Raw genomic sequence first — 129634 nt, forward strand, 5'->3', positions numbered from 1 at the left:
CGCATGCTGGCTCTTACGGAACCGACTAACTCCCCTTGTGTGTATGTACAACTCTCAACATGCCCAGACTTGTAGTGATTTTTACCTCTTTTCATACTTTTCGCCTCATTCTGAAAGAAAGAGGTGAAATGTGCCAACGTGATGGCCGTCTTGGTGTGTGGTGCGAGACGGGAGATGTAGTTCATTGAGCGGTTTCACACAAAAAAAGTGTTACTTCACAGTTTTACGACACATTTTTATTTTTTTGACTTTAAGGTCCCATGGAGCTCAACCGGATCCCATGGATCTCTATATGAGATATAATTGAGGGGTATTATTTTGCCAACAGTTGAAACCAAGTTACCAAACCCATTATGCAGAACAACCAGTTTGCATGTTAAAACAACTTTGTTAAAAACCTCATGGGCAATATGTCATTTGTTCTTCTGACAATAATCTGCAACAACAGACCTATAGATTATGTTGCACTCAATATGGGCATAACCTTGCAAGATTTCTACATTTCTGACACCTGCTGCACACTGGTGGTATTACGTGAGAATATCATTATACAACAGGATAGTTTTTTTCCTGCAATTTAAATTGAAACAACAAAAGAGCAACAATACTACTAGGTTATGTTAATGCAACAGAAATACTTTATTAGGTTTGCCAAAACTTCATGCTTTGGCTTAAAATGCACTGTTGTAGCAAAACAATTATAATAAAAAAGATTAAGGATCACTTTAATATTAACTGTGAGACTGTGTATAGACTGTGTAAAACATGTCTTAAAATCTGTCTGCCTAAATATTTAGAATGATTGTGTACGTGTTTGTATAATTTTTTTGGGAGGCTGTGGCGCAGTGGATTAGTGCGTTGGTGTTCAGGTTCAAACCCCACTGCAGTCAGCATGTCGTTGTGTCCCTGGGCAAGACACTTCACCCCAAATTGCTCCTGTGGGGATTGCCCACAGTATTGAGTATGTAAGTCGCTTTGGATAAAAGCGTCTAACAAGTAACATGTAATATTTTAAAAACATAACGTAAATTGAGGGACTTTGTGGCATTTTTTCTCTGGTTTGTCTAATAAGTGTACTTATGTAGCCAAGATCCTATGTTTACTCTTGATTGCACAATCAACATTACAATCCGAATCAAATTAAAATAATTTGCTTTGGTGTATAATGGTGCATGATGTATCAACACAATGAGATGAATTCAGTTTAAACTAATTTAAAAGCTGTTAGAACGTGTAAAAAAAAGAAATCCCAAAGATATTTAATGTTATTGTTTGGTTAAATTTAATATTTTAAGAAATACAAATATATGAAACATTTAAGTGCAACAATAATAAAACAAATTACTCTGAATAATAAAATATGTGCAGTACATCAGAATTCAAAGTGGACAAGCTGTGCAGTTTTAATTGAGGCAGTATTGCTATAGGATCTGATCAGTGAAGCCGTTTAAAACCCTAGAGGGCGCCCTGCTGCAAGATGTGAAGTATAAGTGTTAGATTGACACCATAGAAAACAACTGTGTGTTAAAAAACACTCCTCACAGTGTAGATTTTAACACTTATTTAACCTTTACACACTTCAATTCTTCATGGCATACATTTGAAGTAATTGGAAATTATTATTTAATAAGAACGTAGGTTGAAGTTATACTAGACGGGTTTTGACTATTGATAAGGGAGAAAAGGTCATACCTTTACATAACTTCAATCAATCCCTCTCCTCCAGGTGAACGGCAGCTGTCAGAAATGATGATTGAAACCTCGGGCAGACATGGTATCCCGCCTTTTGAAGAATTGTTGTAATTTCTTCTACTGGGTGGCTCTCAGTGGTTCTGTGTATTAGTGCAAAAAAGTGAATTCTCAGCTAAAGCATTACCCGAAAAGATTGAGATTCAGGGCAATAATGTTGTAGAAAGTAAATGCATATATTTAAAATAAAATAGGACTTTGACCTATGAATGTATTAAATAAGTAAGCCAGTATAAACGGATAAAGTAGCCTGCTGTAGGATATAATTCACATTGGGATGTGCTCTTTAGCAGTAAAGTAGGAAGTATGAATTTATGGATGGATTTTTAATATACTAGGGCTTCGTATAAGTGTGAATTGTGCCAACATTTCAAGTGTCAGACTATAGAGTTGTGGTCATTCTTCTTATGAATATTATTGGGATTTGCATTACTCTGATTTCAACAGGTTTTTTTTAATGTATACCATTTAAATCCTCAATTTTAATGTTTCTATTAACATTAAACTGCCTTGGGGGCCCCACCGTTATGACAAAGGAAAGAAATACCCAGTTATTGTAGTCTCGTAAAATAGTCCTAATTCAATGATTCACTATAAATAACCATATTAGAAGCCTGGAGGATTTCTGAGATCTTAGGTTGGCAGTAATCACTCTTGTAAAACCAACAGGTATATTCCAAAAAGCATTTATTCAAAATATTATAAATGTAGAACAAACATGTCCAAATAAATATGTTACAAGAAACAAACAGAGTTTGTTTAGCGTGATGCTATGCTAACAGAGAGTCTTTCAGATCTAGCTTACGTCTCTACCATGAAGACAAGAAAGTCCAGTAAAGCTGCTTCCATTATAGTCACAGGGCCACGTGGCAGTTTTCTTGGGCTGGTTGCTTTATAGGTTGCAGGCTACAGCAACCAATAGCTTCTGTACATTGAGGGTACTTACGGTTGCAGGCATATGTATCTGTACGGTTTTGACACAAATGTAGTCCCTTGGCTCAGCAGCCATGGTGGAGTGTCCCCAACATCTTACAGATAACATTTTGATAATGCCCAAAATTAACTTATTTTTTGTTGTTGCTGTTTCTTCTCCTCAGCTGAACTTGATCCTCATATGGCTCCTCCAGATTTCTTAATTTTGTGAGATAGTCAGTCCAGATTCCATCTGTAACCCTTCAGGACCTGATCATCTGTGCTGATCATCAGTGCCAACCTGAGCTTTCTCAAGGCACAGACTGTTTACAAGAAGTAAACGTAGTCATTTTAACATCACCCATTGGCTTGTGGATTACCACTTTGAAGCCTTGAGTTTTGACACGAGAGTCCACATTTTGAACAGTCCAGGGTTACAGCTATAATACAAAATCACAGAAAGCCCCTGAACATGGAGGTTGTGACCTGTCAATCACAAGGTAAAAACCGTCCTAAAGCATGAGCTGCTTTTGTGTATTTCACTCTAAATGGGACCACAATATTAAAAGAATAACATCTTGCTTTATTAAATAAGACTTAGCGATTGAGAACCTTAAGCTTTTTAGGAATTAAGTTAATAAATCTTTTCATAGACTTCTATACAGTCACACTTTTTTTTAACCATGAGTCGCTCCTGCTAGATATTACAAAAGGTACTTTGGCATTGGCTTCACATTTCACACCTATAGGTTGTTGCTTTTTCTCATATGTCCATGTATTCCTGATACCTCAACTTTTAATGTATTGCCTTCGTCAGCTAACATTTTTTATTTGATGAAATTCCCATCATAATCGCTATACTTTGCGTTGAGTGCTATTCAGCAAACTTTTGCACGCTTACTGTCTCAACTCAAATGTTGAACATGTTGGACACCAAATCTGCTGAACATCAACTTGTTACTGTGAGCATGTTAGCATACTAGCACCTCCCCAAATAACAATTACGTTTGAGAAATGCATTAAACACATACACAAAATAGAAACACACATTGTTGTGTTTACTATGCGATATCAGTAATTCTTCAAAAGAAATGTCAATATAATGCAGATTTTCCCGTTTATTGTAAATAAAAGCCCATTTTGATTATACAAACATATGATTTCACCGTTAAAGATATAGCTGTATTGGTCTATTGAGACAGTTCACTGACAGAATCTAAATGTCTATGAAAAGTCATCTCATTACTGTATGTCATATACTGCAACATATTGTCAAGCTAAAGATTATTACACTGTTTTGGGTACATTTGTTTTGTATTTTTAAAGGCAAATCTTGATACAAATGTGCCTAAGTCTAAACAACTAGTCTGTAATGTACATCACTTAGAGTAAAAATGTATATAATGTACTTCAAGTTAATGTAAGATATAAAATGACAGATTCTTGTTTGGGTCCTAGAGAAGTAAAATACATAAATCCCAAATTCACACACATTCAATATCACTGTATCAACTGTTAACTGTTCCTGCTAATTCTTACTTAACCATAACAACTCTAAAACACCTGAAGTAAATGACTGGAAACCTTTTTCCGTGCGGTTGACAACAAGACAGTGGCAGCGGAAAAGAATCCAGCAAAACCAGACTGAATGGAATTCTGTTTTGACAGCAGTCTAGTATTTTTAAGTTGTGTCCTACCCTAAAACTGGTTTAGAAAAGAAATTGGGAGTGGTTGAAGACCGGCAACACAAGAGACAGCTACTGTAGATAGATAGCGTGATAGCTGAGCCTATTGTTCCAAGACCAACATGGTGTTCTATTCTATTTAATTTGTATCAGCCTCAAAAGAGTAACTCTTTAAAGGATAGGGTTGCAATTTGTTGAAGCCTGTGGTATGTAGAACAATAAAGGATTAACATGCAGTGTAGAACTGAGATTATTTGGGTTTAGTTATCATAGCTAGAATTTAAGAGAACTTTGCAGTCTTCTTCATTTCTCTTCCTTGTGAAGTAAACAACAACCGCAACTAACATCACCATGGATACAAAGAAGGCGCTGGCAAAGACAAAGGTGCTGGTGTTGGCGCTGAGGATCTCCTCGATTCCCCATCTTCCTGACCTGGATTCAGTGTCTTCCAGAAGAACTGATGGTACAATCACTGAAAGACAACCGAATAATGTTATTATAGTTTATAAATTAGATAGATAGATAGATAGATAGATAGATAGATAGATAGATAGATAGATAGATAGATAGATAGATAGATAGATAGGTACACTGAAAAAAACGAAACGTTGACTTTAATTAAATGTATTATGTCAACAGATTTTACATAACTGTATTAGGTTAGTTGAAAGCAATGATATTCAATAAGTAAGTTAAATATTAAGTTCAACTTAATATTATTGCTTTCATCTAATCTAATACAGTTATGTGACATTTGCTGACATAATACATTTAATTAAAGTCAACGTTTCAGATTTTTCAGTGCAGGTAGGTCACACACTAACCTTCAGCAGTTGGGCGGCTCTTCGTCATCACACTAGGTTTAACATCCATGGCTGGACTCTTTTTAACCACAGCAAGGTTTTGATCCATGGCTGCAATGGGATCAGCGTGCTCGATAAACCGGAAAGGACCCTGGGTAATTGAGTGGCTGAATGTCTCCTTGCCAAGCGATCTCCTGCGTCTGCGGGATGGATCTGACAGACAGCCCTGGGCACATCTTGAATAGGGAGTCCCAGGCTCACACAGGATGACGGAGCAGGTGATGTACACCTGTGAGTGGGGGGGTGGTTTAGATGAAAAGGAAATCAATTCATGCTTCAACAAGAGTGAACTATGGTTCATGTTGTACAATTATTGGCATTCAAACATGTCGTTTCACAATATTCAGGTTGTTTTTCATCCCATTTCATCTGGTCTTAACCGTTCTTTTGTTCTGTATTGAGTAGTCGTACCATGGCCACTGAGACTTCTCAACTCTGATTGGCTGCCAGTAATGGATTCACTTTTAATTAAAGTATAACAGGAATACCTCTACTACTTGTTTTTGTAGTTCTAAACCAATTAACCACTTTGAATTGTAGGTAAATATTGCAGCTTTGCCAAATTCTATTTGTGTAAACACAAACAACAACAACAAATATATATACTCTATAGCTGACGGCTTTCACAAAACTGTATTAGGTTAGATGAAAGCAATAATATTACGTTTAAATACTAAATGATAGGTTCAACCTAATATTATTTCTTCCACCTAACCTAATACAGTTATGTGAAATGTGTTGATGTAATACATTTCATTAAAGTCAACGTTTCAGTTTTTCAGTGCATGAGAGATAAATGGTGAAACTGACGATGGGGATACATTTTTACGTCTCCAATTGTCTCTCCATTTTTTAACCCATGGATAAACATGTTATATTATTTTAAAAACAGACATTGGGAGCAGATCTTTGCAGGATCACTTTTTGTTTTCAGAATCAAATGACCAGTTATTCATTTGAGGAGTGACGTCCTTAACTTAAAGATAAAACCTTGTGACTTGTTTTTTCATGTAAGGTCTTCTGTACTAAAGTTGTTAGTTTTACCTATCCCTCCTGTAAAACGTTCCCTTTTTTCGCCCTCTTCATTCGATAATACTACACAGTTTTCTCCAGTGCTCCTGTCATAATCAATTCTACAGTTGTTTTTTAATCAAGTACAGCCTTCTTTGACCAAATGCTTTGAAAAGTCCCTAATTTCAGATCATACTTCAAGTTTACCACCAAGTTCAACTGGGCATCCCATCTTCTGTAAGTTATTTATTGCATTCATGACTCTTCCCCAATAATTAGGTATTCAATATTATTACCTGTTCATAGTTTCCATTGAATTTGAAGGCTTGAACTTCAAAGTTGTATGTTTTTTGATTGGATGGGTAGACCACAACTGTCTCATCCTTAAGACACCTGTGAGAAATATAAATTGTAGCATGTCAAACACACACACAGATTAAGGAACTGCATATTAAATATCCTTATTATGATATGTCCATGTCTTAAATCAAACGGTTTGTGATTCCCAGAAAGCATCAGCACTCACCCGTTCTTGACGAGGTCATAGGAGAGGACGTTTTCGGGGTTGGTATTAGGAGTGGCTTTGCATGATTCAACAAACAAGGTCACGCTTGGTAGTTCCGATTCGGCCTGAATGCCCATGTACATTGTATCCAACAGCATGACTTCCACTGGATATTTGCTGGCTTCCACCTTACTTGTAAAGTTGTTGTCATTGTATATCTCAAAAGTGTATCCAAAACTGCCGAAGTTGGACTCGGTGAAAATGTAGTCAGACTTCTGGAGGTTGTAGTAGCTGGAGATGCTGACGGTTTTTGGAAACTGGCAAGAGATTTCGATTTTAACGGCCTTCCTGCGGATAATAACCTCACTGGGAAGCTCGTAGGACAGAATCTCATTTGCAAAAACGAGAAAGTCCCCTTTGTCCTGTATTTAAGAAAAATAAAAGTGATATAAACACGTTAGTTTCTGAAAAGGAAATGAACAACAATTTGGAGTTCACACAATGCAGACATTTTAATGTGTTTTATAGTGTTCTTCTAATCGCCATGCAAAAAACCTATAACTATAACCAGTTGCAAATGTATCAGATAGAACATTTTGTATTATTTTACATTACATGTCATTTGTTAGACGCTTTTATCCAAAGCAACTTACATACATTCAGTACTGTGGACAATCGCCACAGGAGCAATTTGGGGTGAAGTGTCTTGCCCAGGGACACAACGACACGCTGACTGCAGTGGGACTCGAATTTGCTACCCCCTGATTCGAAGTCCAGCACACCACCCACTGAGCCACAGCCTCCCTATTATAATGTAAAAGTTTTTCCTAACCAGAAGTTTGGTGCCGCAGGTGCTGAACGACATGACGCCCATGATGTGAGTGCCGTTGGAGGTGAGAGAGCATGACGAATCTATCAGCTGAAGGAAGTTGACGTCGATGCCAGGCATGGAAGATTTATCCAGAGCCACTGTCATCTTGTTTGGTGAGCAAGTAACAGTAGCCGTCCCTGTTAATAAATCACAAGTACGTTAACTCAACTTATTTCTTAATAAGGGCTACCAAAGATGTTCAGATATACATTTTATATTATTAAAGCCAGTTGTAAATGGGGGCCAAACGTGACACAACATTTTTCTCCACATTCTAAGATTATCTATGTAACAGTTTTACTCATCTGAAGTTGTAAAATGCATACACGTGTTCTTTTCTGAATGTGATTTGCTTTTTGAGTACAATACACCCCTTTTTCTATATAATGGTTGGATCAGGATTACTAGACACTTCGGATAACCTACTTTCTGAGAGTACTGTGGTTAGATTACAAAGGATAGACAGATTCAATCAAGGATTCCAGAGTGTCAAAAAGTGGTTCAAGGTAGACATCAAATTCAAAGACAGCATAGATCTTTAAATAATAAGGTAGCAAGAACTTGAATCAAACTACTGATTCATTCAGGATTTGCCATTAAAGTCTGGGAGACCAACCAAAATGTCCAACGCTGACTAGAATTCTCATCATCTTGGCAGTATATCGGTAGACTGGACATTGCTAAACCCTCACAACACACTCAGTGCATTTTTTCAAACCTTACGCACCGTCATGTTAACGTTGCAAATTGACTATAAACTACAACATTTCCATGTAATGGGGAAATATTGAGGTGGAAAATTACTATTCGCATAGACTTAATTTAAATTTTAAGGGGAAGCTCTTAAACATCGTAAAATGACTGTGTTCCACTGTTTTGGTGGTATTTGGAATTTCAATCCATTACTTGTAGCCATGTAAGGTTTAATTTGAACACTGTCACTCACAATGTAAGGTCACTTTTTGTCATAACCGTTCAAAATCACTTCAGTGTTGTTGGGAAAATACTGAATGTACTCAGTGTATATGGCAAGATGTATGATTACCTACTGTAGTAAGAGAAGCATGACACACTTTTTTAGGCATATGATAAGCTATGTGACAACAATAAAAATTATGATTTAGCCCCTAGGGAGATAGGCATATGACAAGCATGATCATTTCTGACGTGGGCTTCAGCTACTCTGAACAAAACATTGTATACTGCCTTGAACCGGTATTTCTCCATCTTGTGTTACACCCTCTCTTGTATATAAGCATGTGAAGGACACTGTTTGGGGAACTAGTTGTATCATATGCTGTATGTGATGACTACTTCCATTCTTGCAAGGATAATAAATACATGTGTCCTGTTTAGAAACTCAAGCCGGTGACGAGTAAGTAGTATGAACATCGCAAAGTAAACCCAATCTATTTATGGAGAGACTCATTAGGAGGATTTCCAAAGCAACTTTAACAGAGATAACCATGTTGATCAACAAACCTTGAATGAGAGCTGCTTGGGTCACCAGGACAACAACACACCTCATATCTGATTGGCTGCAAAAACAGAAAATATGTTTTAGTACAAAATGCAACACGAAGAAGAACATAAGTAATGGTAATGATTTCTATACTGTATCTGGTAACATCCAATATGCCAAAAAAAGTTAGATATACCTATATATAATTTAGTTAACAATAATTGTTATTTAAGTGGAAGATCATGTTACAAGATGTAACCAGAAACATGAATCCCCAGAATTGTCCCCGCCGGTCGGTCCACCTTACATAAGCAGGAAATTATAGCACACATTAAGTGGATAAGAGCATTCACCTTTGATTGGTCTCTGCAGTGAAGCAGACCGGGACGATTCGGTACAGGTCGCTGTGCTGTGGTGTCCAGCTCAGAATCAACTCAGCTGTTCCTTGCTCACCAGCTTTGAACTCTTTGGTCATGTTCTGAGGGCCACTGACCTGGAAGTCATTTATGCTTCAGGAATGGAGACAAAAGAAACAACTTAAAATCCTGACATGTTCTCAGTTGCATGTCCATAATACGGGGTCTTTCTCTAAGATTATATACCTGGCCTCTGTAGCCTTTGCTTGAGCATAAAGCTTGAATTTCTGACCCATGGTGGCATGAAGAACATCACCATGTGAAGGAGTCTTAGACAAGAACACGGGCTGCACAAGGCCATGTTCACAGCTTGATAGCGGAGGAAGAACTGAAACACAGATACAAGAGGTTGGCAAGAGGAATTCAGTTTTTTGTTTTGTTAGACTTGGGCTTTTTGTAGGGGTTTCTGAACTTCATGAAGTCATTTGTTGTCCATTGCATGTCTCTAGAATAACAATCTATCAGCTTATTTTAAAGGCAGTCATGAGTTAGGGTTAGGGTTAGGATATGAGGGTCATTGTAGACTTGTTTAATTTGTAGGACAACCAATGACTTAAGGGAGCAGGGATAATTCATTAACAGTGATTAAAAAAGGCATCACTGGTAATTTATCTTTAAAAAATAGACACGACTAAGCACTTTGGAAATAAAGAAATTACATTTTGAGGTAATGGTTTCAACTTAACAGTATCGCTGAACTGTTTTTCAATCAAAATAGAATGTTGCAATTGAACGGAAATGTGACATAACAATTGCATCTCTCTTATAATCACTTCATGACCCTTTTCATCATAATATCACAACTTAAAAATATCAAGTGTCTTTAGAATCAGACATAGGTCCAGATGTGTCTCTCTAATGAACATGAACTCACTCTCCATGGAGAACTGCAGCTTCACTTTGCAGAGAGGGGGGGAGTTCATGTCGGAGCCCTCCCGAAATACGGAGGTCCCGTCTGCGTAGGTCAAAGTGATGTTTTTCCTGGAGAAGTCCTCCAGCATCAGCTCGAACACGTGGACACCAACATCCACTTCACCTTTAGTACTGAGTACGCATTTACTCTGGCAGGACACAGAGAGTTATAATATTATTTAAAATGACCACACCAAAAATAACCCAAAACAAGTCAAAATCAAGAGTTCAGAACGTAATTTAACTAAAGTTATTATCAGTAAAATGTACTTAAATGATCTCATTATGCATAATATCTCTTTTAACATATTTTTATTTAAAAATATCATTATGTTTTTATCACTATCATGTTTAATTTTTGTTTTGCAATGTTGAAATGTGTCTATGTCGAGCAAATGTTGTATACTTTGTGTACGAATGAGTACATTTGTCACTTGTAATTTCACATGTCAAATAAATGTAGTGGAGATAAAAAATTCAATCTCTCTGAATATTCATCTAAGTAGAAAAGAGTCGAAGAAAATTATTTCTTAACATTAAAAATGTAAAAGCTTTGGCAAAAATGTGCATGAGTAATAAGTACTTTTTAAACTTTATCTAAAATACAGTATGGTAAATATATATTGTAAATGTGTAACCAGGACCCCTACTATGACGTTAGCATCCATGATAAAGCTAAATATATTAAACTAAAATAAAAAATGATATACAAGTTGAGAACAATGATATTACTGTTAAATGCTTAGTGTTGCAAATTATCATTACAGCTCCTGTTAGTATTTAACATTTTATATGCATTACCTCATCAAGAGTGAAGTTTGCTGGAGCTGCAGCGTCTGAACTAAAGCGACATCTCACGCGATCTCCATCGGGATCGTGTGCCAGGATATGAATCGGTGAGAAGCAGTTCTGAGGCACCCTGCATGAAAACAAAATTGAATTTGTGTTTACTATAAGTGAAACACATTTGTATACAGAATCATATTTTAGTTAAGTAGATTTGGAACACTTTGCATCTTGGTTCGTTTGTTTTCTTTTCCTTTAGGATTTACAGATGAAGAATCACAAATACCATAACACATATTTCTCACACTGACAAATAAAAACATTTTCATTACAATTTGTTTTAATTTAATGTTACACATGATCTGCTGATGATCATGTGTAACATTATGTGCAACATCTCAGAAGTGTTATTTTAACGTGTTTAAGGGATTAGGGTAGGGCTGATGTAAAGAGCAAACAATGATACTATGGCAAAAATATATTTTGCTAATATGGGAGTGGTATTCCATTATATATATATATATCTTACAGGTGGTGTTTGTATTCTTCTTTACCTGCAGAGCTCTGCTATATGTGCTTTTCATTGTCTTTGTTTCTAAAAAAATATATATTTTTACCGTAAAGAAGACACCGTTGTCGTTAAGGGGCAGCTGTTGAGGGCGTGTGAGTCAGATCGACTTCCCAGGTCCAACTCTGCCTCAGACGTCCATTTAGTTTTTCCGTCCACATTAGACCCCCAGCAGCAGCCTGATTGTCTGAAGACAAGAAGATACAGTGTGCTCTCAATCTGAAATACATTGATGCAACTTGGAAGTACTAAAAACGAAACCACATCAACTGTTTCAAAAACAGCTTTGTCATTGTTTACCTGATCCCTGCACATAAACACACCCTTTTGGTAATCTCTTATGTTCATTTCCTCATAGCATAGCTATTTGATATATATATATAGGCCAGAAGATTCAAATAAACAAAAACATATTTTTACATACAAAACATTGGACTCTATAAACAACATATTTGAAATGAAACAAATACAAATGTACAAATGTTGTAATAATAATAAAGGGAGTCAATTGGATAATTGGATTTAGAATAAAAAGTTACTTTGTTCCATGGCAAATCTAAAAATCTTAAACATGACGAGGACTCTTGTGTGTAGGCCATCATGTTTTTTTAAATGACACCATTTCAAGAATGTGTATCAGGGGATAGGCCTTTTCCCACTGAAGACATTTTGACCTGTCACAACTACAAAGGCCTAGCTGTTAGAAATAAAGTGACTGATGGCTGATTACCATTTAGTTGCTTTGAGTTCAGCTTCCTGGTGTATGCAAAACTCATGTATTAATGGATTTTAAACATAAATGTGTGTTCCTAGTGGCATGCTGGCTTACTCAACATTTGAATAGTTCATTATTAAAACCTGTGCTTTTCCTATCACTGATATTCAGAAACACATAGTGTTGCTAATTACATTATCGGCAGTGAACCAGGACTAATGATACCGTGAAATCAAAGCAGCAAAATGGAATTAATTACTTATTCCAGTATTAATTTAAAAATGTTTTCAGTTTAATGTCATTTTTTATGTTATTTTCTAAAATACAAATATATAAATACAAATCAAATCTAATTTAAGTTATTTCTATTTTATTACTACAGTAGAAGAAGTCAGAGTAGTTGGATTGCTGTGAGCTGGGCTTACTTCAGAGAGAAGGATGTTTGATTCTTCCGGACGGTTGCTGTTGCGTGCATTTCAGACTGGCACCACCTGCCCTGGCCCGTGTCATCCTGGTCCGTTTGCAGGACACTGGACTCTACGAAGCTCGTGCAAACCTCACTCTCACATGTGTGCAATGGCTTGTCCTGGCAGCTGCTTCTGCCATTCTGTCTGTGATGAAAAGTCACCTACAGGGGAAAAAACAGCATTGATACCACGTATAGTAGACAGTTAACTCGGTGAAACTGAGCAAACTGGATGAAAAGAATGTTCATGTTTGTTCAACTAGATTTTTGTACTGTTTTCTGGACTTGGCAGGTTGTAAAAATTCCACAAAGTCAAGTCAGTGAATACTTTGAAGATGGCGTAAGAGATATGATTGACTTTCAGGTTTTTCACACTCCGATAAGCTACTGTTCAATAAACACATTTTGAGATGCAAATGTTATAAAATATTTGTATATGGACTTAATGAAGCACACAGGTTCATTAAGTCCATATTAGTTCCCTTATATTATATATGCTTTATTTGAATTATTTTAAAGGCAAAACTTGATGATGATATACAATTATTGTTACAGTAGACTTCTCAAATAAGTAACCCTCTAGTATTCAACTTTATGATTTATTTGTAGTTCTATATTACAATATATTAGAGTATGAATATTTTAGGCAGATAGTGATTTAAAAAGAATACATACCTTGTACGTCCCATCCTTCTGCTTATGTGCAGGCTGGAAAGTAATGCTATCTCCATAAAAGCTAAGCGTCGATGAAATCCCTGTCAAAGCCAACAGCAGCAGGTAAAACGCTCCTGCCTCCATGATGTCCAACGAATTATGTTTCTGCAAAATGCTGTTCAGTCAGTTTCAATCTTATAGATTTGAGGCGGCTCCCTATGACATAGACCAACTGGACAAACCAGATATCTGTGCTGAACGGTAAGAATTCAAAAAATGTTTCTACTCAAAGGGTAATGTCATCGACAATAAAAACTGATTATGTGGTGGAGGATTCTTTTTTCTATGAACTTCCCTCCTCAGGGTTGGATTGTAGTTATCGTGTCAAGAGGCTGTATCCCACACCATGTGCGTCATTTCTTTTTGTCATGCACTGATTTAATGGATGGAAACTGTGTTGGGGGACCGTGTTTAATACCTCCAGTCAGTACAAATAAATGGGATCAGGAGTATGATAATTGATCCCATTGACAGTCAACAATTGAGCAAAGATAGCCTCATATTGCTGTTTGACAGCACCCATTACATCTAATACAAATCTGTCCTGAGGCATTTATTCATTTATATCTCTGAAAGTGGGAAAAAGGTAAATTATCCAAAATTAATATATCTCCAAACATCTTTTTGCCCAAACATACACTTAGACAATTCGTTGTGATCTTCTCTTAGTAACTCTTAGTAACTAATGTAATATAGTTTCTCTTTTATCCACTGAAACTCATTGGAGACAACCTGGGGAGGCCAACTTCCAACTTTGAACACTTTTGGATTAAATGATTAATTGGACATTTTTGAGAGGATTCTCAAAATTCTCTTTTTTTTAATTGGTAAACTAGAAAAAACATAGGAGTGTCTGATTCTGATACCACTCCAACCAGAACAAAATGAAAACACATAGTAGTTAACAGAACATTCTTTGCAATCATTTGACTTTTACAATAACAGCAAATGAGAGAACGGGACAAGCTGCTTGTTCGCATGTATTTTTAAAATGGTATCAGTATATCTCAGCCTGAGTTTGATGCCTCCGTTTGCTTGCTGACTTGTCTACATGTGTTGAATAGTTGAACTTGTTATTGTATTATTGTGCACATTTTCACTGCATCCGGTTCTCCATGGCTTCCTGGCAAAGGTGAGTAATTAGTGGCTCTGTAGTTGCCTTTAGGGCGCCTAGTTGTCTTCTGTCTGCATATTTTAAGTCACTGGTTTTAAAACAGCTCAGCAAAACAAACCACAAGCAACAAAATACCTTTTTTCTAAATAAAGACATGTTGAAATAGTGAATAGTCTTTGGCAATTATATCCCACATATAGACATCATATATGTTAATAGGGAGGTGAGGCTTACAGTAAGTAGAATGAGAAACCCATCCAATAGGTTTAGACACGAGTACTCCACTTGTGTCTAAACCTATTGGATGGGTTTCTCGTTATAGGGTTATAGTGATGAGATTAAGAGAATACTGGAAATCTGGTTTTAATGGGCTGCAGTGAGAACAGATTTAACCTGTTAAACCCCACGGACCCGCCGAAGGGGCCGAAACCACAACATCTGCAAGCAACAGTGTCTGAGGGCTTCTTAACATTTAATAAACTATGAATGTTTCATATCCATGTAACGGGAAGAAACTCAGCTAACTGATGATATGAACCATATTTAGCTAAACAAAACACAAGACTAACGCTGAGCCTCTGAATTAGCCCTGAGCGAAAAAATGCTAACGCCGTTAGCACAGAACTCACGGAATAAAACCCTTATTACTTATCGTAACTGCACATCCAACCCATCGATTAGCATCGTGAGATTACACAGATTCGATAGGTATCAGTATCATCACTCCATGATCAAAACTCGCAACATGAGAAACAAAAACAGATATCACAACACGTGGCATTAGGTAGCAAAAACGGCACATTTCTTACCTTAGCTGTTATTCTGATCAAAAGTTGTCTTCAATGGCATTAAAACGATAAAGACGCTGCTGAAGGTTAATCCATAGGTTAATCCAATGTGTCTGTGTCACTTTGAAATAATTTCTGATAATCCATCAGCAATAAACCTAACTTTATTGCTACATTTTCAGATTTCAGAGCGTAAGATCGGTTTCGCTTTGGGCAAACTGCGTGTGCATAGCTCTCATTTCTCAATGGTAACGTTGGTGTGTATGTGGAAATTCCCCTTAGATTCTATTGGCTCTAACGGTTCAAAAGAGATGTCAATCATCAAAATTGACCAATGGGTTCCAGAGAAACGGCACCCATTTCCACCCAAATGACCCCAGAGGTGGAGTTATTTTTGCTAAACCTCTCTAAAAAGGTCAAATGTCACTTGTTTTGCATCAATCTTGATACAGGGTACTTATTATATGTTGTAATTTGGATTCCTAAAGCTTTTAGTCTACTAACCCATCATCCAAGGGTGGTTTTCACTATAAGTAAAAAAGTTGGACGGACACTATAATTTACATTTTTTTACTATGTTCAATCTGAATTTTCTTTAAAATAAAAAAACATCTATATTGATTCTGACTCTTCTACATCCAACTCACAGGTTTATCATTACTTTGAGAAAAAATATTATTAATTTATCCCTTTTAGAAGGGAAGATATTGTCATTTGTTGTGGAAATGTCATTTTCGAGCCTGAGACCTGAAAAACAGGCTTGGGGCTGGACCCAGGGCCGGCCCGCCGCACTGGCGTTATAGATTTTTGCCTAGGGCGCTGAACTGTAGAGGGAGCGCAGGGGTGCCGCCAGATTTTTTTTATATGTATATATATATTTTTTTGTAGGCGCCGCCCAGATTATTATTCTTTTAGGCGCCCCTCAGATCAGGATTCATATGTTTTTTTGAGAATATGAAAAATAAAACGTAGGGGCGCCCCAAACACTGCACCACACCTCTCTAGGTTTTCTTTGGTTCTGTCCATTTGTGTTTCGCGTGTCACGTGAGCTCACAGCTTGAACGAGAATTAGAACTTCACTGAATCACAACATGAAGAGGGGCAACCCCAACAAAAAGCCTTCTGGGGTGCATTGGAAAAGGGGAAGAAAGAGAGAGGAGGAAAAACTCCAGGAAAACAGAGTCTGATGACTGTTTGTGTTTATTGGCATTTTTCAAGCAAAGGTTTAAAGCTAGCTAGCTAACGTTAGCTAATGATAGCAGCTGATATATAGTATGATAGAAGCTGGCAGATGAGCTGCTTTACCATCTAGCTAGATAGCTCTTTTTACACAAATTGCACTGTGTGGTTTTTCTTGTATTCATTATATATATTTATTATTATTAAAGCTATCTATTTTGCTCCATCTGTAGCTTACAAATGGTAATGGACACAAAATAAGTCTGCTAAATCATTAACTAGCTAGGTTATCACTTCAAAAAAAATATTTTGCATATCTGGGCACAGGAAATTATGTCAGCTAGTCTGAACTGCTCAGTATTATTGCACCTACTACATTATTCTCTGTGTAATTTCCAGGTGCATTGTTAAAATATCTGGGTAATCCCACTCCCACCACTGCACAACCTGAGTCTACTGCATCACTGCCTGTAGCAGGTGAGTTCAGTCAAGTTTTTTGTGATATTGCCTGTTGAGTTTATTAGGGTGGTGGGTAGTTCATACACACGTTCACACCTGGAAGCTTCCCAGCACAGTACCACCGTTTTCTAGTTTATTATTGCACATTACAATAGCACTTCTACTGTATTACTAATAATGTACATGTTAATGTAACACACACACACACACACACACACACACACACACACACACACACACACACACACACACACACACACACACACACCACACACACACACACACACACACACACACACACACACACACACACACACACACACACACACACACACACAGGGTGTCTAACTGTATCCATGCATGTTTGACTGTCTGCAGGTGAAAACGTATCACTACCTGTCCCAAGTGTACCTGCTGCTACACAATCTGCAGGAGAGACATTGATCCCGAGTACCACAACACAGTCTGCAGTACGTGAGTCCAGTTTATTATTGCACATTACAATAGCACTTCTATTACTAATAATGTACATGTTAATATTACACACACACACACACACACACACACACACACACACACACACACACACACACACACACACACACACACACACACACACACACACACACACACACACAATGGGGGGGGAGTGTGTGGGAGATAAACTCCCTCTGGAGGGAACACAGGGATTTTATCCTTTGCAGACCTTTACATGCACACAAACCTATATAACACACTACAGGAAAGGGAAAACACAAAAAAGCCTTCACGGCTCCTACACACGGCGGCGTGCGTTGAAGCTTCAACGCTTCTGCTCATTCACTTTGAATGGGGTGACGTCACGCTTTGCCGAACTGCAATGCAGTGTTACGCGTTGCTCGCTTCAAAAGTTGAGCAATGTTCTACTTTTGAAGCTTCGACGGAAGCGTCAGCCAATCGAATCGTATGCCAGTACAAGCACTAGCCAATCAAACCGCGTGCTTGTGTGTCCGGGGTGGGAGATTCATGTGATTGGTTGTTGGTCGAGCTTCAGACAAGCCCGCCGGCATGCTTCAACGCACGCCGCCGTGTGTAGGCACCGTTAGGGTCTCTTTAAGGCTTCAGCAGATTAAGCAAATGTTTGTGAATAAAGTCATACAAACCAACTTAACTACAAAGCACACCACAGTTTAACTTAATTATTGTTAATATTCAGCATTATAGTTTGTACTTCATAGTGTATTTTGAATGTTTTGTATAGTCAGGTAAATTACCTAACAGAAGTGCTGCTATAGAGCTACCATGTGCAGGATGGGGCAGCAGGGAGGGAGATATATGTGAGAGGCTCAGCATGAATAATGGCTCACACAACCCTTCAAACATGTGGCAAGACACACTCATACACACACTTACCCAGTCACTCTTGCATAAACAGAATTGAACTTGAGTACCACCATGTTATTCAGTTTGTCATGCACGCATGTATGCACACACACACACACACAGACACACACACACACACACACACACACACACACACACACACACACACACACACACACACACACACACACACACACACACACACACACACACACACACACACACACACACACACACACACACACACACACACACACACACACCCCATACCTGCCAACTAACTAAAGCAAGTGTGGTTTTTGTATTTGTGTGTAGGGTGGGGGGGTTGGTGTTTTCAATGTATACTATAGGACAGTAAACCAAAAATATCGTTTAAAACTGGAGAGATAAAAAAATATGAATACATAAATGAATGTTAACTAGGTCAAATAAGATATGAATGAACAACAAAAATAAAATAAGTTACATGTATTTGTTATTGGCTATGGTAGGTTATTGGTTATGTTCACATACTTATTTGATTATTATTGCCAGCTAAAATCTCGCCTGGGGCTGCAAATTGTCTAGAGCCGGTCCTGGCTGGACCAACAGCAGCGAGACGCCTGATCGTAGCAAAATCTGGTTTGTTCAAAAAAAGTGGACCCCCATGATCAATTGATTACAAGCAGCCCGAATGGGAGAGAATTCAGAGAGAATAAAGCATACAAGTATTTTCCTGATTGGAATTACATTGAGCTGCATTAAAGTAAGGACTACAACCAAATGACTTGTTCTCAAGAAAAAGTCACCTTTGTGTATATTTAAATACATGAGCTATGTCCTTATGTATATTGATTATTGCTACAAGAGGTATAACAGCTACAAATGAGCTGAACCTGTTTCAGATGTTGTGTTTCATGGCCTTTCAATATTTTAGAATCTGTTCTTTTATCTGGCAACGATGATGACTGTAAACTAGATAAATCTGTTAATCAGGAATACATATTTATGTTTAAAATCCATTAATACATGAGTTTTGCATAATATGAGACGTTCCATTCTACCCATGATTGGTAAAGAGAGCACAAACATGTTTGAATTGTTAATAAAAATGTGTACATACATTTTGGGGATTTCTCCTAAAGACCCTAAAACGTTTCTCAATCAGCTTTATGGCAAAGGGGTTGCTACAGGAACACACCATTTTTCGTTATTATGATTTTTAACAAATATTTGTACCCAAATGTCTTCAAACATGATCGAACAACAGCCAAAGACCTCATTTAGACCATAGACCCCATTAATAAATAACAAAACCTGACCCCAATCAAACCACAAAAGCTAGCCATACAAGCCTTTTGTGAGAACGCAGCCCGGCATTATGAAAACTGTTCAATTGTGGTCATTTCAAGTTGCAGAGGAGGGAATGGTTTTAGAGGGTCCACGTGAGGACATACTTTTTATTTTATTTTATTTATTTTTGTAACCTTTATTTAACCAGATACAAACATTGAGATCAAATATCATTTACAATGCTGACCTGGCCAAGAAGGCAGCAACGTTACACGTTCTACACATAACACAGACATATAAAATACAGAGAACACAACTAAGTAAACAAAAGACGGACTCTCCCTGGCTGTACATATTGGACTACATCAGGTTCATCGTACCCACTAAAAAGGTATGCTGCTTTCCAACAATAAACCCTGAATCAATGAGGGCATTAGGAAGAAGAGGGTTTTCATGGCACAGGACATTAAGGGAGAATAAGGTGGTTCAGAAGGAGCTGAAGAAAGAGCTGGGGCAGCTAAGGACAGTTACAAAGATAGACTGGAAGCTACCCTTGAGGCAACAGCTCAAGTGAGGTGCGTGGGTTGTTAGAAAGATAATGGGCTACAACCTTTTCCCTGAAAGAATCTGGAATGTAAAAACCAACCTGTTTGACAGGTTTGACGATCCAATCCATATGTGATAACAGAGCAGCCTGGGTCTGTATATACACGACAGCATCATTGCCTCCCTTCACACCTATCTTCCCCAAGCAAAGCCATTAACATTGTACTTACTATTGCATAGTAGATTTGATTTAAGATTACATTTGCATCTTATTAGAAAATCTCCAGAAAACAATATTTGGCTTTTCAGGTTTTTTTTACTTGCTATTCTTACCTTTTATTTAATTAATATGTAGGTAATATTTTAATATAATGTATTCTACGTGTAACATAAAATGCAATTACAGTAGACACTTTTAAACAACACATTTATTTTTGTTCTGTTGTCTGATACATGCCATGATGAATCTACAGTTTACATTGATTTTAACATATACTGCGCATACATCAGTTAAACTTAACAAAGCAGGCACAGAAACACATTGATATACTGTCCCTCAGGTCGAAGAAGGATCCGGCCCTTTACTTAAGTAAAAATATTCATACCACACTGTAAGAATACTCTATGACAAGTGAAAGTCTGGTAATGAAAATGTTACATTAGCTAAATGCTGTTTGAGTATTACACGTACCCTATAGTAAAAAATCAAAAATTAATCAAAAGAAATGCGTAAAAGCTCAAAATTAATAAGGATTACTAACAATATTTACAATTGTTTGTAAATTAAAAAAAACAGAAGCGTATACTTTATAAACTCCATAAAAGATCTAGTGAAGTACAATATTTTCCTTTGATTTGTACTGGAGTATAAAGTGCAATGAAAAGAAAATTCTCAAGTGAAGAGCAAGTACCTCAAATTTCCACCACTGCTTATGCAAAAAGTTGGACTTTCAAGAGAAATCTTGAGGAAATTAAGTTCAAGAAAGATTTTTGAAAAACTACAGAAGCGTATTTCAACTTTGATGTGGCATGGATGATGCCCGTGAGCAGAAGGCAGGCGTTCACCAAACATTTACACTCATCAAGCCCCGCCGATCCCTCGGTGGAGATGGACACGTTGGTAGGTGTGGCGTCTTCTTTTGCTGCACTTCATGGGGGACATGGAACTTCACGACACTCAGCATAGTCCTTTTTTGACGATTTCTTTGCCTCCATTCTGTCAAAACATGTAAATCAGTGTTAACATACAATACATAGACTTTTCTTTGAAGTTACTTAGAGTTAGCTATTTAATTTAGTATTTAAGTAGCCATTGATTGTACATGTTCTTTTTAAGCAGAGATGGATGGGGTGAGCTTCAAAAGGTGCATTAATGCATATGCATTAACTACAGTGGATATGCAATGAAAAACTTCAGTCCCAGACAATGCAACATAAATATATATAGGACATAAAAGAAATACAAAATATATATAAAAATTGTGCAAGCTCAGGATACTATACTATTACTATACTATACTATTATTACTATTAATTATATTAACTCTTATTTGTTACGGTCAAAGTATGACTACAAGTAAGGAAGCTTAGTAATGTTTGCTTTGTTCCCAACAGGAAGTAAACCTGATTAAATAATTGGGTTCTCCAGGCTCAAACTATCAATTCTCCTGAAAAACCAAATTTTAATCAGAATATTAAACATTGAAATTGAGTAATTTAGAAAATATAAATACATATTATACAGTAAAATGTAATTCCAATGTACTTTATCTAAATGTTAACTTAAAAACAACTGGAGACTGAAGAGGTTTTTCACATAATGGCAAGATGTACTTACCTTTAGAGAATAGAGATATTCATATACAGACAGAACAGCAGACACATTTTAACACAAATCAAGCAGAACATTTACCTGGTTCTCTTTAATCAACTACGCTGCAGACTCTTCCAGAAGCTCCATCAGGCGGGAGGGCGGCTTCCGTCTAACTTCAACGTGGTGCTGTTTAACAGACATGTCAATTATTGTAGCGAACACACATTACTGTAAGTACAGAAAGAAATTGGAAACAAAGATTATGCCTTAACTTCAATTTAACGCGCTACAGAAGGAGGCACCAACAGTTCAACTTCTAATAAAGTCACTATTGTCAGGCGACTGCCATCTCGTTCACCTGAAATTCCTTGGAGATCACATTAACAATAAAATGGACTGGACTGACAACAATTATGCCCTTTAAGCTGTTCAGAGTTTGCAATGGGTTGCAGCATTTTTAGATATGCTAAGATTTACATAACAAGTCCAGAAAATATAGATGATTGTTTCATGATGACTGTTTTTTCTCTATAGCCTAATTGAACTAACTCTGGTAATCTTGCCATTTGATCCTATTAACTTCATAAGGCTGATTGGTTGAGTAGTGATTGAGTGATTGGTTGAGCAGGGCTAGACAATGAGTGTTCTAGCATTTAATAATATATGAATGTATAATAGTGATAATTGAATAACAAATGTTTATTGTCGTGACAGATAATTAGTGGGCTAAACACCACGTATCAAGTTTGAACTTACATTATACGTTGTATGGCCGCCGTATACACGATTCAACTTTCGCTTTTGTTAGATATGGAACCAACGGGGATCCGTAGTTACGTCAGCTAATGCAAATTGTCAGAGTGGCAAGATGGCTACTGAACCAAATAAGACTGAGATCCTTACCATTTTCAAAAGATTAAGATCTATTCCTACAAACAAGGTAAACTTAAAAGACTCCGCAGTTGTGCGTGTATACTTGTGTATGTCTTGCTTGTGTTGGCAGTGTTTTAGTCAGAGGCTGTGAGCTGGCTTGCTGTAGTTTTCTGTCACCCAGCTAACAGGAGCTAACCGCTGCTGTCGGTGAAGAGTCAAACATAAAGGCCACGTATACGATCTGTGTGTTGAGGAGTGAAGATAATCACTAAGCCACACTTAGTTTAAGTAAATAAATAAATAATGAATTAACAGGTTAGACCGAATTCTAGATATGTCCAAATTACGGCACACAGTTTAGTAATAATATGAACCTTCTACATTTTAAGTCGTAAGGCTTGACGGTATTAAACCATATGCTATCCAATGCTAAAGCTAACAGTGTCAGTTGTACAGGAACTTCATGACACTTGATAAGCTTGGGAGTCAGATCCATATGCTCAGTTTAATATTCAAATACTATACATTGCGTGGTATATTTTTGTATCAAAACGTGTTTGTTAAATGCAGTGCTGCCGTCTACCTAGCTACACTTAATGCAGCAGTACAATGTGTAGGTACTTACTTATTTAAAATGTTTATTTCACGCTACCTCATACCTATATATTATAACACCTTACTCCTTTGCATTATTCTAACTCAATTTTGTAATGTTTGAATTAAACTAAAGGATAGTATGTTGTATGGGTTACAAAGTAATCCCTTCAGAACCTGTTAAAGGTGGGTTGGTATATTAACTACATGAAGATGCAAGTGATATATCATCACCCCACCTTTACTGTAACCACAATAAACTAAACGATTAGCAACACTAAGTATTATTAAAATACCACAATGTAAAGTCATAGGTATGTAAACATGGATGGTAAAAAAAACTGCTCACTGTAATGAACATTCAGATGCTGGGAGCAAGTAATATTAATAAATAAAATGTACAAATGTGCCTTGATATTATACCAACAGGATTTTTCAAAAATGTTTTTCATTGCATGGCCTCAGATCTACTTCATATAGTAAACAAGTATTTTCACTCAGGTGTTTTTCCACAGGCCCTGAAAACTGCAGTCATTAAACCGCTCTTAAAAAAGAACAATCTAGATGCTTCAGTAATGAACAATTACAGGCCCATATCAAACCTGCCATTTTTAGGTAAAATAATTGAAAAAGAGGTTTTTCAACAGTAATTTCTTGCATTTAAATAACTGATGTGTTCCAGTCACACGTGTACATAACCATTTCACCAGGAGACTATGCTCCAATTCAAACACTGAGTAAGTGCATTGAACAAATCAATGACTGGATGTGTCAGAACTTTCTCCAATTAAACAAAGATAAAACTGAGGTCATGTTTTTGGAGCCAAGGAGGAACGTATAAAAGTTAGCGCTGAGCTTCAGTCTGCAATGTTCAAAACAACAGATAAAGCCAGAAATGTAGGTGTAGTCATGGACTCTGACCTGAGTTTCAACAGTCACATTAAAACAGTTACTAAATCAGCCTACTATCACCTAAAGAACATATCTAGGATTGAAAGACTAATGTCACAGCAGGATTTGGAAAAACTTGTCCATGCTTTTATCTTCAGTAGACTGGACTACTGTAATGGTGTCTTTACAGGTCTCACTAAAAAATCTATTAGAAAGCTGCAGCTAATTCAGAACGCCGCTGCTCGAGTCCTCACTGACACTAAGAAAGTGGATCACATCACTCCTGTTCTGAAGTCTTTACACTGGCTCCTCACCAACACTAAGAAAGTGGATCACATCACTCCTGTTCTGAAGTCCTTACACTGGCTTCCTGTGTGTCAAAGAATAGATTTCAAAATACTGCTGCTGGTTTATAAAGCTTTGAATGGTTTAGGCCCAAAATACATTTCTGACCTCCTGCTAAATTATGAACCATCCAGAACTCTCAGGTCTTCAGGGACGGGTCAGCTTTCTGTCCCCAGAATCAGAACTAAACATGGTAAAGCAGCATTCAGTTATTATGCTCCAAATATCTGGAACAAACTCCCAGAAACCTGCAGGTCCGCTGCAACTCTGACTACTTTTAAATCCAGGCTGAAGACTTATCTTTTTGCCGCTGCTTTTAATTGAACTATTCACATCTTAAACTGCACTGTAACTTTTATTCATGAATCTTTTATTTTAATGTTTATTTCTTTTTTTTTTTCTTTTTTTAATGACTGTTTATAAATGCCATTTTCTGAATGTCTTTCATTTTTGTAAAGCACTTTGAATGGCCTTGTGTTGAAAGGTGCTATATAAATAAACTTGCCTTGCCTTACATGTTGTTTCCGTTCAGGTGTGTTTTGACTGTGCGGCTAAAAACCCTAGCTGGGCCAGCATCTCCTACGGTGTGTTTTTATGCATCGACTGCTCTGGCATCCACCGCTCCCTGGGAGTGCATCTCAGCTTCATCAGGTAAGCTTCAGTGTAAATCTTTTTTTCATTTTTTTTCATTTAATCGTTTATTTGACGAGGGACAGTGCACATCGATGAACATTTAAAACAAATAATGCTTTAAAAATGTAAACATGCCGGATTTTAGCTTTGAGCTAGTTTCCATCCGTAGTCCCTCACATACAACATTTAAGAAAATATCAACAATATCACTAAGCTGTCAGAAGTTATCGTCATGGAGAATACGATAGCCTTCGCAGCAGCTGGCCCTAGGCTCTGGAACACTCTACCCCTCCATGTGAGGTCGGCCAAGACCCTAGGGGTTTTTAAATCTACACTTAAGACACACTTCTTCTCTCTGGCCTTCTAGTCAGAGCGGAGCACGACTCCTGACATTTCCCTGTGTTTTATTTTATTTTTGCTGTTGTAATTTATTGTCTTTTGTTTTGCTATTGTAGAAAAGTGTTTTTATTGCATGTACAGCACTTTGGCTCGACCAAAAATCGTTTTCAAAATGTGCTATATAAATAAAACTTGATTTTGAATTGAATACTTCTTTGACAGTTTGCGTTAGCAGTTGAGCTTTGTGAAAGAAAAGCATTCCACCTTCTAATTATTGTTATTGTCTAGCAAATAGTTCTGTCTTGAGTACAGATTGTTAGAGGCTCAGAATTCATGTGTCATACCGAAGTGCTGACGTTTCCATTTTTAACCTAGGTCCACTGAGTTAGACTCCAACTGGAACTGGTTTCAGCTAAGATGTATGCAGGTCGGAGGCAATGCCAACGCGGTAAGTCCAATTTGAGGTTAGGAATGAAGCCATATAAATAAATAACTTAATCCTTAATGTTCTAGGTGAGGTAATTGGCAAGCTTTATTTTGGTAGCTGTCTGTGGTTTATTTATATGATGCAATAAGTCCCTTTCTCCTCTTCTGAAGATGGCATTCTTCCGCCAGCATGGCTGCTCCACAAATGACACCAACGCCAAGTATAACAGTCGTGCGTCCCAGTTATACCGTGAGAAGATTCGGCAGCAAGCTAATGCTGCATTGTCCAAATATGGCACAGATGTGAGTATCAATCTGTTTGAGGAATGGGTCCTGTGTCTAAATCATAACATGTATTTATTAAATTCCATTGGGGAAGTCAGCAGTAGACTCTGTCTTTGTTGATAAACTCTACACAACCTGACGTCATCGTTATTATCTGTAATGAACCGTTGTCCTGTGTATCATCTACACAGTTATGTAAGAGGTGTTATCACTGTCTGAGACGTGGTAGTAGATGCAGTGCAGAGTCCACTAGGTGTGCAATGATTTCATTTCAGACAGGAAGACAAAACGATAACATTTGGAATTGCAAACATTGTTTAAACGTAGTTAATGAAATGGTGTTTCTCTCATAATAACAAAGTCTGGCCTTCTTTGTTGCAGCTATGGATTGACTCTTCTACAGCAAGCACACCTTCAGCTCCTGAGAAGAAAGAGACAGACTTCTTTGCAGAACACACACAGGTTTGTGTTTTCCTGCAAAATGATGGCATGCTGCTAAAAAACAAAAACAAGCCCACAACATATCAGTGTATTTTTCTCTACGTGGAACAGGAATGTTTTTGTGTCCTAGTAGTATTTTAGTAATACTGCGTTATTTGATTGAAAATCATTTGAATCCTTGTGTGTTTAATTCAACGTATAAATAGCTTAACATTTTCTTTTTTATGTTTGCAGGGTGCTAATGACTGGTGCATGGCGCCGCCCTCTGAGCCAGAGCTGAATGGAGCTGCTGTCACCTCGCAGCTGACGGACCCAACGGCCAAAGTCCAGGATGACATCCGTAAGTATTACCTTTATGTTGACTGTCTGTTTTACACACACAACAGGCACTCTGCTTATTTAGCAAATAAACGTCAGTCGTCCTTTGTCGGCTCTGAAGGGAGCTTTCCAAAGTCGGACAATATAACCCTGATGATGTCAGTGATGTCATCAGGGTTATTTGGTCAGACAACAGAAAGACTGCAAACAAGTTGGGAATGTTGGGTTTTTAAACGTGTTCAGTTGGTAGGAAGGTTATGATAAAAGGACATTATAGTGGTGTATTATGGGAATTGTAGGTTCCAAAATGACTGGAGTTTGTCTGATACAGGGACTGAACCTCATGATAACTCGACCTCTGCTGCTTTAAACTGAACCTTTTAGAAAAATAACATTTTTACATCAGCTTTTACCTTCTAGTCTTTGGATTAAGAAGATTCTGCTGGGGTGTCTTTTTTCTTTTTTCTTTAATTTTCCATATTGAAAGACACTCAAAAAATAAAAAAACCACAATGCTACAATAAATACCAATGGCATTGACTGGCATGACATCACTTAAATACAGGTAATACAAATACATACACATCATGGTAATAATAAGAATAAGTAAAAAGAATCAAACATTAAACAAGCTGTGGAATAAAATGAATGTTGTTTTTGTTGCTTTAAATGTTTTCCTTGGTTCCTTCTGTAGATCCGGAGGAAGGACCCAGCATCGAAGGTCTGAGCTCGTCCCCCAAAGCCTCCATCGGTGAGTACTTAAACATGATTCATGGTCTGTGAGCCAAGTCACGAGCATAGGCCCGCTCTTTCGTAACTCCAGCACTGTCTTCTGAAATTCTCATTCTCAAGTTTGATGTGCGTGCTTGTTCGAAGGGTACACACTCCTCGCTCTGAGAGACTCTGTCTCTCCGTCTCTAGATCTCTTTATTTGTATATATGAACATGTACTGGATCCCTCTTTTTATTTCTTAAGTCGCTCCAAAAAGGATTCTAGTTTATTATCAATTACAATGAATCCGCAGATTTTTTTCCCCCAAATGATTATTCACACATCAAATGAAATGATATAGCATGTGCTTCACAAAAGATGAAAAGAATAAGATAAAACGAGAATTAGCAATATTAAAAACAGCAGAAGGGATAAGTAAGAGAAATCGAAAAGAGACCTTAAATATCGATTCAAATCAAAAATGTCCTACCAACTCACAGATCATTCATGGATTCATCATTTAAGCAATCCTTTATATGCCATTAGCCGTATCAATTGATAAATGTCTAATTTGGACCCCGACATGTTTTAATATAGCATTCTCTGTTAAATTCGACTTCTTCTGTGTTTTGGATCACGGTTTTGGTGACGGGCTTTGTCCTGTCGTATAGAGGACACCATGCGTTTGTCCTCAGAGGAAGGACGGCTACTTAAAGGTGATTAGCTGTTGTTTATGCCGGCTGGATTATGCCTTTACGATGCATGGTTTTGTTGCTTGATTGACATCCCTCCAGCCCCCTCCCATTCTCCTCTCTGCTGATCACACAATGGAAAAAAGCTAATTCTGGTGAGCACCTGCTGCTCAACAAGTTGTCAAGAAATAAATGTGTGTCGGAAACAGTAAGCCAAGGGCCCTGCATTGTGTGGAAAGAGAACAGTCCTTGTCACGTACCTGCATACCTGCAGGTAATTGCTGTGTGGAGGAGTATTTTGCCGCTAGCATTCCATATGAAACATGCTAAAATGTTGGTGTTATAACTCTCTAAGGGTGGAAAAGAGTCTAAATATAGCATTTGTGACAATAGTCTGGTGTCTCTAAATGAATGGTTTTCTAAAAGCGTGACTTTACTGAATTCCCTCCTATTGCAGATTCCTCTACTGACGCACTAACATGAGTGTTATGAAGGTTTGACGTTTTTCGTCTTGCGGCTAAATTTCCTGAACTCCTGTGTCAATGCGAGTTTATAATGCTGCAGTGCTCCTGCTTACATGTCCTCCACTGAGAGTAAGCAGAGTGGGAATTAACAATACAAACCAGCCCAAGCTATGTTTTTGTATCAGTGTGATTTCTATGCGATATTAACTTGTTATGGTGTGTTTTTCATGCTTGGATTTGAGGTTGTCTTAGTCATTCTCAATTGGCCTACTACTAGATTAAGGCTTCAAATAAAACTATATTGCCTTTTTTGACATGTTGCATAATGTGTTACAGATGTGAGACCTTCCATTATTGGGAAAAAGAAGCCCATGGCTGCCAAAAAAGGGGTAAGTCATATTGTTGCCATACTACATACCTTGGGTTTTAGGAGCTGCAAGCTGTGTCCCCGGTGCTTGAGTAACATTTATTGTGTTACAATTAAAGAGGGGTTTTTCCTTTCTCCCCCCCTGCCTGAAACGCCTCCTTTGCAATCCCTTGTTTACTATCGTAACATAGTGACATCACTATGTAACACTCACACTTCTATTGGATAGCGCTCCAACACATTGTACGTGATAGGCTAAGGGACGGGACATTTCTAAGTCGTTGACCAATCACAACAGAGCCGGCCAGCTAACCAATCGGAGCAGACTGGGCTCTGGTTTCAGACAGAGGGTGAAAAGAGGTGCTGCAGCCCAGACAGTATGAGAGAAATAAAGAGCTTTTTGAACATTAGAGCATGGAGACATGTCCCAGGAGAGACACAAAAGACAAATGAACCTTAAAATGAGTAGAATTGGGCCCTTTTTAAATCGATGCTAGAGCTAATCTGTGCACTACTTTTCCATCTCATGCAGCTCGGTGCCAAGAAAGGTCTCGGTGCCCAGAAGGTGAGCAGTAAGAGTTTCACGGAGGTGGAGAAGCAGGCGCAAGTGGCGGAGAAGATGAGAGAAGTGCAGGCTGTGGAGGTGAAGAAAAGTGCAGAGGAGTCCATGTAAGAAGTATTATTTTATCTATTTTCACACAAAGATCCCGGTAGAATGTAGGCCCATTTTCTAAATATCAGACAAAAGATTGGTAAAACGTTGTCGCTGTGCCATGATGTAACTAGTCTTTGCTTTTGCAGCGTGGCTTCGATGCGTCTGGCCTACAAAGAGCTGGAGATCGACCGGAAGATGGAGGAAAAGAAGATGAACACACTGGAGGGCAAAAAGAGGGAGCAGGCGGAGAGGCTGGGCATGGGCTTCGGCAACAGGAGGTAACTTCACAGACTGTCTGTTTCTCTGCAGAGGATCACATTGATTATGAGGAGCATCAACTTAACTGACGGATCATGTGTAATCATCAGGGTTAGGCAAGCTACTGGAAATTATTCAACAGTAACAGATACCAGTTATTTGTCTGTATGAAGATTTCTACAACATCTAAGTAATTTGTTTCTCTGGAAAGTAACATTTACATTTATTTTTTAAATATATGCTTCAACTTTCTCACATAGCTATAGTTTAGCTATTCTGTATTTCATTTAATTTATAGCAGCCGCTCCCTGTGCCATAGAGCAATATTATCTTAATAATGCTAATACACTGGTACAATGTGAACATTTTTACTTCATGTGTTTCACATAAAGATTTGTACTTTGTTTTATATTTGAATGGACTTATTTATTTTAACTTCTTATCTTCTTTCTTTTTTTTGCCCATTCTTACATGCATTTCTTTTTTATTTAATTGATCTTTATTTTATCACAATATTAAATTAAATAACTGTCACAAAACCCACATTTTACCGGTAAATAAATTGCTCTGATGAATGAGAGTATAAGAGTAGTTAGTAATTGTGATCATTAAAATATATTTATATATATATTAAGTTACATTTATTTTTTCTTTGTTGGGACTAATATCTCAGAAGATTCAATAAGTGTGTGTGTGTGTGTGTGTGTGTGTGTGTGTGTGTGTGTCCTGTTTCAGCGCTGTGTCTCACTCGGTGATGTCAGAGATGCAGACGATCGAGCAGGAGACTCCAGTGGGGGCCAAGTCCTCCTCTCGCTCCAAACTGGACATGTTTGATGAGCCGGGCTTCACCTCGGGACCCCCAAAGTACGTATGACAGCTCTCGAAAGATATATCAATGCGATTCAGTTTCAACGAGTCAACTTGCAGTACAACCAGGTGAATAATACATTGTGTTTGATCTCTCAGATATAAGGACAACCCGTTTACAGTTGGAGACAGTTTTGGATCGCGGTGGGATACAGAGGGAGGGACTGCCTCCTTCACCACCTCCTGGGCTCTGGAGAAAGAGGACCCCAAAGAGGAGGTCACCATCTCTAGTATTCAGCCAATCGGAGAGAGGTATCTATCCATGCACTGTCATTGTTGAAATAATAATGACATTTGTGTCCCCTCCACTGGGAACAGCTCTGATGTGTGTTCTTGTGTCTAACCCAGACTTCCCAGCAGAAGGAAAGCGGAGGTGTCCGCTCCAGTGTCAGAGTCCAGTGAGGCCCGAAATAAGTTTGCAAACGCAAAGGCCATCTCTTCCGACATGTTCTTCGGCCGCGAGAGCACTGCAGATGTGAGAAATAATTTCAGTTTTCAATAATAACTTGTCGCACTTGAAGCATGCATTCAATTCCTGGCAACTATGTGTTAAAAGCAATAACTCCTGGTATGGAGAGATATTGATGTATTGTCATTACCCAGGTGTTGATTTGAGTTTGTTCTTCTCTCAGTATGATGCCAAGACCAGACTGGACACCATGTCTGGAAGCACCTCCATCAGTTCAGCTGACCTGTTTGGAGAAGCCAGTGACCATAAAGGTATGACCTATTGTGCATTATCTTTTATTTGTCTTGGTGTCACAAAAAGGCCATGAGGAGACCACGGCAATTTATGTTAGCGTCCATGTCTGTGGAACTCAGGCCAAAGGTCATTGGTTTCTACCTGAGACATACAACTTAATATATTTGTGAGCAGTATATTCCATCTCAGTAGTTTTCTTAAACAGCTTGTCACTGTAGCTTCTAGCAAATGCATCTTAAACAAGAGTTATTGCATTTGTTGGGGACTATTTTGAGCGGCGGATTAATCCACATTGAGTGTTGCACTGCTCATAAATTCTGTATACAACTGTGTTTACTGCAGGTTTGAACTGTTTCCCCTTACACAATGAGCTGAACTGAAAACAAATCTTTATGTATGTTATTTATTTAAAGTAGTGTGACTTACATACTTTCCCCCCCACTTCTCAGGGAGGGGAGCGGGCTACGACGGTGTGCTGCCCGCCGGCCCGGACATCGCTCAGTTCAAACAGGGCGTGAAGACTGTCGCAGGCAAGATGGCCGTCCTGGCCAACGGTGTCATGAATACCATCCAGGTGAGAGTTTGTAAACTGATATCTGATCTAGTTTTGCTGCAGTGGTGCATTGACAACCTAGGCCAGAAACAAACTACATCACGGTCACACGACTTCACATCATCACCACGCTAAGCTAAAGGTGGCTAACATTCGGTGTGATGACTTTAGTATACTCTTCAAACAATGAGACTTGAACATCATTCAATATCTGACTATCTTCATTAGCTTATACACAAATGGCTGCTTCTTTTTCTGAAACATGTAATGTCTCCAGGATCGTTACGGCTCCTACTGATTCGGGATGAGCACCAAGCTGTGGGAAGACATACCAACTGACGCCTGTGAAGAGCCCCCCCCGCCTCCTGACTGACACATGCATTTGGGCGGAGTAAATGGGACGATAGAGAGACGGGAAGCAGGAAGGATTGCATGGGGATAATAAATCATCCTTCTCTCCCGGTCTCTTCTAGAGACATTTTTTACAGGAGTGAGACCGTATTTTCTTCTCTCATTCTCATTAGCTTGAATTTTATTTTCCTAAAGGAAACCATCAAAGGGTGTAGTTTTTTCTAAACTGAGAGATATGTTGTAATTTAATGTTGTTGTGTTTTGGTCTTTAGTTTTCAAAATGACGTCAGAGTTAACTCTTCTATATTTTATTCCTTAAACAAAAATCAAAGTATTGTTTTTGATTTATATTATCGAATACTTCATTCTTCTGTCTTTTCTTTTATTGTTATATTAATACACAAGTGCAGTATATAAGTTAAACCGTCAGCGTTAATTTGAACAAAAATCCACAATGTGTGCATTCAGTGTTTGATTTACTTACAGTACAGTTTATCCACAGGTTATTTCTATTCATAAACGGAGCACTGAATGACCATTTTAGACGGTTTGTTTAGAGATTGGAATTATGCATTTCTGTTGGGTGAGAGTGTATATTGTGAAACAGTGGAGCATCCCATATTTGATGTCCTGGTTGCTATTAGTCTACTTAGCAGCACTGGGAAACCCGGAAATGTCTATTATGGGTCCCCGGCATTTAGTAACTGTCAGATAACTTGCATATGTTGGGCATTTTAAACTATTTGCATAAATTGCGTTAATGAGCATTCATTAGTGGATTCTGCACAAACTGACTGGCCAAGGCGGGAGTTGCGTGGCAACCATTCACTGTAGGGAACTGAAAATTATTACCTCAACTGTGGACAATATTTACAAATATATATAAGCAGTCTGTCAAAGACAAAATTCCAGCGTCCTCCAAAACTACAGAATTCATCAAAATCGACCCAATGTGTCAGGAGTACCAATATGGCCACTATCTGGTCATTTTGGAAAATATCAGAAATGGATTCAGCATCCTCAATAACCCCCAAGCCCTTTTTGAACTATGATCCATATAGGCTATAATGCAACTTATGCTAAGTGGGAGCCTTACTATACATTTCTTTAGGGTACTCCACAAAAGGACTCTATGATCTGGAAAGTAGACTATATGTTTATTTAGTATCTATACTTGTAATACCCTGTGAACAATACATCGTGTTCTAACAAACCTAAGAGGCCGTGCAGGGGGATTGGAGGGGATGAAACCCAATCAGTAATGGTACAACAAATAAGTCTAATTTAAAGTATGTAGATAAGATGTAAAGTCATGAAACACTGATATCATTTTAAGACCTGGAACTTGTTTCAAGTTGAATCTGAAGTCTGCCCTAATGTACCTTTAACTCTGAAACATTCGGACATTTCTTTCTTCTCACTTTAACCTTTATTTTTGAAAGGCTGACATCTTCGACATTAGCTGTTCCGTTTTGGACCTATGAAAAATAAAAATGCATTTGACATTCAGGATGTAGAGACAAAACCATGCCTTATTTGGCAGATAACCTCCATTGACATCTTATTGAAATGCAGTTAACCTCAAAGCTAAACATCTTCATCCCCCCGGCAGACTTGACATTCAACAAGTTATTAAAAGAACTGTAGACGAGGAACCAGTTTGAAAAGCTCTTTGTGTCATATTTTCCCTAGCGTGGCCATGCTTGTGTACGTTCCAACCCGTGATAAAACTCCAAAAAAGTAACAAATGTGGACTGAAAGGATGAAACATTCAACTATTTATTTGTAGACTACAAAAAGATACGTATTCAGTATGTTAATAAAGATTTTAAACATCTGGATTCTTCTCATGTTGGACTCTTTCTCCCTCACACCCGCAGCCTCATACCTGTTGGTGCTGTCTTACAAGTTCTCATGATGTGTTAGTAGTGTCGTACAACTCTTTCCTGCCAGGAACTCTTCCTAAAGAACTGGAAATGCAACGACAAGAGACTGTCAATCAAGATGTATGTGCTGGGTTTGACATGCTTCCTTTAAAGATGTCTGCCTTTAGTCACACATGTCGTTTTCACAGTACTCACACTCCGGTGAATCATCAACTACCCAAAGAATGTTCTCCAACATTTGGCTTACAGGGCAACCTTTAGCTTTGGAAGCATTCATCAAACCAGTGCTTTGTTCAGTCAGAAACAAGGTAGTAAAACATGTAGGACTTATTTCTCAAGGAATAAGGAGGGTCCTCGCTGTCAGGGGAAAGTGGTAATTATCTCCACATCATTTCATCTGATTTGTGGGGAAATTATAGCAAGCGCCTGTCCCTGGGCCGGACCGCTCCCTTCTCATTGTTGCCCTCGTCGACTTGCGAATGATAAAGTTCCGAGCACATCCATGGGGGTTTATCCCCAGTTGTAGAAGTAGATCTTCTGCCAGGAGGGGAGGTAATCCATCAGAGGCCCTGGACACACAAACAGCATCAAAACAAGCACCAATATGCAGTGGTGTAAAGTAACTGAGTACATTTACTCAAGTATTACACACGTTTTATGCTTTCATATTCAAAGATAAATATTGTACTTTTTAATCTACTACATGTATCCTACAGCTTTAGATACTTTACAATTAAATATTTCTGCCTGAAAACAGTTTATAAAACAGGATATGTTGTTATAAATTAAACTAGCTTTTAGAATGATCTAATTGTCTTATTTGTTACATTGGTTGCTTTTACGTTTCATAATTTACATTTTGCTGAGAATACTTTCTTGCGATAACTTAAGTAACATTTCCAATGCAGGACTTGTAATTGTAGTACTCTTAACAGTGTGGTACTTTTACTGAAGCTAAGTATCTGAATACTTCCTTGCCTTTATGTTATGAGCTGTGAATGGGATAAAAGAGAGGAATATCATTCAAACTGAATGGTGCTGCTAAAAGAAAAGGGGCAACATTTTTATAAATGTAATCAGTCGTTACGAAATACACTGTTGTTGTTGTTGTTGTTGTGTCATAGAGAGTTGAAGTAAAACTGAATTTAACTGCATTCTAAATGAAACCGATATTGCCAATAAAACAAATGAATAAAAAGGTGGGTTGATAAAGAAGAAACTAAACGTTGCTGACGCAGGTGTTGGTCCTGCCACAACTGTGTCACTCTCATGGGAGCTGTAGTCTTTTTAAGTCCTTCAAAATGGCTCAGAGTTACGTTGATTCACCGCTTTGGGCAATACAGAAATATATCCAACACTAAGAGATGGATTATTATTCATTTGGGTGCAGATACTCATGGTCCCCAGGGGATAAATCCCACTGACTTTTCATCCAGCACCACCCAGAAGTTGACCTTTTGTTTTTTTTGTTAAATATCTCAACAACTTTTGGATGGCTTAACATAACATGTGATATCTATGATCACTGATCCCTTCACTTCACAGTTCTCACACCATTCTCCCTTTTGTAACAGTCTGTCAACACTTTGATGAAGGTATGTTGCCAAGTAGCACTGTTAATCCAACCATATCAAACCACACAGTCACGAGGGATAGACTGTGCTAACTTAGATAATAAGGATGTTGTTATCCAAACAATATTTTGTTATTGTTTTCACAAGCTATGAATGTTAGACTCTCAGGTATGAATACAGTACTTACGTGCAATTAGGCCTATTCCTGGAACATTATCAGCCAGAAGTCTGAGCAGGAACAGAATCTTTTCCCTAAACAAACACACAGCTGTTAAAACACTTTGTGGTGCAAACAAAATAAAAACAATTCTATTGGTATTTCCTGCTATTTTACAAATATTATATATAATATATATATATATATATAGAGTGATTCTTGCAAAACTGTGTATTTCACATAGGAGAGGAACAATGAATCGATTCTTTGGCTGATAAATGTATTGCAGTATAATCTTTTTTTTGTAATCTTTTCAAAGCAGATCTGGTGTCAATTTCTAAAATGTAAGGATTTCATATAAAAGAGTAAACTGAATATCTTTAAAGAGCCTGTTAGAAATCCCAAATCTCCTCTCTACCTGAATCACTAGTGTCAATCAAGTGTAGACCACGCCCCTACCAAAGCCTACAAAACTCCGCCCCCTTCCCCCCCCTCCAGAGACTGCCGGACAAAGGACTGAGTGGCACATGGCATTCCTAATAGTTTGTTACTATTTGATATGAAATGTTTAGTTTAAGTTAAGAGTTAGTGTTTATCAACCTGCTAGATTCCTTTTGATTTGAACATACATTGAAGGAAAGTGAGCAGTGAATCCTGTGGATGCATTACATGATCTAAGTGACATAGTCAACCTTATTTAGAATTGTTCTTTTTGCCTTTATGATAAGACTGGCAATATTCTTTTATTTAGATAAAATCATCCACATTCGTCACTCGTGCTTTAACTGCCACCAAATCACCGGATTGTGAAATAAAAGGTTAAACGGCCAGCTGGATCCAGTGTTTAAATGCCACCTGGGATGTTCAGTGACCCACCACTCCACACATTATAGTTTCTTTCAGAGCCCCTATTATGTTTTTGGGGGGTTGTATCTTTCCTGTAGGGCGCTATATAGGTTTCTCTCTCTGCCTGAAACGCCTCCACTTGACTCCTTTGTTCACTTCTGTGGCATCGTGACATCACTACATAACACTCGCTTTTCTATTGGCTCGTGCCCAAACACATTGTTTTTCTGTTGCATGCTTGATCGTCTGGATTCTATCCTGACATCCAGACATACTCACTCAGAGAACTTGTCGTAGAAGGGTGATCGCAGCAGGTAGTAGAGCAGAAGAAATGTCCTTCTCCTCATCTCCGCCTTCTCCCATCGATTTTGACATTTTCTTTCGCTGAGCACAGCGAAACTGAAAAGAGAGGCACAAATAACCGGAATAACTTCTTGTACTTTGATCTCGTAAAGGCACAGAAGATAATAATTGGTTGCTGGATGTCTTATCCTCGCTTTGTGTTTTCATAGCTTAACTTTTACTCATCAAGTGACAGACATCTTAAACAAACAGAGCACATACCCACAGCAGCAGATCCTATTTAAGGATTATATTAAATCAGAGGGCGTTGTGTTGGTTCAGTCATTTAGAAAGGTTTTGATCCGTGGGAAAAACATTATGTCGACAGTGGCGTAATATACTGTATGTCCATAAATCTAACTGATACAAAATAAATGATTAATCTTAATAATTGTACTTCTATCTAAATCACATTTGTAAACATTTGCTATTTTTCCCCCCCTTTGCACTTATTAACTCCTGAACCAGATGTATTTTATCCGCCAACTAATGATATATATATTAACATCAATCATATTTTTTTCCTTTCAAAACATGGAGAATTAAGTTACATTATAATATGTAGTAAGTAAAGCATCCCGTTTGGATTTCTATACATCTAAAACAATTCTTAAAATTAACATTTTTTTAAATAAGGAAAATAAATTGCAAAAAAGATTGCAGAAAACACTGCCATAGTTTTGCCCGCTTGTGTTTATCTAACAATACAAATTATAATTTCTAAAACTTTAATTGTTTTTGTTTCAAGATGACAATATGTATTTCTTAAATATATGAAGATAATTAGTATTCTACATGTTGTGTTAAGTAGTTACAGATCCGGCCTTGAATTCGAAATGTAATATTTGTATTAGATGTGAATCGGTATATATATTTTGCAGATAAGGAGCATGCTAACCTGGAGAGTTCGAGGACTCCAGAGATGAGCCAGGGCTTCCAGGACTGTTTCCCACAGAGTCCCAGGCAGAGCACTGGGCCGGCTTTAAGGACAAACACTTCAACAAAAGCTCTCTACACTGAAAAAAAGGAACCGTTGATTTGAATGAAATGTATTATGTCGACGGATTTCACAAAACTGTATTAAGTTAGTTGAAAGCAATAATATTACGTTTAAATACAAAAATATTAGTTTCAACTTAATAGTATTGCCATTAACTAACCTAATAGAGTTATGTGAAATGTGTTGACATAATACATTGAATTAAAGTCAACGGTTCAGTTTTTTCAGCGTAGTTCAAACATTAGTTTTGTTTTTGGCATCTTAAAGCTTTTATGTATATCTGCTTTTATTCTCGCTGCTCATACAGCAACAGTTTGCCATCTAGAGGTCATCACTATGAATGCAGGACAGTCCTCAGTCAGTGCACTTCTGCAAATACACAGAAGTTCATTTGAGAAATTACAATATTGATAGAAATAGTAACGATAAACTTAGTTTTCTAAAAGGACCAAGGTTAAAACTGTTGATAGATCAATTGAAAAAATATTTGGTAGGTCAAATATATTTTAAAAGATGGCTGTTAAAGGTAGGGTAGGTAATTTTGGAGAAACCAGCTCGAGTGCGCTAGAATTTGAAAATACACAACCGGAGAAAATCTGCCACTTCCTTACAGAGCCCCTCCTCCAACACACACGAACGCGCACATGACCAATGAGGGCACGAGATAAGTTTGTGCACAGATGGAAGGCTGACAGGCAGGTAGGCCATCCAGTTATTTTGATTGGTCGTGTTTTTTACAATACTACGGCTTCCACAGGTGACATTTTGTATGTATTTATTGTCAAAGTATTTAATATATTCATTGCTATCGGGATGTTAAGAGCATTCCATGGAATATAACAAAAAGTGTTTCTGAAATAAATTACATACCCCACCTTTAAGTTTTCATGTCTACAGCTGAAGAACCTTTTGATGTTCATTTCTAATTTAGGTGCTTTCTGATTTGTTTTATTAATTAAAATGTGGTTTATGAATTTATATAGATATAATATGATGGACTAAGTAGTATTATCAGTTAGTTTTGGCTGAACAGTAGTTGGTTTTGCGCCCAAGGAGGATAACAGATTTGTCCCCACCTCCTGAATTTGGGTGACATTGAATATATAAAAGATGCACTCATGTAACAGATTGCTTTAAATAAAAAAAAAGTCATAACTATTATTTACATCTGAAAAGAAGGCTTCAAGTCACCTTTTTGGGGGTCTCTGGTGCTTATTTGTTGCAAGATACCTAAAACAAACTGATTGCATTTTGGATATATCTTCAGGAATTGAAAAATGATGTGATACATCTTAATACAGCTAGGTAAACTGGAGTGACGATATGGAAGGATACAGTGCACGAGAGGCCGTCCGATGTACACGGTCTCTGCGAGGGTCTCCTGAAGACCCAGAGGTGTGGTGTGGAGCTTCTCCCCGTTGGACCCGCTCGTCCTCTTACTCTGACCCGGGGCTCCCCACAGCCGCGCCTGCAGGGAGGGAGCTGAACACCACAGAGCAGACGGAGGAGGAATGTGTCAGTGTCAAAACATCTACTCAAACATTCCTTTTGAACATGGTCATTTTCCTGCTCCATGTCATGCTGCTCTTCCTGACTGTTTGCAACATAAATATCTCATCTTTTGAAAACTTCAACAGGCCTTTTTACAGTTTCTATTCAAGTAATCATCACTTCTATTGTTAACACCTGTGCTTGTTTTACTGTGACACCTGTGAAAAGGAAGACCAATTCAAAAGAAGTGATTAAAACATCTTAAGATAAAAGAAATGTGATAAAAACGTCATACCGGCAACAAACTTTACAAGTTGTTGCCAAATGTGTTAGTTAACAGTTGCCTGTTACCACGCACAGCAGAACAGGAACATAAGCATTGATGAAAAGCTGCTCAATAGCCACTTACTTTTTATCTCTGTTTTTGGTCTCTACCAACTCCTGAGGGTATTTTCTGTTACGTTAGCTGCTTTTGACTTTTTAGCTAAAAACTGCCTGCTGTAGGACCTGAAAATAAGGTTGAGGCGATTGCAGGGATTGAACCAGCGGCCTCAAAACAATGCTAATGAGACGTTTTGTATCAGAACTCCGAAACAATTACAAGTACATACTGTATTTATTATAGCTGCTTTAAGTAAAAGTACACATTTTATTTACCCCCCAAAAACATTTTAAAGGGGCCCTATTATGCTTTTTGGGGGTTTCCCTTTCCTGTCGTGTTATATAGGTTTTCGTGCATGGAAATGGCCTGCAAAGGCTAACATCCGTGTGTTCCCTCCAGAGGGAATTTCTCTTACACACACCCAACACATTGTACGTGATAGGCAAAGGGGTGGGACTTCTCTAAGCGGTGGACCAATCACAACAGAGCCGGCCAGCTAGCCAATCAGAGCAGACTGGGCTCTGGTTTCAGACAGAGGGTGAAAAGAGGTGCTGCAGCACAGGCAGTATGAGAAAAACAAAGAGCTTTTTGAACATTAAAGCATGGAGACATGTCCCAGTAGAGACACAAATACAAATATGAACCCTGAATATAAGCCCCTTTAACACAACTAAATAAAATCTGCTGATCCCATCTGATGAAAGTATTGGCAAAATAAGCTAATTACCCATCAACTGTCATCGGATTCTGATTCACGTATTGCTTTGATTGGTAAACAGAAATAGTTTTTCAGGGCTTTTAAGCTACATAAAAAAGGTTTACGTAAGGCAGAACGCTGAACTTTGACTGCTCTCTGTGTGTTAACATTAAGGCCATGTTTCTTTGACCAAACCCCACACAAGTTTAACATTCTTCAAAGGTGTTAGGTGTCTGCTCTCTAACTGTATGTAACTGTATGCGACCTTGAGTGGGTATGATCTTTAAGTATGATCACTTCATGTCGAGTAGTTAATAAGTTACCTCCCGAGTAAAAGGAGAGATCAACTGTCACCACCACTCAGTCTCACGGTTGCTTAAAGGCTAAAACTCCACTAATTGTATGGTTTTGTCAAACTTAAGAAGATTGTATTTCCATTCAATATGTAACTCACTGCTGCCGAGGGGCCTGATGACCCGTCCTGACCTCTGGCCCACGTAGCAGGTGTCTTCTTCTTGTTGTTCCCCGTTAGCCTCATCTGTGAAAGAAAGGAATTGAATGTACTCCTTATACACACATAGCTTTTTCAATGCAATGTTAGATTTTTTTCTTTTGACACAATGGAACAATCTGTAAAAACTCACATATGACCATATGGAATTGTTATTTGCCTTGAGTATTTCCACAGAGCACCACATTATGTCTTCTCCTTTATGCTCGGTTTTGGTCTCCACCAACTCCTGCTATCGGACTGCTGAATGCTCTACTGTGTTCAGCAGCTTGTCTCTAACTGTGTCTGCCTGCTGTTTGGTGCTGGGAACAGTATATTCTTTTACTTTTATGTTGGAAAAAGCTGCCGGTTGCAGTTGAAACGTGCAACTTTAATTACTCTCTGTGTAATTAAACACTCAAACAAGCTGTCACCTGAGACAGAAGCGTGCTTTTTTGTTCAAGATGCTGTCAGAAGTGACAACTTTGTTAGACTGTATTTGTCCTGAGACATGTTGGGAGCAACAGACTGTGTGATTAAATACATTTGTGGGTCTACCGCCATGCTAGCATCTCTGTCGTTCCATGCTAAAGGCTAACGTCATGTTGACAATGACAATAATAACCAGGGTTGGGAGGGTTACTTTGTAAATGTAATCAGTTACTGATTACTGAATACATGGCTCTGAAAGTAATCCGAATACAGTTACAGTTACGTGTCTTAAAAAAGTAACGTAATCAGATGACTTTTAGATTACTTTTGGATTACTTTCTTTTTCCATCACAGTATGTTTTGGTGAACAGGAGACACAAAAAGCAAAAGGAAACTGAACGTGTTTTTACTGTTTTAATGGCTTATCAAGAGCACAACTGAAACATAACATCTGAAACGATGTAACAACATAATAAACTTTTTGGGGATGCAGCTTGGGATGTGAGGAGTGAGGGACACGGCTTAGAACGGGCGTGTCGCCTTCTGTCCTGCCAGTGTTGGCAGGACATGAATTAAAATGTCGAACTCGGACTTCATTTTAAGGACATTTCGGCCAGGGGTCAGAGCTATATTTGTTTAAGCACCGGATTGGCAAAAGAGGAGAGTGTGTGCACCAGTCTGCCTTGATCTATGAATCCGTGACTCTCACAGTATCTGCTGCCCACAGCTGTTTTATAGAAGGAAAACCTCCTTCACTTCATGAAATCTCTGCAGCACCAGGATGCAGCGGGAGGGTTAACTCGGCCTCTGAGAAGAGGAGCGCGCAGTGCCTTTCACGCACCGCCTTTACTGTGTTTACCTTCAGAGTCATTAGAAAGGCTAAAGAGCGACCGCAGGCCGATGTGTTTTAAACACACACACACACACACACACACACACACACACACACACACACACACACACACACACACACACACACACACCACACACACACACACACACACACACACACACACACACACACACACACACACACACACACACACACACACACACACACACACACACACACACACACACACACACACACACACACACACACACACACACACACACACACACACACACACACACACACACACACACACACACACACACACACACACACGCAGACTTTTGTTCCTCCATGTTTCGTTGTTATTGTTTCACTGAGCGGACCCGCACATTTTTTTCAAACGCTCCCTTTTCTGGTCCATCTGCGGCGGTAATAGGTTTTGTGCGCTGTGATGATTCGGCTGTACCTTTAGTAATGAATATTAAATGTTGTGAGGAAATCTTTCCACCAATAATTCCAATAAGTAATCCAAAATGTATTCACTTCAGGTTTACGAAAGTAACTGTAATCAGATTACTCATTTTTCAAATGAAACGCGAGCTGAATAGTTACTTGATTTTTGTATTCTGATTACGTAACGCCGTTACATGTATTCCGTTACAACCCAACCCTGATCAGAGTTGGGTGTAACGCGTTACTGTAATAATATTACTTTTGTCGGTAACGGAGTAGTGTAACGCGTTACTTTTATAATTCAGTAATCACACTACAGTTACTAACATTGCCCCGACACGCGTTACTTCGTTACTTTTATAAAATCAGTCATAATCACACTGACAGACAAGAGGGGTTTCCGCCGCAGGTTTATATGTACGTAATCTGCGCGACTTGCACGTCCACATCTCCACGTGCAGTGCTGCATAAACATGGCTGAGTCAGCGATAACTTTCGAGGGGTGGAGGTATGCCCATTATTTTGAGTTCGTCCGAAGAATAGACAGGAATGTGACGGTGAGGTGCAAACTGTGTCCAGGCCAGAAGCTGTTATACACTGCTGTAAACACCACGTCAAACCTCAACAAACACCTGCAAAGAACACATGCTAAGGTGAAGCTAATAGCTAAGGACCCCCGAACCCAGAGTGAGGATGTTGTGAGTGCGCCGCCGCAAGAATTTGGAGGACCGGTAACCAAAGCAGAGATGGACAGGCTTGAAGCATCCTTCATAGTAGAGGTAATGTTGCCCATTTGCACAGTGGAATCACCATCGCATCGTTCAGAGATATACTGCGCAAAATACAGATAGCAGGAGACAGAGGACAGCCATAGTCAGAGCTATCTGGATCAGTCTTATGCGACAATGGAAACTGAACTAAAGAGAACATTTGAAACTTTAGCAGTCTGCGTGATCTGCCTGTAGGGAGGGGCGGGCCGGCCCTGCGAGTAAAGTAACGAGTAAAGTAACGAGTAAAGTAACGAGTAAAGTAACGAGTTACTTTATGTAGAGAGTAACGAAGTAGTGTAATATATTACTTTTTTTTAAAGTAATATGTAATATGTAATATATTACTTTTTTTTAGTAACGACCCCATCTCTGACCCTGATGTAAAAAGTTTGTTTTCTCTGTTTGCCTATTACTAAGAATGAAAAACACAATTTCTTGTTAAATATCATGCAAAAACATGAGTACTACTAGTGAGTTAGAGAGGATACTGACCTTCCCGATTGTATTCTGCTGCTCTGTCAACGGGCATTATGGGAGGTGAAGTCTGGATGCCAGATTTGTACCACAGAAGAAGCACAAGGCGAAAAATGGCCCTAGAGATCAATGTGAGAAAAGTCAGAGACAGGAGAGGAGACACCGTGCTAAATGAAGCAACTGATTTATTTCTTAAACAGGTTATTACAGTGTCATAGATTTGACATCATATACTGTAGAGTTTATGTTAAACATCACCTTCTACAACGTGGAACAAATTGCAAACACATTAGAAAACTTATAGTATACTCTTTTCTTCATAAACATTTTATTTGTTGGTTATACTCTACATTGCGGAAAGTACTGGTAAGTGGATACCTGGTATTTTTTTTTAATTGTTATTTTCTCTATTCCACTTTTTAATGTCTGAACACACTGCTGCTTTTGTAACGAAATAATTTACCTAAATTGGGATCAAAAAAGTATACATCTATCAATCTACTTGTGTTACCTCCTTGGGCAACAATTTTAGTTCGACAACATTTGCAATAAATGTTAGTTTGATCCATGTCAGATTTTTTAAATCCAAAAAACCTCCAAACGGCAGACACAGCTCTGTCATACAGTATGTATCTCCATCTCCAGTCTCATTTTCTTCAGTTTCCATCTTTACATTCAGCTTCACATGTTATGCTAATGCTACTAGGCTTGGTGCTGAACCCCAGCATGCTGCTCGATCGCCCTTCCCAACATTTTTAACGGTATTGTGGTATATGAAAAATTCATATCATACGGTATAAAGTTCATGGTATTCGGTATGAAGCGGTTCTGCCCAGAACTTTCAAACAGATGGTTAAACTTGGCACCCATTCAGACACAGGAGTATGGTTGATGTAGGGTCTGGATGTGTGGTGTAGGTCATCTTACGGGTGTGGGATGGGGTTGAGGTCAGAGCTCTGTGCAGGCCAATCTATCGCTTCAAACTGGGGATACTATGTCTATATGGAGCTGCTTTGAGCATGGGGGCAATGAGATTTCGAAATAGTAAAGAACCAAATTATTGACTAAAAGTTGGAAGTGAAGTGTGGAACTTTGTCTCCCTCCTTTGGTAGTAAGAGGAATTACCATACAGGAGAGACTAAAGTGACAGGGCAGCAGCTAGAGGTATGTGGAAGATACATTTCAAAAGTGGGTGTTCAAGATTTTAAAGCAACTTGATGTTCAAAGGAAGGATTAAAGTTAAAAAAAAATGCAGTGCACTCCTGCAGGCATATGGGCCCCGAGTGTGTAAAAGTTAAACGACAGACACACTTAGCTTAGATGTGTAGGGTATATTGAATTTGTCATTTTATATATGCGTTTTTCTTCTCATGTTAAAAAAATAGATACTACTTCAAGAGGAGGGAAGCTTACTTGAATATCTGAATGAGTCCGATCACCAGCCAGCGGCCTGCGTCCCCCCACAGCCTGCAGGATCCCATCTCCAGGAAGACCTCCACATGCTCCATCACCGAGAGCCAGGTGAGGAGCCTCTGCTGAGAGAGGGGCTGGAGAGACAGAGGAACAACACTCAGAACTTTCATCTGCAGCACAGGAACAGCATAGCACTCTGAAAAATATAACATCTTATTCAAAGCCGCCTGCTGCTTTATTATAAACCCATAACAAGGCAGTCACACTGATGTTTTTCTTTCTTCAGATACTTTTATTTATTTATTTTTACAAGTTTTCCACTTGTGCTTTTTTGGCTGTTCCCTATCCTGTAGTGTGTTCTATGGGTTTTCGTGCATGTCAATGATCGGCAAAGGCTAAAATCCAGAGGGAGTTTCTCTACGACCCCCTGCCTGAAACGCCTCCATTGGACTCCTTTGTTTACTTCAATAACATAGTGACATCACTATGTAACACTCGCGCTTCTATTGGCTAGCGCTCCAACACATTGTATTTGATAGGCTAAGGGGCGGGACATCTCCAAGCGTTTGACCACAACAGAGCCAGCCAGCTCAGCATCAGAGCAGACTGGGCTCTGGTTTCAGACAGAGGGTGAAAAGAGGTGCTGCAACACAGGCAGTATGAGAAAAATAAAGAGCTTTTTGAACATTAAAGCATGGAGACATGTCACAGTAGAGACACTACATACTGATATGAACCTGGAAATGAGCAGAATGGGAGGAGGAGCTGCTGAGGTGACAAGTGAGTGATACCTCAGACACTCATTCATTAATCAAAATGACAATCCATAAATAAAGGTAAAACTATACATGAGGATGAACTTCTTACAATGCTCCCTCCAATCCACTACCACCCTCCCTTTTGCCACTACCCCCCAGAAACCAATTAACTAACAGATTACAGATGATTGAATATTCAACTGCACATTGTTCAATACTAGCTAAACCTATAGATGCAGTCTTTATGTATTTTCTGAGCTGGAGGATTTCCATATGATAGGTTAGATTGTTTGAAATGCAAAAGCTATACAAAATGGAAACAAGTTGTAAATGTTGTGCAAGTTTTTCAGCAGGATTGGATAATATCATGGTATGAACCGTGCAGCGGCAGAAATGTATCCACTGGAAGAGATTTGGCAATACCGCTTTGATAGCTCTTCTAATGTGATCCTGCCGCAAGGTAACATGATTTTGGCAAACATTCAGACAAACATTGATGTTGTATAATCAGGTTAAGAGAACTCTGGATAAATCATTACCTCACAGTGTTTGGTCAGCTGCAGGAATAGTCAATCGTTTTTCTGGTGTTCTTTCAAGTTTTGTTGTGATTGTTCATTAGCTTTATTTTGCTCTGAATGAAGTCAAACTGGTACTTATTTTTGATCCAGCACTATCTTGGTACATCGGCTCTGTAGCCATTTTTCTTTCTTGTTTATCTTCGTATAGTACAGACTGAGCCCGGCATGTATCAAATCCCTGGCCTGTATGAACGCTACCAGTGTCTGTGTCTCTTTAAAGGCATTTCTTCTTCTGTGAATGTAATCTGAGAGGTAAATCTATCCAGCAGTGCTCACCACAGGGAGGGAACATCTCAGCCCTTTGCGCAGAATACTGTCATTGAACAACACCAGCAGGTTGGAGGCAGAGTACACTGAAAAATAAAAGACATGAGGAGAGATCAGGCAATACATATATTCAATAATGCATGAACAGCAACCATTTAGGAAGCTTTAAGATGGTATTTTGCTTGGTTATTAACTTCTTTTTTTACCGATTATGAAAACAGTTTTCTGTTGATTCATTATGAATCTATTATTAGTTTATGTTAACCTATGTAAGTTTAGTTCTTATCATTCATTTTTACTTTCAGTTTCGCTCCTTTGCATCATCTAGTTTTGTCTGGTAAGTTTCAATTTGACATTTTCAATATATTTCACTCGTCTATATACAAAAAAAATAATAATAATAATGCTGTCAATTGTATTATTGTTGTTGTTAAAGCATGCACCATCTTTGCTGAAAGAAAAAAACGTCTTGCTTTCGTCAGATGTGTGCAATATTACATCATTTGAAAATCTACTAATTTCTAAAGTTCACATGACACGCCATTAAGATTATACTTAAAATATGTCTTTCTTGTTGTGATAACAGGATATTATGCCCAATCATATGTAGGATATGAGTGTATTAAACATTTAAACTGTATAAGACGTATTCTTAGTATGTTTGTTTTTACTTTCAGTTTTACTCAGTTGCATCATCTAGTTTGATCTCTTAAAGAGCAACTTGCAGGTTAGAGACCCCAGTAAATAAATGTGTAGGAAAATGATGTATACACTAGATTTTCTAAAAAAATATACAGAAATATACACTACAGTGACATCTGGCGTCGTTTTTGTAAGACATTTTTACTTCCGCATAAAAAAAGACCGCCCGCGTATGACGTCACATGAGGGAGAGCGGCCGGTCTAACGTATTCATTAACATGGATCACAATGCTAGTTTTGACAATGTATATTCATATGCATATGACGGACCACAACCTTATAACTATGAGCCTGCTAGGCGTCCACGAGACCAGGAGCAGCCAAGGATTAGAAGGAATAACGGCCATCGGAGAGAAATGGAGCTGTGGTGTGAGGAGAACCAGTGGAGAACTGGGCAGCTGTCTTGGTGAGTGACCAGCGTTAGCTACAGTTAATGTTAGCTAACGTCGGTCACATCACAACATTGTAAACTTAGCTATCATATATCAGGCTATAACTAAAGTAGTATTGGTAATATAGTAACGTTACTGGCAGGACTGTTGATACTGATCCATAACAGAAACTAATGCGCAAGTATCAGCCGTATCTCGCGTTACCTAATGCAACTCCACACTACGTCTTACGGTGCTGTGTACCGGAGGGGAGAGAGAGAGGAGCGAAGGGGGGAGAGAGAGAGGAACGAAGGGGGGGAGAGAGAGAGGAACGAAGGGGGGAGAGAGAGAGGAACGAAGGGGGGGAGAGAGAGAGGAACGAAGGGGGGAGAGAGAGAGGAACGAAGGGGGGGAGAGAGAGGAGCGAATGGGGGAGAGAGAGAGGAACGAAGGGGGGGGAGAGAGAGAGGAACGAAGGGGGGGAGAGAGAGAGGAACGAAGGGGGGAGAGAGAGAGGAACGAAGGGGGGAGAGAGAGAGGAACGAATGGGGGAAAGAGAGAGGAGCGAATGGGGGAGACAGATGTAATACGGTTTCCTGATAAACGTTTTGTTTGATAGGCGCTTGTGTGGTAAATGCCAGCAAATGGCCTCTGGAGATAGTTGTGATGCAGGGGGGTGGATGCACCTCGCACAACGCACCCAGGAACGAAAGCTAGCTCCGGTCCTTTTCCTGTTAGGGAAACTGTGGACTCGATGTCCTGACAGGCTGGAGTTTGTGCAACCTGCACAAACACAATAGCTCACCATGATTAAAAATGGTGAAATGCAATGTAAAATTACCGAAAAAATACCAGCTCACTAAATCACAACCGCTCAAACCAACTACTACCGCGGATTGGGCAGAGAAGGAGTCCGAGAAAGTTGCTCCCCCATGTGACGTAATATGACGCGTTTGACGTTTGTTTTTAGTAGCAGAGCTCAAAACGGCTCCTTTCCCCTCTGAATTCCTGCCCTTATGTCTCGTAAAACATATCAAACCCTGCATTAACTTTAACTTTTTTTAATTGTAATGTTCAGGCAAGGTTAAGCATAAATGTAGTAAAAAAAAAAAACCTTCAAGTTGCTCTTTAAGTTTCTATTTGACAATTACACTTCGTTTCACTCATGTCAAAGCACCAAATAACATGAGACCCTCTATTAATTTCTTTTTTGTATTTTTATGCATTTATATGCTTTATATAAAACCCTGAGATTTGCCTTTGTGTTTGAAATTTGCTATAAAAATAAACTTGCCTTGCTTGTCTGGTGGAAAACTATAAATGTATAAGACATGTATTTTATGATTTGCCTTGTATAAATATCTATGATAAATATATATATTTCTGACATTTCTGTACAGCAGCTTCTGTATAATTGCACCAGATAATTTAATTATGAAGTCAACTCTTTACAACTGATTTATGGAGCGTTAAGGGCAATATCATGGACAAAATCATCAACTTTCAGTATTAACATTTACCCTTACACTAACTCATACTTGATATTGTATGTAATCTAGATGCAACTAGATTGACCCCTACTGTTGACCAGTTTAAATGTTATGGTCATACTGTTTGTAATGCAACTGCTAAACAGTTATATGCCTCAGGAAAAAAAGTCCTATCTTATCTTACACGCTAACTGACCTTGAAGCTTATTATTGAACCTTGACTTTTACTTACCTAGTTCAGATATTAAATGGGAATCTGTGAATCGCCCTGAAAAAAAAGGTAAGACAAAAAATACAGTTTATTGGCCAAGTTTGAGCTTACACAGAAATAGATACAAGAGCTAAGAACAAGCACAACAAAGCTGGAGGAACACAGCTAATGAATAAACAAGACTTTATGTGCACAAGTTTGTGAACAAATATGTATATTTTATTATTAAGGACCAATGACAACCTAAATAAAATGCATGCAAGACAAAAGGTTTCACATGTTGTCATTTATTATATGAGGAAAACATTGAATCCAGAATCTTTATGTGCAGCATAAGCAGCTAGTGTCATGGTTTTAAGTTATAATGAAACTAATATCTGGTCTGGAACACAAGTTTAAGTTAACAGAAGTTAGAGGTGGAGTTAAGCCCACACACAGTGTTACAATGTTTTAATATATGATTCATCTGAGTAAAAGCTGTGTGTCACTAACCTGCGATCAGGTATGAGAGGGTCCGCACCGTCCCCTCCACCTGTGCGGCGGCGGAGGGGTTTCTCTTCACATACTCAATGTACCGCTCATAAACACGAGTCACTTTATCCGCGTACTCTTTAAGTGGAGACATTTCAGCTCTTACTTACTCTACACTAACATATAAACTATTCATGTAGACGCCATGTTCATAAAATACCAGCTGTTAAGGAGTTAGTTTGAAAAACATACGACTTCTTGAAAACAAAACTAACTTCCGCCTGGGAGAACCGTCAGCCATTAGCGTCCCCCGGCTCCCAGGTCTAACACACTGGTTCCGGTTCCTACCGTTAGCATATAGTGCACGGGTTCTTGTTCTTCCGGACACGTTATTGTTGCATCAGCATCCAACCATCCAGCACTGTGGATATGTCGACCTCAGGAGAGCCAGGTACTGTAAATGTTTATTTCTGCTTTTAGACACGTTAGTTGGAAATATGTAAGAGGGCCGTGACAGCACAATTGACTGTGTTTTGACTAGCTGTCACAGCCAATAAGCTAATATTAGCCTTTTTAGCCCTCTGTGGTGCAAAGCCTCAGCTGAAGGAAACCGGTCAGTGACAGGGACAAACCGAACCCCCTTTAAAAACCAGGGGATTTAAAGTCATAGTTAATGGAGCAGAGTGTATCGGCTAAGACCCTTAGGTCAATAAATAAGATTCAACAGCTTGCCGGAATGTAAATGCAACACCATTTAGTCACAAATACATACTCCATACAGCAGTATTATGTTAAACAACTGAAATACTTTATGTTTAATTGGTGCAATATTTTCAATAGTGTTTGGTGTGGCGTGTTCTGTAACAGAATATGTGACGTTATTAGACTAATAGAAATGCGTTATAGCTGAGCATTTCAAGGTATTCCAGGTTTATGTAATATTAAAAAGTGCAACCGGGCACAATAGGCTCATATTACCACAATATGGCCAAAATAAAGACAATTGGTTTCGTTTACAATAGTAAGCAAAACGGTTGTTTTCACATCAGGCCAGATGTTATTTTTTATCCCTTTTTCATCAGCATTTTATTTATAAAAATAACTATTAATGATGTTATAGGTTTTGTGAACATTAGTTGGTTTTAAATTGTAAAGGTTTATTTATTTGTATGTTTTTTACTTTCAGTTGTGCTCTGTTGCATCATCTGGTTTGTGTTTCAGTTTGACAATGTTACTTTATTTCACTCATTTCTATATACATTTGAAAATGGGTTCAATTGGCAAATATCCTGAGACCTGGAATAACTAGAATTATTATAATAAGTAATATTATATTTTAATATCATTAATGAGTATTTCTTGTTACTGCCATGCCGTTGCAACATCCGGTTAAATTAGTCATAAGTGCAATATTATTTACATCGTTTGATGAGTTGCTCTTCTTTACAGTTATAACTTCATACTGAGAGATGTTCATCGAAATGTTTACTTAAAATCGGTCTGCCTTTTTGGGACAGTTTGAGAGGTTCATGTTTGTTTCATTCTTAATTTGTTTGCTTTTACTTTCACATTTGCTCTTGCATCATCTAGTTCCATCTGTTACATTTCTGTTTGACAATTGTACATATTCATATATATTCAAGATCATGGGGCCTGAGACCCTCTTGGAATCAATCTTCACAATAATAATAAAATGTAATGCATGTAATTAAGGACTGTTAAAAGTCATCCCTTTTTTGTTAATGGTTTGAAAGCTTCCTAAGAATCACATTTATTAATATTTTTGAGTTTTAGAGTATAGTTCAGAAGCCATTTTCATTCAAGTACACAAGCCCTTTTTTGTGTTATCTAATTTTTCCATATACTTCTTCTTCCAGCTGTCCCTTTGTGTGCATCCATACATGGAAGGCTTCTCAATTCTCTAATTTCTCCTCCTCGACTCCCCTCCTCGACTCCTATCCTCGTGTCTTAGTCCTGCCCACAGGAGATGCGAGCGGAGGAGTCGAGGAGGGGAACCGAGGAGAGAGGAGGGGAAGCAGCAGGCGGTTAGAGAAATGAGAACTCCTCTCCTCTGAGCGGTCATTTTAAAGAGACATCCATTAATGATGACAGGAGGCACAGCAGCCCTCTGTCTGATGGACAGATGTGTTCATGACGACTCATATATTTACTTTTGATTCATTCACAGTGCGGTATAATGAGACAATAACAGGCTACACATGCGGACATATATTTATATAAATATATACAATTTCAGAATCAAACAAGTATGAGAGCACTCTCATAATAACGTAACACAATCAGAGACTGGATATACCCCCCCATCTACTAAACTAAAGCATACAAATAAAGAGAGTAATGTAGGCCTGTTATACTGAGTGATATATATTATACACACTGCTCTGCTTTCTGCATTATAATAAGTAATATTATATTTTAATATCATTAATGAGTATTTCTTGTTACTGCCATGCCGTTGCAACATCCGGTTAAATTAGTCATAAGTGCAATATTATTTACATCGTTTGATGAGTTGCTCTTCTTTACAGTTATAACTTCATACTGAGAGATGTTCATCGAAATGTTTACTTAAAATCGGTCTGCCTTTTTGGGACAGTTTGAGAGGTTCATGTTTGTTTCATTCTTAATTTGTTTGCTTTTACTTTCACATTTGCTCTTGCATCATCTAGTTCCATCTGTTACATTTCTGTTTGACAATTGTACATATTCATATATATTCAAGATCATGGGGCCTGAGACCCTCTTGGAATCAATCTTCACAATAATAATAAAATGTAATGCATGTAATTAAGGACTGTTAAAAGTCATCCCTTTTTTGTTAATGGTTTGAAAGCTTCCTAAGAACCACATTTATTAATATTTTTGAGTTTTAGAGTATAGTTCAGAAGCCATTTCAGTGTGCGAAAAAGCACACGTCCCACCGTCCGGGACGTGTTATTTACATTATCGGACAAGTAGATCTTTCAATTGACTTGTCCGGTGGACAAGTGACGTTTTTAGCCCTCATTTATTTACAAATTATTGATAAATTCAGTTTACAAAAGGCAGAACTCATTCGCAAATTGTCCGTGTACGCCATTGTTCGTTTAGAAATGTTAGTTTCGGTTATGCTTGTCGATTCAGGAAATGCATCTCGCCGCTTTCTGTACCGTAAGACGGAGGCGGGGCGGGGCGGGGCGGGAAGTGTAGCACAGTGGCAGGGTTGGGAAGCAAAACTCGGTTCCGAGTAGGAAGAAATAACAATTGTCCGGTACCGGGATTAATAAGAGTTGTGAGGACAGGAGGCCGAGCCCCGCGGACCGCAGCTCTCTCTCCCTGCTCCGGATCATCTGATCGCTGCATGGTGCAGCTCAGCGTCTCTCTCTCTCCCTCTCTCTTTCTACACACAGCGGACCCGCTGCCCGTTTAACAGCCTAATCTTTGTCAAACTTTCTTATGTTCTTTCTTTAACGCGTAATGAAGGTTATTAAGCGTTTTAGCTCCTACGTTGTTAATATTGACCGCCATTTCCTTTATGAAGTAAAGCAGCCTCCCTGTCTGTGTCCTCGCGCTGTCCTCGCATCCCCCGACCCCCAGACTCGGAGGAGCACAGGGATGTCAGTATTGTTTATGAAGCAGGGTATAGAAAATACTATTTATTTACTTTTACAAACAGTGAGCAGCTGGGCAGCTGCAGCATGTGTATTGCAGGACATGTGTACTGTAAGTATGCAAGCGTCTTTGAGTTGTAGAAAAGCGCTAGGCCTATAGGCTATACATATAATGTATTATTATTATTATTATTATTAGGCCTATGTGTTGGACATGTGTGGTTGGACTCTGTCTCACAGGCAGGTTGCAGTGTAACATCAGAGGAGACTTGGCCAATTGTACATTCTCAAACTGCACCACTTAGAACTAACTAAACAATGCAGAGATTATTTTTATATAATTGTATTCAATAACCGTAAGAAATTAAACAGTATGAAGTGATTTGTAAATAGGAATACAGATTTGACTCGTTAAAATCCAAACTATACCCAACCCTATGTGTGATGCAGTAAAATCTTACCGCTCACTTACGTTAGCGGTGTCATAAAAAACGTGGGAAAATGTAAAATACGTTGGCGAAGAAGAAGATTCCAGTGGCCCCAATTTACAAGTGAAAAATGTATTCGGACAAGTAAATTGCCAAACTCACTTGTCCATGGACAAGTACTCTCTAAAAACTTTTTCTCACACTGCATTTTCATTCAAGTACACCAAGCCCTTTTTTGTGTTATCAAATTTTTCCATATACTTCTTCTTCCAGCTGTCCCTTTGTGTGCATCCATACATGGAAGGCTTCTCAATTCTCTAATTTCCCCTCCTCGACTCCCCTCCTCGACTCCTATCCTCGTGTCTTAGTCCCGCCCACAGGAGATGCGAGCGGAGGAGTCGAGGAGGGGAACCGAGGAGAGAGGAGGGGAAGCAGCAGGCGGTTAGAGAAATGAGAACTCCTCTCCTCTGAGTGGTCATTTTAAAGAGACATCCATTAATGATGACAGGAGGCACAGCAGCCCTCTGTCTGATGGACAGATGTGTTCATGACGACTCATATATTTACTTTTGATTCATTCACAGTGCGGTATAATGAGACAATAACAGGCTACACATGCGGACATATATTTATATAAATATATACAATTTCAGAATCAAACAAGTATGAGAGCACTCTCATAATAACGTAACACAATCAGAGACTGGATATACCCCCCCCATCTACTAAACTAAAGCATACAAATAAAGAGAGTAATGTAGGCCTGTTATACTGAGTGATATATATTATACACACTGCTCTGCTTTCTGCATTATAATAAGTAATATTATATTTTAATATCATTAATGAGTATTTCTTGTTACTGCCATGCCGTTGCAACATCCGGTTAAATTAGTCATAAGTGCAATATTATTTACATCGTTTGATGAGTTGCTCTTCTTTACAGTTATAACTTCATACTGAGAGATGTTCATCGAAATGTTTACTTAAAATCGGTCTGCCTTTTTGGGACAGTTTGAGAGGTTCATGTTTGTTTCATTCTTAATTTGTTTGCTTTTACTTTCACATTTGCTCTTGCATCATCTAGTTCCATCTGTTACATTTCTGTTTGACAATTGTACATATTCATATATATTCAAGATCATGGGGCCTGAGACCCTCTTGGAATCAATCTTCACAATAATAATAAAATGTAATGCATGTAATTAAGGACTGTTAAAAGTCATCCCTTTTTTGTTAATGGTTTGAAAGCTTCCTAAGAACCACATTTATTAATATTTTTGAGTTTTAGAGTATAGTTCAGAAGCCATTTCAGTGTGCGAAAAAGCACACGTCCCACCGTCCGGGACGTGTTATTTACATTATCGGACAAGTAGATCTTTCAATTGACTTGTCCGGTGGACAAGTGACGTTTTTAGCCCTCATTTATTTACAAATTATTGATAAATTCAGTTTACAAAAGGCAGAACTCATTCGCAAATTGTCCGTGTACGCCATTGTTCGTTTAGAAATGTTAGTTTCGGTTATGCTTGTCGATTCAGGAAATGCATCTCGCCGCTTTCTGTACCGTAAGACGGAGGCGGGGCGGGGCGGGGCGGGAAGTGTAGCACAGTGGCAGGGTTGGGAAGCAAAACTCGGTTCCGAGTAGGAAGAAATAACAATTGTCCGGTACCGGGATTAATAAGAGTTGTGAGGACAGGAGGCCGAGCCCCGCGGACCGCAGCTCTCTCTCCCTGCTCCGGATCATCTGATCGCTGCATGGTGCAGCTCAGCGTCTCTCTCTCTCCCTCTCTCTTTCTACACACAGCGGACCCGCTGCCCGTTTAACAGCCTAATCTTTGTCAAACTTTCTTATGTTCTTTCTTTAACGCGTAATGAAGGTTATTAAGCGTTTTAGCTCCTACGTTGTTAATATTGACCGCCATTTCCTTTATGAAGTAAAGCAGCCTCCCTGTCTGTGTCCTCGCGCTGTCCTCGCATCCCCCGACCCCCAGACTCGGAGGAGCACAGGGATGTCAGTATTGTTTATGAAGCAGGGTATAGAAAATACTATTTATTTACTTTTACAAACAGTGAGCAGCTGGGCAGCTGCAGCATGTGTATTGCAGGACATGTGTAAGTATGCAAGCGTCTTTGAGTTGTAGAAAAGCGCTAGGCCTATAGGCTATACATATAATGTATTATTATTATTATTATTATTAGGCCTATGTGTTGGACATGTGTGGTTGGACTCTGTCTCACAGGCAGGTTGCAGTGTAACATCAGAGGAGACTTGGCCAATTGTACATTCTCAAACTGCACCACTTAGAACTAACTAAACAATGCAGAGATTATTTTTATATAATTGTATTCAATAACCGTAAGAAATTAAACAGTATGAAGTGATTTGTAAATAGGAATACAGATTTGACTCGTTAAAATCCAAACTATACCCAACCCTATGTGTGATGCAGTAAAATCTTACCGCTCACTTACGTTAGCGGTGTCATAAAAAACGTGGGAAAATGTAAAATACGTTGGCGAAGAAGAAGATTCCAGTGGCCCCAATTTACAAGTGAAAAATGTATTCGGACAAGTAAATTGCCAAACTCACTTGTCCATGGACAAGTACTCTCTAAAAACTTTTTCTCACACTGCATTTTCATTCAAGTACACCAAGCCCTTTTTTGTGTTATCAAATTTTTCCATATACTTCTTCTTCCAGCTGTCCCTTTGTGTGCATCCATACATGGAAGGCTTCTCAATTCTCTAATTTCCCCTCCTCGACTCCCCTCCTCGACTCCTATCCTCGTGTCTTAGTCCCGCCCACAGGAGATGCGAGCGGAGGAGTCGAGGAGGGGAACCGAGGAGAGAGGAGGGGAAGCAGCAGGCGGTTAGAGAAATGAGAACTCCTCTCCTCTGAGTGGTCATTTTAAAGAGACATCCATTAATGATGACAGGAGGCACAGCAGCCCTCTGTCTGATGGACAGATGTGTTCATGACGACTCATATATTTACTTTTGATTCATTCACAGTGCGGTATAATGAGACAATAACAGGCTACACATGCGGACATATATTTATATAAATATATACAATTTCAGAATCAAACAAGTATGAGAGCACTCTCATAATAACGTAACACAATCAGAGACTGGATATACCCCCCCATCTACTAAACTAAAGCATACAAATAAAGAGAGTAATGTAGGCCTGTTATACTGAGTGATATATATTATACACACTGCTCTGCTTTCTGCACGGACCTCACAGCTGTTCTCACTGTAAACATTGCGTCGCGATGAAAGCAGTTAATAAAATAATATCCAGGGGATGCATGCAGAGCTGTCATTGGCTGAGATCAGTCCGGCCGTGCGTCACGACTCTTTGAAACATCTCTGTTGCCGGAAATGCATCCGTGGATGAGCCGTGGAGGAACCATCAGTGTCTCCTCGATTATAGCTCCTCCAGAGAGCCTCCTCGATGCTCGATCCTCGGTCCTCGATGTGCATTTAGAGAAATGAGATGTCCTTCAACATGGCGAGCTGAAATCCATTTCCGGGTCACTACCGGAGGACCGAGGAGTCGAGGAGGGGAAATTAGAGAATTGAGAAGCCTTCTTGGTGTTTGTTTTTTTACTTCGGTTTCCTTTTTCAGTTTCAATTTGATCCATTGGGTCTCACACCTACTGTGTTTTGATATCCAGTCCACTTCACTCTTAGTCGTTGGTCATTTCTGGGATTTGTGCATTTTGTTCAGACGGAAAATACTTTGTTCTTCTGTCTGTACATGAATGAAGAAAGTTTATATTTTAGGAGGGATAGCTGAGTTACTTTTATATGATTTTACTTGTTTATTATGATGTATTTAGAGTAATTTTATCTTGTAGCGTTTCATGTTCCATTCTGTATAGGAGGATTGTTCCCATCCAGCACCACGGCCAGAGACAGGCTTAACTCTGACAGATCATGTCAGTTACACATGTCTCTAAAACTGTTTTTGATTGCAACTACTGTAATTGCCATACAATATATACAAATTGCAGTGAAAGCTATTTTGAGCTGTAATGTATTATTCTGAATTAAGGGTTGGGGTGCTGCAAACTGTGTTCTACAGACTTACAAAACATACTTGTTTGGTACATACCTCTTTAAAAAATCCTACCATGATCATAGTATGTTTTTCAATGTAAAGGAGATTAATGACACAAATACAATCATTGCCTCCAATATCAGTTAAAATGATCTCAATAAGTTCTTGTTTTCCACATTGTGCAGCCCTGGGTTGTAGACTCCCTCAAAGGCAAAATATGTGCCAGTCGGTTTTTTGTGACATCAGGAGTTAGTTCCAGTTGTCATCAGTATGATTTCAGTTTCGTTTTTTGTAGTTGGCTTTGTGGTGTGCCGGGTAAACTTGTGGTGCTGTTGTTTAGAGTTTTCCCTCCGGCTGCTGCAGCCTGGTCGGTAATCCATTGCGAATATTTGCCCTCTTGTTTCTGCAGCCTTTGAGTATGGCCCCTTGCTACAGATAAATGAGGAGGCCGCGCTGGCAGCGGCCCTGAATGACTACCTCACCTCACGCAGCTACCTGGCGGGGTTCTGCCCCTCCCAGGCCGACCAGAAAGCCTTTAAACTCTTCCACAGGCCCCCAGACCCGCACCATGTCCACACTCTGCGCTGGTACAGACACATGGCAGCCCTGCAGCTGGACATCCTCCCTGAGAGCAGCAGTGAGTAGAGAGGCATGATCCAGCTTAGACGTGGCCCCTGATGTAGCCTGAGGTCCCCGAGGCAGGGAACACTCACACCTTAGTAAAAGCCCTGAAAACGTGCATGACCCCAGCAACAGTTTGCATTTAAATGAATTCATTTCCAGTTTTGCACTCCTCACAGTAGCATTCAGCATGTCGTGCAGTGTTTCCTTTGGTGCCGTTCAACGTTTCTATAGGCTATATAAAAAATAACATCATCAAGGCATGTTGATTTATATTTGATTAAAAAGTAGACTATTTCAAGTTTAATAAGTACACTTAATAGAATCAAAAACGAAATTACAGAGGACATATTATGCTAATGTTCAGGTTTATATTTGTGTCTCTCCTGTGACATGTCTCCATGCTCTAATGTTCAAAAGGCTCTTTATTTGTCTCATACTGCCTCTGCTGCAGCACCTCTTTTCACCCTCTGTCTGAAACCAGAGCCCAGTCTGCTCTGATTGGTTAGCAAGCCGGCTCTGTTGTGATTGGTCAACCACTTAGAGATGTCCCGCCCCTTAGCCAATAGAAGCGCAAGTGTTACATAATGATGTCACTATGTTCCTGAAATAAACAAAGGAGTCCAATGGAGGCGTTTCAGGTAGGGGGGGGGAGTGGTCGTAAAGAAACTCTCTGGATTGTAACTTTTGCAGACCCTTTACATGCACAGAAACCTATATAACACACTATAGGAAAGGGGAAACCCCAAAAAGCATGATAGGGCCCCTTTAATGAATACTATGTAAGCCTATGCTGGAATTCTTAACACAAAGAATTGCCCGCAGCTTTAGACTTACATATTCAAAGATCAAATAAGACAGAATAAAAACATTGTGTAAACAAACCAAGATACATGTCAGCCTGTTTCTCTCTAACATTTTATTCAAGGTGTGATACTGTCGACTTGAAACCAGGCGGTGTTCTAATTCTGTTCTGGATATAGATGTCACTGAAAGCACTCATAAACACTTCACGGGCCGTTGCAAAATTCAATTTCCCAAACTGTGGAGCTCTGTCCTCACAGCGACGGCATCTCATTGCACACGGCATCCATGAGAGTGGCAGATACTGACTCATTAGAACGTTTGAATACAAATTGTGCAGAAGGGGAATTTTATCATCAAACATTATGCCCGGACAGATTGTTTCTGTTGAAGTCTGCCTAACGGACAGAGCCTGTAGCTGCGTGCAGGTGAGAGTTAGTCTATCATTGTTCAAACAAAACGTCAGCAGCTGGAACAATCCTCACTCATGTGCCTACAGACACCCACCCAAAGGTTATCTGACACAGAAGTGAGACATTTACAGTGTATTAGATATCATTTATCTCAGGGTGGCGTGTGTTTTAAAAACATTAGATGTGTGCTGTTCCCTGCTGGCTGGCTCGGCATGCGACAGCTTTTTCTTCTTCTGGTTTGAGCAACTTTAACATGTATGGCTACATTCCTTTGGGGAAAAGATAATCCTTCACTTTTGGGTTTATGTCCACATTGCTTGTACGAATGATTTTGCCGCCCTTTTGCTGTATTTCTCAACACAGTTTTTTTTAACGTTTCTGGAGCAAATGTTCATTCAAGATCATCCTTGCAAAATGTCTGTTATCTAATTTTATTTTAGTTTTTTTCCTCCAGCTGTCACTTTGTGTGCATCTTTTCTTAGTGTGTGTTCTCTTTAGAATTGCTTTCACTCTCAGTCTAAGTCTTCAATTAGTCATGCTAGATGGAGAAGATGCATTCAGTGTGTTCGAAGGGTATCCTGTCCATTTCAGTTTCACTCTTAGTCCATTTCTAGAAATGGTGCTGTTTGTAGATGAAGAAGCACATTAGCATCACGATGAAAGAATTGCACTTGATGAGGGAACACATATTCATCACTACAGTAGAAGAAGTCTTTAATGCTTGACATCTGCTGCACAATCATTTCAAGATCGTTTTACATTCAGAATAGTTTATAGATGCATGCAGGTAAAACACAATCTAATCACATGACATTTGATTTTGGGAAAAACTTGTTGCAAAGTTATCAAGCTAATCTTTTTAATTGACTATGTTTGCTCTGTGTGTCTGGCTTAAATGATTATAGGATGTATTTTTGAAGGACATATACATATTTTGTTTACATTTTGCCATTTCTAATAATTTTTTCTTTCTTGATTTCAGCGAAAGGAAAGCGGGTTCAGCCCCCTTGGTCTCCACCAGCAGGAACAAATGTTCCCCATCTGAGGCTCTACAACAGCCTGACCAGAGAAAAGGTGTGGGGGGGGGGGGCAAATATCCAAAAGGACTGTCCTTGTGTTATTTGTGAAAAGACATATGTGTGATGGAGATTTACAAAGTGAAACTGTCTGTGTATAAACGGAAAGATACAGATTGACTTTTCTGTTAAAGATCCTTATAGGGTTATAAGGAGCATGTACTGTATGTATGACAAGAAACTGCCTTGCATTTTGTTTGAGTCCATCAAAAATACTCACATAACTGCAAGTTGTGTGTTTAAAAAAAGGAATCTTCTTGTTTGTAGCCTACGTTTAATTTTGTACTCAGTACGTTTGCTTTCCTTTTTAATGTGTGATGTCTTTGTTGTAAAAAGTATTCGTGAAACACTGTCAACAAAAATGATTAGCAGCTAAATATATAATACAAAATCGATTTATGTAACACAGCGGAGAAACTTTAAAGTAGTTATTGGTAAAAAGTCATTGAAATACAATCATGAAAAATCTTAAAACGGTCAAACCACCACAGGCTATAAAAAGGGAGCTAATCAGATTGTTACCTGAGGATGTGTTTAGATCACATCCAGTTTATTCTTTGTTTTTCCATCATCTCACTAACTTTATGTTGTAGGAGCCGTTTGTCCCCCAGTGCGGGAACAAGGTCACATGGTACAGCTGCGGGCCAACAGTGTACGATGCCTCACACATGGGACACGCCAGGTAAACACATCACAGGGGGAAAAAGTGCAAAATGACTCATTCGGCTAAGGTTTTTGTGGTGTAACAATATTTGACTTTCTAATCCGTCTCTCTGTACAGATCCTACATATCATTCGATATTCTGCGAAGGATACTGAAGGACTACTTTAAGTACGACGTCCTCTACTGCATGAACATCACAGACATAGATGACAAAGTGAGTGTGAAGTATAACATATAATGAAGTTTAAATGAATTAAAATAATTGACATCAATTTTCTAGGTCTGGCCAACTATATCAAATGTTCTTCTTGCGTGTTTGCAGTTTTAACTTCTAAAATAAGATAAATAGTCTGACATTCTTTGCTCTTTAAATAAAACAAATAGTGGTTTTCGGTGTTTTAAAATGTGAATGCCAAAGATGCAACTTGCACACTTTTATAATATATGTATATATTAGCCTTTGTTTATACATTACAGTATAGTCCAATATATTCTTAACAATTTTTTATTTTCCGATAATTTGAACTGTGACCTCATCTAAAGATTATATATCTATTTTGAAGGATCTGCATATAACACCATGGCATCTGTATTGTAGATGAGTGTTAGTATTGAAGTATTACATCTGGATATGTCACTATCGATATAACTACAGTATTTGTAATGGGTAGTAATTATGTACTATATCATCATGGTGATTCATTAAAAATGTACTTTAGGCTATAGCTAATAGCTAAATGTCTACTATTGCACTGTCATACAGGTTTTCCTAAGTCCATGATGAGTAGGTTGTAGAGTCTCGATGTTGACCATTGTTGGCTCTGTCTCTCTCTCAGATCATTAAGAGGGCCCGGCAGAACCACCTGCTGGAGCAGTACAAGGAGAAGCAGCCGCACGCCGCTCAGATCCTGCAGGACGTCCTGAGCGCCAGAGGGGTGAGAACACGCTCTCTGGGAGCGCTGATACAAACAAGACTCTTTGCTCTTTGCTTTAGGGATCAAGCACAAATCACATCACTCAAGATTATTATTAATCACTAATCATGTTTGGCAACTAAAACGTTTTGGTGCACTTGAACGATAAAGTGACACATACTGCATTCACTCCCATATGGTTGTTGACTCATAATGACTCATTTAATCATATATTCAAATGTAATCAATCTTAATTAGAACAAAGTGACCACACAATGCTTTGTTCAAAGGTGTCACTAAACAAACAAAGTGTAATTACAAACCTCTTTGCTGCCGCCGGAGCTAAGCACTGTTGTCTTTTGCAGACAATTCACCAAGTATATCAGATCAAATATTTGGAAAGCAGAGACTGGTTAAACAAATTGCTGCAATTGGTCAGACTTGATTTGATCCACCAGAGACATTACAGATATATCTCTTGACATACATAGCTTTAAATCTAGCAACACAATAGATGTGCATATCTATGATTTTACAATTCTACCTACAAAGTGTAGATGACCTGTGGGTGTCATTGTTTTGACCGAACTCTTTGTGTGTGCTCATTTTCAGCCCTTTCAGGCTAACTTGGCTCTGACCACAGACCCCGATAAGAAGCAGATGCTGGAGAGGCTGGACGCTGCTGTCGCGGCCGCCCTGCAGCCCCTGCAGGCGGCCATGGAGGGCAAAGCAGCCCAGGAGGTCGTACAGCCCCTGGCAGAGGTAAGGCTGAGGAGTCTGTTCACTGATGGTACTTACTGTAAATCCACATGTGATTTACTTGACTTGAGAGACAGAGAATGTGAAACGTTTCTTACTTGCTTATCTGAACAAAATATATTGGCCAGGCTATCTTGTCTTCTAACTGAAGAAAAATAAAAGTGCATTTTACATTTTGGCTGGAATACACAGTATCTCATTTGATATTTCATCCTCATGTCATTTGCTTTCAATTGAATAATTTATAATGGCGTGAAAGCAATGTCAGGAAAAAATCAACCAAAAATTGTACTACTAGATACTGTATTAAATAAGAGAAAAACTAAATAAACAACACTTATTAATAGTTCATATAAAAACACACATTTCCACACTTTAAACCATTCTTTCTTTCTTCCTAGGAGCTGCTGCAGAACTCCAAGGACTTGCTCTCTGATTGGCTGGATACGCAGTTTGGAAGTCAAGTCACAGAGAATTCCATCTTCTCCATTCTGCCTAACTATTGGGAGGGAGATTACCATAAAGACATGGAAGCCCTGAACGTAAGTAGAAGCAAAGAAATGTCCAAACTGTGGAATATTTATGGCCATGTAGTATGTATTTTTGTTATATTGTTGTTATTGTGCATTAATCGTGTGTGTGACCCTCAGGTTCTTCCTCCAGACGTTCTGACTCGAGTCAGTGAATACGTGCCTGAGATCGTGGACTTTGTGAAAAAGGTGATCTCCAACGGTTACGGGTGAGGAAGAAACATGTGTTTACAATTCATATCACACCCGCATCGTCAGTTATTAATGGATTGGTTACATTTATTTGGCTTTCTGATGTTTACAGGTATGAATCGAACGGTTCTGTGTACTTTAACACCTCCAAGTTTGATGGCTGTCCGCACCACTCGTATGCAAAACTGGTGCCAGAGGCTGTCGGAGATCAGAAAGCTTTGCAGGAGGGAGAAGGTACATTCTCTCACAGTTCAGCTACCAGAACTGGCTTTGTGATTATAGCGGCTTTCAATCGCTATTGCAGTGTTTCTCAAAGTGTGGTCCGCGGACCACTGGTGGTCCATAAGCACCCCCTAGTGGTCCGTGAGTATATTGGTACAATTTCACCTTTTAAATAAATCAATTAATATAAGTTTTCCGCACTCTCGCAGGAATATCTCCGCAATGGAGCGAGCTTAACTTTCGATTGCATGATATAGCCCAGCGTCACACCTTCGTCACTTGTTTGTACCATTTCCAGGCGATTTGTAATCTGTTCTAGAAAAATGATGTGTTTTTTTAGATTTCAAGAAGCGTATAAAACAAACAATGGATGTCTTTTATGAACATTTATCCATGCTGGAAGTAGATTTAGATGTTTTAGGAGTGAGATAGAGATTATTATCTAATATATGCATCCGATGAAGCATTGCATGAAGTCTGTTGAGGATCAGAGGCTGTTGTTGGGGCGGCATACACTTTTTGTATTTGTTTTTGTAGGCAGACCATGCAGGCCAGCCCGATGGTCACCAAGGTTCATGTTTTAATAGCATTTTTACAAAAAAAGCCCAGGCGAGCCTAACATGTGAAAAAAGGGCTTAGACCTCAGAGAGTTAAACTTGGGCCTGCGACCATAGTTTTACTGTTTTTTGTTTTGAAAAACCACAGTGGAGGTTTGTGTCGTACTACATGCGGTGTATTTTGCATTTCTCTCAGTAGCCAACGATCTGTGAGTCTGTTGGACATAAACTCCGTAATACATGTAGTCTACATTTCATAAGAGGTGTAAAAGCTGAGAGCATTTTAAATCGCATTTGAACGAAATGCTTATATAATCTGTAGTTGTATTTGTATTGTGATTTAATGTGTGAACGAGGCGATATAGAGAGGTCACGTTAAGCTGTTGTTATTATTAGGCTGTGCTTTGTTATTGTTGGAGTGGTAAGCAGGCCTATTGCTTTGGGATATTTGGGGAGTTAGGTGGTCTGTGAGTGGTTTTTTTTATTGGTTAAGTGCTCTATTTGAACAAGTGTGTAAAATAAAGTCCAAGGTGTCTTTTTTGAGTCTACCACTAGGAGTCGCCAGAGTCTGAAACATTCTAATGTTGCACATAGTGACTTTAACATGAGTATTGAAGACGGTTTTCTCGTTGTAACTGTTTTACTTATATAATAAGTCAGATAATATGGTCATTTAGTTTGTTTTCTGTATTTGCTGTGGCCCTGCAGGTGACCTGAGCATCTCTGCTGACAGATTAGGGGAGAAAAAGTCCCAGAACGACTTTGCCTTGTGGAAGGCCTCCAAGCCCGGAGAGCCTTCATGGGACTCTCCATGGGGGAAGGTGAGAGTTCACTCCTAATGCTGTCAAACCACTAACAGTCTGTTCCAGGAGGAATAACATTAGGAGCCATTTTTTATATTGATTGTTTTGTTTTTGTTGACTGATTTAGGGAAGGCCCGGCTGGCATATTGAATGTTCGGCCATGGCTGGCTCCATCCTGGGAGAGTCCATGGACATCCACGGTGGGGGGTTTGATCTTCGATTCCCCCATCACGACAACGAGTTGGCTCAGTCCGAGGTACAAGAGCAAAGTTATTTATTACAAATATTTGCTATTGTTTGTCTTTGAAGCTCTTTACCTTGCCCACAGTTGTAATATTGATCCATCGTGTCATAAAAGACATTACTAGAGGTATTTAAAGATGATTAACTGTGATGCATTTTTAAACCACCACCATGATCGTCATTGGATGTTTTCCTCGCAGGCTTTCTTTGAGAATGATCACTGGGTCAGATACTTCCTGCACACCGGACACCTGACGATCGCAGGCTGCAAGATGTCAAAGTCTCTGAAGAACTTCATCACTATAAAAGACGCCCTGGCAAAGAACTCAGGTGACTGCTCAGCTCAGCTTGAGGTCACTAGTGTCAGAGGACAGTCTCCTTATTGAAATGATTCCATCCAAAATGTCAAGTGTAGCTCAGTTTCATGTCACACTTCCATTTCAGTTTCAACAAAAACTCTTCAACCATTTCATCAAAACAGTCTAGAAGAATCAAATGAACTGTCACCCGATCTTGTTCTTGGGCCAGATGTGAAATGTGTTCCTCTTTCCGCCCTCCTTCAGCCCGTCAGCTCCGTCTGGCTTTCTTGATGCATTCCTGGAAAGACACCCTGGACTACTCCTCCAACACCATGGAGTCAGCCGTGCAGTACGAGAAGTTCATGAATGTAAGCTGACGATATAACAAACCATCTGGCTTTGTAGTGCAGGGGTGGTATGAATGCTATTATGAATCTGTTGTTTTGTGCTCGTTTTAATTACCAGGAGTTCTTCCTGACTGTGAAAGACATAATGCGCGCTCCTACTGATATCACCGGGCGATATGAGAAGTGGGAGGCAGCAGAGGTGGAGCTCAACAACAGGTAAGAGAGAAAAGATTGAGCCATCTGAATTCTTTAAAATACGTTATGCAGAAGCCCTTCTCGATAGCTTAAAGGTGGGGTAGGTAAGTTTGAGAAACCGGCTCGAGATCGCTAGAATTTGAAAATACACAACCGGAGAAAATCTGCCACTTCCTTATAGAGCCCCTCCTCCAACACACACGAACGCGCACATGACCAATGAGGGCACGAGATAAGTTTGTGCACAGATGGAAGGCTGACAGGCAGGTAGGCCATCCAGTTATTTTAGCCGGGCCGGCTAAAATGATTGGTCGTGCTTTTTACAGTATTACGGCTTCCACAGATGACATTTTTTTATGGATTTTTTGTCAAAGCACTTAAGATATTCATTGCTATCGGGATGTTAAGAGCATTCCATGGAATATAACAAAAAGTGTATCTCGAGCCGGTTTCTCAAACTTACCTACCCCACCTTTAATGGCTCAGGACTTATTTGCACATTTAAACCACTAAAAACACAGATCACAACTAAAAGCTAAATGGCTACTTGTTTCGTCCAGTTTCTACGACAGGAAGTCTGCCATCCATGAGGCTCTGTGTGACAACGTGGACACGCGCACCGCGATGGAGGAGATGAGAGTGCTGGTCGGCCAGAGCAACAGCTACATCGCCAGCAGGAAGAGCGCCAAGCTGAGGCCCAACCGCATGCTGATGGAGAGCATCGCTGCCTACCTCACCAGCATACTGAAGGTGGGAACAAGTAGCAACCATTGTTCATCAAGGTTCCTGTATTCAATTAAGATTCATTGTGCTGTATTGCATTGGCAGAGAAAGCAGTTTGAACTCACTGACATGAGACTTTTGTCCTTTAGGTATTCGGTGCCATCGAAGGATCAGAGCCCATCGGTTTCCCAGTGGGACAAAGTCAGAACGTTGATGTAAGTAGAAACTTTTTTTTCAGTTTTCGCTGTTAGAAATGTGATACATTTGAATGCTTATTGTTCAAATTAGGGATGCTCCGATCGCCAATTTTGGGGCCGGAATCAGTATCGGCCGATACCGATCGCCGATCCGATCGAGTGGGCGGGGCCTATGGGGATCTTCCATTTAAAGTGATGTTTAAAACTCAGTTAATGGGGCTCATTCACTGGCGCTTCCACAAACAACAACCAACATAATTATTACATTCAAATGATGTACATTATTCAAGTTTACATTAACTTGGGATAATAACACGGGAGAAATGAGCGGAAGCGCTCTCTTTTCCTCTCTCCCCCTCTCTCCCTCTCTCTCCCTCTCTCTCCTGACAGCCCGTCAGTATCTCCTGCAGCTCACTGATCCAGTAATGAGTGACCCGACAGTGAAGAATAAATATATGTATAACTAGTTTAGCTTGTTCCAGAGGTAGATAAAATAGCTAAGTGTGTTAGGTCTAACTCTTAATGTGTGTTCTGCTCCGCTCACCGGTCCGTCACAGCGGGCGGAGCAGCAGGATTTCTGCTTCACACACACGTTGCATACCGCTATTTTATTGTCATTTTCGGACACCTTAAAATACTGCCAGACTGGAGAAGCCATTTTGGCGAGCTTGTTTTGCCGCGCACAGAGAAAAGTGTCATGTATTTTACGTCATGCGATCGGCACTCGCGATCGGCATTTTTAGAGAGCACCGATCGATCGGCAGAGAGTGAGTATCGGCCGATGTCGATCGGCGGCCGATCGATCGGAGCATCCCTAGTTAAAATGTAGCTCTGCTTACTGTGAGGAAAACAAATGATTTCACAGCTTGTTACTGCCCCTATAGTAGTACTATAGTAACTTACATTGAAATACTGTCTCTGCTTTGTGTGGCAGCTGGAGACCACAGTGATGCCGTACCTCTCAGTGTTGTCAAACTTCAGAGAGGAAGTCCGTAAAATAGCAAGAGACAAGAAAGGTAAGAACATGTTTTATACATTTGAGAGTCCAACAGATGCTAATAGTTCTGTTCTCCAACATATTTACCTTCCTCTTCAGAGTCTAATTAAAGTCCATTGTTTTATCTCATCTAGTGATGGAGTTGCTACAACTGTGTGATGTTGTCCGAGACGATACGTTACCGGAGCTGGGGGTCCGTCTGGAGGATCATGAAGGTGATGGAGCTGTTAACTTAAATATTCTGTCCTGTAGAACAGAAAGGAGAAGAAAGTATACAAGCATTGCCCAGTCACTTATCATTATAAAAACATTACTGAGGATTATTTATCAAAAATCTTATTGTGTCATTATCTTGCAAATGCCCAATAGTCAACCCAACAATATTGTTGCAACATTGATTTAGTATTATTCGGTCAAATAAATGTTTTGAGATATTAGATTTGTTTCTATCCCTGGTTAACACTGGGATGGGTGTGAGTGCTGAGTGACTCTGATGAACAGTGGCTGTGTTACAGGTCTGCCCACAGTGGTGAAACTGGTGGACAAGGAGACCTTACTGAAGGAGCGAGAGGAGAAGAAACAGGTGAGCGATGAGATGCCCTCTTTCATTGTATCTGCATTAATTATGTAATCACATAGCGACATTAGCTGTAAACCTCAATCTGTAAAATAAGGTAAAAAAGTCAAATAAATGAAGTGGAGATTAATATCGGCTTCCAAAATGTTAGAAGTTTAAAGTATCACAAAATTTAAATACTGAGGTAAAGTACTAGTCCCTCAAAAGTACTTAAAGATCACCTATTATGCAAAACAATTTGTTTATGTCTTTTATACATCAGCATGTGTCCCCTCTGTGTAGAGAGATTCGGAAAGTTTCAGGAAAAAAGACTCACTCTCTTTTTGTCCTGATCCATTTTTATAAAAACCTGTCTGAAAATGAGCTGATCAGATTTTGGCCACTTTGTGATGTCACAATGTTTTTTTGGCTCGTGTAACCATTAGCCAATAACAAACCATGGTAACCCCCCCCCCTTATCACCTGAATCTCCTCCTAGAGCACCATTGTGTTCTTTTAACTAAACACTTCTCAGAGGGGCGTGGCCAGCAGCAGCTCATTAGCATTTAAAGCTACAGACACGAAATCCACACTTTTGGAACAGAACTGAAACAGAGGGGTATGAAAAAAAGGGTATTCTCGGGCTGCCGGATAGCACAGTGGTTACAGCTGGCGGCCCAGCTCACCGCTGCCTAGTAAGCCGGTTCGAATCCCGACCCAGCCAAATATTTCAGGCAATGTCCTCCCCCCTTTCAATTCTAAGATCTCCAATAAAGGCTCTCTGGCCCAAAAATATGTTAAACATAATAGAAGCTGTATCCTTTTTTTCTAAAAATATAAAGACACAACCACACGCAAAAAGGGTCTCTGCTAATGAGAAATTGAAATCTAACAGTCAGTTTGTTGAGTAGTAATATTTAAAAAGCATGAACCTTATTTGTTTGATTTTCTAATATGATGGTAAAGGTAACTTGTTTTTTTATTTCACAGGTGGAAGAAGAGAAGAAAAGGAAGAAGGAAGAAGCTGCAAAGAAGAAACAGGAACAAGAGGTCACTCTGATGCTTCCATAAAGGAAAGTGTTGTTTCCCTAATCGGGAACAAGTTCACGTACTCATGTCTTTTGTTTCTGTTTCAGATGGCTAAACTGGCGAAGATGAAAGTCCCTCCATGTGAAATGTTTCGCTCAGAAACCGACAAGTATTCCAAATTCGATGAAATGGTAAGTCCCTCTTGCACAAAAGAAATAAAGCATAATACTTAGCTTTTTCACATATACAAATAATAATGTCAAATAGTTATTATTTATCCTATCCTGTTGTGTCCACCAAAACTTGTGTATTGCTCTATCTAAGTAACGGTAGCACAAGGAAACACATTGATTTTTCTAAATTTGGGTGAAATGTTTGCTACATTGAGACGGAAACTAATCAGAATGAAGTTGATATGTGTTCCTGTGTTCTTGTTTCTGTTAACAGGGTTTCCCCACTCACGATGTAGAAGGGAAGGAGCTGAGCAAAGGACAAGCCAAGAAGCTGCAAAAGTTCTTCGACGCTCAGGAGAAATTACACAACGATTATCTTCAGATGAACCAAAATGGCAACTGATAATGTTTACATACTGCCCAAGACATCCAGGCTAAAGAAAACCTAGAGAATAAATGTTTAGGGTCATCTTTTCTCTACTCTCCATCTGTTTTGGATCAGAAAACAAATATGGTTCTTCATTACCAAAGTCCATGTATAGCTTTTCAAAATAAAAGGGGCAAAAGAAGAGAATTAGAGGAGAAGGAGGTCCTCCTTGTTCTGTTTCTCCACAGCAGCAAAACAAGGCAAAAACTGAAGTGAGGTTTTATGATGTGATAAAACAATTTTTTTATACATAGATTATGTTTTTGATTGAAACTCTGTAACACTGCCAGTCGTTTGAAGGATTAAATAGATTGTTTGCTGTATGATTTAACTTTGAATTTCGAAATGAACTACAAATTAATGGATGTAGGAAATTGGGATACATCTACACTATGTAAAGATGGACGAAGAAAACATGAATCTCCAAGTTTCTGGACTCTACTGGAGTGTTGAACATCTTTCTTTCAATTTGTGTCAGTGCTTAGATTTCCATAGATGTACCTAGGATACTTGATGTATTTAAAAAATTAACTTCAATTGCATTTGGGGCATTCCTTGTTTCAGTTACATATTCTCTAAGTTTACTGCATTTGTACAGTCTTAAAGGATACAATTGTTGTGTTCTATACTAGTTTTTTGTCAATGATTCCCATGAAAAGACCTAGAATAACAACATGTTTGTCTGTCTTTCCAAACTGTACCTACTGGAAATGTAAATCTTTCAAAAACATATACTTTTCTTTCCTAACATTTTTTCCTAAAATAACTCAAACAAAAGGAAATTGTGCATTTGTTAGGGACTATTTTATTAGCGGTGGATACATTCACATTACATACAAGGAAGCGCTGTGCCACAGGGCAATAACACAGTAGATATTTTCCTATTTGAAGGATCAATTTATTGTTGGTCTTTTCATGTGCTTTGTTGACAATTAGAGACATATAGAATATCAGCAACCTATTTCTCATCATTCTGGAAAGATACAGCTTCTCACACCCTCTGTTAGTGTGATCTCTCATGGCTTGAGTGACACCCCACAAAGAGGAGCCTTTTATTATTCAACCGTCCATTAGGGTCATGCATTTTTGTACTGTTTGTGTATTGCAATTCCATGGTTGTGTGAATGCAAAGTAATGCTTTCATATAGGAAGAAACTGAACAAATAAAGAGGCAGAGAGCGCTACTGATTTTCTTTCAAGAAATAAAATTGATCATTCTTGTAAACGCTTGTTACTTCAAGGATTTTGGCTTTCATCATGAAACTCCTATCAGAAAGGTCATTTAAAGTGGCCCTGTTATGCTATTTGGGGGTTTTCCCTTTCCTGTAGTGTGTTCTATCGGTTTCTGTGCATGTAAATGGTCTGCAAAGGCTAAAATCCCAAAGTTTCTTTAACCCTCCGGTTGTCTTCGGGTCAAATCTGACCGATTTACTACTTTCATCAATCATAACTTTTTAGTTTTAAATTCGATTGCATTAAGGCTTTATGATATCCCTCACAGTAGACATTTGAACATATACAATTGCTGATCACCACTTTCATTGAATTTTGGATGATTTAGTCAACTTTGTAACACCCATGGTGTTCCCGGTGAAAAATGACCGCCATAAAGAAAAGGAATTAGTAACCATCCGGATCAGATCAAACACACACAAACACACACATACTCTAGATCAGTGGTTCTCAACTGGTTAGGCCTCGGGACCCCACTTTTTACTTGGTCAATACATCGTGACCCAACATTTTGAAGCACTCAAATCTATTCAACAAAAAATCGTGCTGTAATATATACGCTTTTCAGAATACAATATTAATAAAAGTGAAGTACAGTGCATATATCCCTTCACAGAACTAAAGTATGCTTTTAAAAAAGGTTTAATGAGATAATGGAATCAAAGCTGAACTATAAAAAGGCACACATGCTGAAAACCCAACCCCAGCAGGGGGGTCTGGGGGGATTCTCCCCCAGGAGATTTTTAGAAATACTAACATAAACTACGCATTCTGGTACACTCTGAGAAGAAAATAAATAAATCTATTACTACCCGACATATTAATAATATTTTATGCCATTGTTTGTTTTTCACTTAGTTCTGACAGCTTGCTGAGAGAAGAGTAAAGAGGAGATTCTGTGTGACTTACTTTAAATTGTGGGTAAGGGTAGATAGCTCCCATTGTTCTGCGACCTGTCAATCATCAAACCGGGGGTCATATTTCATTATGTGTTCATTTTTATCTGAAGTTGTACCCATGGATGTATAAAGAATAGTTCTACCTCAGTTATTCTCCGTGGGGACTTCCGGCAACAATCTTGATTCTGATTGGCCAGAAGACTCGAAAAAACGAGATGTTTTATTGAGAAGATGATCACTACGTGACAGAAGTTTTCAAAACCATTTATGGTCTCCGGTAATTCCAGTCTACGTCCTACGCCTACTGCATGCACAGCGTTAGAAAATCGGTCCTTCAAAATAAAAGTTTGCATTTTTCCCCCCAAAAAAAAAAAGAATTCCAATTTTTTTTTTCTTCACTCACACATCCGTGACCCACTTGAAACGGGTCCGCGACCCACTTTTGGGTCCCGACCCACCAGTTGAGAACCACTGCTCTAGATGTGTCCCCCCCCCCCCCCCCCTTATGTGCCCAATCCCCCCATGTGAATCACACCTGGCACACACAAACACACACACACAGAACAATTTGACACATTTCCCGCTCTTATGTGCCCATCCCCCCACATGGATCACACGCAATACATGTTCAGTGTCTATTCTTTGTATATTTACTGCAGTTTTTCATGTATACCAGTAGTCTGATACAATATTTACAGTTTGAAAGGGTGTTAAATGAAATTTGGTGATGATTAATGGTTTTTGTGTTAATGTAATAGCAGTTAAAACAGGACCGGTCAAATGTGACCGCGAACACCAAAGTAAGGGGGGGGGGAACAAAGACAATAGAAGGGTTAAGACTGGGCTCTGGTTTGAGACAGAGGGTGAAAAGAGGTGCTGCAGCACAGGCAGTAAGAGAAAAATAAAGAGATTTTTGACCTAATTTTAAAACATGTCACAGCAGAGAGAGACATAAAATACAAATATGAACCTGAAAATGAGCATAATAGGGACCCTTTGATACTTTTTTAAATGGCCAAGAGAAATGGATAGAAAGATGTTTTTTACTCTAATATCATGCAGAATGAGTCTTTAAAAAGTCTTACAAACTGTCTTGTTTTTTAATTCAGTGTGTATGTTCTCCAAATGTAGGATACAGTATGGACTAATACTGATGTAGCAATTTTGCTGCTCAACCCTAATAAAAAACAGGAGCAGGTGGAGGTATTTATCCTGTTATCTCATAAAATCCTATGTTTATGTAATTTTTTGTTAAAATGTTCCCCTCTAAGCTGATATGTTGAAACATTTGCTGCACTTTGAATGTGTTGATTCTGTGTCACCTCACGATGTGAAACGATGTGTTGGATGTGGTGAAAAGATAAATAATAAGTAGGGCTGTCAAGTTAACGCGTTAATAACGCGTTAACGCAAAAAAAAATTAACGCCACTTATTATTTTAACGCGATTAACACATGTGTATTTTTTGTCCTCGGTCGCCCCGTAGTTTCAGAGCGCGTCGAGTTTAAAATACCATCTACAAGCTGATGCTGACAGCCCCGCTCCTGCCGCCCGCTTGTGGCAGACCACACTTCCACGCTCACCGGCAGGACCGGAAGGGTGTGTGTATGTGTGGGGCGAGCGAGGCACACCTTACGTGTTGTTGTTAGCATCTGGTGCTAGCTAGCTGCGCTAACGGATATAAGGAGCTGTTTCAATGAAAACAGAGGAGCGACATTTCGCCGACAACTGCGCCGAGCACTTGACTTTATGCAGGTAGCCAGACAGTGGGACATTGTACGAAAAGTCAGCACACTCAGCACGGAGAGTGCGCGCAACATGATTGCAGCGTCCAGGGCAGGCAGCTCCCGTTTGAGCATATAATGCCTTGAGCTGCACATAGCTCCAATGCAAATGCAAATGCAAATGCAAATGCAAATGCAAATGCAAATGCAAATGCGCGCACACACACACACACACACACACACACACACACACCACACACACACACACAACACACACACACACACACACACATCACACACACACACACACCACACACACACACACACACACACACACACACACACACACACACACACACACACACACACACACACCACACACACGAGAGGTTCCAGGTTGAATTGAGGCGAATATTTGTGATGTTCAGAGGTTGTTGTTTAATATTCATGAGAATATTTGTCATTGTTCAAATGATAATAAACAAACATATAAAGCATATTTGTCCACTCATATGTTGATAAGAGTATTAAAAACTTGAGAAATATCCCTCTAAGGTACATTTAGAACAGATAAAAAATGTGCGATTAATTTGCGATTAACTATGGACAATCATGCGATTAATCGCGATTAAATATTTTAATCGACTGACAGCCCTAATAATAAGGTTTTGTGAGTGATTTTCGGTGCAGTAAGGTGTTAGCATTTTTCGCTCGTTGCTAATTCAGAGGCTCAGTGTTAGCATTGTGGGTTTTCTTTAAAAAAAAAAAAAAAAAGGATCAGTTAGATGAGTTTCTTCCCGTTACATTGATATAAAACATTCATACTTTTATTAAATGAACATGCCCTCAGACACTGTTTCCTGCAAGATGTTGTGGCAGTGCCCCGGTACCGGGGTCTCTCGGGCTTCAAATCAAATCAAGTTTTATTTATAAAGCACATTTAAAAGCAATTTTTGGTCGAGCCAAAGTGCTGTACATGTAATAAAAACACATTACTACAATCACAATAAAAGACAATAAATTACAACAGATATATATTAAAAAAAAAACACAGGGAAAAGTCAGGAGTCGTGCTCCGCTCTAACTAGAAGGCCAGAGAGAAGAAGTGTGTTTTAAGAGTAGATTTAAAAACCCCTAGGGTCTGGGCCGACCTCACATGGAGGGGCAGAGTGTTCCAGAGCCTAGGGCCAGCTGCTGCGAAGGCTCGGTGCCCTCGGGTTTTAAGCCTGGTCTTGGGCACTACCAGCAGCAGCTGGTCAGCAGACCTTAAAGCATACACATACATGGAGACACATGGTTATTACTTGATGGTTATTCCAACTGCATCTGGCTCGTGGGCAACGTATAACTTCATGCTGTGCATCACGAGCCTGTTGCACTTAGACCTCTGCTGTTCCCTGTATACAAATAAAACACTACATTGAGTACAAATCAGGACACACCATGTGTTTTCCTCAACAACAAAAATCACATCCGTCTTGAAATCATAACGAGACAGTTTACATTAGCTGTTAACAGACGGTAACAGAGGTGCTATTCACATGCATTACAAGGGGTTTAAGCCATCAAAAAAAAAGGCTGGTTTGCAAGAAAATGAACCACATAGTCATGATATTGATATAGTTCATAAAATGTCCAACTACATATTTTTAACCCCACCTCATGCTCAGAGATTTATATAAAGTGGCACATGGGTCCTAGAATAAAAAGAACAGACGATTATTTCAACTTGTATCTTGATAAGTGAGAGCGCAGGCCAGTCTACATGAATGCAGGGCACGTTTCTGTCCAAAGGTTCCATGATGGAGTCGATAATGTTTTAAAATATCACTTTGAGTGGTGACACTAGTGCTGCATAGTTTACAACTCCATCCCATCTGTGATTCAAAAAATAGAAATGGGTACGTTTACCTGATGCTCATTATATTAGTATGTAAACATAACACGCCTTGAATTAACCTCTGAAACAACAACTTTAGTCTGACACACTCAAGGGCTTACCTAATGTGAACCTGAAGTCGATGGCAGGAGGCTAAATGTCTTCAAGAGGAGGTGGGACTGTTTTCTGGGGAGGCAAATAAAAGAACAAAATAGTTACATGATGAAAATGTAACAATCATTTCAGTAGAATTCATTAAAACATATTTAATTCAATTAATTGAATCAAACATAATTAAAATATAAGTATAATTTAAAACGGTATTGTATTTATATACATTTATAAGGATGGCATTTATTAAGGATAGTATTGGTAGATACCAGTACAATTCGATGATTCTCTACACAGCGGATCCTAATTACTTCAATATACACTCCTTTATCTCGTTTGCATACCGTCTAATATCTATTTTACGTTGTAGTAAAACATCTCCTTAATAAAACTGTATTTATTGATATTTCTCGCTAAAGACTGCATTTTACTGGACTACATTGAACACATCTTGCTGACGTTATAAATCCATCTTCGCCCAATTCAAAATTTTACTGAATTGCGCCTGAATGCACCTTAACTGAAGAGAGCTAACGTTCTCTCCTGCAGATTCAAACATGGATTTGCATCTATAGCGTTGCATAAGCATGAAAAATATAGTTTTAGTTGCACTTCATATTGTATAATAACAACTCGATGCTGTAACTGCAGACTGAGTTTAAATTGGGTACACATCTAAGATTGTAGAAAGATAATTAATTGCTCACAGTAAAACAAACGGTGAAATACATACAAAGGAATAAATATCAAATCGGCGCATTAGTGACTTACTCTTACATAACCGCTGGGTTATAAAGTAGTAGGGAATAGCTTTAGCGGAGGTATTTTACCGCACAACATGCAGCAGAGCCTCTGAGCCCCGCGGCTGTATCACGGTGCCCGGCAAACGCTTAGAGCGGCACAGGGGAACAGTTTGCGGAGTTGATTCTTAATACGTGCTCTTAACTTAACCACATAATTGTGTCGGTAGGCACTTGATGCAAACTTTGCCCAACACCATTTGCGCGAAAAAATAGACTACATGAGCACAACAGGGCTGAGTCTAACAGCAGTAATGGCGCTGGCATGTCGATGTTTCGTTCAAAACAGTGAATACAAGAAAAGTAAATAACACTTGCTAGTTAAAAAGCAGTAATTAATAACTCAGGTGGTATGCTTACTTGTTTTAGATGATTTGAAGAGAATCCAACGCAAACACGTGTCCAACTGCCGAAGAATCGCTGTAAAGAGGAACAGGAAGTCTCACACCGCGGTATTCTCGTTTGAGGGCGTGGCATGACCGTGGCGTTGACAAAAGCATTTTCATGAAGTTTTCCAAAACGTATTTATAAGAAAGTTCAGGAAAATGTGATATTAATTTACAAATTAATGAGTTCTTAAAACATGTTCTCATTGTTGCTTAAGTGTTACTTATTTAAACGCACATTAATTTAGGGCAAGTCAATTACATAAATAATGTTTTTCTTAATTAACAAGATTATTATCTCAGAATTCCAGGAAAAGTTCTTGTGAAAAACCTTTTTTCCTCAAGTGAATGCATTAGGCTTCTGTATTTATCTTATATATTAGTCAAATAAAACAGGAACAGGTGTTCCTAACTCAAAATTACATACATTATGAATAAATAACTAAATATTCACACAAAGCCAGAGTCAAGACTAAATTGAATTGCATTGCAGTGTCACAAGATTTGTTTTCAATCAATTTCAGTCAAGATTTTGTGGTTCCTAATGTGGTCATAGTGACAAAAATAAAAGCACAAATTCATGAACTGTCGAGGAGAAAAAAGATAACCTTCGGGTTAGACCTTGAGAAGATTATCCATTTCCAGCAAATCATTTTGTAAGCATGTTTACTGTGTTAAAAGGAATTTAAAACAGATTTCAATGAAAAGGTAATTACACCTGACTAACAATAGATTGATTAAACATAAAGTCAAGAGATTATTTTGTAATAATGTTCACACTGTTTTTTGGTAGTATGGAAGAGGACGCTTTGGTAACACCTGGAAAAGAAAGAGATCTTGGGTGTTTGGTATACTCGAGATCAAAGCTGCAAGCAGACGTCCCATTCTTCGCCTAGTAAAGAGAAGAAACAAGGAGACCCTTGTTCCCGTCATCAAGAAGCATATCAAGCCTCAGAGTCTTGTTGTGAGTGATGAGTGGAGAGCATATGCCAGTCTTTCCCAGGAGGGCTACAGGCATGTCAGGGTCAACCACAGCCAGAATGATGTTGATCCACAAACAGGACTACATACTCAAAATATTGAGAGAGCATGGCAGACATACAAGAGGGAAGTTTGGCGTATGCGGGGGAATCGTTCTGAGAAAACCTTAAAAAAACAGCTCTCCTTATGAGTGGACCTACTGGTTAGCAAGAACATATAGACATGGTGTACTTGTAAGACTTATCAAGGACATACGGGATGGTAACCACAGATCAGTTTAGGACCTTTCTGCAGCCTAATTGCTGTTGTTTACTGATGGAGCTGCACACCCTGGTAATTGGCTTGGGGTTAGACACACACATTGGAGCCAAAGGCTCTTTGCTGACGCCCATAAACGTCCTGAACACAGCAAAATAAAAGGAGAAGAGAAAATACAGGCAGAGGGCAGGGTCTCTGTAGATACAGACACCATCACACACTTCTATCTATACATTGTTTTTTAGGAAATTCCTACATATTATACCTTTAACGGTTGACCTTGGCCTCAGGGTAGATCAATAATTGAATGTTCTTCTGTTGGTCAGGTGTCATTGTTTATTTTATTTATAGTTATTAAACTGTTCAAATCTGCAGTGCAGTGATTTATTTCCGTTTGCCTGGTATTGACTACCAGCTGGTAGATAATGTGTTTCAAACTTTATTTTTGACCATTTCACAACTGTTCAGTGTTTTTACTATATTTGTAGTATATTCTTAAAATAAAAAAGCTTTCTTTCTCTGATATGCTGAATATAGTGTTTGTTCTACTGTGCTTTATAGCCTGGTATTGACTTCAGTTATCCAGTGTTCGTGATCAGTTGTGCAAAACATTTCGCTTTATTCCCATGTCTGTTGCATATAATTAATAATAATAATAATAATAAATTGAATTTATATAGCGCTTCTCATCTGCCAAGACAAATCTCGAAGCGCTTCACAGCAAAGGACGCTGATACAATTTGAGAGATTAAACAAATAATAATAATACAAATTATTAAAACAAAATTAAATTAAAATTAAAAATTAAATATAAAATAAAATAAAAATAAATAAATTAAATAAAAGTCGGAGATAGCGATAAAAATGGCAATACTCCAGGTGTACCATGCTCAAAGTTTATTGGAAGGCCTGCCGAAAGAAGAGGGTCTTAAGGCCGGTTTTGAAGACCTCGGTGGAAGGGGCAGATCTCAGCTGATCTGGGAGGGAGTTCCAGAGGCGCGGGGCGAATGAGCAGAAGGCTCGGTCTCCCATTGTTCGGAGACGTGTGCGGGGGATGTAAAGAAGAGGAGCGTGGCTGGAGCGTAGAGAGCGGGTAGATGTCTGGGTACGGATGAGGTCACAGAGGTATTTTGGGCTTTGTCCATTCAGGGCTTTGTAAGTGAGGAGCAGAACCTTCAACTGGATTCTGTAGTGGACTGGGAGCCAGTGTAGTTGTGCAAGTATGGGGGTTATGTGTGCGGACCTTTTTGTACCGGTGAGAACTCTGGCTGTACTGTTCTGGACAAGTTGCAGGCGGTTGATGGATTTGGCTGGGAGACCGGAGAGGAGTGCATTGCAATAATCTAGTCTTGAGAAGACGAGTGCATGAACCAGTTTTTTGGTGTCATCAGTTGAGAGTGAGGGCTTCAGTCAGGAAATGTTTTTCAGGTGAAAGAAGGAGGTCTTGGTGATATGTTTGATGTGGGCTTGGAAAGACAGAGTGGGGTCAAACCTTAGACAGAGGTTGGTGACAACGGAGGAGAGAGAAATGAGCTGACCATCAAGGGAGGGACTGATGTTGGCGGCCTTGGCAAGCTGGTCGGTGGTGCCTATCAGGATTGCCTCAGTCTTGCTGCTGTTGAGCTGGAGGTAGTTGGTGGTCATCCAGGAGCGGATGTCTTCCAGGCAAGTGTTTAGTGTTTGGATAGTATTCGTGGTATTGGGTTGTGTTTTGATATAGACCTGGGTGTCGTCAGCATAGCAGTGGAAGTTGATGTTATGTTGTCTGATGATATGACCCAGAGGTAATAGATAGATTAAAAACAGGATCGGCCCCAGCACTGAGCCCTGTGGGACCCTGCATGTCACTGCGGTGTCATCAGACCTGGAACCCCCCAGAGGCACGTGGTACTTTCGGTTGGTGAGGTAGCAGGAGAACCACTTCAGAGCTGTGTCCGTCACCCTGGTGTAGGTCTCGAGGCGGTGGAGGAGGATGGTATGGTCCACTGTGTCGAAAGCTGCACTCAGGTCAAGTAGGACCAGGATGCTGGGTGACCCAGAGTCGGCTGCCATCAGCAGGTCGTTGGCTACTTTTATTAGGGCTGTTTCTGTGCTGTGTGCAGGGCGGAAACCTGATTGGAAGGTCTCATACATTTGATTGTCAGACAGATGAGACTAGAGCTGTGCGGCCACGACCTTCTCAAGTACTTTGGCAAGGAACGGGAGGTTGGAGATAGGTCTGTAGTTGGAGAGGAGTTCTCGGTCGATATTTGTTTTTTTCAAAAGTGGGGTGACAACTGCTGTTTTGAAATGGACAGGCACCTCACCAGTCTGTAGTGACTTGTTGATGAGTGTTGTCAGGAAATTAACCAAGGTTGGCGAACAGGTTTTTAGCAGCGGGGTGGGTATGGGGTCGAGGGAGCAGCTGGTAGGCTTCGATTTGCCTATGATGGCTAGCAGTGCAGATGATGTCACCTCGTTGAAGCTGCAGAGGGTGATGCCGTTGATGAAGGGAGAGCAGGTGGGTGGGGTCCGAGCTACTGTTGAGGCTGTAATGGTTGCTCTGATATCTGCGATCTTGGTCTTAAAGAAAGCAGAGAAGTTATTACAGAGTTCTGGAGAGGCAGCTGGGGGGCCTGTGTTGGAGGAGTTGAGAAGGCGGTTGATAGTGGAGAATAAGGTTCTAGGATTGCTTTTGCCGTTGGCTATTATTGACGAGTAGTATGAAGAGCGGGCGTTTTTTAGAGCAGTAGCATAGGCACTTTGGTGTTCTCTGAAGGCCAGTAGGTGGACGGCGAGAGCCTGCTTCCTCCATAGTCTCTCCAGCTGTCGACCGCAGGTTTTCATGGGGCGGAGGTCGTCCGTGAACCAGGGGGAGGACCGTTGGAATTAGTGAATGAATGTATGTGTTCTGTTGATAGGTTATAGACTTTCTACTGTTCTCAACTGTTTTTCACTTTAATTGGATAGTCCTAACACATGCCTACAAACGCTTAGTGGAGAATGCCTACTAAAAGTATACTGATAGTCAACTCTAGATTAGTTGACGATCAACAGATAGTCAACTAAACTCTAAAGTTGCTTATCTGTTGATCATCAACTAATGCTTAGTTACTTGTCGGTTTGAACGGTGCTGTTGAATGTCAACTGATACATGTCAACTGATGCACTGTTGACATGCTACTAAATGTCAACTGATGACTTATAAAGTGTTAACTATGGACTATCAAAATAAAGTGTTACCATATATGCTATATATGCTCTGAACGTTCCACTTCCTGCCTGCCCGACCTTACGTTACGGCTGCGCCGCGTCAAAAATAGGATTCATCCTAATTTTAGAGGAGCCCTGCGCCGAGCCGCTTCTGGGACGCTTCTGGGACGCTTCTGAGCCGTAACACTGTATTTAATTTAAATCTGTTTTATTCTGAAAACCGAAGATTCACAAGTGACTTCCGGTTTTCCGCTGGTGAATTTCGTCATTTTCGGTTAGCATTAGCTTGTGGCGAAATGCTACGTTTTCAAACCGTGAATTGAAGGTGAAATAACGTGATGTTGTACACTAAACACCCTGAGTTTAACACTCATTTATTGACGCTGGAATGAGGTTTATTAGGGAATGTTTAGATGACCACAGACATCAGAGTGATGTAATTCAGCAGCAGAAACCGACAGGATTTGCATTGGACACGCCCCCGTCGACGCCGGCCAATGGGAGAAGACTACAGTTCTTACCCGGGAGACCCAAGAAGGATCTCGCTCTCTCTTTGCCCCCAGCTGACCCGGCGCGGACGGGACCAAACAGCTGCCAGGGGGGAACCACCAACGTGCACATTTCATTTGTATACCACCGCATCTTTTGTGTAATTAAATGCTGTTAACTTTTATAAGCTTGCCTTGACTCTTTTCAGTCTCTCCTGCTCTCGGGGTTCAAGAATCACTAACAATTGGCAACCAACGAAGGGACTCTGAGACTGGAGAGTGCTGGAAGAGAGGAAAGCTGCAGCTAACTAGCATCACAACAGGCGGCAGACAAAGGATTTTTCAATCAAAGGTGAGATTGAGACGGTTACCTGTTTAATTCAAAAACTGTATAGTTAAATAACTTACATTAGGTGCAAGCGTTGGTGGTGAGTAGTAGATTGATCTGTGGTGTGATTGCGAGTGGTGCGGTTTTGTTTATAGTGTTTCTTCGGCGCCGCCCGATTAATGTGAATATTAAAGACCTTTGGGAAGGCACTAGAGGTTATCTGGTTTACATTGGACTGGCTCCAAATAGTGTTAAGATCTCTGGGGAGGTACGAGCCATGATCTGTTTTGCACTGGACTGGGTCCGTTCATGTTAGTTTATATGTTTGATGTGTTAAACCGGCGTAGTCTCGTTTAATAAAGTATATTGTGTGGAGTTCTTAAGCCGAAAAGTATATTTTTGTGTGATGTTCTAAGCCGGAAAGATTGTGTACAAGATTGGTATAAGATCAGCTTTTAAGGTCAGCATCTATAGAATTTAGAGCTAAGATAAATGAAGTTTGTATTGGAGTGTTTCAAGCAGTGTGGTTTTCAATTGCATCACATGTTCCCATTGTTCCCCTCCCCTTCCCCCAGTCACATGAGGTTAATGCTATACTGCTAAGCTAGTTAGCTAGCCAGTTGGCATTACTAGGTGGTGAAATAGTTTGAGTAAAGATACAACTGGTAACTACTGGGATGGTGGATACACAGGGATGGTGTAGATGAACATTGAGAGTAGATTAAGTTGTTTTTGTTTTTCATGCTTTTCAAAGAAAGTCATTTGAACTTTATTTGGGTAAATAAATCGGAAGTAGGTTTATGAACCGGAAGTACTAGTTGATGCATTTGAAAGGAGTTAAAAATAAGACGGCTCCCCTAGCGGACACACCATTACAGTTAATGCATTCTTCACCACACACAGATAAAGATTACATGTGGTTTCTCTGAATTGAAGTATTGTAGTTATGACATTTGCATAATTTCATAAACTTCAGAATACACTGTACACAGTTTATTTGGATTTTCACCATATTCCTATTTTCATATTTTAAAGGTCAAAACCATACACTGTACATTTTTTATTTTTAAATTTCTGATTTTAAAATTTGCATAATTTCTAATTTACTTTATTAATTTTATATTAAAAACTTAAAAAACTAAAAAAAAAAAAAAAGATTACCAGATTCTAAAGTTGAGTTCAGATGACATAGGATACTTTTATAAAGAATACTAAGGTACTATTCAGTGGATTAGTAATTCTTCTTTGATAAACTTCATAATTCCATCCAAGTGAAACGTGTCACTAAATGACACTAAGTTAAGAGCATTCTCAATGCCAGGCTCAACTGCAGATATTAAGGAGAGGGTAAACATCAGGTCAGATGCTATGACAGCGCCAAAAGCTAGACAGAAGACATGGAACAGAATAGAGAAACTGTTCGAGCATAAACCTGGACCAACGAAAGCCCATAGAAAAGCTGTAGTTGAATATGAGAATGGAGAATACCTACAACAGCAAGAGGCATGGATCAAAGCCGGACGACCCTCGTGGTATGGACCTGGAAAAAGCGCTATGAACAAAGCTGAAGAAAGAAAAGCTAGAGTTACAAGTCTGATACTCCATCTAAAATATGGCAGCCAGGGATTGACAACAAGCTTACATTTGGTAGAAGCAGCAGATCTGCCAGTAAATGAAGACACAGCAGAAATAACAGAAGAGGCTCCAGTTATCCAAACTCCAAAGCAGTATCCAAGCCTGACCGAGGTGTCTCCTCCCGACATATCAGAGAACAACCCTTCTCACCAAGCTTCAATTCAAGCCCCAAATGTGAAAGAATTGGCGTATGAGGTAAGAATCCTATCCAGTGTCAACCAGCTGATGGAAGCAGAACTCATCAGAGAGGAAGAGTTCAAAAGAAGAATGGAAGCAGAACTCATCAGAGAGGAAGAGTTCAACAGAAGAATGGAAGCAGAACTCATCAGAATGGAAGCAGAACTCATCAGAAGAATGGAAGAAAGACAAAGACAAGAACAAGAAGAAAGGAAAATATGGGAAAAAGAGCAAGAAGAGAAAAATTACCGAACTGGTTGCTCTCCTGAAACAACACATTCTGCAGATGAAAGAAAACAACAAATAACTAAAATATGGGGAGAATCTCAAACAAAACGCCGAACAAATTACTCTCCTGACAAAGACTATTCCAAAGGAGATGAAGATGAAGATGACGACGGCAGTACACAGTTTGTAACCAGTAGACACTCCCCCTACCAAGAACAGTCAGAGCAACGACGCAGATTTGCATCTCCCTCAGAGAACAATAGTAGGGACGAATACCCTGGGACATGCCCCAAAGCTGGAAGAACCAAGACCAGTGCACATACCTCCATGCCATTGATAGCGGCTGAGAGAGGAGGATTTGACTACCAACCATGGGCTCACAGGGACATGGAATCATTAGTGGCAAAGCTACCTCCACTCACCCAAGGAGGTCAGAAGTGGGTGAAAGATCTGGAGAAGTACACTGTCCAAGACCACCTGTGCTTGGGAGACATGAGGGCACTGCTTAGACGGATAGAAGGCAGACTAGAGGCAAGAGCAGTAGATTTCATGGCCAAATGCACCAACTCTCCAGATGACACTTCATTCAACAATATCAGGTCGAGCTATTGGGCTGCTATTCGTAACGTCTACCCGACAACACGCAGTTTACACGCCCTCAACAGCCTGAGAAAAGAACCGGGGGAGGACATGCATACCTTCCTGAAGAGATGTGAAGGAGTGTGGGAGGACTGCACTGGAGAACGACATGACGTTTCTCCGGCTGTCGTAATGTTGTGGAAAAACGCGGTCATTAAAGCCCTTCCCCGATCAGTTCAGGTATGCCTGGAAGCTGTGGTGGGATTAGAAGCTAAACTCCCAGAAGAATGGAAACAACATCTCATTCACCACGACATGACATACCAGGCAACACAGAGGGAAAATGACGAAGTGATGAAAGCACTAAAACTAAGACTTTTGAAGATGCAAGTAGCTGAGAAAGATGCAGAAGCTGAGAAAAATGCAGAAGCTGAGAAAAATGCAGAAGCTGAGAAAGATGCCGAAGCTGAGAAAGAGGCCGAAGCTAATAAAAACAAGAAATCGACAAAGCAGATGGCCATACTAGCAGAGAAGGCAGGGCGAACACCTCCAACAGTTCAAACTCAGGAAGAACCAGAGAATCAAATGCAGAACCAACAAAGCGGAGGAGGCAGTTTCAGAGGAAGAAGTTTCCAAAATGGTGGCTGCTACACATGTGGTCAGACGTCACATTGGTCCAATGAATGTCCCACACAACTCCAGCAACAGCAAGCACCTGTGTATCTTCCTACCCAAGTACAGCCACAAGCACCACAGTATCTTCAACAGCAAACACCTGCATATCCTCTTACCCAAGTACAGCCGCAAGCACAGGTATACCCTCCCATACAACAAAAGGGACAATGGAGAGGAAAGCAACAATCAAGAGGGAGAAGGGATGATGGCTGCTTCATATGTGGTGATTGTAGACATTTGGCCAGAGATTGCCCCACTCAGCAATATCCACCACAATGTAGCCCCTCACAATACAGAGGAGAACCAGTGTTAGATATTAGGAAAATTGAGGCGGAAGCATATGCCAGGTCCATGATGAATATTTCTGTTGGATCAGGTGATTGGGTGAAAGTAAAAATCCACAAGATGAACTCATTGCAACCTGTATGGAGTGGACCATGGGAAGTTGTAGAACGCACTGCAGATGCACTCCGGATCAGAGTTAACAAAGGAACATGTTGGCACTTTCTTGCAAATTGTGTAGCCGTACCACCACATTTCCAGAAACGGCATGGCAGTTAGAACTGATTTTGGAAAAACTGGTACAACACAATAAGTAATTGAACATTTTTAGGAAAGGCACCACCAGAGAAAAAACACATTTTTATACTCAAACTATTTCCAAGTCATAGACAAGGAATTTAGATAATATAAACAAATGTTCACCAAAAGTAATAAGTATAATGGAAAGTAGACATAGGCCTACACTTGAGTCAATTTACATTACTGTGGTCTGATTAGTGTCCTCTGCAGGTTTTTTTTACTATTGTTCTAAGTAACAGTGGGATTTAAAATATTGGAGAAAGTATGGAGATGTTCTTTCGTAGTGTGGAATATGTGATGGTTGAAACATGTAAGTATTTCAATTTATAGGAGAAAATGGTTTCTTGAAAGAGTTATGTTGGGTAAATATGTAACAATGGTTGAAGTAATTTTTAGAAGGAGATTTTGTAATAACATTAGTAGACATTAATTGTGTTGTTTAGATGGCATTTAACAACTAAGACAGATAGTAAGAGTGGAAAGGGTTGAATTTTTTTAACCTCAGTGTGCTAGACTTCCTATAGGTAATGCGTCCCGAGACCTGGACTCCCCCTCTGAGTCAGAAAGGCTACGACCCCGACCCTCCAAGCTGACAAAAGACCTAACCCAACAGGAGACTCCTCCTTCTCCATCGAACAGACAGAGAACCAGAGCTGAACCAACAACAACAACAAGACTGCAGCCAGAACTGCAGCCAGAACTAACTCCACCTGTGGCATCCAGAACCAAACGGCATGCTGACATACAGAGAGATACTCATCAGTCCCTCAGACAGGACATGAAGTTCCAAGCTGAGCCACGAGATTTGGCACAAGAGCAAAGTGTGGGACATGAGAGCAGAATCCGCCCTCCATAAAAACAGTAGAGAGACTGTAAAGGAGGAGATGAAATGCAAAGCAGTACAAGAACAGTGGCATGATGTGGGCTGCAGATGTAACTGGGCCAAAGGCTGCCTAAAAGAGTTACAGCCGATGGATTCAAGAGCTGATGGACTGAAGACAGAATCAGAGGAGTTGGCATGGTCGATTGGAAGTGAGGAGGCCGGGGTCACGGCTTGAGAAAACCAGGGGAGGAGAACAGGAAAACGGGAATGAGTGAGTTTACACATAAACACACTTATTCACAAAACGCACATAAAAGTGACCACATTTAAAGAACTTGAATTGACTTAATAAATACGTAAAGACAAAAAGATGTATTAACCATGAATTAATCAATTGGTAAATTAAAATAGCAGTAAAAAGGAAACTATTAAAGTAAAATGAGAATCATTCTAAAACACACTGAGGGATAAAGGGGGAGACATGATGGAAATATTCACTACACTTTAAGCAGTGGGTGTTTTGGAGTACAGAGTAGAACTATATTCTTCAATCTTTCCATCATGTTAACAAATTGTTCGTTAAGAGATTCTTATTCATGTGTGAATAAAGTGGTGATTTAATTTGTTACAATATTGATCTACAGATTAAAGGGATAGTTTTAGGAACCACTGTATAAGTTCAGACAAATCTTTATTTGTATGGATAATTTTAAAGGGAGAGCTAGGACCAAGCCAAATATAGTATTCCAATCTAAAGTATTGATTTCACCATTGTGGCATAGTTATCACCATAGGAGGGCTTTAAGATGGAAATATGAAATGACTTCTGTTTTAAATCCTTGTTGAAGGAGGGAGTAATTGCTGCATGTTCGAACACCCAAGGTTCCACACACTGCTAAGGAGGTTAACGTTGTTTTTTAAGTAGACCAGAAAAGGGGTTTAAATGAGTATAAGGAGTTATGAAATACATAGCAGAGCTACACAGATCCTAATAATGTTTTGACTCAAGATAATAGCCACATGTACACAAGTTTCTGAAATAGATCTTTTAGACATTTTAATACTAATTAGGTGTAAATAAACTGCAGTAGTAGTACTATAAGGAAGTGAATTTTGTAACAAATTTCAAGAAAGGTGGGAGGCAGAAGTCCCAATGAAAAGTTAGAACCATCTTGAAAATCATAGTTGAAATTGTGAATGAATAAGGAATGGCGCTCCGCATATGACATATTTTTGTAGATAGAGGGTACCCGCCTATGCTGAATTACCTCTGTAAAGACTCTGCAGAGCACGACATGGCCAAAAGACCGAGACCAAATGACCTTTGACCCTGACTGACAGTGTGACAAAAGCACTGTCAATGACTGACTCTGGGGTGTACCTGACCGAACCTGACTTGACAACCAGACGGTATGAGTGTGAATGAATGCCGGCATGTGATCAGTGTAACTGCATGATTCTAAAACAATAACTAACCAAGCATGTTTTTGGACTAACACATTATTTTGGAGCTCCAAGGGAAACGAGAGGTTTCCTATAATTCCACAAAAATGGGAAACCGCACATGGGACCCGTTTCTAATCTACTTGATGATATTTTACTCCCACAGGAGTTGGCGTTTTGCAAATGAAAAACTCAAACTATAATCTGAAGATTCTGTTTCTTTTAGGACTGAAAGATGAAGAGAAACACTTATTTTCACTGAGGTGTTTACTGTGGAAAGATAATAATAATAATGGCTGTAAAATTGCTATGTCCCTAACCAAAATGTAACTGAAAGTTTTCTTTCCTCCCCATTTCAGGATTTTATTACACATGAGTTCATGTGTAAAAAGGGGGAGTGTGTATAATGTATAACGTCAACATGGCTGTCAAATTCACAATTTAAATGTTTCTTTTAGGGATTGAAAGAAACCTTCCGCCCCAACCTAGATGTTCAAACTGAGCATTGAATGATAGTTTTAGAATTAACCTGCTCCATATCTGGGGATAAGATACTGTTTGATGAATGTTGACATGTTTTTAAATATTGATTGCATTTTGAACAGGTAACACAGATGCAGTGGCCAAGGGGCTACTGTGAGAGATGTCATTCCAGAATGGAATACCAAAGAAGTTGACCTGTGATAATGAAACAATTTTGTAATATTTTAACAGACATTAGAGTAACTGAGGTTTGAAATATAGAAAGAACATATTACAGTTAAGCTAAAACATAGTAATGTAATAACACAGAATTTAATTTAGACAACATCTTGTAACTAGCCTGGTAAAGAAATAGAAGTAAAAGCCATGGACTTTATTGTTTAGGTCATTATGGGGATATACATTGAATTTATAATAGAAAGACATTTGATGACAGTATGTTGGAATTCTGTATTCATTTTTCAGCTTGATAATAGACAGGTAGAAGCAGTATTGCCAGGTGCAACTGATGGGATTTCTGCACACGAGCCAAGCAGAGAATGATGTACCTTATAGGACAGATACACTCAGGAAACCACACTCTGACAGCATCATGACTTCAGTTGTTTTTGAATCCATAATGAAATTGTATTACATAATGTTAGTGTGTGTCTTATAGTTCATTGTTATATTTAGATTTGAGAAAGATTTACAAGGATTTTATTTAGGAATAACACAGATGCTCATCAGACATTTCCGAGCTATTGAAATATGTTATTTAGTTCACCATGAAGATGTTTTATTTTGTTTGTAACATATGCCAAGTAGTAAGATTCAGATATCAGCAGGTTCTGAATTATTATTCCTCTGTCCCATAACCAACAAGAATGTGGATGGGGAGAACTATATCTGCTGTAACCAGCAGAGATTCATAAATTACACCAGAGACACAGTAACAAGATGACACAGTTAGATAAAAACAGACCGATAGAATGGCGCTAAAATTTAGTTGAAAAAGGGGGTGTATGCAAAAAAACTGAAGAGGATAAGAAAAAAGAAAAAAAGAGTAATATTTAGCTATTTTCAGATAGTTTAATCCTTATATTTTGTAAAAGAACAAGTGCCTTAACACTGAATGTGGTATGAGAACGGTTTCTGTGAAAGGAGGGAGAAAGAAATGTTCAAATACCAAGCTAATTGCTGCTCTTTTGAAAAGTGATATTGAATGTTAAAACTAGAAGTTTAAGCACAAGGGAAAACTGTTATGTTGAAGACCAACCGAAGCATTTTTTGTATTTTTGATGACGGTTATTTGAACCATTCCATTTTGATAGTATGTTTTTGATATGAGTTATGCAAAGTTCAGATGAAGAACTCATTGATTTCAGTATTGTGTTCACACCTTAAAAGGTGTGAAAGGAGGGATTGTTAGAAATTAAAATCAATGTTTTATGGCATAATTTAGTCTAAAACATACCGTCAGTTTAAAAGCAGTCTTATGAAGAACTCATTGATTTCAGTATTGTGTTCACACCTTAAAAGGTGTGAAAGGAGGGATTGTTAGAAATTAAAATCAATGTTGATGTGGCGTAATTTGAATGAAATACACTGTATTTAATTTAAATCTGTTTTATTCTGAAAACCGAAGATTCACAAGTGACTTCCGGTTTTCCGCTGGTGAATTTCGTCATTTCCGGTTAGCATTAGCTTGTGGCGAAATGCTACGTTTTCAAACCGTGAATTGAAGGTGAAATAACGTGATGTTGTACACTAAACACCCTGAGTTTAACACTCATTTATTGACGCTGGAATGAGGTTTATTAGGGAATGTTTAGATGACCACAGACATCAGAGTGATGTAATTCAGCAGCAGAAACCGACAGGATTTGCATTGGACACGCCCCCGTCGACGCCGGCCAATGGGAGAAGACTACAGTTCTTACCCGGGAGACCCAAGAAGGATCTCGCTCTCTCTTTGTCCCCAGCTGACCCGGCGCGGACGGGAACAAACAGCTGCCAGGGGGGAACCACCAACGTGCACATTTCATTTGTATACCACCGCATCTTTTGTGTAATTAAATGCTGTTAACTTTTATAAGCTTGCCTTGACTCTTTTCAGTCTCTCCTGCTCTCGGGGTTCAAGAATCACTAACACTTCTCATATTTTTAAGCCTCAAATTGTCCTTCCCCCCCCTCTAACATCACCAGAAGTCATAATTTAAGGGGTCTTTTCTCAAAAAATGTTTGACCCCCTTAGTATTGTTTGATCACCATTTCCACAGCCCCACCTAAAATATTTTCCACCAGCCGCCACTGGTCGTTTGTGTGATTCATGTAGATCTGCAATAAAAATATTTTTGGGGTATGGGGGGGGTCTGGGACCCGGAGTAATCTGCGGCCGCGAGCTGTTATGTGCCATCATGGTGTTCTTTTTTTATATATTATAATGAAGCGCGAGCTGTGTGCTCGAGTCTTCCTGCCTGTCGGCTCTGCTCATGGATGTATAAGGCTCTGCTGCTCCGGGATGAGGGTCTAGCTTCAGCAGCTACATTACTTACGGTGCGTTCGTTAATATTAACTGTGCGGTCCGGAGTCACTGTGGCACAGACTGGACCGCTGGTGAACAGCTGTTAGAACGGGCCGTTCAGGTGTTCAGAGCAGAGCTCCCTGTCGGAGCGGCAGAGCGTGATGTGCACTGAAAAGTTTTTCTGTCGCAATATTATTTAAGGAATCGTTGAGCTAGCTAACTAGCATACATTGTCACTATCTGCTAACGTTAGCTTTAGCCTTCGTTTTCAAATAGTTTTTTTCATAGGCTATAAACGGAGGTGGTATAAGTATATATCTTGTACTTGAGTAAAAGTAGAAGCACTCAGATCTTGTACTAGAGTAAAAGTAGAAGTACACAGATCTTGTACTAGAGTAAAAGTAGAAGTACTCGGGTCTTGTACTTGAGTAAAAGTAGAAGTACCAGAGTGTAGGAATACTCTGTTACAGTAAAAGTCCTGCATTCAAAATGTTCAAGTAAAAGTAGAAAAGTATTCTCATCAAAATATAGTTAAAGTACCAAAAGTAAAAGTAGTCATTGTGCAGATTGGTCCATTTCAGAATAATATATATGATATGTTTTATAATTATTGTGTTAGGATGGCGTGGAAGGGTAGGACCCAAATGCAGACTATCAAAAAGGTAACAGGTCTCGTAACAAAAAGCGAGCTTTATTTTAAAAGCTGATCAAAAACAAGGCATGAAACAAATGGGTTGTACAAAAAACTGACCGTGACCAACATGGAGGGAGACAGGAGAGACAACCGTGACTGACATGGAGGAAGACAGGAAAAACCAACAATGAACCGACAGGGGAACACAGGAAGAGACAAGACTAAATACAGGGAGGGGTAATCACAAGACAAGACACAGCTGGGGTAAGAGAGGCAGAAACACAAGGGCAACAGGTGAACACAATCAGACAATCAGACACACCAGGGGAACTAATGACAGGAAGGCAAACACAGGAAGAAGGAACAGAGAAGACACAAGGAGGAAAACATTTCAAAACAAAAGGTGGAAAATGAAAACATAAATACAAAACCGTAACAGAACCCCCCCCCCTCAAGGGACGGATTCCAGACGTCCCAAGAAAACCCCCAAAAGTCCAAAAAATTCCAGCAGGGTGGGTGGAGGGGGTCTGGAGGACGGGTTTGGGCTGACAGCCCAGGGGCACAGCGGAGGACCCGGAAGGGGTCTCGGGCGGACGGCCCGGGGGCAAGGCAGAGATCAAGGAGGGGGTCTCGGGCGGACGGCCCGGGGGCAAGGCAGAGTTCAAAAAAGGGCGAAGACCACAGCGGGCGAACTCAGGGGGCCGGGCATGAGAGCAAAGGCAGCGGCTGAAAGCGCCAGGAGGCCGGGCTCGAGGGCGAAGGCCCCGGCACTCAGGGGGCCGGGCTCGAGGGCGAACAAGAAGGCGTCGACGGGACAGCTCCGGAGGCCGGGCAGGAAGGTGCTGACGGGACAGCTCCGGAGGACGGGCAGGAAGGCGCTGACGGGACAGCTCCGGAGGCCGGGCAGGACCCGTTGTCGGCCAGACAGGAACCGGAGCCGACGGAACAGGCGTAGACGGGATCCTGGACATGGCATGGACTGGTGTCAATGGGACCCCGGATGGAGCAAGGGCTGGTGTCGACTGGACCTCCAACGGAACAGGACACAGAATTGGCAGGACCCCCGGTGGAACAGGTGTCGGCGGGACCTCCAACAGGACAGGACACAGAGTTGGCAGGACCCCCGGCGGGACAGGTGTCGGCGGGACCCCCAACAGAACAGAACATGGAGCTGGCAGGACCCCCGGCGGGACAGGTGTCGGCGGGACCCCCAACAGGACAGGACATGGTGTAGGCAGGAAATCTGGTGGAGCAGGTGTCGGCGGGACCCCCAACAGGACAGGATCTGGTGTTGGCAGGAAACCTGGCGGAGCAGTAGTCGGCGGGACCCCCAACGGGACAGGACATGGGGTTGGCAGGACCCACAGCTGAACCCCCAACGGCACATGACACAGGGTTGGCAAGACCCCCGGCAGAAGAGTAGTCGGCGGGACCCCCAATGGGACAGGACATGGAGTTGGCAAGACTCCCGGCAGGAGAGTAGTCGGTGGGACCTCCAACAGCACAGGACATAGGGTTGGCAGGACCCCCGGCAGAAGAGTAGTCGGCGGGACCCCCAACGGGACAGGACATAGGATTGGCAAGACCCCCGGCAGAAGAGTAGTCGGCGGGACCTCCAACGGCACAGGACATAGGGTTGGCAGGACCCCCGGCAGAAGAGTAGTCGGCGGGACCTCCAACGGCACAGGACATAGGGTTGGCAGGACCCCCGGCAGAAGAGTAGTCGGCGGGACCCCCAACGGGACAGGACATAGGATTGGCAAGACCCCCGGCAGAAGGGTAGTCGGCGGGACCTCCAACGGCACAGGACATAGGGTTGGCAGGACCCCCGGCAGAAGAGTAGTCGGCGGGACCTCCAACGGCACAGGACATAGGGTTGGCAGGACCCCCGGCAGAAGAGTAGTCGGCGGGACCCCCAACGGGACAGGACATAGGATTGGCAAGACCCCCGGCAGAAGAGTAGTCGGCGGGACCCCCAATGGGACAGGACATGGAGTTGGCAAGACCCCCGGCAGGAGAGTAGTCGGCGGGACCTCCAACAGCACAGGACATAGGGTTGGCAGGACCCCCGGCAGAAGAGTAGTCGGCGGGACCTCCAACATCACAGGACATGGGGTAGGCGTCGGCCATAGAGCCAACAGGACACGGGGTGCTGGAGTCGGCCGGACCACCGACAGAACACGAGGGGCTGGAGTGGGCCGAACCACTGACAAAACACGGGGGGCCGGAGTCGGCCGGACCACCGACAGGACACGAGGTGCTGGAGTCGGCCGGACCACCGACAGGACACGAGGTGCTGGAGTCGGCCGGACCACCGACAGGACACGAGGTGCTGGAGTCGGCCGGACCACCGACAGGACACGAGGTGCTGGAGTCGGCCGGACCACCGACAGGACACGAGGTGCTGGAGTCGGCCGGACCACCGACAGGACACGAGGTGCTGGAGTCGGCCGGACCACCGACGGGACACGAGGTGCTGGAGTCGGCCGGACCACTGACGGGACACGAGGTGCTGGAGTCGGCCGGACCACCGACAGGACACGGGGGGCTGGCGTCGGCCGGGGAGCCAGTACTGGAGCCGAAACTGAAGTCGGGACCATGGCTGCTGGGACCGGAACAGGGGCCGGAACCATGGCTGCTGGGGCCGGAACCATGGCCGCTGGGGCCAGAACTGGGGCCGGAACCATGGCTGTGTGGGCCGGTACTAGAGCAGGCACCATGGCTGCTGGGCACGGAACCGGAACACGGAACCATGGCTGTGTGGGATGGTACTGGAGCACGGTACCATGACTGTGTGGACCGGCACTGGAACACGGAAACATGACTGTAAGGTCCGGTTCTGGAGCAGTGACTATGGCTGCTGGGCACGGAACAGAAGCCTGGACCCTGGCTGTGTGAGCCAGGTAATGGAGCACGGAAGCATGGCTGTGTGGGCCGGTACTGGTGCACGGATCCATGGCTGTGTGGGCCGGTACTGGACCACGAGCCGGCCTCCCGACCTTGCGTTTCTCCGAGGCCCCCTGGAGGCTCCGTGGACCTCCAAACGCCAGGCGGGATCCCAAAAAAGGGCCAGAGAATGGAGCTGGAACCACTGGAGCACGGGCTGGAATCTTGGTCTTGCATCTCCTAGAGATTCTTTGGAGGATCTGTGGGCCTCCCCAGGCCTGGTCATACCCCAGGAAAGGGTTAGAGGCTTCGGACAAGTTCTCAGGACTACTTGTGAAAAGTTGTAGCCACTCAGGCAACATGCTCCTAAGCCAGGGCTGGCGAGCAACCTCCTGACGTGCCTCCTTCAACGCAGCCTCTCTACCACGTCTAGAAGAGGCGCCATTCCAGGTATAAAAAATGTACTCCAGAGAGTACCCAAGACATTCTGCCTGTAGAGCAAAACGATCCGAGTCTGCTGAGTCCAAAGCTGGTCGGTTCATTCGGTTAGGATGGCGTGGAAGGGTAGGACCCAAATGCAGACTATCAAAAAGGTAACAGGTCTCGTAACAAAAAGCGAGCTTTATTTTAAAAGCTGATCAAAAACAAGGCATGAAACAAATGGGTTGTACAAAAAACTGACCGTGACCAACATGGAGGGAGACAGGAGAGACAACCGTGACTGACATGGAGGAAGACAGGAAAAACCAACAATGAACCGACAGGGGAACACAGGAAGAGACAAGACTAAATACAGGGAGGGGTAATCACAAGACAAGACACAGCTGGGGTAAGAGAGGCAGAAACACAAGGGCAACAGGTGAACACAATCAGACAATCAGACACACCAGGGGAACTAATGACAGGAAGGCAAACACAGGAAGAAGGAACAGAGAAGACACAAGGAGGAAAACATTTCAAAACAAAAGGTGGAAAATGAAAACATAAATACAAAACCGTAACATATTGATCATTAAAGTGTTCTCAAAGCTGGTAAAGGTGCAGCTAGTTTGAATGACTTTGTATACTGCAGGGTAGCTTGTGAATTTACTCCAGGTGGAACTAAAGTCTGATTTAACACTTGATTATATTTCACATCTGTAAAGTAACTAAAGGTATTACATACATGTAGTGGAGTAAAAGTACACCATTTACCTCTGAATTGTAGAGGAGAAGAAGAACAAAGTAGCAAAACATTGAAATACTTAAATAAAGTACAAGTATCTCAAAATTGTATCCAAGTATAGTACTTGAGTTTATGAACTTAGTTACTTTACACCACTGGCTATAAAGATAGAAAGACTAAGCCTTGCACAGAGGCATGAAAATAAATTATCAAAATGCTCAACAGTGCTGCCAAAATTATAAACTGACTGCTACACAATTAAAATAAATGCTTTTATACATTTCTATTAGATGTGACTCTTTGGCGTTTCTGTTCTTATTAACACTGCTGCTTTAGTTGTTCTGACTGCTAAAATCCTCTGTTATTCCTCATTTTAAAGCCGATATTCCGTGGGGTCGGGGGGGCTCGGATCCTTGTCACCTTTTTCATACCTGATGAGTTTGCATCCCTGGGTTTTGATAGATAACATATCTCTTTTTCTTCTCTCAATTATTTTATTTATATTGTGCACTCTAATCAATATTAATCAAACTAATATTCGTTTATACATTTTAAGAATGGCGTTTATCTTTTTTGAGAATTAGTTCTTATTTGATTTTATTTATTTGGGTCTACAACAGATGATACAAATGTTTGTGTCAGTAAATGTGTACTAACAGAGGCGGGGGTGTTTGTGAAAATAACGGGGACAGAGCTGGCTGCTGTCAGACGATCAGCTGTGCGGCGTCATCACAAACGGACGTCGCTTCACGTGACGCTCCGGAGGAAAGGACGTCCCATTGCTCTTAAAACTAATTTCCCTGCTTCTCGTGGTTTCCTTGCGTCTCTCCATGCTTCCCTGGTGGGAGGGACTAGTCGCAGGGAAACGACGCAAGTGAGGGACGCAAGGAATCCATTTAACCGAAGTGAAACGCAGCCTTAGCGTCCTTAAAATCCCCACAATGCTTTGCGCATGGACCAATTTCCCCACATCTGTGGCGGAAGATGTAAGGCGGGGCCTCATATGACGCACACCTGCACACTTGCTAGCCTGTTCCACTCTTCGTTTTGCGAATGCCAGGAAGTATTCTTGCCTTGCTTCTGAAGCAAGATGCTCGGCTCGGCTGTGCGACCAAGCCAGCATCCTCGCGATTGAGAAACGGCCACAGTTGCTCTATTTTTGGCTTCATGCGCCGCTGAGCAACTCTCATAGGAATTAACGCCTCTCTTCATCCATAGGCTAGCTGATTAGCTTAGCCTGGGATTTTGACAGTTGTTTACAGTATATTAGTCGTGTTTACAAAATGAAATGTTTCTCTTTCTCGTAAAACAATGATAAGATTGAGTTTGATTGACATTAAGTGACATTATATAATTGGCCCGTAAACACCTACAGTGTTATACTTTCTTATTCCATAAACAGAACTGCTGGGGACCTCTGGAGGAGTTTTCACTTTCTTTAGAGACAGTTATGGACTAACTTATGTAGAAGTGGAAGAACTATTTAGATATCTAACTTAAGTAAAAGTAGCTTAATAGAAAACATACTATGTTACAAGTAAAAGTCCTGCATTCAAAAAGTATTGCCTCAAAAGTAAAAGTACTTATTGTGTGTAATGTCCCATTTTAAAGTTATATACATTAATGTGTTTATCATCCCAGCTTGTACCGCTAGAGCTCATTTTAATGCCTTTATATGCTGTTATTGGCAGTGGCGTTTTTATATGTACAAAAGTGGTGGGGCACAAAAAACTTAGATGTCTATAACTTCTGCAGTGACGTGCAGTGAGGTTCATGGCTGGTGAGGTACTGGCACTGACTCTTCAGGTTTACAAATACTATATTTTGACCTAAACCAAAATATAATATTATTTTCAAAAGCTTTTTTTGTCTGATGCTTCGATTAATTTTAAACAGACAGTTCAACAAAAGGATACCCAAAAAATGTAATTTTATCATTTAAATATTGAATTGTTCTCTCTTAGTAAGATCCCATTTTCAATAAAATTGCGGTCTTACCTTGATTTAAAGATGAATTCCATTTGCCTATCCTTCTGGACAAAAAATTCTATTACTTTTTTGTAAAAGTCCTCCTTATCTTCTTGTAGTTTCAAAAGTCTATCATAAATCTAATCGATAGATTTATGATTAAAAAATTATAAAAGTAGGGTAGACATGTGGATATTATCCGGCTGAACAAAACGTGCATTTATCTAACAGGTACGTTTCCCACAGATCTTATTTACAGCTATTTTCTAAAATCCTATGGAGAAATCTCATTGCTTTTTTGTCGAGGGAAACCATGCGCAGCTTACTTCCTGGTTTTAGGACGCGTCACTGCAGCTCTCTCGTCTCCTCTTCACACACCACACTTTTTGCGGCACACGTACTTACAGCCAATCAGCTCTGAATTATGTGAGATGACGTATGGTGGGGATGGCAGCTCAGTGCCCCTATGGTCATTATTTTTTTGCCACACACATTAAATAGGAAAATACTCTGAGCATGCGCAGTGTAGTTTTTACAGTCACCGTTCACTTAGACAGTGAGAGGGAGGGGCATGATCAGGTTTTGTCCCACATGGCTCTAAACAGCTCAATAGCATAGACTGTATATATAAAGCTCAATAGGCACACACTGTAGACACTAATTAGAAGAACACAGACTAAAACAGCAATGTACAGACGAATCAGATGATTAAACATGATCTTAAAATATATTTTATATATTTTTTTATATTTTTTTTGCATTTTTTGTAATCATTATTTGTAATACTTTCTGCTGACACTAGGTGGGGCTGTGCCCCACCTGCCCCTAATGACCAGTCGCTACTGGTTATTGGATATCTTAACCTTTAATTGTATATCTTAGTTTATGTATAGTTTGTATGAGCTAATAATCTGAATCTGTAAAGTATCTAGAAACTCATTTTGTTAAACAAATGTAGTAAAAAGCACAATATTGGCTTCCAAATTGTAGTAGAAGTATAACTTCTATAAAGTACAAGTACTTGAGTTAATGCATTTTAAATCATTACACATAGCTAAAGTACACTTTAAAATGTAAATACTGTTGCAAGTAAAACGCCTATTCAAATGTTACTTAACTACCCATTGATTCTCATCAAAATACCTAAAGTACCAACAAAAGTACTTATTTTGCACAAAGGCCTTTTCCAAAATACTGTTTACTTTAACAAATTGGATTTTTATTTGTTTAAGCATTAGTTATGGCAGCTGGTAAAAGAAGAGCTATTTTAAACGATGTATACAGTGTTTGTTAGACCCATTTTTACTTTAAGGTCATTATGGTTTGAATGTTTGGCTTATTAATATAAGGCTTTAGATTCAAATAACTATTTATCTTTCGTGAATTACACTAGGGTTTAAAAGATGAACATTTAGATGATTAATACGTTGATTGAAGTCTCTCTTTTTGCTGTGAAATGTGCGCTATCAAGGAGAATTAGACGGGGATCGATTCATCACATTATATCATGTAGAATTGTCAGAGAGAAACCATGATATATTAATAGAACAATAATGTCATTGTTAGCAAATGAATGTTTCCATGCTGAACAACGGCAACATGACAACGTTTTCATTGGTCTCTCTTCTTTAGAGAAGACCAGGAAATGATGGATACACGGATTGTGTTCAAATCAATAGGCACGCAATGACTCTAATATTTGTGTCTCTTGTATTATTTAAAAACATTGTAAATGAACCTCTGTATGTTATGTTTTCAGCTCCATTGGCCTCCAGATGTTACTCCCACGGCCGGGTGGAGACGGACGAGGAGTTTGACGCCGGCTGGGTGACGTACGTCAGCAAACCTGACATCGATGCCTGGGAGCTGAGGAAAGGTACCTTTGTGCTTTTTAAATATCTTCTGATGATGTGTCCTCGCTCTGTTGTTAATAGTGTGGTTAATGTTATGTTTATAGTTGGGGTTTCATTGAAAAGTGTGGACAAAAGAATACATTTTGTCAAAAGTTAGACCTATTTTCAGTAAATCTGGTCAAGTGTTCTGGTTGTTATAAGCCCCAATGTTTTTAGGAGTTGGGTTTTATTCCCACTTTTAACAAAACTGTGTGTATTGTTTGGATAAAATGGTGCAATATAATGGTTGCTCTTCTTATTATTGCTTATTCTAAATATAGTACAGGCAAGAGATGCAAATAAAGGACACAGCAGGACATTTAGATGAGAACACCAGGTCAAGCTAAATAAAATATATGAATAATATTAAATAAATAACCCAAAACAAAACTAAAAGGATCCCTAACGCACCACACTCTGAACTACACACACACACAGCTGGGTTACTGAGGGTCCCTGAACGCGCCACACTCTGAACTACACACAAATATAATCAAAGTTACTGAGGGTCCCTGAACGCACCACACTCTGAACTACACAAAGATATATTCAGAGTTACTGAGGGTTCCTGAACGCACCACACTCTGAAAAAGGATCCCTTCAACATTTTTAAATAACTAGGTTGATGGTCCAATACACTCAAGAACCAAAGACACACACATACGATATGCATATTATATTTATTGTCCCATTTCATGTTTTGTAATGGTTTGTGGCAATATTATGAATGTGTCATTATGCTGCTGTCAAATCCTCGTCTCAGTACGATACCAGTCACCTCTGTGGAAACATTGGTGTAACTGCCTTTTTTAATTTATATTGAAGTGTATGTCTTTTAAAAATTGATCTTGAGTCTCTTCAATAAAGCTGACGAATATCTTCTCCACAAGAAATTGTCTTAAAGTATTTTTCATGAACCTTAAATTCGGACGACTCTTGCTAATGATTGCTAATTCTTTGAAGTAATACATTTGTTTTTCTAATGAATGTAACCCTGAAGGCATGAACACCCTGATCGGGTACGACCTGGTGCCCGAGGCTAAGATCGTGGACTCGGCGCTCAGAGCGTGCCGGAGACTGAACGACATGGCCAGCGCCATCCGTATCCTCGAGGCCGTTAAGGTGAGATCACTTATCGAATTGTGGAAGAAATGAGGCCCTATGTCTCTTCCTAATCACTCTTACTTAATGTCCATGAGAATGTTCAAGATTCAAGGCTTTTATTGTCATGTGTGCATAGCTACAGTTTAGATATGTCAATGGAAATCTGAGGCTCCTCCAACAGCTGAAACACAGTAAAACAGATAAAATAGTGCAAGGCAAGGCAAGTTTATTTATATAGCACCATTCAACACAAGGGAATACAAAGTGCTTTACAAACATGAAAGACATTAAGAGCATTAAACACATTAGAAACATTAAAAAGATAATGAAACATGAATAACACAGGTACATGAATAAAAGTTAAGATGTGAATAGTTCAATTAAAAGCAGCGGCAAAAAGAAAAGTCTTCAGCCTGGATTTAGAAGTAGTAAAGAGTGCAAGTAAATACAAATACAATAGAATATAATAGAAATAGTGCAAGAATAGTCTATAAGATGCAAACAGATGAATGTTCTGTTTCCAAAGCTCAGGTGTTCAACAGTCTGATGGCCTGTGGGATGAAACTGTTCTGGTATAATAACATAATGATCTGGGATTAAAGGAAGTAGTGAAGGAGAATTCATCAGGACACTGGGAGACGTTATGAGACGGAGGGTGTTTTGATGTGCCTCTGTTGTGGGAAAACTACAAAGCGACTAAAAGCACATCTAGATACTTGAGTCCGTGCATAGCATGTTGTTTCTTGAGGGTTTCTTACATGTGTACAGCTAATTGGTTGCATGAAAGCCATTTAGTATCATTGTATATAACGGCTTTGAATAAATAATACTCTATGGAATATATATATACATAAACACTTATCTTTTGTAAAGGATGGTCCAGTGTTTCCTTAAGGAGGCAACAAGGGAAGCAAGGTGCCCACTGAGAGTCTTCTAGGTCAATTCACTCTGTTAGGAACATTTCTGAGTAAAAGATAAATAAAATAGTGCGAGAGAATGATTTGAGATGTGCAAGTAAATACAAATAGAATAGAAATAGTGCAAGAAGAGTCTATATACAAGTACATGGAATCTGATATATTAGATAAATAATTAGCAAGATGCAAACAGATGAATGTTTATGGATGTTCTTTAAAAAGTGCAGGTGTTTAATAATCTTATGGTGCAATATAATGGATTGAAGTAGAGAACAATATTATTACCGTAGTATTCCCATGTGTTGTGTATGGAAAGACTTGTTTATTTGATTACTAGATGCTAATTGTGTTTTAAACCAATCCTAAAGGAGGGCTTCAGTCCATATGTATTGCTGATCGCTGTAAGTAGTGTACGCTGTGTTCTCCATAACAACATCCTCTTCATTTGTTATTTCCTCTGTGTCTTTCAGGACAAAGCCGGCCCCCACAAAGAGATCTACCCGTACCTGATCCAGGAGCTGCAGCCCACGCTGTCAGAGCTCGGCATCTCCACTCCAGAACAGCTCGGCATGGACAAGTTATAGACCCTCCAGGTGACGATGCACTCATTACAACATGTGTTTTTAGCACATCTCTGCACACGTGTCTCAGGGACAGTTTCATCTCAGAAATGAATGAATCAGGGGTCTCCAACCTCAGCAAATAAAGAAAGTATAATGGAATACGGCCCACAAATGAAACTTGTGCTCGTCTTATATTGTACTTCTTAAATATATATGTACAAATATATTACACAGTAGTATTCATGTGTTAATGAGACCACTTTTCTAATAAAGCTGGAAACATTTTCTAACAAATCTTAGTTGATAAGAAAAAGCCCAATGACTTATTTCCATAACAAGCTTGAAATACACCGTTCCTATTCCTCCTTATTTTAATCAATCTGAAGCTTCTGTTTTAAGGGATGAGCTGCCAACACTCACGAGCATCATTTACCTACATTTGATTGGTTTTGCTAACTTATAACTTCACTTATGAGGCAATGAACCTCTACTGAGGGGCCCAGCCCTTCGTATATTTTTCTGTATGTGGCCCTCGGTGAAAAAGGTTTGGCCACCCCTGCTCTATATACGAATTACTCTTCTTTGTAACTCACTTTTTAAATCGGTTTCTATCAATGTGTTGGAGTCAGTTTCCCACAGTTACAGAAATCTGCCCTATAAATGTCTGCCTTTGACATTTTGAAACACACACAGTGGCGTTTTTATATGTACAAAAGTGGTGGGGCACGAACAACTTAGATGTGTATAGCTTCTGGTGCTTTTTTAAACACGTAACAAATAGCTGTAGGCTATCCGTGGTTCCGATGAATGCATGGGGCAAGTGACTGGAAACAGTTTTAAAAGTTATTACGTCGGTTCAGATAATAAATAATAATGATAATTCATTCTATTTAGGGGCGCCTTTCAAAGCACCCAAGGACACCTGACAATTCATAACAATTCTAAGGAAAGGTTTAAGAGAGTACAAATAATGCAGTCCGGGGTGATGTTTTTTATTTGGGGTGCAGATGAGAGGGAGCTGTCCAGAATGACACCAAGATGTTGTGTTTGAGTTGTGCTCTTGATAAGCCATTAAAACAGTAAAATAAGTGTCTCCTGTTCACCAAACATACCCATCTGTTATGGAAAAATAAAGTATTCCAAAAGTATTCTAAAAGTAATCTGAATACGTTACTTTTTTAAGACACGTAAGTAACTGTATTCGAATTACTTTCAGAGCCATGTATTCAGTATTCAGTAACCGATTACATTTACAAAGTAACCCTCCCAACCCTGATTAAAAGTGCCAAAATGCCACTATGAGACAAAACACAAAGTGTTTGACCAAACATTCCCTCTCAAGTCAGAACTGAGGTCACAAAAAATAAGCAGTCTCAGAGCCCAATATGATCAGTCCACCAGGATCAAAATTAAAACTAATATCGTTCCAGGGCAGGCTAACCAATGAGCACCTGCATGTGTGTATGAGAATGGCCCTGACACAATTTCAGCCCAGATTTAAACTCCTGGCAGGACAAGCTCAAGCTCAATTCTCGCACTGAATACAAAAAGGTGAGTGAGGGACTGCAATATAAGAGGGAAAGAAAGAGAAACTTAAAACTGTTCAATTGTTATGTGTAAAGACTGATATTGTTCTATAATCGTCTGAAACTGTTAGGTCATGATGTGAACGGTTAACAAAGCTATTTTATTTATTTCTCTATTTTATTTATATATATAAATGCAGCCCGAGAGAACATTACACATATCCACAGTATTTACTGTATATCTGTATAGTTCAATGTTCATTGACAATAAATATTGTTGTTTTTGAATTGTACTTTCTTTATTTGATTGGCAGTCAGTTGTTGATTACATGCAGACGTTGATAAAGCTACAGGCTACTTCAATATATATCACACTAATTCATAAAGCAAGTTAGACATTTTGATGTTCCGGACCTTTGCATGGAGAGATTTTCTCTAACTGGACCTCGTTGAATTTTAGTTGAATACCCCTGCTATAGGCAAAACACAGAAGATCAACAAAAGATATGACATAAAATGAACTTACCAAAGCTGAAGTAGATGGTCAACTTCATTCATTTTCTTTCCTTTTTACTGATTGTAATCGCTATAAGCTGCTCTCTCTTGTCTCCTCTTCACAACTACACTTTTCGCGGCACACATACTTACAGCCAATCAGCTCTGAATTATGAGATGACGTTTGGTGGGGTTGCCAGCACTATGCCCCACCGGTGATTATCTTTTGCCGCACACATTGAATAGAAAAAGACTCTGAGCATGTGCAGTGTAGTTTTTTACAGAACCCATTCCCTTTGACAGTGAGAGAGAGGGGCTAGATCGGGGCTTGACCCACATCGCTCAAAACGGCTCAATAGGCACACTGTGGACACTAAGTAGAAGAACGCAGACTAAAACAGCAATGTACAGACGAATCAGATGATTAAACATGATCTTAACATATATTTTAACATATATATTATTTTTGTATATTTTCGGAATTATATTTTCATTACTTTCTGCTGACACTAGGTGGGGCTGCCCCTGAGGACGAAGTCGCCACTGAACACACATGTATTTTTTTCAAAAAAGCACGAACCAGTTACTCAAAACGAAATAGCTGTCCAGGTGAGAATCCACTCATTAAAACATGTATTTAGCACATCTCTGCACACATCTCTGCACAGCCCTCCGATTTAAAATATAACACAACGTAGTCTGTCATATGTGCAGTGTTTTATAGACCAGGGTGTCCAAACTTTTTTCTCCGAGGGCCACATACAGAAAAATATTCGAATGGCTGGGCCGCATCACTAGAGGTTTATTGGCTCATAAGTGAAGTTATAAGTTAGCTAAACCAATCAAATGTCAGTAAATGATGCTGCAGCCTACATGACAGCTTTCCATAGGGTTTCATTAATTTTGTTAGCAGCTCATTCCTTAAAGAGAAGCCTCAGATCGCTCATCATAAGAGGAAATAGGAAGGGTTGTTATTTAAATAAGTTATTGGGCTCTTATCAACTTAGATTTGTTAGAACATATTTTTAATTGACTGAAAGTGGGCTCATTAACACATGAACACTACTGTGTAACATATGTTTACAGATATATTTAAGAAGTACAATACAAGACAAGCTCAAGTTTCATTTTGTGGGCCGCATTCCATTATACTTTTTGCATTTGGCCCCCGGGCCGTAGTTTGGACATCCCTGTTATAGACCAAACGATTAATAAATAATTAAACATAAGCATTAGTTGCAAAGGAAAGTCAGATTGGTGCATCCAGACAGTCTTAAAAGATAGAATGCATGCATGAGCTCTGTTTTATATCGCATCAAAGTTAATATCATTGGGTTTTGGACTGGTACGACGACACGTTTAAAGACACCACCATTATGGATTTGATGATCGACATGTCCACACATGTTTTACATAGACTCACATACTTTCAAATACCTCAGTCAGTTTCATCCCACAGGCAATACGACTGTTAAACACCTGAGCTCTGTGAAGAACATGCATAACATTCATCTGTCATCTTGCAATCTACTTATTTATATAAATAGTTATCACCGCAATAAACCGTATTTAATTTGGTCTTAATGTACATTATTTAATTTCATATTCTGTTCTTGTACATATCATATTCTATTTACATGTATATAGACTTCTTGCTCTATTTTGTATTTTATTGTGTATGTTGCATTGTTGGAGGAGCTCAGGTCAGAAGAATTTCATTGCCATGTCTACACTGTAGCTTTGTGCATATGCCAATAAAACCTTTGAGTTTGAACGTCTGCACAGCCTTCTCTTGATAACTGGACTCAAACTCACACTGTACATTTCACATTTATATTCAATCTAATATTTAATAATCCATTCCTGGCTAAATTAAAGTATATATCTAGTCTTTTAATTTCTCTAATGTTCAATGCCTTGTCTTTTGATGCTGCTGCAACGCAAACATTTCCCACATTGGGATCAATAAAGTACTTCTTACTGATCTTATCTAACTCATCTCTCGGTTTGAGTGTTCTTTTTCTGCTTTGCCAAAGCCACTGTGTCAAGTGTCTAGTGACTATTTCTCTTAGCGGATGCATGTCAATTTAAATCAATACATACAACTATTTTTTAAATCAATAAAAACATTTTCTAAATCCATAAAAGCATTTCAATTAATATTGGGAGTCATGTTGTTACTTTGTTGAGAATGTGGCCATGTAATAAGCGGGATAATTTGCAGCGACTTTGTCATTGTGGGGAAAAATAACACCCAGGGATCAAGATCCCTCCGCTACGCCGCGGGATCCTGATCTGCCTGACAAGGCTCCATTAAAATATAAATATTTTTAGTGAATTACTGAGTTTAGGCACGTTAATAACGTTTTAATGAAGTTGAATACAGAATATTCATATTTGTCAGTGATTTCATGTCAATTCGGCGAACATAAACATTAAATGATCGTGGTGAAGATGATGATTAAATTAGGATTAAAAATCGAGAGCCGGCTGCATTTCCTCTCGTTCGTTTTTTTTCGACTATAAACAACATTATTTTGTTAAATAACAACATGGTGATGTTTTGTAAATGATTACATGTCTTATTAGCACAGACTATGATCCTATCCGTGACATATGGATCTTATCAAAGATCCGCTATACAGTAGTACCAGACATACTGTACATCCAGCTTACTGTATCGAAGTTGATTTCACATGAGCTCCAGTTGTGGAACCCCACTGCACCCCCTGGTGGATCAATGATCCATTGCAGGCTGGCTTCACAATAATTAAATTTATTTATCATGGGGGCGGTCTCAAGTCAGGACTGGGGGCAGTCTCTTCATCACGGGCCTTTCACGGGCCGTTCACGAACAGTGAACGAACACTATATGCAGCATATCAGAGAAAGAAAGCTTTTTTATTTTAATAATTTACTACAAGTAAAAACACTGAACAGTTGTGAACCACATTCAATCCTACTAAAGGACTACTAAGTGACTACTACTACTTCTTACTGTTCTCAAACTGTTTTTCACTTTAATTGGATAGTCCTAATACATGCCTACAAACGCTTAGTGGAGAATGCCTACTAAAAGTATACTGATAGTCAACTCTAGATTAGTTGACAATCAACAGACCAATCATGGACTCACAGGGACATGGAAGCATTAGTGTCAAAGGCTACCTCCACTCACCAAAGGAGGTCAGAAGTGGGTGAATGATCTGGAGAAGTACACTGTCCAAGACGACCTGTGCTTGGGAGACATGAGGGCACTGCTTGGACGGATAGAAGGAAGACTAGAGGCAAGGGCAGTAGATTCCAAGGCCCAATGCACTAACTCTCCAGATGACACTTCATTCAACAATATCAGGCCGAGCTATTGGGCTGCTATTTGTCACATCTACCCGACAACACGCAGTTTACATGCCCTCACCAGCCTGAGGAAAGGCACGGAGGAAGACATGCATGCCTTCTTGAAGAGATGTGAATCAAATCAAATCAAGTTTTATTTATAAAGCACATTTAAAAGCGATTTTTGGTCGAGCCAAAGTGCTGTACATGTAATAAAAACACATTACTACAATCACAATAAAAGACAATAAATTTACAACAGATATATATAAAAAATAGAAATAAAACACAAGGAAAAGTCAGGAGTCGTACTCCGCTCTAACTAGAAGGCCAGAGAGAAGAAGTGTGTTTTAAGAGTAGATTTAAAAACCCCTAGGGTCTGGGCCGACCTCACATGGAAGGGCAGAGTGTTCCAGAGCCTAGGGCCAGCATGCTGCGAAGGCTCGGTGCCCTCGGGTTTTAAGCCTGGTCTTGGGCACTACCAGCAGCAGCTGGTCCAGCAGACCTTAAAGCTCTGGCTGGGGTGTAGCCGCTGGGAGGAGTTCAGCTATATAGGCCGGAGTCAGCCCATTTAGTGCTTTAAAAAACAAATAAAAGGAATTTTTAAATCAATTCTGAACCGAACTGAAGCCAGTGTAGTGAGGCCAGATTGGTGAAGGAGTGTGGGAGGACAGCACGGGAGAACGACATCATCTTTCTCCACCTGTTGAGATGTTGTGGAAGAACGCTGTCATTAAAGCCCTTCCCCCATCAGTGCAGGCATGCCTGGGAGACGTGGTGGGATTAGACACTAAACCCATTGAAGAATGGAGACAACATCTCATTCACCACGATATGAAATACCAGGCAACAAAGAGGGAAAATGATGAAGACGACAAAATACTAGCTAGAAGACTCTTGAAGATACAAATAGCTGAGAAAGATACCGAAGCTATTAAAAACAAGAAATCGACAAAGCAGATGGCCATACTAGCAGAAAAGGCAGGGCGGGACACCTCCAACAGTTCAAACTCAGGAAGAACCAGAGAATCAAATGCAAAACCCAACAAAGCGGAGGAGGAAGTTTCAAAGGAAGAGGTTTCCAAAATGGTGGCTGCTACACATGTGGTCAGACGTCACATTGGTCCAAAGAATGTCCACAAACCAAGTTCAGCAGACACCTGTGTATCTTCCTACCCAAGTACAGCCACAAGCACCGCAGTATCTTCCCACACAATTCCAGCAACAGCAAATACCTATGTATCTTCCTACCCAAGTACAGCCCCACAAGCACCACAGTATCTTCAACAGCAAACACCTGTGTATCTGCTTCATATGTGGAGATTGTAGACATTTGGCCAGAGATTGCCCCACTCGGCAATATCCACCCCACAATCGAGCACCTCACAATACAGAGGAGAACCAGTGTCGGATATTAGAAAAAATTGAGGCGGAAGCATATGCCAGGTCCATTGATGAATATTTTCTGTTGCGATCAGGTGATGGGTGAAAGTAAAAATCCACAAGATGAACTCGTTGCAACCTGTATGGAGTGGACCCTGGAAGTTGTAGAACGCACTGCAGATGCACTCCGGATCTGAGTTAACAAAGGAACATGTTGGCACCCTCTTACACATTGTGTAGCCGTACCGCCACATTTCCTGAAACGGCACGGCAGTTAGAACTGAGTTTGAAAAAACTGGTACAAAACAATAAGGAAATTGAACATTTTTAGGAACGACAGCACCAGGGAGATGAGTAAACTCAAGAATACGTAAGGTAGGTGTACAATACATAGAGAAACAAACATTTTACACTCCAAACTATTTGCACTGTCATAGACAAGAAATGTAGATAATATAAACAATGTTCACCAAAAGTAATAGTATAATGGAAAGTAGACATAGGCCTACTCTTGAGTCAATTACATTACTGTGATCTGATTAGTGTCCTCTGCAGGTTTTACTGTTGTTCTGAGAAACAGTGGGATTACAACATTAGAGAAGGTATGGAGATGTTCTTTCGTAGTATGTGGAATATGTGATGCTTGAAACATGTAAGTATTTCAGTTTAAAGGAGAAAATGGTTTCCTGAAAGAGTTATGTTGGGTAAATATGTAGCAATGGTTGAAGTAATTTTTGGAAGGAGTTTTTGAAATAACATTAGTAGACATTAATTGTGTTGTTAGATGGCATTTAACAACTAAGACAGATAGTATGATCAGAAAAAGACAGAGTGGAAAGGGTTGGATTTATTTAGCCCTCAGGTGGCTAGACTTCCTATAGGTCATGCGTCCCGAGACCTGGACTCCCCCTCTGAGTCAGAAAGGCTACAACCCCGACCCTCCAAGCAGGACAAAAGACCTACACCCAACAGGAGACTCCTCCTTCTCCATCGAACAGACAGAGAAACAGAGCTGAAACGACAACAACAAGACTGCATCCAGAACTGCAGCCAGAACCATCTCCACCTGTGGCATCCAGAACCAAACAGCATGCTGACATACAGAGAGATACTCTCATCAGTGCCTCAGACAGGGCATGAAGTTCCAAGCTGAGCCACGAGATTTGGCACAAGAGCAAACTGTGGGACATGAGAGCAGAATCCGCCCTCCATAAAAACAGCGAAGACACTGTAAAGGAGGAGATGAAATGCAAGGCAGTACAAGAACAGTGGCATGATGTGGGCTGCAGATGTAACTGGGCCAAAGGCTGCCTAAAAGGGTTACAGCGGATGGATTCAAGAGCTGATGGACTGAAGAGAAGACAGAATCAGAGGAGTTGGCATGGGCGATTAGAAGTGAGGAGGTCGGGGTCACGGCTTGAGAAAACCAGGGGAGGAGAAAAGGAAAACGGGAATGAGTGAGTTTACACATAAACACACTTATTCACAAAACGCACATAAAGAGACCACATTTAAAGAACTTGAAAGTAAAATGAGAAAATAATCCTAAAACACACTGAGGGATAAAGGGGGAGACATGATGGAAATATTCACTACACTTTAAGCAGTGGATGCTTTGGAGTACAGAGTAGAACCATATTCTTCAATCTTTTCATCATGTTAACAAATTATTCTTCAAGAGATTTTTTATTCATGTGTGTATAAAGTAGTGATCTCATTTGTTCGCCATTAAAAGGATAGTTTTAGGAACCACTCTATAAGAGCAGACAAATCTTTATTTGTATGGATAATGTTAAAGGGAGAGCTAGTGCCAAGCCAAATATAGTATTCCAATCTAAAGTATTGATTTCACCATTGGAGCATAGTTATTACCATAGGAGGGCTTTAAGAGGGAAATATGAAATTACTTCTGTTTTTAAATCCTTGATAAAGGAGGGAGTAATTGTTGCATGTTCGGACACCCAAGGTTCCACACACTGCTAAAGAGGTTAACGTTGTTTTTTAAGTAGACCAGAATTGAAGATACATGAGTATAATGAGCTATGAAATACATAGCAGAGCTACACAGATCCTAGTAATGGTTTGACTCAAGATAATAGTTATGTACACAAGTTTCTGAAATAGATTTATTGGACATTTTAATACTAATCAGGTGTAAATGAATTGCAGTAGTAGTAATATTATAAGGAAGTGAGTTTTGTACCAAGTGTCAGGAAATATGGGAAGCAGAAGTCCCAATGAAAAGTTAATACCATCTTGAAAATCATAGTTGAAATTGTGAATGAATAAGGAATGGCGCTCCGCATATGACATATTTTTGTAGATAGAGGGTACCCGCCTATGCTGAAATACCTCTGAAAAGACTCTGCAGAGCACGACATGGCCAAAAGACCGAGACCAAATGACCTTTGACCCTGACTGACAGTGTGACAAAAGCACTGTCAATGACTGACTCTGGGGTGTACCTGACCAAACCTGACTTGACAACCAGACGGTATGAGTGTGAATGAATGCCGGCATGTGATCAGTGTAACTGCATGATTCTAAAACAATAACTAACCAAGCATGGTTTTGGACTAACATATTATTTTGGAGCTCCAAGGGAAACGAGAGGTTTCCTAAAAATTCCACAAAAAGGGGAAACCGCACATGTGACCCGTTTCTAATCTACTTGATGATATTTTACTCCACAGGAGTTGGCGGTTTGCAAATGTAAAACTCAAACTATAATCTGAAGATTCTGTTTCTTTTAGGACTGAAAGATGGAGAGAAACACTTATTTTCACTGAAGTGTGTACTGTGGAAATAATAATAATGGATGTAAAATTGTAAATAATGTTCGCTATGTCCCTAACCAATATTTACCTGAAAGTTTTTTTTTCCCCCTCCCCATTACAGGATTTTGTTACACATGAGTTCATGTGTAAAAAGGGGGGAGTGTGTATAAATGTATAATGTATAACGTCAACATAAAATTCACAATTTAAATTTTTCTTTTAGGGATTGAAAGAAACCTTCCGCCCCAACCCAGATGTTCAAACTGAGCATTGAATGATAGTTTTAGAATTAACCTGCTCCATATCTGGGGATAAGATACTGTTTGATGAATGTTGACATGTTTCTAAATATTGATTGCATTTTGAACAGGTAACACAGATGCAGAAGCAGTGGCCAAGGGGCTACTGTGAGAGATGTAATTCCAGAATAGAATACCGAAGAAGTTGACCTGTGATAATGAAACAATTTTGTAATATTTTAACAGATATTAGAGTAACTGAGGTTTGAAATATAGAAAGAACATATTACAGTTAAGTTAAGCTAAAACATAGTAATGTAATGACACATAATTTAATTTAGACAACATCTTGTAACTAGCCTGGTAAATAGATGTAAAAGCCATGGACTTTATTGTTTAGGTTATTATGGGGATATACATTTAATTTAAATTCATAATAGAAAGACATTTGATGACAGTATGTTGGAATTCTGCATTCATTTTTCAGCTTGATGATAGACAGGTAGAAGCAGTATTGCCAGGTGCAACTGATGGGATTTCTGCACACGATCCAAGCAGAGAATGACGTACCTCTTTATAGGACAGATACACTCAGGAAACCACACTCTGACAGCATCATGACTTCAGTTGTTTTTGAATCCATAATGAAATTGTATTACATAACGTTAGTGTGTGTCTTTACCACAAACAGGAATAGTTCATTGTTATATTTAGATTTGAGAAAGATTACAAGGATTTTATTTAGGAATAACACAGATGCTCATCAGACATTTCCGAGCTATTGAAATATGTTATTTAGTTCACCATGAAGATGTTTTATTTTGTTTGTAACATATGCCAAGTAGTAAGATTCAGATATCAGCAGGTTCTGAATTATTATTCCTCTGTCCCACAACCAACAAGAATGTGGATGGGGAGAACTATATCTGCTGTAACCAGCAGAGATTCATAAATTACACCAGAGACACAGTAACAAGATGACACAAACAGTTAGATAAAAACAGACCGATAGAATGGCGCTAGAATTTAGTTGAAAAAGGGGGTGTATGCAAAAAACTGAAGAGAATAAGATTGTTTAAATAAAGAGTAATATTTAGCTATTTTCAGATAGTTTAATCCTTATATTTTGTAAAAGAACAAGTGCCTTAACACTGAATGTGGTATCAGAACGGTTTCTGTGAAAGGAGGGAGAAAGAAATGTTCTAATACCAAGCTAATTGCTGCTATTTTGAAAGGTGATATTGAATGTTAAAACTAGAAGTTTAAGCACAAGGGAAAACTGTTATGTTGAAGACCAACCGAAGTATTTTTTGTATTTTTGATGACGGTTATTTGAACCATTCCATTTTGATAGTATGTTTTTGATATGAGTTATGTACTATGCAAAGTTCAGATGAAGAACTCATTGATTTCAGTATTGTGTTCACACCTTAAAAGGTGTGAAAGGAGGGATTGTTAGACATTAAAATCAATGTTTTATGGCATAATTTAGTCTAAAACATACCGTCAGTTTAAAAGCAGTCTTATGAAGAACTCATTGATTTCAGTATTGTGTTCACACCTTAAAAGGTGTGAAAGGAGGGATTGTTAGAAATTAAAATCAATGTTTTATGGCATAATTTAGTTTAAACATTCCGTCAGCTTAAAAGCATTTTATTCTGAAAATCCTTCATTTCCGGTTAGCATTAGCATGTGGCTAACGTTTTGAAACCGTGAATTGAAGGTGAAATGACATGTGATGTTGTACACTAAACACACTGGGATTAGCACTCATGTATTGACGCTGAATAACATTTATCAGGGAATGTTTAAATAACCACAGACACCAGAAGGATGTGATTTAGCAACAAAAAAGGCAGGAATTGCATTGGACCCGCCACCCCCACCCGACGACGCTGGCCAATAGGAGAAGACCTCAGATGACAACAGGAAGACCAAGGGTCCTTCTCAGGTCGATTAAATGGAATCCTTGGTTGCGTTCGAATACTCCAAAAAAACAGCTCCTAAGTTCTAACCCTATCGTCTATTCCTTGACCTCGGAGTGAAACGTCATGGGGTTAAGGAATAGTGGATAGGAGAATTCAAAAGGATTTAGGAGAAGAGACTGCGGCACTTTAGAGAATCCGACTGCACTTTCACTATCCGACGTGTTTATGATGCGCCAGCAGAGGTCATAAATGTGCGCCTGCTGCTGTGGGGAAACTATGGAAACTACAGTTTTCTATACAGCGGACTACAACATGGATGTTTAATAAGAACGAGGGACTACTGTAAACTCATCTAGAGACTCTGCACCGTGCTCTGATGCTGTTGTTTTATGCTTTATGAACGGGGACAACAGAGAAACATATTCTTCATGACCAAAGTTGAAATTGAAATAAAAAAGGAAAGTGAAACTTATGCTCGTCATCCTCTCCCTCCGGTCCACATTAATACAAATGATCCCAATACATATGATTGTATGAAAAGATCTTAAAATCAATACAAATGTATTTATTATAAACGTTAGTCCTTAACATCTATCACTGTGTATATCACCATTCAAACATCTTTTAAAAGTTGAACAAACCCCACACAGCTCAGTAAAGACTGTGAAATGTTGACTTTATTTGATCATTTCAGTAAAAACTAACGTTCATATTTCTCTTTTTGATTATAATACTGATGAACGTTCAAAACAAAGCACTTTGGCAACTTACCACATACGTTTTAAAATGCTTAATAAGCACCGTAACTTTCATAATATCATTTCTCGTTCATAATCGGTTGTTTCCGTGAACGGCCGACTGTTGTGTGACGGCAAATGCTGCGGCTGCAAGGCATTGTGGGGCAGCATTTTCTCCTCTCCTTTCGGTTAGGGAGGTCCAGTGGTTCCTAGGCTAAAGGAGGTTATAAAGGAAGTTTGAAACCTCCTTTCCTTTTAATTTAGAGAATTCGTCATTTCACTCCGTTAGGAAGGTTCCTAAGCTAAATGGACTATTCGAATGCAACCCTTGCGTCCCTCACTTGCGTCGTTTCCCTGCGTTTAGTCCCTCCCACCAGGGAAGCATGGAGAGGCGCAAAACCACGAGAAGCAGGGAAATGAGTTTTAAGAGCAATGGGACGTCCTTTCATCCGGAGCGTCACGTGAAGCGTGATGACGCCGCACAGCTGTTCGTCTGACAGCAGCTCTGTCCCCGTTATTTTCACAAACACCCCCGCCTCTGTTAGTACACATTTACTGACACAAACATTTGTATCATCTGTTGTAGACCCAAATACATTAAATAAAATAAGAACTCATTCTCAAAAAAGATAAACGCCATTCTTAAAATGTATAAACGAACAATAGTTGGATTAATATTGATTAGAGTGCACAATAGAAATAAAATAATTCAGAGAAGAAAAAGAGATATGTTATCTATCAAAACCCAGTTAGATTAACATTCATTGCATGGATTGCACACTTTGTTTGTGTGGATATGTAGCAAATTAACATGTTAAATAGCACTTAATGACTGACTGATGCCCCTTTCACACCGGCGCTTTTCCAGCTCCTGCTGGGAGCTAGAGCCTGAAAAGCGCCGGTTTTTCCTGTTCACACCGCAGCGGCGGCGCGTCATAGCTCCGGAATGCGGTTCACTTCCAGCTCCAAAAAGTTGTCGGTCCAGAGGCAAGAGCTTTGGAGCTATGACGCGGCGTCGCTTACGTCTCTCTTACGTCCGTCGAGGCGGAGGCGGGGGCATGGGCGGGGTCAACCTCCTGAACAACAACAAAATGCCTGCGTTTTCTCCAGTTTGTACACAATGATGGAAGACCTCAAAACAACGAATAAGCAGCAGTGGTCCACTGAAGAGACCAGCTACCTAGTGGCAATCTGGTCTTCCGAAGAGGTACAATGGAAGCTGGAGGGGAGCACGCGGGCCAAAGCGATTCTGCAGCAATTGAAGCGAGAGATGGCGTCTGCTGGTTATGACCGTTGCATTGTACAAATTAGCAACAAATTAAAAAAACTGAAGAAGGATTATCGGGACCAAAAGAAAGAGCTCGGACGGAGTGGCAGCGGTCGTACGAAAACAAGTCCACATTTTGACTTGCTAAACTCGGTCCTCGGAGACAGACCGACGAGTGGTGTGGGATGCACCGTGAATTCGCTTTGTCTCTCGTCAATTGGGTTGGAGGACGAGTCATTTAATGCTGGTGAGTTATGCATTACTGATTTGTGTTATATTGTGTTTGTAGCTATAGACAGACCTGGCAATAATAGCTAAAGTGTACCTACTACAGCTACCGGGTGGGCACCCCTGCGCTAGCATGCTAATGCTAATGCTAACAATAATAACAAAGGTATCCCCATGGCAAAGACAGCGAACGCCTCCAATGTATCTTCTTTCTTCTCACTAACGATGTATGATTTGTTGAAGGGCTACTTTTGTTCATTGTTTTATATTGTGTTTACAGGCATATCTCGTTTGGAGTGCAGTGAGTCGGAACCACCACCACCGTCGGCGACTAGCTCGCCCGTGCACATGCTTGGGTCTCTTGCCACAACAAGCAGCTCTTCCCAGGAATCTCTGGTGACCCTAACCCAGCCAGTGGGCCGTAACAAACAGGGTAAGGTTTACAGTGTTCATAATGGTAATACTGTTCCCTGTTGCCATTTATCATGGCATTGTCATAGTAGTAGTTGTTGAAGTTATGCAACTGCAGCCATAATAACAATAAAACATTTCATTACACAGTATATAATTTACACCTCATAGAATGCCATGAACACGGTGTTGACCTCATTATTATTTTCCCCTTTGTAGTTAAAAGGAAGCGGGATTCGTCATCTGGCCTTGTCCCGTTAATGGAGAGGAGTGAAGCCAGGGACGAAGAGCTACTGGAGCATAGCCGGGCGATGCTTCAGGAGGTGCAGAACGGCAATGCTGAGTTCATACGGATCTTCAACGTCTCAGAGCAGAGCAGAATCGAGCAGAGCCGGATCGACAGACTCGCCAGAATCGCAAAGGCCGAGCATGACGGCCACATGCTTGGCTTGTTAGACAGGATGGTGAAGGTGATGGAGGCCAACAGCAAACAATGACATTATTTTTGTATCTCCATTGTTCATGCCCCTTTTGTGTACATAATTTTTAAATACACTTAGTTATATAATATATACAGTATGTTCTCCACACATTTTTGTGAATACTTGTATACATTCTTTTTGAAATACAGTTAGTTATAGTATATACAGTATGTTCTCCACACTTTTTTGTGAATACTTGTATACATTCTTTTTGAAATACACTTAGTTATAGTATATACAGTATGTATGTGTATTTATGTATTTACAGTATGTAAAATAAACATAACTCAAAAGTCATGTCTTATTACATTTTATTTTTTCAGTGATCCACTGCAAACTAGCTAATGTCACTATGATAAAACACTGAACTAAAACAGTGGTAGATGACAAGTATGACTACTTGTATGCTAAGTCTGATTCTGCCATGCATTCTTTAAACAAAATGATGCTAAATGGAATCGTTACCTGTGTTATCTAAAATAAATGTGTCATTGTCAAGCTGGAGCAAGGCACACCATTTATTTTATTCCTATTTCTCTTTAGAAAGAAGTTAGGATATAAAATACTGACAAATCTAAGTGAAGGAAACAAACTCAAATGTACTGTGCCCTTACCCCACAAATGGAATGACATAAAGCTGAGGTTAGCACTAAATTGATCATAACACATCCAAAGAGAGAGCGACCAATCCCTGATGAATGTTGAGCACAGCAGCTCAGGTGACTGCACACACTCACACACATTTTATGTCACAAACGAGCTGAGGACCAAAATGCAAAACACGGGGAAACCAGGGATAGTCTGTAACCAGCTTTATTGAAGGCAATAACTGGTAGGAGACGAAAAGGCAGGTAGTAGGCAAAGGGCTGGTCGGGGACAGGCGAGGGTTCCAGGAGAAGGCAAGACGGGAGTCGCAGGTACAGACCGGGTCAGGGAGCAGGCGTGGCAGAATAGTCCGGGTACAGGCAGGGTCAGGAATCAGGCGAGGCAGGCAGGTCAGGGACAGGCAGGGTCGGAACCGGGAGAGCAATCTGGGAAGTAATGCTGGAAAGACTGGCATGCTGCAAAGTACGATCTGGCACTGAGGTGAGAGTGAAGTGGGCCTATATACTACTGGAGCTGATGGGTGTAACAGAGTGAAAGAGAGACAGGGTGTGGCTACCAGGTGACTAAGGAATGTTAATGCAGAAAATAGGTGAGTGAGAAAGCAGACTGTGACAGAACCCCCCCCTTAATGGACGGCTCCCGACGTCCAAGACAAACCTACGGGGAAAAAACAAATAAATAAAAAATCAACAAAAAACCTACAGACACCGGGTGGAAGGTGGGGGTATGGGAAAGGTTAATACTCATCTGAGAATGCTCTCTCGGCCTCCCCCTCCTGGAAATCCTCGTCCTCCTCGACTGAAGACGCCTCCCCCTCCTCCTCGATGAAGCCCCCGGTCCGTAGCCGACGAGTACCCCCCGGCTTAACGCCTGGCTGAGCGTGGGTCCTAGAAGGCTGCTCCGGGTAGCGCAGGTGGAAGTCCCGGATGAGTTGAGGGTTGAGGATGTGACGAGCAGGAATCCACTGCCTCTCCTCAGGACCATAGCCCTCCCAGTCCACCAAATACTGAACCCCTCTTCCTCTGCGTCGGGAACGAAGTATACGACGAAGGGTATAGGTCGGACCCCCATCGATCATCCTAGGGGGTGGTGGTGGGGGAGCGGCGGGAATCATAGGACTCTCCCGGACAGGTTTAATCCTAGACACGTGGAAGGTGGGATGGATCTTCATGTTCCGGGGCAAACTCAGTCGAACTGCTGCAGGGTTAATGACCTTGACGATCTCAAAGGGTCCAATAAATCTGGGCGCTAACTTTTTAGACTCCACCCGAAGGGGAATGTTTTGAGTGGAAAGCCACACCCTCTGGCCTAGCTGGTACACAGGTGCCTTGGTGCGTCGGCGGTTCGCTGATGTGGCGTACCGGTTAGCAGACTGAAGCAGAGTAGTTCGAGCCCGCCTCCAAGTCCTCCGACAACGTCTGATGAAGGCCTGGACAGACGGACAGGTAACCTCTTTCTCCAATGCAGAGAACAAAGGGGGTTGAAACCCGTATGCACACTGAAAAGGGGAAAGACCAGTAGCGGAACTGATGAGTGTGTTGTGGGCATACTCCACCCACAGGAGTTGTTTAGACCAGGTCGTAGGATGATCGGAAGCCATGCAGCGGAGAGTGGTCTCCATCTCCTGATTCTTCCTTTCAGTCTGACCATTGGCCTGTGGATGGAAACCGGAGGTGAGACTGACCGTCGCCCCGATCAGTTCACAAAACTCCCTCCAAAACACAGAGGTGAACTGGGGCCCCCGGTCGGAAACCACATCAGTCGCCAGTCCGTGAAGGCGAAAAACGTGGAGAAGCATAAGTTCAGCCGTCTCCTTAGCTGACGGGATCTTAGGCAGGGGTACGAAGTGAGCCATTTTACTGAACCGATCCACCACCGTCAAGATGGCAGTATGTCCGTGGGACGGTGGAAGACCAGTCACAAAGTCCAACGAAATATGTGACCATGGGCGACGTGGAACCGGTAATGGATGAAGGAGGCCAGCTGGCGCTTGGTGAGAGGGTTTGTGCCGATTGCACACAGGACAGGCGTTCACAAACTCCCGGGTGTCAGCCTCCAGCGTAGCCCACCAGAACCGCTGCAAGACCATCCCTCTGGTACGTTGAATCCCAGGGTGGCAGGAAAGTCTGGAGCTGTGAGCCCACTGAAGCACCTCAGCCCTCAAAACCTGAGGCACAAACAAACGGTTAAGAGGACAAGAACTAGGACCGGGTTGGTCCACCAACGCAGTCTTAACCCTCTCCTCAATCTCCCAAGCGAGAACACCGATCACTCGAGGAGCAGGAAGAATAGTGTCCGGGATACCGCAGGTGTCTCCCTCCCTCCCGAACTGCCGGGACAAAGCGTCGGCCTTCACGTTGCGGGAGCCCGGGCGGTAGGAGAGGAAAAAATTAAACCGGGTGAAAAATAACGACCACCTGGCTTGCCGGGAATTCAGTCTTTGTGCCGACCTGATGTATTCCAGGTTCTTATGGTCGGTCCAAACCTGAAATGGCAGTTCTGTCCCCTCAAGCCAGTGTCGCCACTCCTCCAACGCCAACTTGACTGCTAGAAGCTCCCGGTTCCCCACGTCGTAGTTTCTCTCCGCCGGACTCAATCTCCTCGAAAAGAAAGCACAGGGGTGGAGCTTCTGATTCTCACCAGAGCGTTGTGACAGGATGGCCCCCACCCCTACGTCAGAAGCATCCACCTCCACCACCAACTGACCAGCAGGGTCTGGTACCTGTAGGATAGGAGCCGACGTAAACCGGCGCTTGAGGTCCTGAAAAGCCTCCTCTGCTGCATGGGACCATCTAAACGTTACCTTAGACGAGGTCAGGGCGGTGAGCGGGGCGGCCACGGTACTGTAGCCACGGATGAACCGTCTGTAAAAGTTAGCGAATCCTAGGAAACGCTGCAGCTCCTTCCGGGAATCAGGAACCCGCCACGAGGTAACCGCTGAAACTTTGGAGGGATCCATCTCCACACTTCCTTGACCCACGATGTAGCCAAGAAAGGCGACCGAAGAAGTGTGAAACTCGCACTTCTCCGTCTTGACAAACAGCGAGTTCTCCAGAAGTCTCTGGAGGACTGTCTGGACGTGATGGATGTGTTCCTTGAGGGTCTTTGAAAAAATCAAAATGTCGTCCAAATAAACAAAAACATAACGATCCAACATGTCCCGGAGTACGTCGTTCACCAACGCTTGGAAAACTGCAGGGGCGTTGGTAAGTCCAAATGGCATCACCAGGTACTCGTAGTGTCCTGAAGAGGTGTTGAAGGCGGTCTTCCATTCATCCCCCTCACGGATTCGTACCAGGTGATATGCGTTTCGTAAATCCAGCTTGGTAAAGATTGTTGCTCCCTGTAGTAACTCGAATGCTGACGAGATGAGTGGCAGGGGATAACGATTCTTTACCGTGACGTCATTCAGACCCCGATAGTCAATGCAGGGTCTCAGGGTCTTATCCTTCTTCGCCACAAAAAAAAACCCTGCTCCTGCGGGTGACGTGGAAGGACGAATAATTCCCGCAGCCAGAGAGTCATTGACGTACGTCTCCATGGACTTCCTCTCCGGTGCCGAAAGTGAGTACAACCGCCCCTTGGGTGGGACTGCGCCCGGATGTAGCTCAATAGCACAGTCATAGGGCCGATGAGGTGGGAGAGATGTTGCCTTAGTCTTGCTAAAAACCTCCTTAAAGTCCAAATACTCCGCCGGAACCCCTGTGACATCCGGAACCAGGTTAATATCCACAGATAGTTGAGGTGCAGCGGCCTGCTTGAGGCAAACCTGATGACAGGAAGAACTCCACCCTAGGATGGACCCAGTTGACCAGTCAATGTTCGGGTTGTGGCGGCGGAGCCATGGATAACCCAAAATCAGAGGAATCTTGGGGGACCGTAGCACATGAAACTGGATTGTCTCATGGTGGTTCCCCGACATGAGCATATGGACCGGTGTCGTCTGGTGAGTCACCGTTCCCAGCAGGTGACCGTCCAAAGCATTAGCCGGTACCGGCTGGGGCAACTGAATCTGTTGAATGCCCAGCTGTAGTGCGAGCTCCTCATCAATGATGCTGACATCTGATCCGGAGTCGATAAACACAGCCAGAGCCTGAGGTGTGCCTCTCAGGAGAAGTCGAGCATGGCACAAAGGTCTTCCATTGGGGATCAGCTCAGAGGTTCGGCCCACCAGTATACTCCCCATTACTGATGGGCTCTGCCTTTTCCCGGACAACGGGAAACAAAATGTCCAGCCTGACCACAGTAAAGGCATAAATTCCCTCTTCGACGTAACTCCCTCTCCTCAGAGCTAAGACTGGTACGACCCACTTGCATGGGCTCGACCTCCCCGTACCGTGAGTCAGAGTAGGGATGGGAATTCTCCGCCGAAACCGGAAGTTGAAATCTCCCGGAAACCGGAAGTTGTTGTCGCGAGCGGCGGCCCGCCGCTCGTGTCTGTTGCTCTTCTCTTCGTGTCTGAATTCGTCTGTCGATCCGAGAGGTGAGCTCGATCAACCCATCCAAGGAAGCAGGGAGATCATAGGAAACCAGCTCATCTCTCATATAATCCGCTAAGCCTCTCAGATATGCGTCACATTGCGCCGGCTCGTTCCAGCTACTACGGCGGCTGCTGGTGCGGAAGTCAATAGCGTAATTCACCACCGTGCCGGAACCCTGGCTCAAGCTCAGCAGACCTCCGGCAGCATCGGGACCCAGACGAACGGAACCGAACACCTTCCGCATCTCCGCGGAAAAAGCAGCAAAAGAGGCGCAGGCTGGAGTCTGCTGCTCCCACTCTGCAGTACCCCATAAGCGGGCTTTCCCCGTCAAATGATTAACGGTGAAAGCTACGCGAGCCGCCTCGGAGGCAAAGGTGTGTGGCTGCAGTGAAAACAATATGGAACAGTTTGTGAGAAAAGGACTGCATCCCTCAGGCTCACCAGCGTAGCGTTCCGGAGTTCCCACACGAGGCTCCGGAGCGTATCCAGTCGATCCAGAGGCTGGAGTGAACATCGGAGCTGCAGGCGGAGGGACGGTAGCAGCCATGCTAGCGGCTAGCTGTTGTACGGTGGCGGCCATCTGTTGCATCTGGGAGGCCAGGTAAGCCAGCGCTTGTTCCTGGGTTGAGGTTGCCTGGTGGGTCTCGGTAGCTAAGGTAGCTATCGTGACCTCCTGTCTTTGGATGGCTTCCTCAACCCTCTCAAAGCGGTCTCTAGGAGACCCGGTGTTTGCTTGGTCCATTTCTGGCCAGATCGTTCTGTCACAAACGAGCTGAGGACCAAAATGCAAAACACGGGGAAACCAGGGATAGTCTGTAACCAGCTTTATTGAAGGCAATAACTGGTAGGAGACGAAAAGGCAGGTAGTAGGCAAAGGGCTGGTCGGGGACAGGCGAGGGTTCCAGGAGAAGGCAAGACGGGAGTCGCAGGTACAGACCGGGTCAGGGAGCAGGCGTGGCAGAATAGTCCGGGTACAGGCAGGGTCAGGAATCAGGCGAGGCAGGCAGGTCAGGGACAGGCAGGGTCGGAACCGGGAGAGCAATCTGGGAAGTAATGCTGGAAAGACTGGCATGCTGCAAAGTACGATCTGGCACTGAGGTGAGAGTGAAGTGGGCCTATATACTACTGGAGCTGATGGGTGTAACAGAGTGAAAGAGAGACAGGGTGTGGCTACCAGGTGACTAAGGAATGTTAATGCAGAAAATAGGTGAGTGAGAAAGCAGACTGTGACATTTTATTTTGATACGCTTTGGGTATTGCAATTTCACACGTTTACAAAAGTAGCTTAATAAATGTAGCTCTCAGGTGAAGAAAGGTTGGAGACCCCTGGTCTAAACCTTTTGGGTATACACTATTTTTATAAGAATATTGTTCATACATTCTTTGATTTGTATGTAAAATAAACATAAGTCAAGTCTTATAACATTTTATTTTTCTCTTGGACATTTATGTGAATTTTCAGTGATGTACTTACTGTATGTGGGCCATAATAATGTGAGAAATTGTCGTTGTCTTTGACCTTAATGAGAAGTATTGATTTTTGATAAGCTTTGGGGATTGCAATTTCACATGTTTACAAAAGTAGCTTAATTCAACCTATGACTACTATGTCAATAAATGTAGCTCTCAGGTGAAGAAAGGTTGGAGACCCCTGGTCTAAACCTTTGGGTATGCACTATTTTTATAAGAATATTGTTCATACCTGTTTACATTCTGTGATTTGTATACAAAGAAAACACAATTCATGTCTGATCCAGTGATTTTATTGTAAGAGGCATGATACAAAATAGATCAGGTTTAACTGCAGTAATATTAGTGGTCCCCCATGTTGAAATACTCCATCAATGCAGATCTAACGTCAGCTCCTTCTTGTCTACCGTTCTCTGGAAAGGGGTGTAAAGGGGGTTGGTTGTACACAACTTCATGGCAATATTCAGTGAAGTTGTCGCTATGTTCCTCACATATGTTGTGTAGTACACAGCAAGTCACTGTCATTATTTTGGTGAGCTCCAGCTCACAGTCGTTCCTTTTTAGGAGGCACCTCCATCTTCCTTTTAGCCTTCCAAAAGCCATCTCAACAACCGACCGTGCACTGCTCAACCTGTAATTGTAGGTGTGCTGTTCAGGGGTCAGTCTCCCGGTGTCCGAAAATGGTTTCATCAGCCATCTTTGCATTGGATAGGCTGGGTCACCAATCAGGTAATGTCCCACATCACAGCCAGAGATGGCTATTTTGTTTTGGCCTAGCAACACTCCATCACTGATAGCCACCCAAAGATTGGATTGTTTTAGCACTCTAGCATCATGTACACTACCTGGGTCACCAACACACATCCCAGAACATCCCCCTGCCATCAACAACAGCCTGTAGAACAACAGAATGCCATCCTTTTCTGTTATAATAGTCCTTGGGATAATTTTCTGGTGCTAAAATAGGGATGTGGCTTCCATCTATTGCACCAACACACTGTGGTGCTCTCCAACGGTTGTTGAAAAAAGTGGCCATTTCCACCAACTTCTCCACATTAGGGAATTTGATATGGAGTGGAAGCAGAACTTCCATGGTTGCCCTGCAGAAATCCTGAACACAGAGGCAAACGGTGCTTAGGCCTACCCCGAAAAGATGGCTGATGGTCCTGTATTCTCCGCCGGTGGCCAGCTTCCAGAGGGCAATTGCAACCCGTTTTTTAGTGGTTATACACCGACGGTAATTTGTGTTTCTTCTCCCCAAAACGCCGCCGAGCTGGTTGCAGATGTACTCAAAGGACTCCCTGGACACTCAGCAATTCTGCACGAATTGCTGAGGGGAGAAGTCGGAAGCAATGGTGTTCCACCAATCGGAAGATCTGGGCTGTGTCCAAATAGACACGCTCCGCCATTTCAACATGATCTGTGGAAATAACATTGAGAATACGTTTTAATGTTATACCATAGTAATTAATGCTGCAAAGCTGGGTATTTTGAGCTTGGCACATGCAGAGGCTAACAACAACTAGCTCTAACGCCATCGAATAGGACGTATATTTACCCCCGTTTCCTACGGAATCGTTGTTGAAGTAGATCCTGAAGACCACAAAGAAGTCTTGTATTTCGCATGTGATGTTTGTAAAGTTCCAAGTAAAGTCGTCCCTTGAAAAGTCGTCCGATGCCTTCCATTTCGTCTCGTAAGAGGATAACCACAGCGAACAGCGCTTCAATACAATCGGCCATTGTTGTTGTGATTTCCGCGCGGTTTGGGTTTTAGGAAGCAGGCACGTAAACGGTTACGTCATGACGCAAACGATGAGGCAATGACGCAGTACCATCCCGGCTCTTGAGCGGTGTGAGCGGTGTGAACAGAGCGGGAGCTGAAAAGGGAAACGGGAGCTGAACCAGAAAAGCTCTCGCGAGGAGCTAGAAAGTGAAAAGCGCCGGTGTGAAAGCCGCATGAATGGAAATGACAATAAATCATGGGCGTAGGAAGCATCCTGAATGTGGGGGGGACATTTTTAACGAAAAAAATGGGGGCGAAAAAAAATATAGATTTCCTGTATTCTGGTGCATTTTAACAGGTGGTTTGATACTTTTATGTGGCTATACTAGCATGAGGAAAATGATGGGTACATTTTGTAATTTCATCCAGTAGTAAAGAAAGGAAACATATTTGATTATTAATTCAGAGCTGTCTTTGAATTAATAAAAAGCAGTTTAAATGCCCATTTTTTGTACATTTATATACAACAATAAATATTTGTGAGTGCATTGAGAGATATTGTTGTGGAGAGTCATTTATATATAAATCGCAAAATACATTTGTGAATCCTTCTGTGAGCATTTATTAATATTGAGACTGATCTGACTCCATACGGATGTTAAGTTCACCTAGGAATGGTATCATTGACTTAAATGTTCAAATAAATGTTGCTCTTCTGTCTATATTGGTCATATGATGCCCCTTGACTGAAATGGTTCCTGTTCAATATCCCCACTGATTTTCTTAAAATCCTGGGATGAGAGTCCACATCACAATTTACTCTCAACTGTCATTTCCCTTTCATCACTCACCTCAGCAATGGACCTCTCTCCACTGTCCCTGTATTCTGCCTCTGACTCACTCTCAAGTGCCTAGATGTCAAGAGAGGTGGTGAAGTGATCATTATTTATTGAGCAGTATACTCTTTCACGTTGAATCATAACAAGTCATACTGAATGTAAATACAACTGACTCTAAAGTAAGTCCCAGTCTGTGACATTGGACATTTTGAAGACTCAAAGTCCCAAGCAGTAGGTAGAATATTAGCTAGTCTATGTAATGTGCACAGAAAATAAATAGTTAACTGAATACTGGGATGGAAATAGCCTATAAGCACTCAGTAAAACATAAACACACACAAAAAGCTTCTGAATGATAAGAAGTATAATTAAAACATAATGCACATTACCATTTGAGAGAGAGTACCTAAGTTAAAGAACTCAGAAAAGAATCTCTTATCGAACTGAGGCTCCAGTAAACACACTGACTGCGTCTCTACATGGACATCAGTAAGCCGTTTATGAGTATTATCCCGGTTAGGATCATATTGGGGATATGGTGTTTACATGAGCACAGAGAGATCGGGTTATTCATGTTCCCTGTTTACATGATAAATACTAGTAACCTGGCATTTCGATGCCTTTTCTCATCTAAACTATTCAGTATTTGTATCTCTCTATCATGACATAAAGACGAAACTCCTCTCCAGAAGTGAGACGCCGCCATCACTGTTAACTGATTAACTGCTACCAGCTGATGACTTACTTTCCTCTTCTTTGAAAAAAATGTTCTCATGTCCATGTTGTCTGGGGGAGAAAACATATCAAACCAAGAGATCGTCAGCTTTGATTTTCGCTGTATTAACCATTTCCTGAACATTTGGTGTGTGCCTTACCTCCGCTACCGGCATCGCTTCATACAACAGATCTGAGCTGTCCAACTATGACAACACTCCTTGAACATGCGCGCGCTATGTGAGAATCTGCCTTGGTACAAAGTAGCAGTGAAAACATGGTACGGAGTTTCATTGATTTGGGCATTCTCTCAATAAGCAACTTGCATTCACTTTCATCAGGGAGCGTGAGTCTACTACATCTAAATAGCGACCGCCATTATACATACACACACAGCCACCACGAGGTGGTCTTACATCTAAATAGCGACCGCCATTACACATAATAAACAACATCTAAACATCACTTCAAACTTAAGACATTGCGATTTATAACTTTGTGACAATCTGTACACATTACTGACCTGTATAACAGGAGAAATTATGAGCAGAGATGCCTTTTGCTGCTCGTTTGGCG

General features: G+C 40.5%; 5 protein-coding genes across 6 annotated transcripts; 3 read left to right on the forward strand and 2 right to left on the reverse strand.

Annotated features, from left to right (window-relative positions):
* Nucleotides 1-3761: 3761 nt before the first annotated feature.
* Nucleotides 3762-13783, reverse strand: LOC117471634. The gene is made up of 13 exons (XM_034116769.1): nucleotides 13597-13783; nucleotides 12881-13083; nucleotides 11790-11927; nucleotides 11188-11305; nucleotides 10349-10535; nucleotides 9661-9802; nucleotides 9412-9567; nucleotides 9079-9134; nucleotides 7558-7733; nucleotides 6747-7147; nucleotides 6517-6613; nucleotides 5171-5438; nucleotides 3762-4818 (listed from the first exon to the last, which is right to left on the reverse strand). Exons 1-13 carry the CDS (start codon nucleotides 13717-13719, stop codon nucleotides 4607-4609), a joined length of 2277 nt encoding a protein of 758 aa, XP_033972660.1. The 5' UTR covers nucleotides 13720-13783; the 3' UTR covers nucleotides 3762-4606.
* A 9237-nt stretch (nucleotides 13784-23020) lies between these two features.
* Nucleotides 23021-34773, forward strand: arfgap2 (ADP-ribosylation factor GTPase activating protein 2). Of its 2 annotated transcripts, XM_034116771.1 has the most exons (17): nucleotides 23021-23108; nucleotides 25404-25522; nucleotides 26219-26291; nucleotides 26441-26572; nucleotides 26936-27016; nucleotides 27230-27335; nucleotides 28008-28064; nucleotides 28697-28741; nucleotides 29518-29570; nucleotides 30081-30217; nucleotides 30350-30481; nucleotides 31197-31325; nucleotides 31428-31580; nucleotides 31677-31803; nucleotides 31961-32048; nucleotides 32481-32605; nucleotides 32862-34773. In XM_034116771.1, exons 1-17 carry the CDS (start codon nucleotides 23037-23039, stop codon nucleotides 32880-32882), a joined length of 1650 nt encoding a protein of 549 aa, XP_033972662.1. In that variant the 5' UTR covers nucleotides 23021-23036; the 3' UTR covers nucleotides 32883-34773. The 2 variants fall into 2 exon arrangements, with proteins under 2 accessions (XP_033972662.1, XP_033972663.1); XM_034116772.1 differs by lacking the exon at nucleotides 28697-28741.
* Nucleotides 34701-51327, reverse strand: pex16 (peroxisomal biogenesis factor 16). Its single transcript, XM_034116773.1, has 11 exons — nucleotides 51047-51327; nucleotides 50576-50611; nucleotides 47790-47866; nucleotides 46178-46311; nucleotides 44783-44883; nucleotides 41765-41848; nucleotides 40076-40222; nucleotides 38639-38711; nucleotides 37678-37797; nucleotides 36583-36647; nucleotides 34701-35390 (listed from the first exon to the last, which is right to left on the reverse strand). Exons 1-11 carry the CDS (start codon nucleotides 51177-51179, stop codon nucleotides 35332-35334), a joined length of 1029 nt encoding a protein of 342 aa, XP_033972664.1. The 5' UTR covers nucleotides 51180-51327; the 3' UTR covers nucleotides 34701-35331.
* A 43-nt stretch (nucleotides 51328-51370) lies between these two features.
* Nucleotides 51371-73102, forward strand: cars1 (cysteinyl-tRNA synthetase 1). Its single transcript, XM_034116770.1, has 22 exons — nucleotides 51371-51476; nucleotides 61957-62048; nucleotides 62644-62732; nucleotides 62832-62928; nucleotides 63551-63649; nucleotides 64241-64390; nucleotides 64789-64929; nucleotides 65038-65126; nucleotides 65222-65343; nucleotides 66597-66709; nucleotides 66819-66947; nucleotides 67135-67264; nucleotides 67498-67601; nucleotides 67699-67796; nucleotides 68336-68525; nucleotides 68648-68713; nucleotides 69630-69711; nucleotides 69827-69907; nucleotides 70208-70275; nucleotides 71239-71298; nucleotides 71385-71468; nucleotides 71725-73102. Exons 1-22 carry the CDS (start codon nucleotides 51455-51457, stop codon nucleotides 71851-71853), a joined length of 2235 nt encoding a protein of 744 aa, XP_033972661.1. The 5' UTR covers nucleotides 51371-51454; the 3' UTR covers nucleotides 71854-73102.
* A 44858-nt stretch (nucleotides 73103-117960) lies between these two features.
* On the forward strand, nucleotides 117961-119492 carry LOC117471403. The gene is made up of 3 exons (XM_034116374.1): nucleotides 117961-118351; nucleotides 118613-118765; nucleotides 118963-119492. Exons 1-3 carry the CDS (start codon nucleotides 117961-117963, stop codon nucleotides 119238-119240), a joined length of 822 nt encoding a protein of 273 aa, XP_033972265.1. The 3' UTR covers nucleotides 119241-119492.
* The last annotated feature ends 10142 nt before the right edge of the window (nucleotides 119493-129634 follow it).

This window comes from Trematomus bernacchii, unplaced genomic scaffold (assembly GCF_902827165.1).
Source record: "Trematomus bernacchii unplaced genomic scaffold, fTreBer1.1, whole genome shotgun sequence".
NCBI lineage: Eukaryota > Metazoa > Chordata > Actinopteri > Perciformes > Nototheniidae > Trematomus > Trematomus bernacchii.

Bases quoted from the DNA above. Each gene is read 5' to 3' on its own strand.
- LOC117471634 (XM_034116769.1), bottom strand. From the start codon at position 13,719: ATGGAGGCAGGAGCGTTTTACCTGCTGCTGTTGGCTTTGACAGGGATT. The intron at 7,734-9,078 runs GTTTGTTGATCA...ATTTATTAACAG, and splicing joins CCAAGCAGCTCTCATTCAAG to GGACGGCTACTGTTACTTGC. The intron at 5,439-6,516 runs GTAATAATATTG...CCCCACTCACAG, and splicing joins TCAATGGAAACTATGAACAG to GTGTACATCACCTGCTCCGT.
- cars1 (XM_034116770.1), top strand. From the start codon at position 51,455: ATGTCGACCTCAGGAGAGCCAG. The intron at 63,650-64,240 runs GTGAGAACACGC...GCTCATTTTCAG, and splicing joins ACGTCCTGAGCGCCAGAGGG to CCCTTTCAGGCTAACTTGGC. The intron at 67,797-68,335 runs GTAAGAGAGAAA...TGTTTCGTCCAG, and splicing joins GAGGTGGAGCTCAACAACAG to TTTCTACGACAGGAAGTCTG.
- arfgap2 (XM_034116771.1), top strand. From the start codon at position 23,037: ATGGCTACTGAACCAAATAAGACTGAGATCCTTACCATTTTCAAAAGA. The intron at 25,523-26,218 runs GTAAGCTTCAGT...TTTTTAACCTAG, and splicing joins GTGCATCTCAGCTTCATCAG to GTCCACTGAGTTAGACTCCA. The intron at 30,482-31,196 runs GTAACTTCACAG...GTCCTGTTTCAG, and splicing joins ATGGGCTTCGGCAACAGGAG to CGCTGTGTCTCACTCGGTGA.
- pex16 (XM_034116773.1), bottom strand. From the start codon at position 51,179: ATGTCTCCACTTAAAGAGTACGCGGATAAAGTGACTCGTGTTTATGAG. The intron at 50,612-51,046 runs GTTAGTGACACA...CTTTTTTTTCAG, and splicing joins CCTCTCATACCTGATCGCAG to GGCGATTCACAGATTCCCAT. The intron at 41,849-44,782 runs GTCAGTATCCTC...TTTCTTTCACAG, and splicing joins AGCAGAATACAATCGGGAAG to ATGAGGCTAACGGGGAACAA.
- LOC117471403 (XM_034116374.1), top strand. From the start codon at position 117,961: ATGGAAGACCTCAAAACAACGAATAAGCAGCAGTGGTCCACTGAAGAG. The intron at 118,352-118,612 runs GTGAGTTATGCA...TTGTGTTTACAG, and splicing joins GGACGAGTCATTTAATGCTG to GCATATCTCGTTTGGAGTGC. The intron at 118,766-118,962 runs GTAAGGTTTACA...TCCCCTTTGTAG, and splicing joins AGTGGGCCGTAACAAACAGG to TTAAAAGGAAGCGGGATTCG.